The 134285-nt window shown below is 42.7% G+C and overlaps 1 protein-coding gene across 1 annotated transcript; it reads left to right on the top strand.

Moving 5' to 3' along the window:
• Window positions 1-26001: 26001 nt before the first annotated feature.
• Window positions 26002-102630, top strand: XDH (xanthine dehydrogenase). Its single transcript, XM_015112049.3, has 36 exons — window positions 26002-26191; window positions 34921-34978; window positions 37723-37819; window positions 39529-39637; window positions 41999-42125; window positions 42965-43026; window positions 52392-52460; window positions 52836-52922; window positions 54284-54425; window positions 55287-55379; window positions 55990-56141; window positions 57394-57487; window positions 59139-59248; window positions 61744-61928; window positions 63435-63609; window positions 65061-65144; window positions 66606-66775; window positions 68526-68649; window positions 70352-70471; window positions 70955-71051; window positions 72002-72126; window positions 72871-73004; window positions 73436-73523; window positions 74738-74824; window positions 88931-89122; window positions 89274-89419; window positions 90179-90260; window positions 90777-90872; window positions 91485-91613; window positions 92291-92365; window positions 93282-93334; window positions 95742-95856; window positions 96637-96702; window positions 98354-98542; window positions 99173-99349; window positions 100979-102630. The coding sequence occupies exons 1-36, from the start codon at window positions 26150-26152 to the stop codon at window positions 101027-101029; spliced, it is 4002 nt and encodes a 1333-aa protein (XP_014967535.3). The 5' UTR covers window positions 26002-26149; the 3' UTR covers window positions 101030-102630.
• Window positions 102631-134285: the final 31655 nt, after the last annotated feature.

Genomic DNA, 134285 nt, shown 5'->3' on the forward strand with positions numbered 1-134285 from the left:
ATAGGCAAGCAACAGACTGGGAAAAGATGCTTAAGATTAATGTATATCTCAAGCAGGTACTTGAATTCAGAATATATACAGAATTTGTACAGCTCAATAATGCAAAGACAAAAATCTCAATTTAAAACAGACACTGTGCAAAAGAAGATATAGAAGTGGTTAATAAGCACATGAAAACATGTTCCAAATCAGGGAAGTGATGAAAACCACAAGATACCACTTGACACCTACTCAAATGGTTAAAAGGAGAGATTGATGACAATAAATATTGGACAGGATGTGGAGTAGCAAAAATTCTTATATATTGCCAGTGAGAGTGTAAAATGTTATGTCCACCTTGAAAGACTACCTAGAAGTTTCTTATGACATTAAACACACACCTATTCTGTTACCCAACATAACAGAAGAATGGATAAGTAAATTGTGGTGTATTCTTACAATACAATACCATTCAGCCATAAAAAATTGAATTACTAAATAAATGAATTCTCAAAAACGTGCTGAGTGAAAGAAACCAAATACAAAATAATAAATATGATTCCATTTATATGAAATTCTATAACAGACAAAGGTAATTTATAGTGATAGAGATAAGAACAGTAGCTGCTACTGTTGGGGACAGGGAGTGGGGATTGATTGGAAAGGGGATGAAAGAACTCTCTAGAATGACACAAATGGTGGGGGTAAAATAAGTGTACTTATTTGCCAAAAATCATTGAACTGTATACTTAAGATTTGTGCATTTAATGGTATATAAATTTAAAAGAAGGAAATAACTCTACAAGGTAGCCATTTATAATTTTACCAATGCTTAAATCACAAACTCAAATATCCTATTGTCCGATTACATTCTCTTTGGCCTCATGAAGCACTCCACTTTGATGACCTTACACTTTTTCTCTATCTACCACCTTTTTTTTTTTTTTTTTTTTTGCCTTCATTACCCTCTTGTTCAGGTGCAAGTCCATGGGCCATTACTATAGGCCCTCCCTTGCAGATACCTTTAACTCTCTCACCTCTTTCCTTCTATTACATGTGCCTGTTGCAACTCAATTCTGCATAAACCTATTCACTGCCTTTTCCATGCCTGCCTCCATGCAATTGAAACTGGGCAAAAATCCCACAATTGGGTAGACAGACATGACTTTTCACTTCTATTACTCTAGGCTCATGATTTCCAACCTCAAATGGGAAATTGGCACTGCCAGTCACCACACAGCTGAGATAAGCCCATTCTTTGACTCTCCTCAAGGAATAGTTGTACATTCTCCAGTTTTCCAGCTGTATTCATCCTACCCTGTATTCCTCTCAGTTAATGATCTTGTCTCCTATTAACTAAAAACAAAACACACAAACACCACCTCACCCTCACCCCAAATCCCACAATGTACAATACAGAAACTCGACCTGTTTCTCTCCACTACCAAATTCAAACACCTGGTGGCATCACCACCCAATTTTTCTCCTTCTTTACTGTTTCTGGGAAGAGATTTCATTTCCTCTGCAAAGTCAGACACCACATTTGTGCTCTGATCCCATGTCCTTTATGCCATATCAGGCGGTTTTGTTCCATCGTTAACATTTCCGTCTTTACTCTCTATTGGATTTATCCAATAATTATTCCGACATTTGTACACTACCCTTTTTATCCTAATCATCCCCAGCTATTGCCCCAATGCTCTGTCTCCCTTAACTGCACTTCTTGCAAGAGTTGTCTGCAGTCTCGTCTTCACCTCTCATTTAGTCCTCACTGTATTCAATTTTAGTTTCTGCCTCTTTCATTTCATAGAAATGGATTTTGCGAAGGGCACTTCGTGCTGCCAAAGCCAGTGGTAGTTTCTCTGTCCTCATCTTACTGGACCTTTCTGTGGTAGTCTAGGCTGTTAAACACTTCTTTCCTGAAACATGCTTTATCTCTTGGCTTCCATGACACCAGACCCCCAAGTTTTCTCCCAGCTTTCTGGTCTTCTCAGACTCTTTTGCCAGCAGCCCTCTCTTCCCGCTATCCCATCTAAACTCTAATGTTTGAGTTCTCTAGGAAGCAAGCAGTCCACAATCCTCTTCTCTTCTTACTTTAAATTTGCATTCCACCCAATCCCATGACTTTGGATTTTACTATACACTGTGACTCTTAAACAAATATTTGTAGCTCAGATCTTTATTCCGGGCCCCAGACTCTCATTTTCAATGACTTATTCCGCATTTGTAACTTGGAGGGCTCACAGAAATCTCAAAATGAACATATCCCAAGAAAAATTTTGGTTCCCTTATTCCCACCCCTTCATCATTCTTTCTCTTCTGGGTGAATTGGACTTAGGAAGAACCAACCCCATCTTTCTTCCTACCTTTTTCTGACTCATTGGTCCTCCCGACATATTCTAATTCATCACAAATTGCTATCAATTCTGCCCCTACAACGTGCCTTAAAATTATTATGCACATGTCCATGTCCATCTCCGCAGGTCCAACCCAAGTCACCTCATCTTTTGACTGACTCTTGCCTGAATAACTCCTGCCTCTCTTCAATCCACTCTCCATGTGGTAGACAGAGTAATTAAACAAATGGATATAGGATAATGTCTCATGCTCACACACAAACTCCCCCAGCCACCGAACACTATCAGTGTCTTATTTCATGTAAAACACAATCTAAAACTCTTAACATGATCTCAGGCATGCTTTAGCTCTCCTCACCAACTTCCCCTTGAACTGCTTTTCTACTCATTCGCTACAGTAATTTCCCTCCTCTCATTGGTCCCTCAGGTATACCAAACTCTTTTCATCTCAGCGAGTCTGTACAACCTGTTTGCTCTGCTTGGAACATTCTTTCCACCACTCTTTGCCTGGCTAACTCTGAGTCAGCTCTCAGTTCCAACAATACTTCCTCAAAGTGGCCTCTCTGCTATTCTGTCTCTGAAAGAGTTCTGACAGCCCAGTCTTTCCTACTGTGACCTGTAGGCCAGTTTGTATTAATAAATATATATTTATTTGTGTGTTGATTACAATAAATATGTGTTTACTACAATAAATACATATTTATTTAATGCTAGCTTTCTCTAGAGATATTTAATCTCCCCAAGGCCTGTTTTGTTTACCATTGTATATCAATGGTTGCACTTCCTGGCCCCTAGTAGATGCTCAATAATTATTTGTTGAATGAATATAAGATAGATAATCATAAATTCTCCAACCTCAGGCCTGGATCAGTTGTCTGCGTAACAGTCCCAAATCCCCTCCAGGCAGGGTGACTGGTTTACTCTGACAAAATCCTATTCGATAGCCCTCTGTGTTTACATTTACAGTGCTAGTAATGAGAGATATCATTAATATTCACTAATATCCCATGTCCCTCCACTTTGAGTTATAGATAGGATTGTACTTTCTTGCTGTGTTAGATTAAGTTTTGTCCCCAGTTTCTGCTGCCTCTGTGTGATAAGATTAGTCTACTTCCCTACCTTTGCCATCAGTCTTGACCACGTGAAATGTGGTGCTCCTCCACATAGGAAGATTATGCTTCTCTGATATCAGATATTGACCATGAAACTCATTTTGGTCCACAAGTAGAAGTGAAGAATGCCACTCCTGAGCAGAAGCATTAGAGCTATTACATCAGTCCGCAGACTTTCTTTTCTATCTATAATGAGAATGACATTGTCCTACATAGAGGCTGCTCCTTCAGCCCGGAGCCCAGGGCATTAGATGACCACAGGATGTATGAGAGAGAAAAAAAAATCACTATTTCTGTAAACCCTTGAGACTTGGGGGTTGATCATTCCCACAGTTTAACACAATCTAAGCTGACTGATCGACTTATGTCCTTAAAGTTATCTGCGACTGGTTCTGCCAACAAAATATGAGAAGTCATGTGTATCACTTCCAGGCAGGTTTAGCTTGGTTGAATCTTGCCAGGCTTGAGAAGCCAGAGCCTCTGGGCCCAAATGCAGTAAGACAGTAAAGAATCAGGAACAAAACATTAAGCATATTAGATATGTATGTCTTAGTAAAGAGAGAGAATGAGAATACAGCTGTACTTTGATCCTCTAACCCAAATCCATACTGCTGGCCTTTGGGCCACTAAGCATTTTTATTGGATAGGACCTGATCTGTAAGGGTCCTGAATCTCCGGCTATCTTTTTCTGTTTTTTTTGAGACGGAGTCTCGCTCTGTCGCCCAGGCTGGAGTGCAGCGGCACAATCTCGACTCTGCCTCCTGGGTTCATGCCATTCTCCTGCCTCAGCCTCCCGAGAAGCTGGGACTACAGGCGCCTGCCACCACGCCTGGCTAATTTTTTTGTATTTTCAGTAGAGAAAGAGTTTCACTGTGTTAGCCAGGATGATCTCAGTCTCCTGATCTTGTGATCCGCCGGCCTCAGCCTCCCAAAGTGCTGGGATCACAGGCATGAGCCACCGTGCCCGGCCGGATCCCTGGATAGCTGAGACCACTTAGTCCACAAATGATATGAAGGAGTACTTACTTCCACAGTTTGGCCTAAGACAGGCCTCATAGGAGGAGTTCATGCTCTCTCTTTCTCTGCCTGCTGGTGGTCATTGGCGTGTCTCAGTGTGGGGTTCAGAACCTTTTCCCTAAAAGGTGCCGAAAGAACATCATTACTTTATTGGCAGGTGCACATGGCCAGGAAGTCTTTGGGAGAGTGGCATAAAATACGTATAAAATACTGCCAAGCTCCATCTTCTGCTTTCAGAAACACTTCTTGATACTTGCTCTAATCCTGGCATTAACAAACATTATCTTCTTACAACCACCAGGTAAGGAAATTATTACTGTCTCCATTAAATAATGGGGTCATAGGGTCAGAGAGTACAAAGATCTTGCCAAAGGATGCAGAGCTAGTGAGTTGGGAACCCGAGATTTACAAATATTTGAATTCTTGCTTCTTCTTTTTGTCTCTCTCTCTCTCTATCCCTTCCATTCTCTGTTACTGAAACTGCACAGACCACTACTAACCTCTAATAGCTCCTTCTCTAAATCTCATCCCTAGGATCTTTTTCTTTGAAAGCTCTTCCTTCTGGTCTCATATTGAAGAATATTTTTCAGACTCCTGAAAATAGTTCCTTTGTGACAAAAACCAGTTCTTATAAGTGTAATGGAAGAGCTCTGAGAGGCAAGCTTTTGGAATCAAAACAGCAGAACCTTCTTTCCCAATTCCTGTCGGTTACTCCGGCTTAGGTTGTGCCAGCGAAAATAAGCTTCGGGCCCACATAGGAAACCAGAGAGGCATAGGGCTCTGTTGGAGCTGCTGGCCCAAGACCTTCTTAGGTATCACCCAGTGTCCATCTGTGTACCACAGGTGCTGCAGAAGAGAAAAAGCCTGCTGCAGGCCCCTCTCTCCAGAACGTGTCCCAGAACTAATTGTGGGTGATGTCTCCTGAGTCAAAGAGCACACCATAATTAGGGGGATATGCTGGGGCAGCCACAGGCACCCACATCTTAGATGGCGCCACCCACTGTGCCTGCTGGCTGCTGCCATGTCTGTTCTCAAGCTGATCTACTGGCTCTTGATGGTGACTAATTGTCAGCTTGTGCTTTTGCTGGGTATTTCAGGGCTTGTCGTAGTTGGGCCTTGAGGAAGCTCCTGGTGGAAATTTGAATGGCACATCTGAGTTCTGCTAAGCTTTGTACAGAAGCAGTGTCTTCCCACCCCTTCCTTGCTGTTTCCTCTCTTTTCAGTGGGTGCTGGCAGGAAAGGGATGGATGTCCAGGCCCTAATTGAGGGAGAAGGTGGGTTCTGTGCATGTGAAGATGAGTCCTTTTTTTTTTTATTATTATTATACTTTAAGTTCTAGGGTACATGTGCATAACATGCAGGTTTGTTACATATGTATACTTGTACCATGTTGGTGTGCTGCACCCATCAACTTGTCAGTGCCCATCACCTCGTCATTTACATCAGGTATAACTCCCAATGCAATCCCTCCCCCCTACCCCCTCCCCGTGATAGGCCCCGGTGTGTGATGTTCCCCTTCCGGAGTCCAAGTGATCTCATTGTTCAGTTCCCACCTATGAGTGAGAACATGCGGTGTTTGGTTTTCTGTTCTTGCAATAGTTTGCTGAGAATGGTGGTCTCCAGCTGCATCCATGTCCCTACAAAGGACACAAACTCATCCCTTTTAATGGCTGCATAGTATTCCATGGTGTATATGTGCCACATTTTCTTAATCCAGTCTGTCACTGATGGACATTTGGGTTGATTCCAAGTCTTTGCTATTGTGAATAGTGCTGCAATGAACATACGTGTGCATGTGCCTTTATAACAGTGAGATTTATAATCCTTTGGGTATATACCCAGTAATGGGATGGCTGGGTCATATGGTACTTCTAGTTCTAGATCCTTGAGGAATCGCCATACTGTTTTCCATAATGGTTGAACTAGTTTACAGTCCCACCAACAGTGTAAAAGTGTTCCTATTTCTCCACATCCTCTCCAGCACCTGTTGTTTCCTGACTTTAATGATTGCCATTCTAACTGGTGTGAGATGGTATCTCATTGTGGTTTTGATTTGCATTTCTCTGAAGGTGAGTGATGATGAGCATTTCTTCATGTGTCTGTTGGCTGTATAAATGTCTTCTTTTGAGAAATGTCTGTTCATATCCTTTGCCCACTTTTTGATGGGGTTGTTTGGTTTTTTCTTGTAAATTTGTTTGAGTTCTTTGTAGGTTCTGGATATTAGCCCTTTGTCAGATGAGTAGATTGCAAAAATTTTCTCCCATTCTGTAGGTTGCCTGTTCACTCTGATGGTATTTTCTTTTGCTGTGCAGAAGCTCTTTAGTTTAATAAGATCCCATTTGTCAATTTTGGCTTTTGTTGCCGTTGCTTTTGGTGTTTTAGACATGAAGTCCTTGCCCATGCCTGTGTCCTGAATGGTATTACCTAGGTTTTCTTCTAGGGTTTCTATGGTATTAAGTCTAACATTTAAGTCTCTAATCCATCTTGAATTAATTTTCGTATAAGGAGTAAGGAAAGGATCCAGTTTCAGCTTTCTACTTATGGCTAGCCAATTTTCCCAGCACCATTTATTAAATAGGGAATCCTTTCCCCATTTCTTGTTTTTGTCAGGTTTATCAAAGATCAGATGGCTGTAGATGTGTGGTATTATTTCTGAGGACTCTGTTCTGTTCCATTGGTCTATATCTCTGTTTTGGTACCAGTACCATGCTGTTTTGGTTACTGTAGCCTTGTAGTATAGTCTGAAGTCAGGTAGCATGATGCCTCCAGCTTTGTTCTTTTGACTTAGGATTGTCTTGGAGATGCGGGGTCTTTTTTGGTTCCATATGAACTTTAAAGCAGTTTTTTCCAATTCTGTGAAGAAACTCATTGGTAGCTTGATGGGGATGGCATTGAATCTATAACTTACCTTGGGCAATATGGCCATTTTCACAATATTGATTCTTCCTATCCATGAGCATGGTATGTTCTTCCATTTGTTTATGTCCTCTTTTATTTCACTGAGCAGTGGTTTGTAGTTCTCCTTGAGGAGGTCCTTTACATCCCTGTAAGTTGGATTCCTAGGTATTTTATTCTCTTTGAAGCAATTGTGAATGGAAGTTCATTCATGAATTGCCTCTCTGTTTGTCTGTTACTGGTGTATAAGAATGCTTGTGATTTTTGCACATTAATTTTGTATCCTGAGACTTTGCTGAAGTTTCTTATCAGCTTAAGGAGATTTTGGGCTGAGACAGTGGGGTTTTCTAAATATACAAACATGTCATCTGCAAACAGGGACAATTTGACTTCTTCTTTTCCTAACTGAATACCCTTGATTTCTTTCTCTTGCCTGATTGCCCTAGCCAGAACTTCCAACACTATGTTGAATAGGAGTGGTGAGAGAGGGCATTCCTGTCTTGTGCCAGTTTCCAAAGGGAATTTTTCCAGTTTTTGCCCATTCAGTATGATATTGGCTGTGGGTTTGTCATAAATAGCTCTTATTATTTTGAGATACGTTCCATCAATACCAAATTTATGGAGAGATTTTAGCATGAAGGGCTGTTGAATTTTGTCAAAGGCCTTTTCTGCATCTATTGAGATAATCATGTGGTTCTTGTCTTTGGTTCTGTTTATATGCTGGATTATGTTTATTGATTTGCATATGTTGAACCAGCCTTGCATCCCAGGGATGAAGCCCACTTGATCATGGTGGATAAGCTTTTTGATGTGCTGCTGGATCCGGTTTGCCAGTATTTTATTGAGGATTTTTGCATCGATGTTCTTCAGGGATATTGGTCTAAAATTCTCTTTTTTTGTTGTGTCTCTGCCAGGCTTTGGTATCGGGATGATGTTGGCCTCATAAAATAAGTTAGGAAGGATTCCCTCTTTTTCTATTGATTGGAATAGTTTCAGAAGGAATGGTACCAGCTCCTCCTTGTACCTCTGGTAGAATTCAGCTGTGAATCCATCTGGTCCTGGACTTTTTTTGGTTGGTAGGCTATTAATTATTGCCTCAATTTCAGAGCCTGCTATTGGTCTATTCAGGGATTCAACTTCTTCCTGGTTTAGTCTTGGGACAGTGTAAGTGTCCAGGAAATTATCCATTTCTTCTAGGTTTTCTAGTTTATTTGCATAGAGGTGTTTATAGTATTCTCTGATGGTAGTTTGTATTTCTGTGGGGTCGGTGGTGATATCCCCTTTATCATTTTTTATTGCATCTATTTGATTCTTCTCTCTTTTCTTCTTTATTAGTCTTGCTAGTGGTCTAACACTTTTGTTGATCTTTTCAAAAAACCAACTCCTGGATTCATTGATTTTTTGGAGAGTTTTTTGTGTCTCTATCTCCTTCAATTCTGCTCTGATCCTAGTTATTTCTTGCCTTCTGCTAGCTTTCGAATGTGTTTGCTCTTGCTTCTCTAGTTCTTTTAATTGTGATGTTAGAGTGTCAATTTTAGATCTTTCCTGCTTTCTCTTGCGGGCATTTAGTTCTATAAATTTCCCTCTACACACTGCTTTAAATGTGTCCCAGAGATTCTGGTATGTTGTATCTTTGTTCTCATTGGTTTCAAAGAACATCTTTATTTCTGCCTTCATTTCGTTGTGTACCCAGTAGTCATTCAGGAGCAGGTTATTCAGTTTCCATGTAGTTGAGCGGTTTTGATTGAGTTTCTTAGTCCTGAGTTCTAGTTTGATTGCACTGTGGTCTGAGAGACAGTTTGTTATAATTTCTGTTCTTGTACATTTGCTGAGGAGTGCTTTACTTCCAACTATGTGGTCAGTTTTGGAATAAGTGCGATGTGGTGCTGAGAAGAATGTATATTGTGTTGATTTGGGGTGGAGAGTTCTATAGATGTCTATTAGGTCTGCTTGCTGCAGAGATGAGTTCAATTCCTGGATATCCTTGTTAACTTTCTGTCTCGTTGATCTGTCTAATGTTGACAGTGGAGTGTTTAAGTCTCCCATTATTATTGTATGGGAGTCTAAGTCTCTTTGTAAGTCTCTAAGGACTTGCTTTATGAATCTGGGTGCTCCTGTATTGGGTGCATATATATTTAGGATAGTTAGCTCTTCCTGTTGAATTGATCCCTTTACCATTATGTAATGACCTTCTTTGTCTCTTTTGATCTTTGATGGTTTAAAGTCTGTTTTATCAGAGACTAGTATTGCAACCCCTGCTTTTTTTTATTCTCCATTTGCTTGGTAGATCTTCCTCCATCCCTTTCTTTTGAGCCTATGTATGTCTCTGCATGTGAGATTGGTCTCCTGAATACAGCAGACTGATGGGTCTTGACTCTTTATCCAGTTTGCCAGTCTGTGTCTTTTAATTGGACCATTTAGTCCATTTACATTTAAGGTTAAGATTGTTATGTGTGAACTTGATCCTGCCATTATGATATTAACTGGTTATTTTGCTCGTTAGTTGATGCAGTTTCTTCGTAGCCTCGATGGTCTTTACATTTTGGCATGTTTTTGCAATGGCTGGTACCAGTTGTTTCTTTCCATGTTTAGTGCTTCCTTCAGGGTCTCTTGTAAGACAGGCCTAGTGGTGACAAAATCTCTAAGCATTTGCTTATCTGTAAAGGATTTTATTTCTCCTTCACTTATGAAACTTAGTTTGGCTGGATATGAAATTCTGGGTTTAAAATTCTTTTCTTTAAGAATGTTGAATATTGGCCCCCACTCTCTTCTGGCTTGGAGAGTTTCTGCAGAGAGATCTGCTGTTAGTCTGATGGACTTCCCTTTGTGGGTAACCCGACCTTTCTCTCTGGCTGCCCTTAAGATTTTTTCCTTCATTTCAACTTTGGTGAATCTGGCAATTATGTGTCTTGGAGTTGCTCTTCTCGAGGAGTATCTTTGTGGCGTTCTCTGTATTTCCTGAATTTCAATGTTGCCTGCCCTACTTGGTTGGGGAAGTTCTCCTGGATGATATCCTGAAGAGTGTTTTCCAACTTGGTTCCATTTTTCCCCTCACTTTCAGGCACCCCAATCAGACGTAGATTTGTTCTTTTTACATAATCCCATACTTCTTGCAGGCTTTGTTCATTTCTTTTTCTTCTTTTTTCTTTAGATTTCTCTTTTGCTTCATTTCATTCATTTGGTCCTCAATCGCTGATACTCTTTCTTCCAGTTGATTGAGTCGGTTACTGAAGCTTGTGCATTTGTCATGTATTTCTCGTGTCATGGTTTTCATCTCTGTCCGTTCGTTTATGGCCTTCTCTGCATTAATTATTCTGGTTATCAATTCTTCCACTCTTTTTTCAAGATTTTTAGTTTCTTTGCGCTGGGTACGTAATTCCTCCTTTAGCTCTGAGAAGTTTGATGGACTGAAGCCTTCTTCTCTCATCTCGTCAAAGTCATTCTCCGCCCAGCTTTGATCTGTTGCTGGTGATGAGCTGTGTTCCTTTGGAGGGGGAGATGCACTCTTATTTTTTGAATTTCCAGCTTTTCTGCCCTGCTTTTTCCCCATCTTTGTGGTTTTATCTGCCTCTGGTCTTTGATGATGGTGATGTACTGATGGGGTATTGGTGTGGGTGTCCTTCCTGTTTGTTAGTTTTCCTTCTAACAGTCAGGACCCTCAGCTGTAGGTCTGTTGGAGATTGCTTGAGGTCCACTCCAGACCCTGTTTGCCTGGGTGTCAGCAGCAGAGGCTGCAGAAGATAGAATACTGCTGAACAGTGAGTGTACCTGTCTGATTCTTGCTTTGGAAGCTTCCTCTCAGGGGTGTACTCCACCGTGTGAGGTGTGGGGTGTCGGTCTGCCTCTAGTGGAGGATGTCTCCCAGTTATGCTACTCAGGGTTCAGGGACCCACTTGAGCAGGCAGTCTGTCCGTTCTCAGATCTCAGCCTCCATGTTGGGAGATCCACCGCTCTCTTCAAAGCTGTCAGACAGAGTCGCTTGCATCTGCAGAGGTTTCTGCTGCTTTTTTTTGTTGTTGTTGTTGTTTAGCTGTGCCCTGTCCCCAGAGGTGGAGTCTACAGAGACTGGCAGGCCTTCTTGAACTGCTGTGAACTCCACCCAGTTCCATCTTCCCAGGGCTTTGTTTACCTACTTAAGCCTCAGCAATGGCGGGCACCCCTCCTCCAGCCTCGCTGCTGCCTTGTGGTTAGATCACAGACTGCTGTGCTAGCAATGAGGAAGGCTCTGTGGGCGTGGGACCCTCCCAGCCAGGTGTGGGATATAATCTCCTGGTGTGCCCGTTTGCTTAAAGCGCAGTATTGGGGTGGGAGTTACCTGATTTTACAGGTGTTGTGTGTCTCAGTTCCCCTGGCTAGGAAAAGGGATTCCCTTCCCCCTTGGGCTTCCCAGGTGAGGCGATGCCTCGCCCTGCTTCAGCTCTTGCTGGTCGGGCTGCAACAGCTGACCAGCACTGATTGTCTGGCACTCCCCAGTGAGATGAACCCAGTACCTCAGTTGATAATGCAGAAATCACCTGTCTTCTGTGTCGCTCACGCTGGGAGCTGGAGACTGGAGCTGTTCCTATTCGGCCATCTTGCTCCGCCCGAAGATGAGTCTTTAATTTAGGTCAGACAAATGACTGATTTTTGCAGTTGATGTCTGATTCTCATGCCTTATTCTTTAGCTCTGGAAAACTGACCCTCACAGACACAAGTTGGCATGAATGTAGGTATTCTTTATCTGGTTTTACGAATGCTGATGCAGCACCATGCTTCTTACACAATATAAAAGTGAATCACAGCTGCCCCACCGCACGTCTAAGCAGCAAGGGACTTGAGTATGAGACCTTTGCTTACGAAGGGCAGAGAGGAAACCTGGGAAGAGCTTTGAGAGGGGAAAAGCAGCAAGCTGAGGGGCTTCTCCTTTCTCGGCGGGAAGTGAGAGACACTGTCTCACTTTTCAGGGCTTTTGGTGGAGTTGGGGAAGGCAAGCCCATGGTCTGGCCCATTCTTAGTGACTTCTTGCCAGCACTGACTCACTTGGCTTGGTGTAGAATTAAGTTGGTATCACGCCACAGGAAACCACAAGGCCACAGAGGTGGCTGGCTCACCCTCCCTCTGCCCAGAATTGGCTTTTTTGAACTACTTTCTGACTTCCTCCCTCATCCTCACCCAGACCAATTTTCCCACCTGTCCCTTTCTCAGCCCTTCCTTATGGATTCGTTTGTCCATTTTTGCACTGCTTCCTTCCTTTAGCAAGCATTCTTTCCAAATCCCTTCGGAAGTGTTCTTGTGAGATGGTTTCCAGCAATCTTAAGACAGAGGTCGAAATCTTGAGTCACTCCCATGTGACCTCCCGTTTTCTGGAAAGTCCTAGTTCACTTAAGCCACCATGTCCAATGATTGGGGTTTATTTAGGTGGAACTCACTTCCCTGTCTCTGGATTTTCATTGCTGATTGTTGTGGTTTTGTTTTTCACACATTGGGGATTTCCTTCCTGACTCTTCCTTCTTGACCCCAATCCACTGCTGATTAAATCTCTGTGTGGATCCTTCACCAGGCCCTGTGTAAGCTACTCAGCCATGAGACCCACCTGGGTGCTCAGGTCTGAACCTCAGGGATCTAGTGGAGTAGAAGGAGTGCTGATTCTAGAACTAAAAAGTGGGCTTCAAGTGCAAGTTCTGCTGCTTGGTCACTCTCAGAACCTATATCTGGTATTATACTCTTTTCCTTAGCATTCCAGCTTTTCAATGCTGGACAAGTGGGAATATCCTGTAGCATGGACCCAACCTGCTCAGAAATGGGTGAGGCTCAGATGATGTGAATAAACAGGCCACCAGAAAGGAGGATGCAAAAACACACACACACAAGTATTATCTCATGCCATAATACCCATAAATGTTAGAGCTGGAAGGGTCCTTGAAGTTTTACAGATGGGAAAGGGGCTTGCCAAAAGTGACAGAGAGAGGAGCAGATCCTTGGCTTTCACCTGGGTCTCTTTTCCTAGACTGGGACTCTTTCCATGGTTTCATCACAACCTCATGTTTGGTTCCAAAATTCTCTAGACCAGTTAAATGGGGCCTCTGTCTGTTTATAACAAAGGCATGGAGAGGCTGATGAGATTTTTCCTAGGAAAAAGTACTCTTTTTCTCTTTTGTCCTGAACAAGTTCACAATCTTTGCTCACAGACCCACCGTTGAAGCCCTCCCATTTTGCCCCAGGCAAGGCACTCCATGTATTTCCTGGGAACTGCTGCTTCACTGGCACCCAAGTCATGGCTATGGGGCCATGGAATGCATTCAAGGAGCAGCCAGCACCCAGGTTCTTGTCACCCCAGTTCCTACTTCTACGTGGGATTCTGAGAATAATAATGATGATCAGATAGACATGATGAATAGGGGAAGTTTAACATAGTAACAATACTGACACTGATCAAGACTAGAAAATTATAGTTGCCAGATCACTAGAATTATTGACTATTCTGGTCTGGCTACTTAGCTGCAGATGGAAGACAGCCAAGAATCACAGGGAGAGGAAGCTTGACCAGGAGGCCATGAGCTGATCCCTGAGGTGACTGTGGTTGCCATTCTATGTTTACCATTCTTTGTGCCTGCCCCTCCTCTGCTGCTCCTCCTTTGGGTCTTCTGCCTTCCCTCTCCTCTGCTTATGTGCTAAGTCTACAGATTCCTCTGCTCCGATCCACAGATATGACATATGGAGGGTCAAAACCTTCCCCATCCAACTCCATGTTCCTTCCAAGTTCCAGGGAGCTTCCAAGCCACCAGGGACCACTAATTTCCAGAAGCCTCTGGTCCTCATGAGAGAACGAGGAGCAAATCCAAGCACTGGGCAGACCCTGCAAGAGTGCCGCACCTTCACCCTTCTCTGCATATCCTGGGCTCGGGGACCCGGGGGGAGTTGGCAGTGGCTAACAAGTTCCATTCCATCTACTCCTTCTGGGAGAGTGGACCTGGAACCTGGGGCCCTTCTCTAGGTCCCCCAGAGCCAAACTATCAAATAAGTGACAGCTAAGATTCTATCGACTTCCCACTGTCTGGTTCTTTTCTTTCCTTGTGACATTTTTACACTGTGTATTTTAATTTGGGTTTGCAGAATTTGACAAGATTCTTGTTCGATTTCCTTCCTCAAAGCACTTTATTGTGATTGCAACATTGAAAACAGAGAAACAAACCACATCCATGTGTTTTCTTAAGACAGGCCTGAAAGCCTTGTACCCTGCTGTGTCACACTACACGCTGTTTCGTCCTCTACTCTCCTCACTCTGATTCCTTTAAGGCCAAACTTTCTCACTGCTGCTGCCAACCCTGTGTTAGTGAGACTCAATGAGATGGTTTTTCCTCTGCCCCCCATGCCTATACAGTATAAAGGGGCCATCCTGGGTGGGGTCCAGCTAGGAAAGCCCAGCCTCTGATCTCCATTGCTGTCAGAAGATTCTAGAATCACAGGGGCTTGGGTTTGAATCTTGGTTATACCTTACCAGCCATGTGACTTTTTATGACAACTCTGAGTCCAGCCAGCTTTCCTGTTTATTAAAAAATGTATCTCTCTCATAGGGATTTTTTGAAAAGTAAATGAGATGAATATGGAATGCCTGGCACATATTACCATCTTCATACACTTTTGTCCTCCTCAAACTGTCTCTCACTATGGAGGTGATTTTGCCTTGGCCAGCAGGCTGGAGGCCTCCTGGAGAAGCATTGAAAGCAAGAAATTGTGTCTCCTAAAAGAACTTTACATTACTTGCTAGATCAATAAAGAGATATGAATGTCTTAATTTACCCAATCTTCATAAAATGCACCAAAATAAAGTTAATGATACAAGAAATCCCCTTAAAATTTTCAACAAGGCTCGCTCAGGATGCTGAGAGGCAACTGTATGATTGTAGCTCATGAGATAAAATTTATGTTTCAGAAAATGCTAAATATTATGTTATGAACTTTCAAAATTACTCATGAATAGCCAAAATCTCAAATATTAACCCACAAATGCCAAACATCAACTTACTTTCAAAGCTCTGGAGAGAGCGGCAGATATTTTCCAAAAGTGTAAAAAACGGTGGAAGGAAAGGTCCCATCAGAAGACAATATTGGCCAGGCATGGATCAAACCACCAGCAAGTGATTCCTGCAGTAGGGAAGAGTCTGTGGAGAATGTCAGTCCAGTTTTCATTTCCTCTCCTTGGGTTTTGGGAAAACTAAACTTACTCTGGAGAACAGATCTGAGGTTGTCAGCTTGCTCTCGGTCCCTGATTGCTTTGGGGAATATGCTCCTTTTGGGGGTTATATGCCTAGGGATGCAAACAGTAGTTTAATGAACTTCTTTTTGCAGGAGAAAAGGGGTTCTTTTCTTTTTAAAAGTAAAATAAAGAAAATAACAGCATTAGCAATACTGAGTTCCTGTGGAGAGTTCCAGTACAAGAACAAATTTAGAACAGGAACAGCAGGTGATCTTCCTGGAGCCTTTTGTGCTCTGAGTTGACTTCTTAGAGGCCATTGTAATAAAACTAGGAAGTTGGCCCAAGAGATCTGGAGGAAGTGCTCAAGTTTTCATATTATACCTATTTCAAATATATCAATATATCAGCCTGCATTTTGCATCTGTGTTAGGCCATTCTTGCATGGCTACAAAGAAATACCCGAGACTGGGCAATTGAGAAAGAAAAGAGGCTTAATTGGCTCATGTTTCTGCAGGCTGTACAGGAAGCATGGTGAGAGCATATGCTCAGCTTCTAGAGCGGCCTCAGGAAGCTTTTAATGATGGCGGAAGGCTAAGGGGAGCAGGCACGACACATGGTGAGAGCGGGAGCAACAGAGAGAGAGGGAGTCTCCACACACTTTTAAAAAGCTGGATCTCATAACTCACTCGCTATCATGAAGACAGCACCAAGCCGTGAGAGATCTGCCCCCATGACCTAAACACCTCTCACCAGGCCCCACCTTCAACACTGAAGATTACATTTCAACATGAGATTTGGGTGGGATAATTATCTAAATCATAATAGCATCCTTGCTCTGTGGAGTGGTGAAGTTTAGGAGGGTGAGTAAAAAGCTTGGGTTCAGTTTTTGCAATGCTGGCCGTAGAGTTTACTCAATGCCCAGCATAGTACCTGACATATGACAGAGCGTCGTTATGGTTGATCAATAAATGGATGTGTAAATATTGCCTAGTGTAGAAGTTGCTCTGGAATCCATCCTTAAAACATAGTATGGGAGTGGGGACACTTAAGGTTGAAGACCTATGGATGAAAACTAAGTTCTCCTGAGGAGCCTGTGAACTCCAGTGATACCGTTTGCACACACAGCTTTGCATGTGGGCCAAGCCAGACATTCAAGCTATGCTCTTTTGCCTTTAACTAAAACCTGGTTCTGATATTGTTTTCATTCATTCATTTGTTATTCAGCAAATACTTCTTGACTATAATAGTATGCCAACCATATACAGGCAGAGTTTAGCATTGAATAAAACAGATAATATCTCTGCCTTTGTGGAATTTATTGTATTAGTGAATGTAATACTAGAGGCTACAATAGATAAACCCAGAAATCTCAGTGAGCAAGCACAATAGAAATTTATTTTTTGTTCCTGTAAAGTCAATAAGCAACAAGGGTAGAGGGAAATGTTCAGCTCATTGTATTCATTTAAGCACTTGAGTTTATTGAAAGCTCTGTCGTCTCTAATTTGTGACTTCCAACGTCACCCTGCTCGTTGACATCTGTTGTCAGACAGTAGAAAAGACAAAATGGGAGCCTGGACATTGTGCACATCACTTTTACCCATTATTACATTCGTCAATATTCAATTATGTGGCTTTAGCCATATATAAGGGAGCTGCAAAATGTAGCTCCTGGCTGGGTAGTGACTTCCCAGCAGAAACTCTTCATTAGAGAAGGAGAGCATGAATATTTGGTGGGAAGATTAACATTCCTGCCACATTCACATTCTGTTGGGTGCAGGAAGACAGACAATAAACATATAAGTGAGTACACTATGTAGCATTTCAGATGATAATAGGAAAAATAAATCAGGGGAGGGGAATTAAGGATGCAAATAGTTGTAATAATAATTTTCTCCAATGGCTATTCATTGGTCTATATTGACTGCGGATCACATGTGAGTTGATCCTTGAATAAGTGAAGAGGTAAGGACTTTCCTTTCTGAATTGTGCAAGAGCAGTTCAGATTGGAAAGAGAAACTTTACTTTGTGTCTAGCTAGCCACCAAACCCACATGGTGGTTGCCACCATGACTCTGTGGTGACAGAGTTTTTTGGGTGAGAAATACATTATAAAAAACATAAGGATTATGCAAAAGGATTAAAGTGGGTTTACATTTGCTTCTGGCCTTTTCTATTCCCCCAGCCTTTGTGTATTTTCAGTGAGGACCCAGGCTGAAGTTTACATGCTTTTAGTTTTGACTCTGTGTCCATTTTTTCATAATCTCATCTTCCTGATTATAAGAGGATTCTCCCAGATGTGCATTTGCTTGATTGATTGATTTCCTCAGTAGTAATAAAGTAATATGACCTTTATCTTAAGGAACACTAGCTGGTTAATTAACAAAAGTTTAGTTAGAAAGGAACTGGTAAAGGAAGTTAAATGATGCTAAGAATATACGAAATGATGGAAGAAACTTCTGTGTTTAGTAAAAGGCAGATGCTTAGATATTTGTGAAAACATAACTCATCCCTTGCATTGTAGACACAATTCAAGAAACATTTTTTGATACTTCTATAGATCTGGCTTTATGCTAGGCACCAGTGAAAGAGTGGTAAACACAGTTTTGCTCCTAATCTCAGAGGCCCACTGTCTAGGCACGAGACAAAGACACTTTACCGACCAGAAGGCTGAATTTCAGCCACACTAAGAAGGGTCATAAGTGCTATGCTAACAATCATGGTTTTACTAGTGAAGAACTATCGAAGAGATAGTTTTTCTGCTGGGAAATGGGTGATGGTTGTAGAAACTGGCATTTGCTTGTCATGTGACAGTTGGCAAGTCAACCTCTCTGACTCCCACTTGCTTTTGCCTGAAAAAGGAAGGTAATAATAACTTCCTTACTTACCTCACAGGGCTATCATAAGGATCAAATGAAATCAAGATATGTGAAAGAAATGTTATTCATATGTTAAGAACTATTATTAGGATTAGTTAATAACATAGAAGTCTGAGAGAACAAAGGAGTATTGGGTGTTGACTAGTGATGCTCTGAGAATATGGCAAAAATCTTTCATCCAGAGTGAACATATGTAGGAGTGAAACCAGTCTTGGTTAAAAAAATCTGAACAATGGAATATATTGAAAAAACATTTTTTTTATTTTAAAGTAAACGTTGTTGTAAAGAAAGAAAATGAATAAGAATGCCCTTAGGTTACAGACAAGAATGTACATCTGGTTGAAAAGGACAGAGCAGACTGGGAAGAAGCTTCTGCAGAGGCAAGATAAAGGCCAGCAGTGACTTCTAAAGAGAGCTAGAGACACAGCCAGGGCATAGAGGGCCAGGGCATGAATTCAAAAGCACTGAAGTCTCCACAGCTGCTGGTCTAGCTCTGAACAACCTTTCAGGGAACACTCCATAGTCTTTCTTGAATCATCTTCCTCCAGAAAGCACTTGGCCCTGAGGGAGCTCACTCTTCAAAAAATAAGTTATGACTCTTGGCAACATTTTTACTTTTCTTACCTTTTGTGATTTCCTGAAAGTGTGGCTCCCACTGGGAAGAGGTCTGTGTCCAGAAGGCCTCGGAGCTTATCTGGATTTTCTGTGAATCTTAAAACCTCACATGCCAATGCAAGGTATATTAAAAGCCAAAACATCTCTTAGGAGAATAAGGTAAGTTAATGTAATACAATGTACGTCACAGTTGGTCTATTCCCAGGTGGTAAAATTCCATTACTTCAGTTAAAATTTCAGAATTCATCCTAATGTGAAAAGCATATACAGTAGATATTCAGTATGGAAAAAGTTCCAACTTTAGTTTTTTTTCCCTTCATTTATACTATATGAAAAAGTATCAAAGAAGAGACTGATGTCAGCAAGATGGTGGAATAAGATTTTTCAGCACTCATCCTTTTGCAGACACATCAATTTAAACAAATATGTATGCAAAAAAATGCCTTCACAAGAGCTAAGAATACCAGTTGAGAGACTATAGCACCTGGGTACAGCATAGAAATGAGAAAAGATGCACTGAAGAGGGTAGGAAGAATAGTTTTACATTATCTGTGTTACCACTTCCCCAACCCTAGGCAGAACAGTGAAGAGAGATATCCTTCACTTGGATATCTCTCCAAGATATCCAAGGAGATATCCAGGGAGAGGGAAGTGAGCACTAAACTTTGCCTTGGACCCAATCCACTTGGGGATTAAACCTCCAAACCCACTCTGATGCCAAGTGTGACCCCACAGCTTCAGGTTCCACCCTAGCACCCTGAGCCAGCTCCTGCACACTCAGGTTCAAAACTTATCCCAGCACCAGGTCAATGCCTACAGACCCAGACATCAAGCGTCAGTGGAAATAGGCTCCAGGCTTGCCCTCACCAACTCAGACTCTAGGCCTATTGCCCTTGGATTCAATCAACAGGTCTACCCCAGTGGATTCTGACCCCAGGCCCACTCACCTGCTGACCTAGGCATTAGGCCAGTCTTCTTGAATACTGCAGCAGAAAGGCCACCCTCAGATTATACCAGACAATGGGCTGGATGGGCTGGCTGGTGAAAAACTTTCCTAGACAAAGCCAGTTTGCAAATACTGGAATAAGTCACTACTTCTTTAAATGCTCAGATATCAATAGAAGGAAGAAAGAAACATGAAAAAGCAAGTTGATAGAACACCACCAAAAGAATACTCTCCCAGTAGCTGACCTCAAGGAAATAGAGATATAAAAACTGCTTGACAAGGATTTCAAAATAATTGTTTTAAGGAAGTTCAGCCAACTTCAAGAAAATGTAAAGAAATTCAAAGAAATCAGGAAAACAATGCATGACCAAAATGAGAAATTTAACAGTGATATTGAAATTATTTAAAAAGACAGAAATTCTAGAGCTGAAAAACACAATGAATGAAATGAAAATGCAATAGATAGTATCAAAAGCAATATTCATTAAGCAGTTGAAAGAATCTGTGAATTGGAAGACAGGTTATTTGAAAACATACAGCCAAAGGAGAAAAAAAATGATAAAAAGGAATTTTTAAAAAGCTTTTGGGTCTTATGGGACAACCTCAAAAGTGCAGATTTTGAGTCATAAAAGCTCAAGATGGAGACAATGGGGGTATAAAGATTATTTAAAGAAATAATAGCAGAAAACTTTACAAATATGGGGAAAGATATAAATATGCAGGTAAAGAGGGTCAAATGTCTCCAATAAGTTTCAATTAAACAAAACTATACCAAGGCACATTATAATCCAACCATTAAAAACCAAAGAGAGGATCCTGAAAGTAGCAAGAAAAAAGAAGCAAATAACATATCATAGAGTTCCAATGAGGTTAGCAACACATTTATCAGCAGAGACCTTAAAGGCCAGGGATAGTGGGATGATATATTCAGGATGCTGAAGAAAAAACTCTGCCAACCAAAAATATTGTACCTCAAAAGTTGAAATAAAGGAGAAATGAAGGAGAGATAAAGACTTTCCCAGACAAAAACTGGGAAGGATGTTTATATCGCTAAGCTTGTCTTACAAGAAATGCTAAAGGAAGTTCTTCAAACTGAAAGACAAGAACACTAATTAGTAATACAAACACATATGAAAGTGTAAAACTCACTGGTAAAAGTAAACATACAGTCAAATTCAGGACACTGATTCTGTAATGGTGGTGTGTAAATTGCTTACATATTTAGTATGAAGGTTAAGAGACAAAACTATTAAAAATAATGACTACAATAATTTTTAAGAGATATACAATATAAAAAGATGTAAATTGCAGCATCAAAAACATAAAATGTGAGGAAGGATGGAGCAAAAGTTTAGGGTTTGGTATGCAACCAAAATTAGGTTGTTATCAACTTTAAATGTTATAACTTTTATACTTTTAAGAAGTTTTATGTAAGCTTCATGGTAACCATAAGGGAAAAACCTACAGTAGATACACATAAGACAAAAAGTAAGCAATCGCAGCATAACACTAGAGAAAATCACTTAATCACAAAGTAAGAAAATAAAATAGGCTAAAAGCAACAAAAGATCTATAAAACAACCAGAACAATAAAATGGCAGTAGTAAGTCCTTACCTATCAATAATTACTTTGAAAATAAATAGATTAAATTTTTAAATCAAAAGACATAGAGTGGCTGAATGGAAAAAAAATTTAAAAAAACAAGACCCAACTATATGCTGCATACAAGAGACTCATCTCACATTTAGGACACACATGGACTGCAAGTGAAGGGATGGAAAAAAATATCCATGCAAATAAAAACCAAAAAAGAGCAGGTTGGCTATACGTATATCAGATAAACTTTAAGTCAAAAACTGTAAAATAAGGCAAAAAAATTATTATATAGAGAAAGGGGCTCAATTTATCAAGAGGATATAACAATTGTAAATATATATGTACCCAACACTGAGACAGCTAAATATAGGTCTAATCCCAGCACTTTGGGAGGCTAAGGTGGGCAGATCACCTAAGGTCAGGAGTTCATAACCAGCCTTGCCAACATAGTGAAACCCTGTCTCTACTAAAAATACAAAAATTAGCTGGGTGGGTGGCACGTACCTGTAATCCCAGCTGCTCGGGAGGCTGAAGCAGGAGAATTACTTGAACTGGGGAGTCGGAGGTTGCAGTGAGCCAAGATCACGCCACTACACTCCAGCCTGGACGATAGAGCGAGACTTCATCTAAAAAAAAAAAAAAGCGCAATGAGATATCATCTCACACCTGCTGGAATGGCTATTACCAAAAAGATGAAAGATAACAAGTTTTAGCAAGGATGTAGAGAAAAGGGAACCCTTGCACACTGCTGGTGGGAATGTAAATTAGTACAACCATTATGGAAAACAGTATGAATAGTCCTCAAAAAAGTAAAAATAGAGCTTCCATATGATCCAGCAATCCTACTATAGGGTATATACCAAAGGAAATGAAATCAGAATGTCAAAGAGATATCTGTATTTCTATGTTCACTGCAGCATTATGCACAATAGCTAAGATAAAGAATTAACCTGTTAATCAATAAATAAATGGATAAAAAATGTGGCATACGTACACGATAAATACTATTCATCTCTATAGAAGAAGAAAATCTTGTCATTTGCCATAACATGGATGTTCCTGGAGGACGTTATTTATATGAAAGAAGTCACATACAGAAAGACAAATACTCAATGATCTCACTTATGTGTGGAATCTAAAAAGGTGGAATTCATAAAAGTTGTGAGCAGAATGGTGGTTGCCAAGGGCTGAGAGGGGGAGGGTTTTGGGGAGATTTTTGTCCAATAATAAAGAATTTCAGTTACACAGAAGGAATAAATTCAAGAAATCTGTTGTACAACTTGGTCACTGTAACTTAATAATGATGTGTACTTTGAAAATCTCTAAGACAATTTAACTGTACTCACCGGAAGAAATGATAAATATGTGAGGTAACGTGTATGTTATTCAGCTCAATGGAGCTATTTAACAATGTATACGTGTTTAAAAACATCATATTATACATGATAAATGTGTACAATTTTAATTTGTTAATTAAAGAAATAAAATCAAGTCAGAGAAATAAAATGATGGCAAATATTTTGCTAAATAATAAGCAATTATACCAATTCAAGTTTTTGTCAAATGTCAGTATTTGGGGTTTCAACTAGTTATTACAGAGCTGAAAATTCTGCTGACAACACAAACCCTTTTGAAAATTTATTTCACTTTTATCTTTCAATGCTTCGTAGTAATAGAGAGGACTTTCACCTGTAGATAAGAAGGGTTGAAGATTTACTGAGTGGGGAGAAGCACACCAACATTAGTTTCTCCTGTGGACAACAGATTTAATCTATGTTTTATTTCATTCTGCTAAGAGTTAATCCTTACAGGCTGGGCGTGGTGGCTTATGCCTGCAATCCCAGCACTTTGGGAGGCCAAGGCAGGAGGATCACAAGGTCAGGAGATCAAGACCATCCTGACTAACACGGTGAAACCTGGTCTCTACTGAAAACACAAAAAAATTAGCCGGGTGTCTCAATTAAAAAAAAAAAAAGAGTTGGTCCTTACAAAGCAAGTATGGCCACCTGCATTTTGTAAATGAGAATATCGATGCCAAGAGAGAGATTTTTGCCAAAGGTCACACAGAAGTGGTGGAGCTAACATTCAAGCCAGCCTATGGAACTCCAAAGTCTGAGCTCTTTCCTCAGCCTATCCCTTTAGCTTTTCCTGGAACATTGGCTGGGGAATGCCCAAGAGGAAGGGGAGTGCTTGTTAAACTGGGTAGATTAGTGCATAGAGGAAAAGCCTCTCAATCAAAGAGTTGTGAGGGTTTGGAAGAATTGACTAATTACAAAACATGATCTAGGCTCAGTCCCTTTCTCCCCAGCTCCTTCCTTCTTTCTTTCAGGGCAGAATTTCTCCAGCTTGGCTCTACTGACATTCATTGTTGTTCATTTTATTGGGGTGGGACTGTCTTGTGGTTTGTAGGGTGTTTAGTGGCATTACTGGCCTCCATCCATTAAATGCCAGTAGCATCCCTCCCCAGTTGTGACAATAAAATATATCCCTAGACATTGCCAAATGGCATCTGGGGTAGGGAATCTTCCAGATTTAACAACCGGTTTTGGTTGTGTCTTTGTTTTTGAGATGGAGCCTCACTCTGTCACCCAGGCTGGAGTGCAGTGGCATGATCTCGGCTCATTGCAACCTCTGCCTCCCAGGTTCAAGTGATTCTCCTGCCTCAGTCTCCAGAGTAGCTGGGACTACAGGTGGGCCACTGCTCCCGGATGATATTTGTATTTTTAGTAGAGATAGGGTTTCACCATGTTGGCCAGGCTGGTCACGAACTCCTGACCTCAGGTGATCCACCTGCCTTGGCCTCCCAAAGTGCTGGGATTATAGGTGTGAGCCACTGTGCCTAGCCAACAACCAGTTTTATAGTGACCAACCATCCCAGTTTGCCCTGGACTGAAGATTTACTAGGATCTCTGAGGCATATTTCAGGGATTCAAGGCTGCAACTAGGATAGTCCAGGGCAAACTGGGATATTTGGTCAACCAACAAGTAAAGTTTCATCTCCTGGTTAAATTAAGGCTGTGGTGGGAGGAGGCATTGTGTTGATTGTGTGCTTGTCCCGGCAGTCTTTAGTTTCTCTAAGCTGTTGCTATATCAAGTACATCTGCCTAATACTCCTTTCTTCCCCCTCAGGTAGCCTGCTAGGGTTGTAGGGGAGGCGTCCTACCTAAGGAAGGCTGGCTGAGCCACTATATGGGTCATTACAGGACAGAAGAAGACCAGAGTGAATGCTGGCCTCTGTGTGTGTGTGTGTGTGTGTGTGTGTGTGTGTGTGTGTTTGTGTGTGTGAGAGAGAGAGAGAGTGTGTGTGTGTGTGTGTGTGTGAGAGAGAGTGTGTGTGTGTGAGAGAGAGAGTGTGTGTGTGTGTGTGAAAGAGAGAGAGAGAGAGAGGGTGTGAGAGAGAGAGAGTGTGTGAGAGAGAGATTGTGTGTGTGAGAGAGTGTGTGTGTGAGAGAGTGTATGTGTGAGAGAGAGTGAGAGAGAGAGAGAGAGTGTGTGTGTGTGTGTGTGTGTTGAACTAGAGAACTGGTAGGGGCAGTTGGGAGGGTGCTGGACTGCAGAGAGCCCATTAGTGCTGCTCCAGTGGATGTGCACATCTGTGTTTACACTGACAGTTAATGGATATCGGATGGGGAAAGGTTTTTTTCAGCTATGTGTTACTGCAGCCTATGACTATGTGGTATGAGCATTTTAATATCTTTGGTGTTTTGAAATACTTTTATGAGTTACTCTGACAACTTGTCAAGGATGAGAGAAACAAATAAAAGACATCTCAAAAATAGTTTGCTATTAGGATTTTCTTTGTTGAGATGTTGATGATGTCTTTTCAACAGTGATAAATGTTTTGGTTCTTTGTAAATTTACAAGGCACTTCCAAAATGTCATTTGTCCCTCATTCTTCTATTCTTGATGTCATTCTATGATCCTGTACAAGATGAAAACAATCTGCGTTCTGAAGGTAGTTAAGTAACATGCTGAGGTCAAATGCCAGGATTTGAGTCAGGTTCATGGGGCTCCATTTCCTGTGACCTCTCTATTCCACCAGGCTGCGAAAGAATGACTCTTGCATTCATGCACTCAGTCTGTGTTTCTGTAAACCTGAATGGTAAAATGATGGAGGGTGTGAATCAGTTCTATTAGCAGTGACTCTGACAATGGTCCTTCCCCTCTTCTGTCTTCCCCTTCTCTGTCTTGCAGCAAGTGGGAGGACAAAGCAGGTTTCATGAGAGCAGTGCCCAAGACCCACAGTCACCTACTGCCAAGGTAACAACCCTACTGATATCTGGATGTATTTTCCTGTGCTCTTTGACACAGGCGTGGAGACACAGGTGTGACACACCTGTGCTCTTTGACACATGTAATTTGCTGTGCATAATTGTTTGCACTTTCCTTGATTATGTAATCCAGTGGCTTTTGCCAAGAACTCTTTGTGCCCTGAAGCTCTGAGCTGGTTCCCTCCTATTGGTGGACCTTATTTCATTTTATTGGGAGGCATAATTTTCAGGTTACAGAGCAGTGATAACTACCTGCCAGTGTCTCTTAGGAGTGAGGTACCTGGAGTTGAGGGACCCCAACCTGTGGCAATGACAGCGGACGAGTTGGTTTTCTTTGTGAACGGCAGAAAGGTAAGTAGGAGCTGACCTCTGGTTTGTTGTCCCTGCTCCCTGGGAGGGGACATCTGTCCTCTGGAAGAGCCATATCTTGTTCTCTGTCTTTCCTGTTCCCTCTTAATTGTTATCCTGTCTTTCTCTCTCTCCCTTTAAAGGTGTTGCTGCATTTTGGTAACGCTGGGGAAGAAGACCTTCTCAGGGCTAGAGCACAGACAAGATACTCAGAAGGCAAAGGAATGAGGGAGAGAGAGGCAAGCAGAGAGGCATCTGTGAACTAGCTGCCAACTCTCTGCAGTAGTGGAGATTGGCACAGAATGAGAAAGGGGAGTTGAGTTCTAGGTGAGATTTGAGGTCATCACTACACTTCTATTTCTGGGTTTAATCAAATATATCCTAAAATTTATGTTGCTCTCTTTACAGAGAGAAGGAACAGGAATGTGTTTTCTTGCTTTTATCAGGATATAAGATGTACACAGCCTTTGAATCTAATATATTATATACATAGGTTTAACAGCCAGTCCTGATTCACTGTGTGGTGACATATACCGACACCTTGTGGCAAACCACAATTTTTTTTTTCCATAAAGGGCGTCTCCCGCATTCTCCGCACTCCCCACCCCCACACACTTAGTTCTACATGTAAGTTGCAAATCTCTCACCTACTTGAATTTACCTTATTGGTGCACAGGGACTTAGGGAAGGTGACATGGGTAGCAGCCCTTGGACAAGAGTGAGAATCTTTGCAAATTTTAATGTGGTGCAGGGAGACAGGGGGCAAGCATATTACATGGTCTCCAGCCTCCATTTGCCCCCCTACAACACTGCTGAGATGCTCACACCTGTTCAACTCCCCACTTGGGAATGAAAAGGATAGTAAAAGAGTCCCATAGTTGCACATTGTAACTAACTGTGTGGACAGTGCGTGATGAATGTGCCCAATGTGTCCCCCAAATAAGGGCAATTTTATTTGTCTTGCTATATTGGCACTTTTGCATTGAGTTGAGAAACTTTTGATATAATTTTGAGTGACTTTTGATGTAATTTTCAAGAATAATAATGTGCTTCACAGGACTCCTAGGTCTTAAATTTCCAGGATGTGTGTGGGTGACCGTAAAAGATATTTCATGAGCTGTTTCAGCATCGGTGCTCCAAAGATTGATGGATTCCCTTTGAGTGGTGCCTTTGGGAGGTGCTGGGGAATGGGGACAGCCATGTTCTTCCGGGTTCAGAGTTTCCTCTCTGAGCTGCATCCTTTGCAGGGATGGCGCCTGGCACCAACCCAAGAAATAGGGCAAAGCTTTCAAGTTGACAGTAGTAAGATTTTGCATCCAACATTTCAACAACTTCTTTCATTCAGCAATTACAGTGTAGAAATTTAGGAAACCATTGTACAACTGGCTTTCTAGGAGACCTACTTACACAAAGACATCTCTGGAATTTTTATTAGTAATTTTTACATTGGGTAAACAGCTAGATTCAATGAATTCCAAGGTTATGTCTTACTCTTAGGTTTTATTGTTTATTAAACCAAATCATTGGTTAACGTGTGAAAGTGTACGTTTCTGGCCGGGCGCGGTGGCTCAAGCCTGTAATCCCAGCACTTTGGGAGGCCGAGACGGGTGGATCACGAGGTCAGGAGATCGAGACCATCCTGGTGAACACAGTGAAACCCCGTCTCTACTAAAACTACAAAAAACTAGCTGGGCGAGGTGGCGGGCGCCTGTAGTCCCAGCTACTCGGGAGGCTGAGGCAGGAGAATGGCGTGAACCCGGGAGGCGGAGCTTGCAGTGAGCTGAGATCAGGCCACTGCACTCCAGCCTGGGCGACAGAGAGAGACTCCATCTCAAAAAAAAAAAAAAAAGAAAGAAAGTGTACGTTTCTGCTCTTCTTCAGGGATGGCTTGCTGTTATGCACTAAATCTAGAAAGCAGCATTTCAAGGTAAATCTGGTTTGGGGAAAATTATTTTCCCTTGCATTTTACTTTCACTTTAGGAAAGTAATTTTAAATTTTTAAATGGTATCATCACATCAAACCCTATTATTTCTAGAAGCTTCTACTACTGCCAGTTTCTGTGATGAATATCCATGTTTGTAATTTATAATGGTGCAGCATGTTCAGAAACTTCAAGAACGGCAGAAGGGCAATGCAGAAAGTAATTATGTGAAAGTAGTGCTGTAAAAACAAGGCCAAGCAAGGGAATTCCTGGGCAAACAATGACAGCTGTGAGAAAGTTGTCCTCATTTTTATTCGGAAGATATTCTAGACCTTTTGTTACAGGAATTGTGCAAAGTAGTTACCAAAGAAGCTCTAAGAACTTAGTGACTCATTCTTAAATGTGAGCCTACTCCTCTCCTTGTTTTGTACCACCGTCCAGGACTCTGTTTTCACTAAATGGGGTCCTGCAGAAGGTGTTAGATGCAAAAAGTCGAATACCTCTAGGGCCTTCTGTGGTGGTGATGAGCCTTGATGACTATTGTTTTCACATCTTCTTTTGTTCTAGAGTCAGAGTCAAAGGGAAGGAACTGTCCAGTCTTTTTTTTTTTTTTTTTTTTTTTTTTATTGTAATGACAGCCTTTTTGCAAGGCAGCATTCTAGCTTTTCTGAGTAGTCACTCTGTCTAGGGGAGACTGTGGCACCTGGAAGAATCTGGGAGGATTTGGCAGGTAGGGTGCAGCCAAAGGTGTCCACGAGTGATCCCCACAACAAGTGAGTGTTGGCTACAGAGATCCTCACGGTGACTTTCACTCACTCACTCACTCATCATTCACTTGCTCACTCCCCATATAGTCAACATTTATCAAGCTCCTTCTGAGGCCTCAGACAGTGGGCTATGCACTAGAGGAATAAGATCTCTAAGATCAGGCATTTGCCATTTTGGAGCCTATAGACTAGTTGGAGAGAGGGATTATAATTAGACAAAGTAATACATTCTGAAATGTATTTCACAGAAAACTAGCAGCATGAGATGCTCTTCTTGGATATTCTTAAACCACTTATCACAGTGCATGGTATACAGTGTCAAACTAGTGTGGATGGAATAAGTGGATGAATTTTTAAAATTTTGAGAAATCCTGTACTAAATAAATTACTCCTCTAACTTTGTATTTTACAATTATTTTATGTTTAAAGAAAAATTGCAAGAAGAACACAAGGAGGTATTAAATACCCTTTATGTACTTTACCAACTATTAACGTTTTGCCACATTTGCTTCATCATTCTCTCTTTCTTGCTCTGGGCACACACACAGATACACAAGTATATATTATAAGTACATAAATAATTATATATAAATGTACATAATTAATTATATAGTATAAGATAGATTTCTGAACCATTTGACAGTAAGTTTCAGACATCGTATTCCTTTACCTCTTATCATATGAATAAATATATTCTTTTCTTTTCTTTCTTTTTTTTTTTTTTTTTTTTTGAGACGGAGTTTCGCTCTGTCACCAGGCTGGAGTGCAGTAGCATGATCTCGGTTCACTGCAACCTCTGCCTCCTGGGTTCAAGCAATTCACTGCCTCACCCTACAGAGTAGCTGGGATTATAGGCACCCACCACCACACCCAGTTAATTTTTTGTATTTTTAGTAGAGACGGGGTTTCACCATCTTGGCCAGGCTGATCTTGAACTCCTGACCTCGTGATCCACCCACCTCAGCCACCCAAAGTGCTGGGATAACAGGCGTGAGCCACTGCACCCAGCCAGAATAAATATATTCTTACAAAACTATAGTCCATTTATAGAAATCAGGAAACTTAGCTTTGGTGTGAAACTATAAACTTTATGCAAATGTATTCCAATTTTCCCAATACTGGCATTTATAACTCCCCAGCCCCAGCTCGGAATCCAGGATTATGCCTTGCAGCTGGTTGCCATGTCTTTAGTCTTCTCTAATCTAGAACAGCTCCTCAGCTTTCCTTTGTCTTTCATGACATTGGTGTTTCTGAAAAGAACAGGCCAGTTATTTCTTAGAATGTTCCTCATATTGAATTGTATTATGCTTTCTTATAATTAGATTCAGAGTCTGCATTTGGGGGCAGGAATACCACAGAAGTAATGTGTTTTTCTCACTGCTTTCTATCATTAGGTTTGTTTTTTTAACATCAGTTTTTGGGTCTTCTTTGTGATGCGAACTTTGATGACTTGGCTAAGGTGTTATCCACCAAGTTTATTCACTGTAAGATAACTTTGCTTTACCTTTATAATTAATAGAGGCTATGTGAGAAGATACTTTGGAATGATACAAATTCTTGTTCATCAAATTTTCACCCACTAGTTTGAGTATCCATTGATATTCTTTTTTAAAATAATTTTTATTGTGGTAAAATACGTAAAATTTACCATCTTAATCATTTTTATGTGTACAGCTCAGTGGTATTACATACATTTATAATATTGGGCAACCATCATCACCTTCCACCTCCATAACTTCTTTCATTTTTTAAGACAAACTCTATAAATTTACTAAACAATAATTCCATATTCTACCTTTCCTCCAGTCCCTGGAAACCACCATTTTTTCTATCTCTATGAATTTGACTAAAGTACCTCACTTAAGGGGAATCATACAGTATGTCTTTTTGTGACTGGCTTATTTCATTTAGCATAATGTTCATCTATGTTGTAGCATATATCAAAAATTCCTTCCTTTCTAAAGCTGAATAATATTCCATTGTATGGATGTACCACATTTTGCTTATCCATTCATCTATTGATGGACACTTTGGTTGCTTTCACATTTTGGCTACTGTGAATAACGTTGCCATGAACTCAGGTGTACGAATATCTGAGACCCTGATTTCAATTACTTTGTGTATAAATCCAGAAGTGGAATTGCTGGATCATATGCTAGTTCTATTTTTACTTCTTTGTGGAACCGTTCTACTATTTTTCCACAGTGACTGTGTCATTTTGTATTCCCACCAACAGTGGACAGGTGTTCCAGTTTCTCCACATCCTTACCAACACTTATTTTCTGTTTGTTTGTTTGTTGATTGTAGCCATCCTAATGGGTATAAGGTGAAATTTCATTATAGTTCTGATCAGTGATGTTCAGCATCTTTTCATTTACTTGTTGGCCATTTGTAGATCTTCTTTGGATAAATGTTTATTCAAGTCCTTTGCCCATTTCTGAATTGGGTTTTATAGTTGTTGAGTTTTAGGAGTTCTGTATTACACTTGATCTAATAGTCACTGATGACTCATTGCAACATTTACATAAAAACCAGAAGGAAAGAGAAATAAGGGGAGATGGAAAGCCCTTTAATTTTTAATTTTTGATTTTAATTTTGTACATAGTAGATCTACATATTTATGGGGTACATGAGATACTTTGATGTAGGCATGCAATGTGTAATAATTACATGATAGAAAATGTGGTATTCATCTCCTCAAGCATTTATCCTTTGTGTTACAAATGACTCAATTATACTTTTTTAGTTATTTTTAAATGTACGATTTAATTATTATTGACTCTGGTTACTCTGTTGTGTTATCCAACACTATATCTTATTCATTCTTTCTATTTTTTGTACCTATTGGCCATCCCCACTTTCCTCCTACTCCCTACTACCCTTCCCAGCCTCTGATACCATCCTTCTACTCTATCTCTATGAGTTCAATTGTTTTGATTTTTAGCTCCCACAAATAAGTGAGAACATGTGAAGTTTGTCTTTCTGTGACTGACTTATTTCACTTAACATAATGACCTCCAGCTCCATCCGTCCATGTTGTTGCAAATGACAGGATCTCATTCTTTTTTATGGCTAAATAGCACTCCAGTGTGTATATGACCACAGTTTCTTTTCCATTCATCTGTTCATGGACACTTAGGTTGCTTCCAAATGTTGGTTGTTGTGAATAATGTTGCAAAAAACATAGGTGTGCAGATATCTGTTTTATATACTGACTTCCTTTCTTTTGTGTATATACCCAGCAGTGGGATTGCTGGGTCATATGGTAGCTCTATTCTTAATTTTTGGGGGAACCTTCAAACTGTTCTGTATAACCGTAGTGGTTGTACTAATTTCCACTGATGATTCTTAACTGGATCAGTTATTGTGCTGATTACAAGATGGCCAATCATATTTATTAGATGACATTCTTCTGTCAGGAAGAACTTTTCCATATCTTCCATTTGTTTGTTTGTTGACTATCAATTTGGACTCATAGATTTTAATGGTATTTAATGTGTTATAGCCCATTATGGCTGTTATTTCTTTTGATGCTCGAGTTTTACCAGAGCGATCTGCTTAACCCAACATTTGCTTAACTTGCTTCCCTACAAAATGATTTTCCTTGGGGATACCCACTGGTATCCTGTTGAGAGTGTTTAATGGAGTGCACCGTGGTAATCCTGCTGCCACACCTTGAGAGTGGTACAGCCATTCTCTATAGCAATCCACTTGTGGCTGGAGTGGTATGGAAAGCCTTTATGAAGAAATTGTTTGAAGTCTTCTGATAAGGCAAAATGCAGGTGGAAGAGGAATAGCGTAGTCAAAGGCACAGGAGTTAGAAGATATAAAATGTATTTTTAGTGCAGTAAGATGACCAGCTTGGCAGGGAAGTAGAAGGGAGAAAGGCTGAAAATGAAGATTGGGAATATATTGAAAAGGGCCTTGAAAGACAACCTAAGGAACTTGGATGTTACCTTGAATATGTGGGTGGTCATGAAAGGCATTGAGCAGGGAACTGATGTGATGTGATAAAAGCAGAACTGCAGTACAGGAGAAACGAACAATGTGGTAGTAAACTAAGAGGCTCTTACTGTCGTCTACAAGAAAGGTGATAAAGATTGCTATTTTGCACATTTATGATTTCTTCTATGATTTGTAACCAGGATATTGAGTAAGCTGGACTTATGTTAATTTCATCTACTTTCCTTTAAACTTTATTCAAAGGACAAATTCTGGAAGTTTCATGAACTTTTTATTACTCTTAGTCAACAAAGAATCCTATGGTTATTTTTAAGTTTCCAAACAGTCTCAATTCAGGATGGTGTGGTGAGGATAGCAAGAAAGCTCTCCTTTAATTGGTACTGTTGTAAGGTGGCTTCCAGCTTTCTGAGTCTTTTAGGTGTTTGGAGCTGACTCATTCTTCTTGTGATGGCTTTCAAGGATCTTCAAGGGCCACCACAGAGAATATTTGCATGCATGTGTCATGACACGAGTGATGCACTTTTCTCAGGTTGCTGTTCTCCATCAGCCTCCAGTTTGGGGAAGTCCACTCCACACAGTCTCTCTTTATTGAAGGCTCCATCCTGTATTTTGGGAAATGATTTAAAGACCTCCAAGCGAACTCTTTTTATCTTGTGAATGGCTTGCATTACATCCATAGCCAACACTTCTGCATCCTTTGCTCTGCCAAGCTCTGGGAGTATGTACCAACCCCAGCACAGCCACATCTCCAACTTAAGTTTAAAGAGGAGTTTAAACTTGTCATTGTCAGTACTGATTTCTTGTTAAGCCTATCTCTTCCCCTATGCTGCAAAGGTGGCATGTTAGATTTCTTTGTAGCACAAAGTAAGCCCCCTCACTAAGTTTGAGGTGGGAGGCAAATACTCCTCCCCTTCTCCTTTAGGAAGGTGTGGGTAGTATAGTTCCGTCTAACAAAAACCTCATAACGAATTCTCTGTCTTTATTATTTCAATAATCCACATCCTTTTAAGCTTTGGTAATGTGTGAGAAGTACTGAAACGGGTTTTCGTAGATTTCCTTTGACAATTCACAGTGGAAACTGACATCGCACTTTCTAGACCACTTTTTCCACCTTATTGAACCTAGTGAGGGATCTTTGGTTTGAGATTTCTCTTCCATTTCTGATATGTGTTAGTGTTGACTAATACCCATCACATGCAATGCTCTGCTCTGAGCACAGGCCAACAGACTGGCTTTCCACAGTCACACACAGGGTCTCAGAGTGTATACTCAAAGAGGCAAAGTCCAAGATCTGCATGCCATGCTCTCAGAGGCCCCTGGAATTCACAGGTGTGATCTAGCCGTTGAAATGAGATGACAGGTTTGATTTGAAGGGGACTTTGCTTTGGTCGAACCAATGTGGAAGGTGCAATGCCTGCATGTTCTGTAGTGGGTCCCAAGGTGAGCACTGAGGTACAATTTTAGAATTTAAGGATTTGAGCACATACATAGTCTGGCTGTAGTTTATAGGTTCATTCTTAAGGAATTGTGAATAAAAATACCTACGTTTTCATGATCTATTTAGCACATTGTATTAGGCCTTTCATGCTTTGCTATAAAGAAACACCCGAGGCTGGGTCATTTATAAGAAAAGAGATTTGATTGGCTCACAGTTCTGCAGGCTGTACAAGCATGACACCGGCATGTGCTCGGCTTCTGGGGAGGCCTCAGGGAGTTTTTACTCATGGCAGAAGGCAAAGTGGGAGCAGGCACATCACATGGCCAGAGTAAGAGCAAGAGAGAGAGAGAAGGAGGCGATGCCACGCACTTTTAAATATCTCATGAGAACTAATTCACGACTAAGGGGGTAGCACTAAGCCATTCATGAGAAATCTGCCCCCGTGATCATACTGCTTCCCACTAGGCCCCACTTTCAACACTGGGGATTACAATTAAACATGAGCTTTAGAGGGGCAACGTCCAAACTATATCACATTTCCCACTAACTCTACAAATTCTTGAGTGAGACACTGAAGGAAGAAATTGCAGAAGGATGACTAAGTATACCTATGATATATTTTTCTTTCATTTCTTTTAATAGGTGGTGGAGAAAAATGCAGATCCAGAGACAACCCTTTTGGCCTACCTGAGAAGAAGGTGTATCCTGACTTTGGAGTGGGAGTGATGGAGAAGGGGGGCAATGGTGACCGATTCTCTGGGCCTTACATTGTTTCCTAGTGACTGGTGGGGTGGCCATGAGGTGTGGAGGAAAGAACGCTGGATTAGGACTTGGGATACCTGCATTTTAGTTGCCCCTGTAATCTGAGATTCTCAGCTACTGAATGAGAGGATTGTTTGTGGTGATCTTTGAGGTGTCTCCCAGCTAAGACTCTAGTAATGCCAAGGTTTAATCCAGGGCCTGTAGAAAGGCCCTCATTAGCCTTGGTGAGTTTCATGGTCATTCCTCTGTGGGAAGAGGGGGCCTTCCTTAGGTGACATTTGCTTAATACATAAATGCAGTTCCTGGGGAATGTTTCCAGCTCTGCCTAGGTGGAGGGAAGCAAGGGAAGTTATGTCTATTGGGAAAAGGATGCTTGAGGTAGGAATCCTATACAGGTAGCATTCATTGTAGAAACAGCAAACAGGGAGCCCTGGAGGGCGGGGGAACTCTTTAGAGAGACTGGGGTGCTGCTCCTCACTCAGTGTCGGGGAGCTTCTGGAAGAGCCCCTAAATCTTTAGTTCTGAGTATCAGAAGTATTCTGAGACCCTGGAACTAAAACAATAATAATAATTAGAGTTAACATTTAATGAGCACTTCCTATATACAGGCAGGATTCAAAGTGATTTGTGCAGCTCACCTCAATCTCCACAGGAATCCCATGGAAGCATAACACTCCCTTTCCACAGAGGAGGAACTGAGGCCTTGATATGTGAAGTGACCTGCCTTTTGCTAGTGTGTTCTGGGGAAATAGTGATGGAGACTGCACCAAAGCCTAGAGCTATGTTCCCAACCTCTCACCCACACTGGCAGCGCTCCAGGGGGCCTGTCGGCAGGACTGTGCTCATCCTGACCTCTGTCAACAAAACCCTCCTTCTCCCAGGGCGGGTGTCTAGTGGATCTTTCCAGTGACATATATGGGGACAGCAAGGATTATTTCAACCCCCACAGAAGTGAGTCTGGAGCCCATGATTTCACTCTGGTTTGCTCCCCTCCTATCATACAGTACAGTGGTTGGCTTTGGTGTACTTTGTTCTGGAATTTTTACCTTAAGTGGGTGTATCTGGAAGTTCACAGAAGATAAACCTGGGGGTGTTGGGGAGTGAAAGTGTCACTGGATCGGATCAGGTGCTTGCATGGAACTCCATTTACAGCCCATCTACCTGGGAGGTCTGGGAAGAGAAGCTCATTCTCAGAGATTATTGAGATCAATTTTAGCTTTCTAATAATAAAACTAATTTTAGTTTTTAAATCATTTCCATTGTAGTTTTGAAGGCCCAGAAGCCTCAGAAATTCCTTATCACAGCAATTGGCTGTGTCACATCTTAAATGAAATGCAAAATTGAAAGCTGGCACATAAATAGGATGACCTTGCAGCTTATGGCTGTCTGTGCTCAGAGACAATTTACGGGCGTTCCAGATTGGGGAGAAAACTCCAGCCTTGACTTTTACCCTAGCTTCCAGAGAGGTCTCCAGGCTGGGAGAAGACCTTACTAGACTTTAGACTGCCACCATTCATCTTCAGGTGCCCCCAGAGTTGTATGACCCGCTGAGAGCTGTGTATACCCTGACTAGGACACAGCAAACCTTCACAGATGTGCTGGGGAGGAAGGAGCGTGATGAAGGGAGCTCACCCAGTCTGGAGTCAGATGGCTGTGATGCGGCCACAACGGCAGGGCAACATGAGTTCCTGTGTCATCTTGTGTGACCCACGTTACGTCTTGGGTCTCAGTTTGTTCTTTTTCAAATCTATGAGGAAGTTTCTTTCCTACCTGCTAACCAAATCATTTTGAAGTTCAAACAGGTATCTAGGTGTAAGTGCTCTTCCAAAATAAGATGTTATATCATTGTTTTTAAATTTTGTCTTGAAAATGAGAGAAGTGACCAGGCGATAATCCCCTCAGTTCCCTCCATCTTCAGTAGGTGGTGGGTGGCTTAGAGGCCTGCAGGTCTGAGGGAGAAGCCGCAATGTGACTCAGGGAAAGTGACCTCCGCAATAGCTGTTCTCTAGAATAGCTCACTAGTTAGGCACTTTTTAAAACTCAAAGTAGCTGATGATCTTTCTGCAAGTATATATAAGAGTGTGGCCCAGTATTGGACGCTGACCTAAAAACAAACCACTCTATTTTAATTTCCATTCACGTATCTTGTGGGCCAAATATTCAAAAGCCTCTGGTCTAGCCCTAATTTTGATTCTTGGGGATTTATCAGCCCAAAAGTTCAGAGTGAAAAGCGAGGACTCAGAGGTCCCAGAACAGATCAATGTCTCATTCTGACCCAAGCGGCTTCATGGTGTGCCCAGCTGGGAGTGATGTGAGAACTGCCCCGTATGCTCAGGTGTATGATTTACCTGCTCACACATAGAAGACCTCAACCCAAGAGAAGGCTCTAGGACTGACCGGTCCTAGAACTCATGTCCCAAGAGATACTACTTGGGTGCTGTCCATGGGGTCCTGATGCCTTTGCTCTTCTGTGCAGTGGAGATGGCCCTGTTCCCTGCCTCCCTGGGGTGCAGTGCAGTCTCTCTGAATAAGGAGGCCAGTGGGCCTGCTGTCTTCCTGGGTTAAGGGGCCTGAGCACATGTGGGAATGAATGGCTCTGCCCACGGCTCTGCCTATGCATTTCCTAGCAACCCAGCAGACTCCTCTCCCTGAGTTCATTCTCCTTAACTCTTGACCACCCAGTGGGGCTGAGTGGAACCAAGCTCGGCTGTGGAGAGGGAGGCTGTGGGGCTTGCACAGTGATGCTCTCCAAGTATGATCGTCTGCAGAACAAGATCGTGTATCCTTTGCCTGCTGGCACCATCCACGTGGGGGCTGTGATGCAGGACCAACTTGTGAGGGAGTGCATGAGTGTATGTGTGTGCATGTGCATGTGTGTGAGCCCCTTTTTTCAAGGAGAATCTGTGCACAGGAAAACTGTAGAATGATCTCTTAGCAAGTATGTTCTAGGCTTATAATATTGACCAGGCTCCGAACCGCTGATAAAATGACTTTTCTAAAATCCAGGTTTATATCACATTCCATAAAACCCGTCAATAACTCTTCATTGCCCCCAGGACAAAATCTCTTTGCTTAGTGAGCAAGGCCCTGCACAGTAGGCCCCACATTTCTTCTCCAGTTTTCTTTCTCACCATGGGCCCAGCACTCCATTCAAGCAGAGATAATTGTGAAATATCAATGACACAGGCCCACTAATTGCTTGGTCTTTGTTTAAGCTGGGACATTCTTCTAGGATTTCCCTACCTGGCTAACTCTTACTAGCTCTTTAGAACTGGATGAAAATATCACCACCTCCAGGAAGCCATCCTGGATCTCTCAGGACCGGGTTAGGTGCCCCTTGACTGTGCTGGTCCCATAGTGCCCTGTGCACAGCCTTCCCAGGTAAACTGAGGCATGATACAATTTTTTTTTACAGTTTGAGAAAACAACAGTTCACGAGTTCAAGCAGCTCCAAATTAGAAGCAGTTTAGGTGCTCCACCAGGGAAATGCAAGCAGGAGGTTTTTGTAGGATGGACACAGGCAAAAAGCAAAGAAGTTATTTGACTGGTTACAATTATACAATTGCTTTATTTGGTCTATCCCATTGGAAAGTCCCTAGTTCTATAATTACAAGTTCATTGACTACTTCTGATTGGTTGATCTTAAGGCTTATTTTTTAAAATAAAGATGTTCATAAGAAGTAACTCAAGTTAAAACTCTCCCGCAAATCAAGCAGAGTTTAGGTCACTTATAAGGCCTAACTGGTTTTGTCTGCTGAGTGTTCAGGCCTGCTCTCCTTTTAAATTTACTTTAACAAGATTTAAATTGCACCTTCACATGGGCTTCAGTTTTCCGGGTTGACTGCAGGCTGTTGAAGGGCAGAGCTTTCATCTTATTCATCTTTATTTCCCCAGCCCTCAGCAGGGTGCCTGACATGTTTGGCACTCAACAACTGAATGAGTGATGAATAACAGAAGAATGCAAGGAAGTCCTAGCTAAGGGCTTGGTGTCTCATGTTGCCAGAAGGTTCCCTCTCCCTTTCCCCACAGAGGAATGAAAGCAATAGAGGTGAGGAAATGCAGGGAAGCGAAGTGATTGGAGGTTCTGGCACCGAGGCTAGGGAAGAGCCTTGCAGGCAGAAGCGTGCTTCAAGGCTGCAGCCTGCCAGAGAAACTTCCCCTTGACTCAGCCTCCAGGGTCAGGCTGAGTAACAGGCAACTGAAAGTGCCCCTGGTTCCCTTGCTCCTGCTCAGAGGCTGAGGGTGCTCTGATGCCTGATCCCACAGGATTCTGGAAGGGCTCAGCTTTACCTACAAGAAGGGCTTCCTTTGTTCCTTGCCCAGAGTCTTCAGTGGAGAGGTGAGGACACTGGTAGAAGATACAGGAACATAAATGGGAGCGGAGAGACATAACATACAGCCTCACAAAGTCCTCCAGAGCCCACAGTCAGGCCCATTCTGATGACCTGAGTGGACAATAAATGGAATGACCTTAATCTGGGGTTCTAGCCACTTTTCTGCCAATGCCTGCCTGGCCCCCATCTGCTCCTTGCACCATGTTGCAGTGACAACTGTGGAAGGAATAGGAAGCACCAAGACGAGGCTGCATCCTGTGCAGGTAAACAGAGGAAAGGGAGCTGTGCTCTTGAGATCATGCTGTTTCCTCTGCAGGGAGGCTCATGCCAAAGGTGCAGACTTGCTTTGGGTTGTTGGGCAGAGTTTCACTGCTTAATCTAAGGAGGCAATTGCACCCTGGCCACCTCCCCATCTCCTGTGGGTACCACGAGGTGAAAAGAAGAAACGCCCAAGGCTGAATCTCCTTCCTGTGAGCTGGTTGGTTATAACATTGCATGATCTCAAGGGACCCAAGAGGTCAACTGAATCTGGTGGCTAGGCCAGTCCAGCTGCACCAGAATTTGGAGGAAGAGATGCAGGGAAGCTTCCTCACTTTGTTCTGGAGTGTGTTTAGGAAACTCCCAGCCTTCCCAGATTTGAATTTTGATTATCTGTGCCCCCTGTTTATAAGCCCACCTACTCCCTGCAATGGTAATTCCGCACCCCTTACCTCCCACCCACAGATAGTACAAATGTAAACTGCTAGGCCTTCACCTTCATTAGAATGGAGGTTAGCAAGTGCTAAATAAGATGACAGAGATTTAGTGCCTGAGCAAGGCTTTCTCCTTGATGGTGTCAGGCCACCTGAAAATGCATTGAAATCCGAAACACTTCTGGGGCGAGTGGGCAGTGATAATCTGAGAGGGGTTTGGGGAGAAAATCAGGATGCTTTTAGGCCAAGTGGAAAGAAAGGGGAGTAGAGCCCTGTTGGAAGGAACGGCCATTGTCCCCAAAGCATTTTGTTTGAGGAAACTTGAGGTCTTTGGGAGATTATAATAAATGTTACCAGAGCTTGACCCAGGTCTTAATCCTCCTTTGATTATTTGAGGAGACATGTCGTTCAGGTGATGGAGTAGGAGCCTCCTGCAGAGTGGCTGGTTCTATTCCTTGGAATGGCATCTTGGGCCAGTCATGTGAGGTCAGACAGGTCGCGGTGATATTGCTTTCCATCTGTAGATTTGTTTCTTAGGCAGGAAGAGGGGAAATTACTAAACTTGTCCAACCTGAAGGAGATGTGAGAGGGTTAATTAAGACTTGTTATTTTCTTTGAAACAAATAGATGAAAGAAAGAATAAATAGTTTAAATACAGGAGTCAAGTATTAGTCCATTCACACACTGCTGATAAAGACATACCAAGACTGGGTAATTTATAAAGAAAAAGAAGTTTAATGGACTCAGTCCTAAGTGGCTGGGGAAGCCTCACAATCATGACAGAAGGTGAAAAGCACATCTTACGTGGTGGCAGATGAGAGAAATGAGACCTAAGTGAAAACAGAAACCCATCAGATCTCGCGAGATTTTATTCACTACCATGAGAACAGGATGGGGGACTCACCCCATGATTCAGTTATCTCCCACAGGGTCCCTCTCACAACACGTGGGAATTATGGGAGCTATAATTCAAGATGAGATTTGGGTGGGGACACAGCCAAATCATATCAGGTCATATCTGTATAATCAACCTAAAATCCTCCCTGTCCAATGGTACAGGTTCTTATTCCTAATGCACTTATTTTGGTTACATATAGGCTACAGAGCCAGATTCCACTTCTTGTCCATTTATTTGTTTTCTCTTGGTTTCTGTGACACTGTGGTTCTGACTTTTTCTTCTCTCTCCACACTAGCTCCTCTTCTGCTCAGTCTCTAATTGCTGCAGTGCCCTGAGCCCTGACCTAGGCTCCTCCCCTTCCTCATCCCTACACTCTCCCTACATGAGTTTGATGTTGTCCACATGCCATTGGCACTTACATTTACAACTTCAGCTTTGACCTCTCCTCAGAAGTTAGACTTACATTTCCAATTGCCTACTTGACATCTCAATACGGATGTCTAATCTCAAACTTAAGAAAACCCTACTTTTCTCCTAATGGTTTCCTTCCCCAGTTTTCTCCCATCTAAATCAATGGCAAAGCCATCCACCCAATTGCTTAAGACAAAAATCTAGACATCACCTTTGACTGTTTCTCTCATATGCCACACCCAATCCGTTCAGAAGCTGCCTTCTGGTTATGATAGTCACTGTTCTTGGAAAAGACCTTCCTAGTCATAGCTAACATTGGCTGACTGCCTGCTATATGCAGGTACAGTGTTAAGGGTTTTACATGAATTATCTCAGTTAATCCTCATCACAGCTCTAGAGGCAACTACAAGGATGGTCCTCATGATACAGATGAAGAACCTGTGACTCAGAGGGCTTGGAACCTGGCCAAGGTCACAGTTGGTAAATGGTGGCACTGGGGCTTGACTTTTGCAGTGACTGCTACCCCCCACGGTCTCTCAACATGGGCTGGCTCCAGTCAAGTCCTTTGGGGAGCCAGGGAGGGTTCTGCTATCCCAGGTGTCTATGTCATCTGTTCCTTTTAGGAGAGAATTGCCAAAAGCCACGGCTCCCAGTGCGGGTTCTGCACCCCCGGCATCGTCATGAGTATGTACACACTGCTCCGGAATCAGCCTGAGCCCACCATCGAGGAGATTGAGAATGCCTTCCAAGGTACGGGCCTTCAGGCACAGCCTAGGAGGTGGAATGGCAAACGAGGCCCTGAAGAGGTGAGGGCAAGTGCCAGGGCAAGGAACATGAGGGACTACCCTTTGGAGGAAGGGCTCAGGCCCCCCACCCCCCGACAATGCAGTGACTAAGATCTGCTAGAAAGCCAACCCTCTCTTAGTTGGAAGAACTCCTGGTTGGTGTGGAGACCACCTGAGGTCTCCTGCCTTTGGGTTCACCTTCCTGAGGTGTCTGTCTGCCTTCCACCAGTATTGGAGTGGGGTTGGCAGTGTGTGGCTGGTGCAGGAAAACTCCACAGGGGCTAGTGATATGATTTCCTTCCCTCTCAGATTTCACCAGAACAGGATTCTGCAGGGCAGAGACCACCTATGTGTCTGTTTCTCTGAATTAAATAGAGAAGCCTCCCCATCTATTCACCATTTCTATCCATCATCTATTCAGTTATTTTGAATCACATCCTATGCCACAGGGATAAAAGATACAGCCTCTACTCTCAAAAAGTTCATACTCTGAAGAAGAGACTTTATAATGTAGTCTGATAGGCTAACTGATGAAGCTATGATCAGCCACTGTGGGAGCACTTAGGAGAGGCACCTGACTCAGTCTGGGCATTCTAGGAAGGCTCCTATTCTAGGAAAGACTTATTGAAGTCATGACAGATGTTCTGAAGTCAGGATAGGAGAAGGCCAAGAGGCCTTCTAGACAGAGGTAACAATATGCAGCCTGGTAAAGAGAGCACCCAACTTAGCTGCAAGCAAAGTCACAAACTCCTCACCCATCCCAGGGACTTGCACTAACATTGCAGTTTTCTCCTTGGCCCACAGGAAATCTGTGCCGCTGTACAGGCTACAGACCCATCCTCCAGGGCTTCCGGACCTTTGCCAGGGTAAGTGGGGACCCCAGAACATCAGTGTCTCTGCTCCTAAAACAGCAACGCTCAGAAATCACTGTTGGGAGGGAAACCAAGGGCCTCTGGTCTACAAACAAGGATGATAAGATGACCAGTTAGTGAGTCTTCCCTCTGGGGACATCTGGCATGGGGAGTAGAGTCTGCTATTTTTATTCAGGGAAGGGTTCTTATGAATAGCATGGGAATTTCTGCCAGTGATGGTCTGGAGACCGGCTTTGGAAGAGGCTCACCACCTAAGAGTTAGCTTCCTCTAGTGCCTTTGGGTCTGGCAGCTTTCCCTTGGAGACTGGCAGGCTCAGCCCATGGCACAGGTGCTGAATGTAGCATTTAATAACAACCTGGCCTTGCTCAGCACTTGCACCCCTCCTCCTTTGCTCTCCTGGCTGCTTTCTGTGGCTGGCACTCTGTTGGGCTTATGAAACTGGTAATTTGATCTCTAGACAGTTTTGTGAACCCCTGCAGTGTTCATATAACTCTGAGTGAGAAGTCACAGCTGGGTGTGTGGGCATTGATTATATAAACACATACACACACCTGCCATCTGGCAAGGAAGGCAAGAGAGCTGGCATCTCCTTTCTTGGCTTAATCTTCCCCCAGGTTGTATCTGACTTCTCAATTGGGCCAAGTTAATCCTGACTCCAAATCAAACCATCTCATTTCGATTTGATCCTGGGTCCAGGGGAGTTACAGACTCCTATGCTTTCCACTCACCTTTAGGGTTGGCACGTCATGAAAGAGTGCTGTGTGCATATAATCCAAGAAGGGGTGGGTAGACATGGAGACAGGACCTTATGAGGATGGAAAACACCACACTCTGATTAATGCTGCTGCTGATGAAGAATTAGCAAGTGTGGAATTAAATGAAAATGCCTAAAAGCACAAATTCAGATTCTGCAGACCTGGGTTCAATTTGATGCACTTAATTGATGTCCGACCTTGGGCAAGTCTCCTTGTTTCTATCAGGTTGGTGCAAAAGTAACTGTGGTTTTGCCATTAAAAGTATGGAAAAAACTGTAATTTTTTTGCATCAACCTAATAAAATGGTGATTTCATTAGGTGATTTCATTAGAATATCTACCTTACTGTGTTTATAAAAACTAGGTACTTCTTGAAAAGCTTTTAGAACAATGCCTGGCACATTTCGGTTATTCAATAAATGGGAACTATAAATTATAATGCTGGTACATTTCTTCCATTAGCCGCTATATAATCTTCCCAAGTTACTCAGTGTTTCCTGAGAATCAGGGATTGTTAATCTTGCCTCTATTTACTTCATTAGAACCTGCTCAAAGTGATAAAATGTAACCAGTCCTCTTAATTTTTCAAAAGAGAAGGATTTTTGAGTATTATCAATTGCCTTCCCTCCTGGAAGTTGAAATGGCTCCTGAATTCACCATGCAGCACTTACCTCCCTCGATTCAGCTACCTACAGCATAGAGCAGAGCAAGACTGAGAACTCTGAGCAGCCAAAATGCCTGACACACAAAAGGTGCTCAGAAGCTAATGCATGTTCCTCATCGGAGGTCCCCAAGATGTTTCTTCAGAGCCTTTTTACTTTTATTTTACACACAGCTCTAACAAACTTGGTTATCTAGTTTTCCTGTCCACAGCACGCACTAGAAAGTGTGTGGAGGGTCAGGTAGAGGTGGGCACACTGCTCACAGCAAGAAGTGACCACACCTATTTGGCGACAAGGAAAGAAATGGAGGAACCATTAAACAGGTACAAGCAAGACTTCCAGTTTCCGGTCTGGCATGTAAGCAGCTTAAGAGTCTTTATTTCATCTAAACAAGAAGAAAAAAGCTGAACAAACTGAAGAATCAACAATTGTTTTTAGATCCATCAGAGGAATGAGGTCACAGGACAACTCATTGTCTAAAAAATTGGAGAGACAGACAGGCAGACATGGCACATCAGAGCAGAAACCCAGGAGCAAAAACCTCTGCAGGAATCTTTGCCAGGTTAGGAAGATGTAAGTACTAACTGATGAACTGCTGGAGTTTATACCTGGATATAAACTACAGGGGGATGTAGTCATGGAGGGGGTGCTCTACATCTTTGTGAGTTTTACCTCCAGGCGGTCCACCAGGTCCTCACAGTAAATGCTGGAGAAAAATCTCCTTGTGTTTCTGGTAGGGAGTGGGAAAAATGAACCATTTTGGAATATACCAGAGTATTCTGTTCTTCTTAAAAAGGCCTGCCCTCAGGAGAAATTATTTTACCACAGCCTAAACTTCGGAGGTTATATTAGAGCCTAACCTACCTTGGGGAGGGGAAATATGCAACCCCCCGCCCGCTAGTCTTTCACCCGTGGGAAGGGAAATACACAAGCCCAGCCCCCTCCAGCCATCCTCTCCCACCAAATGGAGAAAAAAAAAACCCTGAGAAGCACTTGTGAAGTTCACAGGCGAGGGGCACAAGCTCACCAAAAAACTGAGACTAATCCTAGGACTATACGATACTTCGCCCTCATATCTTACCAATAAATTAACTAAAGGCCTATTTACATCAGATCCTTTTAGCCAGTACATCATGTCCACCTTTCAACCAAAAATTATAAGGCATAGTCAAAGGCAAAGACAATTTGAAGAGACTGAACAAGTAGCAGAACCAGAGTCAAATAGGGCAGGAATGTTGGAATTAACAAAAGAGGAATTTTATAAAGCTATGCTTAGTATGCTAAGAGCTTTAATGGAAGAAAATAGATAACGTACTAGAACAGATCAATAATCTAGGCAGAGAATGGACATTCTAAGAATTAAAAAGAAATGCTAGAGATTGAAAATACTTATACCAAATTGAAGACCACTTTCGGTGGGCTCATTAGTAGACTGGACATGGCTGAGACAAGAATCTCTGATCTTGAGGATGTAACAATGCAAACTTTCAAAACCAAAAACCAGAGAAAAGGGAGTGAATGAAAACAAAACAGAAACAAATAAGAACTGTGTGATAACTACAAAAGGTGTAACATATGGGTAATAAGAATATCAGAAGAAGAAGAAAAAGAGAAAGGAAAAGCAGCAATATTTGAAACAATAATGACTGAGAATTTCCCAAAATTAACGTCAGACTTTAAACCACAGTCAGGAAATTCAGAGAACACAAACCAGGATAAATACCAAAAAAACCAAAACCAAACAAAAACTACACCAAGGCATGTGATATTCAAACTTCAAAAACTCAAAGGTAAAGAAAAATGACTTGAAAGAAGCCAGAGGAGAACACCCCTCACCTACAGAGGAGCCAAGATAAAATTATATCTGACTTTTCCCAGAAACCATGCAAGCAAGAAGCATGGAGTAAAATACCTAAAGTGTTGAAAGAAAAAACCAAAGCACCTAAAATTCTGTAACCTCCAAAAGTATCCGTCAAAAGCGAGTGAGAAATATTTTCTCAAACAAAACTTGAGAGAATTTGTTGCCAGTAGACCTGTCTTGTAAGAAATATTAAAAGTTCTTTAAAAAGAAGGAAAATGATGTAGGCCAGAAACTCAGATCTACATAAAGGAAGAGCATCAGAGAATGAATAAGTAAAGGTAAAATAAAAATTTTTATTTTTCTTGATCTTAATTGGTCTAACAGATAGCAATTTGTTCAAGATAATCATAGCAACAATGCATTTGTTTATGTGTGCAGATGTATATATATATGTGCTTGTGTATAAGTAAAATGAATGACAACAATGATAAAACAAACAAGAGGGAAAAATTAGAAATACTTTGTTATTATAAGATACTATCACTACCTGTAAAGTGGCATAGTGTTATTTAAAAGTGGACTTGGATTAGTTAAAAATGTATACTGCAAACTCTAGGGCAACCACCAGAAAAAAAAAGAAAAAAGGAAGTATAATTGATATTTTATGAAAGGAAAGGAGATGAAATTATTTACAATGCTCAGTTAAAACCACAAAAGTCAGAAAATGTGTGAAAGACAAAACTAGAAGCAAAGAACAAGGATGACAAATAGAAAACAATAACAAATATGGTAGATACTAATCCAACTGTATCAATGATTACCTTTAATGTCAGTGATCTAAATATACCATTTAAAAGACAGACATTGTTAGAGTAGATGAAAATAACAAGACCCAACTATATGCTGTCTACAAGAAACCTAGTTTAAATAAAAATACACACATAGATTAAAACTAAGTAGATGAAGAAAGGTAGACCATGATATACTAATCAAAAGAAAGTGGAAGTAGCATATTAATTTTGTACACAGCAAACTTCAGATCAAGAATAGTTACCAGAGAAAAAGAGGGGCCCTAAAAATAATAAAGGAATCAATACTTCAAGAAGACATAACAGTCCTTAATGTGTATGCACCTAACAACAGAGCTTCAAAATACATGAGGAAAATGTGATGGAACTGCACAGACAAATAGATGAATCCATTATTATATGTGAAGACTTCAACACCCTTGTATCAGAAATGGACAGCACCAGGCGAAAAATCAGTAAGGACATAGTTGGACTCAACGGCACCATCAATTAATTGGATATAATGACATTTATAGACTACTTTAGCCAAAAGCAGCAGAGAAGACATTTTTCTCAAGCTCATGTGGAATATTCACCTAGATGGACCACATTCTGTGCTATGAAACACACATTTATAAATTTAATTTGCATGAATAGAGATCATACAATGTCTGCTTTCAAACCAAAATGAAATTTAACTAGACATCAATAACAGAAAGATAGCTGGAAAACCCCCAAATGCTTGAAGATTAAACAACACAATTCAAAAGAACAGAGGTTCAAAAAGATAATCTCAAGAGAAATTTTAAAATATTTTGAATTAAATGAAATTGAAAATATAGCTTATCAAAATTTATAAGATGCAGTGAAAACAATGCTGAGTAGGAAATTTATAATATTGAATGCATATATTAGAAAGGAAGATTAAAAATCAGTAATCCACCAGGCACAGTGGCTCACTCCTGTAATCCCAGCACTTTGGGAGGCTGAGGTGGGCAGACCACGAGGTCAGGAGTTCAAGACCAGCCTGACCAACATGGTGAAACCCCGTTTCTACTAAAAATACAAAAATTAGCCAGGCATGCTGGCACGCACCTGTAATCCTAGCCACTCAGGAGGCTGAGGCAGGAGAATCACTTGAACCCGGGAAGCAGAGGTTGCAGCGAGCCAAGATTGCGCCATTGCATTCCAGCCTGGGTGACAGAGCGAGATTCCATCTCAAATATATAAATAAATAAAGTAATAAAAATAAAATACAAATAAAATCAGTAATCTGGGCTCCCACTTTAGAAAACTAGAAAAAAAAAAAGACTAATTAAATTCAAAGTAAGCTGAAGAAAAATAAAATTTGGAGCAAAAATCAATTTCATTGAAAACAGACAATCAATAGAGAAAATCAACATAACTGAAATTTGGTTCCTTAAAAAGACCAATAAAATTAATAAGTCTCTGACTAAGTTAACTAAGAAAAAAAAGAGAAGATACAAATTACTAATATCAAAATAAAAAGATATTACTATAGATCTCATGTACATTAAATGGATAATGAAGGAATATTAAGAACAACTCTATGCTCATACACTTGATAACCTAGATGAAATAAAACAATTCCTTGAAAGACGTAAGCTACCAAAACTCATACAAGTAGATAATCTGAATAGGCCTATAACTATTGAAGAAATTGAATCTTAATTAATAACCTTTAACACAGAAAGCACCAGGCCCAGATAGATTCACTGGTAAATCCTATCAAACATTTAAAAAAGAAATTATGTCAATTCTCTACAATCTCTTCCAGAAGATAGAATCAGAGGTAATACAAAAGTTAATCACTTTCCTTTATAACAGCAATGAATAAGTGGAACTTGAAATTCAAAACACATTATCATTTATGTTTTACATTAGTACTCCCCAACAAATGAAATACTTAGGTATGAATCTAAAAAGTATGTACAAGATTTATGTGAGAGAAACTACAAAATTCTGATGAACAAAATCAAAGAACTAAATAAATGGAGAGAGATTTCTTTTTCATGAATAAGGAGACTGAACAAGTCAAGATGTCTGTTGTTCCCAACTTAGACTCAATGCAATCCCAAACAAAATCCCAGTAAATTATTTTTTGGCTATCAACAAATTGATCCTAAGGTTTATATGGAGAAGAAAAAGATCCAGAGTAGCCAACTCAATATTGAAGGAAAATAGAGAACAAAGTCAGAGGACTGACACTATCCAATTTCAAGATTTATTAGAAAACTGCAGTAATCAAGACAGTGTAGTATGGACACAGTCCATACTACAAAAAGAATGGACAAAAGAACGGACAAAGAGATCAATGGAACAGAATAGAGAGCCCAGAAATAGACCAACATAAATAGAGTCAATTGATCTTTCACAAATAAGAAAAGGCAATACAATGGAGCAAAGATGATCTTTTTAACAAACGGAGCTGCAACAACTGGACATTCACATACAAAAAAAAAAAAATGAATCTAGACACAGACATTATACCCTTCTCAAAATGAATCATAAAACTAAATGTAAAACAATAAAACTCCTAGAAGATAACATAGGAGAAACCCTAGATGACCTTGGAATGATGACGACTTTTTAGATGCAACACCAAAGGCATGATCCATAAAAGAAATAATTATAAGCTGGGACTTCATTAAAATTTAATAACAGAAGAGTGAGGAGTCAAGCCATACACTGGGAGAAAAATATTTGCAAAAGACACATCTTGTAAAGTACTTATCCAAATATACAAAGAACTGATAAAACTCAGCAATAAGAAAATGAACAACTAAATTAAAAAATGGGTAAAAGACCTGCACAGCTAACTCACCAAAGAAGATATATGGATGGCCAGTAAGCATGTAAGTTCAACATCACATGTCATTAGGGAATTGCAAATTGAAAGAGCAGTGAAATACCACCACACGTCTATTAGAATGGTCAAATCCAAAACACCGACAACATCAGATTCTGGTGAGGATGTGGGGCAACATGAACTCTCATTCATTGCTGGTGAGCATGCAAATTGCACAACCACTGTGGAAGACAATTTGGCAGTTTCTTACAAAACTAAACATGTTTTACCATGCACCTCAGTGATCACACACCTTGGAATTGACGTAAATGAATTTAAAACTTATTGCCACATGAAAACCTGCACAGGAACGCTTACAACAACCTTACTCATAATTGCCAAAACTTAGATGCAACCAAGATGTCCTTCAGTAGGTGAATAAACTGTAGAACGTCCAAACAATGGAATGTTAATTCAGTACCAAAATGAAAGGAGCTATCGAGCTACGAAAAGACATAGACAAACCTTAACTGCTACTACTAAGTGAAAGAAGTCAATCTTAAAAAGCTACACATCGTATGATATCAATTCTATGAAATTCTAGAAAAGACAAAACTATGGAGGCAGTAAAAAGACTAGTGGTTGCCAGAGATTAGGGGAAAGAGATGGATGAATAGTCAGGGCACAGAGGTTTTTTGGGGCAGTACAACTCTATTCTGTAAGATATCATAAGGGTGGACACATGTAATCACGCATTTGTCAAAACCAATGGAATGTACAACGCCAAGAGTGAACCTTCATATAAATTATGGGCTTTGGGTGATAATGATGGGTCAATGTGGGTCCATCAATTGTAACAAATGTACCATTTTTGAGGATGCTGAAGTGAGGCAGGTTGTGCATATATGTTGGGATAGGGGATATTTGGGAATTCTCTATATGTTCCACTCAGTTTTTTCTGTGAACCTTAAACCACTCTTAAAAAATAAAGCTTTTTTTTTTTTTTTTTTTTTAAAGGCACCAGAGCAGAAGTCTTAGCCTATTTAGTAAACTAGGAATCTCAAGAGGGTGGGGATGAGAAAATGTAGTCTTATCCAACCTCAATAGACCTGGAGGGCAGTGACGCATCACTGCACATCACAGTAATTTATGTCATTAACACACCAATGAATTATCAAGAAAATAGACCTAAGTAATAATGCGCCGGCACTTTGTCTGGAAAAGGCGCTTCTGTGAAATACGGCCTTCCTCAGGAGGGCCAGGTGAGTGGGGTTCAGGACTTTCACTTCAGGCAGGGCTGGCCATTTCCATGCCTCACTCCTCCAAGAAGAAACATGAGAAGAGGCACTAAGAAACCTCTCTTTCTTCCTTTCTTTCTGTCTAAATAAAGAGGGGAAGTACAAGGTGGCTGGCTGGGGGGAGGCTCAGAATGGACAGAGCAGGTCTGGCGTCCAGTGCCGGAGCTGGGAATGCAGGAAGAGTCTGTACACGGAGCAGCATGTGCAGGTGGTGGGGTGAGTGGGGCGTTTCTCTCCTGATGCCACCGCCTGCCTGCTTACAACTCCTCCAAGGTCACACCTCCAGCGTCCCGTGAGCGCTTTCTTGGGGAAGCCATTGAGTTGTGAAACAGCCTCTGGGAAACGCCAACACGGTATGGTGTCTCCTGTGGCTGACATGCAGAAGGACTGCTCCCGGCCTGCTTTTTCAGGAATTGACTACCCCAGTGCCTGGGGCAGAGCCTATGAGTTTTCCCTACTTTTTCATCTCAGCACAACTCCAGGACTCTGTCTTCTGAAGCCCTGAGCTGCAGATCGGTCAGCTGAGCACGCCCCTCCACCACCCTGCAATGCCTCAGTGCTGGGAGGTAGTGATTCTAGACTCTGTGTGTGCTCTGCCACTGGTATCCCAAGAGATCCTGAACAAGTCTTTCCCCAGAGATGCTGGGTGGTCTGACCTGCATACTTCCTCCAGAACAGACCCACAGCGAGCAATGAAGAGTGTTTACCTTTCTGGGAAGAAGTGCCTAATAAGCAGTAGGGAGGCCATTGGGCACACTGGCTGGACACAGTGCCGGGCCCAGCACCCATCTTGGACATCCTTGGCAGGGTCCCGCAGAGAGTCCAGCCTGGGAGACACCAGCCACGCCCCATGGAACCTCACTGGTCTGGAAGTTGAGCCTCTTGAGTCTTGAGAGAGCCAATGGGAATATCCCTCATAGACACTTCCTGAGGAAGCAGCACTGAAGAAGAGAAATGGGCATAAGGGATAGGTTTTGATAAAGTAGGACCTAGTTTTTATGGATAAAATTTCCTGAAATTCAGTGACCTTGTTGCTCCTATTTGTTTAATCTACGTTAGCCAAGCAAGAGGGAATGTAGCTGAGGCCTCCACTCCGCACGACAGGCAGGTAGGATGCCCCTGCTATTCATGCTGGGACAGGCATCAGAGCTGGAGTGTTTTCGATATTAATAATCTAGGTTCCTTAGCTTCTGTGAATACTCTTTGTAAATACCCTTGTGCAGATAGATGTTCATCATCTCTCTAGGGTGGTGGATGCTGTGAAGGAGATGGGAACAATCCAAACTGCTGCATGAGCCAGAAGAAAGACCACTCGGTAAGTGAGTTCTTCTCCCCCTGGAAGCCTGGGGGTAATCTGAGACTTAGAGGAGTCGGTGCACAAGCTCCATGTCCCTGGGAGTGGGGGCTGGAAAAGGAACCTACGGTGAGTCAGCGATGGCAGACTCACCGTAGACAAGTCTACGTAGACTACTACGTAGTCTGCCCTCGTAGATGGCGATGGTGATGGTGCACATTAGCCCCACCTCCTCTAACTGAGACCCTCTCATTCCTGCCTCCCAGGGATTACCTGCTCCTCTTGCACCCTGCAGGGGGCTGGGCATGAGCTGGCTGGAAGGAAAGGCTGAATTGGTCCTCTTGGGTGTTTGAAAGGAGGGGATACTGCCCCATCTACTGTTCTCTTTCCCCGTAGGTCAGTCTCTCACCATCTTTATTCAAGCCAGAGGAGTTCACGCCCCTGGATCCCACCCAGGAGCCCATTTTTCCCCCAGAGTTGCTGGTAGGTGATGCCTCAGGGACAGGCCCAGCCGAGTCTGTACTGTTAGTCCCTGGAGACCTGCTTTATTTTCATACCCACTGGGAACTTTGTGTCTTTCTTGTCCTTTAGGTTTCAGCTTAAATTTCCCTTCCACTTTCTGACACCCCCTAGGTTGAGTCTCTGCTATGTGTGCCCACAGTCCCTGCACTTCTGTTCATGTGTGTCACACTTACAGTTACTAATTCGATGTCTGTGTTCTTTGCTAAATGACAAGCCCCATGAGGATAGGGACTGGCTCTCTGGGCACACTGTGTAGCATAGCAGGTGCACTATAACCATTTGTTGATCTCCTGCCTATATCTAATACATAAGCACCCCAATAAACCTATTCCCTCTATAAGCAATCCATTTATTTAAGAAGAAACAAAACAAAACAACAAAAAAGAGAGCTCTCTTCAAAGGACATGATCTGCAGCTCACAGTTCTGTCTTAAGGAAACCCCCTCACACCCACTTTATCACCGTCACTCTAATATTTATGGCAACAGAAGAATCAAGCCACTCGGAGTTTTTGAAGTGTGTGCTTCTCAGGGTGTTGAGCTCATGAAAACTGCCTTGTAGCTTCAGCAGGCCAGAGAGAATGGCTTTGCAGTAGGCCACCAGCAGATCTTTCTCTGGACTGTGAAACTTTGAAAATACCGGCAGTTTTATTTGAGGGCTTCATTCTCAGCCCAGTGTCATCCTGCAAGCACTAAAGCCAGCCTTCCTAGGCATCCCCTTATAATAAACCCTTCCTTCCTTCCTCCTTCCTTCCTTCCTTCCTTCCTTCCTTCCTTCCTTCCTTCCTTCCTTCTTTCCTTCCTTCCCTATAACAAACCCTTCCTTCCTTCCTTCCCTATAACAAACCCTTCCTCCCTCCCTTCCTTCCTTCCTTCCTTCCTTCCTTCCTTCCTTCCTTCCTTCCTTCCTTCCTTCCTTCCTTCCTTCCTTCCTTCCTTCTTCATGCCTTGTCCATGGTGCCCCCTGGAGACAGTAAGGGGAACTGCAAGGAATCTGGGCTTTCAGCCAGGTCTGTTGGGGACCCCTCATGGCAGGTGACCTTCAGCAGGTCCCATAACCTCCTTGACCCTCAGGATCTTCTTTCACTGGTGAAAATGAGGCTCATACTGCCTCCTTCATAGAGGTCTTGTAAAGACTAAGCATATATTTAATAGTCCCAGTGGAGTTCCTGCCTTTGAACATATTACTTCCCCTTGCTTCTTCCTGATAGATATTTTCATTCTGAATGTCAGTAAAACATCCCATTGTGGACTTAAAGCAATTTATAAGAGGAATGATGGTAGGAAGAGGGAGACAGTGTAGTAAGAAAACTGCATTTCCCAGAGGTTGAAAGACACTCCTCGGAAGCAGCTGCGATTTGAAGGGGAGCGTGTGACGTGGATACAGGCCTCAACCCTCAAGGAGCTGCTGGACCTCAAGGCTCAGTACCCTGATGCCAAGCTGGTGGTGGGGAACACGGAGATTGGTAAGGGCCGGGGATGCTGCCCTGGGGCTGCCAGGGGGCTTGGGGGTGTTTCTAGGTCTTCTTGCCCATCCTCACCTCCCCCTGACCTTACTTGCCTCTGCACCCTACCCCTCTGCCCCACTGACTACCTAGAGCCCACCAGAAAGCCCTGTACACTCCAGTTCCTGCAAAGGCCCCTGGCTGTGGAATCCCACAGGCCTGGCTCAGCCCCTTGCTGGATGTGTGACCTCAGAAAAGTTGCTGGGACCTGGAGGACAGATTTGAAGTTTTCCTTCTCATTTTCCTTTTTGTTTTAATGTTAAACTTTCATGTTTTTATTACGATTATACCCCAACATGAATAACCATTCCAGTACTAAAATTTGGTTATTCTTAGCTGTGTGATTTGGGCAAGAAACTTAACCTTTCTGTGCCTCAGCTTCTTCGTCTATAAACAGAAAAATCATGGTACCTCGTAGGGTTGTTGTAAGGATTAAATAAGTTAAAATAGGGAAAGTGCTTGGAAGGGTTCCTGACATACCTTAATTTCCTGTGTTTCCTAATGTTGTCCACACACACACACACACACACACACACACACACACACATACACGAGTGAATTGAAACTCATTTCATTTGAATTCAGATAGGTTTTTTGAGAGGGAAAGAAAGACCTAGTTTTGGGCGGACAGTCCAAAGACTACATCTAATCCCACCCCTGGTTTACTGAGTTTCCTATTCCCAGACACCTACAGTCACCAGGGAGCATATTATGATTGTGAATATGTCATATATCCTGTGTGTAATGGTAGGAAAAGCTGCTAAGTCCTGCCCTGGTGATACAACAATGGGCCTACAACTTCAGCTTCTCGTTTCTCTCTAGGCATTGAGATGAAGTTCAAGAATATGCTGTTTCCTATGATCATCTGCCCAGCTTGGATCCCTGAGCTGAATTCAGTAGAACATGGACCCGAGGGTAAGGGGAGGTTCACTCCAAGCTCATGGAGGGGCTATGAGGCTGGGGATAGGTTACACAATGGGTGACAGGTGTCAGGGTGGCCTCCCCATTGGCTCTGGCTGCCCCCTGCTTCTCCTGGGGCTCGTCTTGCACGGGGAAAAGCGGGAGAGACCCCATTCACTGCCTTTTCTCCACCAAACATCCATGGTAGGGTGCCAATGGGCAAGAGGCTGCGGGATCTTCCATCATTTTCTCAATTCTGGCTACACATTAGAATCAGTCATCCGGGGGTGGGGAGGTGGGGGTTGTGCTTGAGTGCTTTTGAAAAGCATGCTAGGACTTCACCTTCAGAGATTCTGATTTTAATGAGTTGAGAACTACTGGTTTAGAGGAAAGAGCATCGGTTGTAGGATCAAGAGGCCTAAGCTTGAGTACTGGCTCTTTTATTAGCTGTGTAGCATTGGTTAAGTCACTCAACCGCTCTGGGCCCTAATTTCCTCATCCATGTAAAGCTGTGAGTCCTGATTCAGCCTTGCTCGGGTTGCTGGAAAGCTTCAGAGGAGCTGTGCATGAAAGCCTCTTCTGAACTGTGGGAAGAATTGCTGGGATTCCGAATGTGTGTTCCCAGGTATCTCCTTCGGAGCTGCTTGCCCCCTGAGCATTGTGGAAAAGACCCTGGTTGATGCCATTGCTAAGCTTCCTGCCCAAAAGACGGAGGTGTTCAGAGGGGTCCTGGAGCAGCTGCGCTGGTTTGCTGGGAAGCAGGTCAAGTCTGTGGCGGTGAGTCGCTGTCAGGAGCAAGCGAGGCCCGTAGGATGGAGCTTTCATCTGAAAGCAGGGCGGCCTGACTCTCACTTGCGTCAGTGCAGTGGACCTCAAACTTTAGTGCTTAGAGTTGCCTGGGAGGAGCAGTGCTTGTTAAAGTGCAGATTCCTGGGCCCCACCCTCAGAGATTCTGATACGTGAGTCTGGGAGATAGCCCAGCTCTTCAGGTGCTTCTGATGAAGGTGGTCTGTGGGGCACCCTGGGAAACGCACTCCACGACTCATGGGCTTCATGCTGTGGTTGCAGAGATGAGGCTTCCTGCCTCCCTCCCCTTTCCTGAGCTTGGCTGAGCCAAACAGTAGGTGAATAAGAGATATGCTAGGGAGAAGCCAGAATTGGGAGGGGAATTTCCTTTCCGAGCTATGGGGAGAACCAGAGACAGAGCCCTCCGACAGAGGGAGGAATCCACCTGTTGATTATTCAGTCAGTCTTCAGACGAGTCCCCACATTCCCAGTTTGCAAATGGTGGCATTCAAACACCCTATGCCAATGGAAGCTCTTCACAACAGCTTATGGTGTTGGAAGAAAAGCTATCCCTGCCGTTTTTAAAATTTTTTTAAATTAAAACAAAACAGCCTACACCTGTTCCTCCCAGCCCCCACCCCAAGTACCTGTCACTTCTGAGGATAGATTAGGAGATATAAACGCAGAAACGCTACCGAGTTCCCTAGTTCTGCTAAAATCTACTTCCAGGAAGAATTTTGTTGTCATTGTGCAACTGATTTTCTTCCTGTTTTCGAATAATGAGAACCCTGTATCTGATTCTTCTTACATTTTTTTTGCCAAGTTACCAGGAAGTTCAGATCCAAATAGGGCAAATTGTTCAACCTTAAGTCTTCCTCCTCTCTTTCCTTGATCTTTATCTTCTACTTTATTAACTCTATATGGCCTCTGTGATAAATCACCTCAATCCTTTCGGGAAAAGGTTGGGTGAAATCATCAATCAAACAAACAAACACACTTAAAGGGGCTTCCCTGCTAAAATTTTAGAGTTGGGATCCAATCTCAAGTGTTCTGATTTCAAATTTTGCGCATTTTTCAGAATGCCTAAGTTCTCACTGTGCTGTTATTGTGACTACAGTGGACACAGGTCCTCAGGGGTCTGCCTGCAGCAGGGGTCACCTGGTTGCCCTGGGTTCGGAAGCCTGCTGCGTGAGCAGGGGTTTCCTGGGGTGGGCTCTCACTGCATGCTCTCTGCTTGTTTTAGTCCATTGGAGGGAACATCATCACTGCCAGCCCCATCTCCGACCTCAACCCTGTGTTCATGGCCAGTGGGGCCAAGCTGACACTTGTGTCCAGAGGTGAGCTGCCTGAAGCAGAGGTCCAGGAAGAAGGACTTGGGGGAGAAAAGTCTCACCAGATAGGTCATTTTCTGGAGAAACAGAGTTCAAAGTTCAGTGACCCAGCTTTCCCTAAGGTCTGGATCCAGGGAAGCAAGGAAAATGTACCCGGTTTGGGGGACAGGAAAGCTGGACCTTTTCTTTGTAGAGAAATCACAGCAGGTACTGCTATCTGGATGCCTTACCTACTGGGGTACTGGGGCTGGGATGCACTGGCTCACCACAGCCTGCTGTTGGATCTTCAGGAATTCTGTGAGCCATCTGTGAAACAGTTATTAATAAAAATCAGGCCAGGTGCGATGGCTTATGCCTGCAATCCCAGCACTTTGAGAGGCCGAGGTGAGAGGATTACTTGAGGTCAGGAGTTCAAGACCAGCCTGGCCAACATGGTGAAACCCCATGTCTACTAAAAACACTAAAATTAGCCAGGTGTGGTGGTGTGCGCCTTTAGTCCCAGCTACTTGAGAGGCTCTCAGGAAAATCACTTGAACCTGGGAAGTGGAGGTTGCAGTGAGCCAAGATCTCGCCACGGCACTCCAGCCTGGGTGACAGAGTGAGACCCTGTCTCCAAAAATAAAAATAAAAATAAAGTTGTGTAAAATTACAATGAAATAAATTATATTCAAAACAAAAGGAATAAATACTCAAAATTCATCGCTTCCTAATTACTTCATTTTGCTGTTATCAGTGCTCTTGGAGTTATTTGCCTCTGTCTGTCTGTACGGTGGACATGCCGTACAATTATGTGCTCCTGTGAATCTCTGCCTTGTCAGAGGGTCCCCGAAACCACCCCAGCTCTGATATTCGCTGAGAGGATTCAGCATGCCGTCATATTCCGGGCTATGACTTATTATAGCAGGAGGATGCAAAATCAGCAAAGGGAAAAGATACATGGGAGCAAAGTCTGGAGGAACTAGGCCCAATTTTCCAGAGACTTCTCCCAGCGGAGTCACACAGTGCATGCTTAATTCCTCCAGCAATAAGTTGTGACAACACAATTGATGCCTTGCCTACCAGGGAAGCTTGTTAGAGGCTCAGCGCCTGGGGTTTTCTCGGGAGCTTGTCATATAGGCAGCCTCTACTAGCATGTGCCCAAAGTCTAGACTCCCAGAAGGAAAGCAGGGGTTCAGCATAAACTATTGTTTGTACAGATAATTTAGGCACAGTGAGCTGCTCTATCATGGAGCACTGGGAACCCTTCTGAAGTACAAGTTCCCAAGGGTCAGCCTTGTAAGCAACCCCTACAGAGGAGGGCAGTCCGGGTTGCTGTGCTCTTTCACGCCTTCTTCCCAGTTTCACATTCAGTGATGCAACTTTGGTGGCCTGAAATTGGCTATTGGAAGTATTTACACCACACAGATTGGCAAATGCTATAAACCAGGGCTTTTTCCCCCACACGGAACTGGTCGTTAAAGATTCACTAGCACACTATTGCTTAAGGATGCTTAAGGATTTCAAATGGAGGATTTGGCCCCAGTTGTGCCAGTCATTCCCTCTGACTGTGGGCATTGGAGACCAGCATGAAGAATCCCACTGATGGTTGCCCTTTGCTCCCCATGGGGTTCCCAGCCTGTCCCTCACGTTGGCTCCTCTTCATCTTGCTTCTGTACAGGCACCAGGAGAACTGTTCCAATGGACCACACATTCTTCCCTGGCTACAGAAAGACCCTGCTGAGCCCGGAGGAGATACTGCTCTCCATAGAGATCCCCTACAGCAGGGAGGTGAGATGTTGGCGGTGGTTCCAGGCTCTGCTCAAATGAGTCCTACTGCCAGGCTCTAGACAAAGAGATCAGAATCTGCCTCAGGGACCAACATGAGCCTCTCTCAATCTTTACGGTGATGATTTTTCTCTCTGAACTTTGCCTCTATTGAACCAACCATATTCCTTTCTGGACAATGAGAAGTTGCAGGATAGGAGTCCACACGGCATGGACTGTGGAACCAGATAGCTAGAAACTTAGTCCTGAGTGAGTCATTTCACCTTTCTGAGCCCCAATTCCCTCATCCGTAAAATGGGCACCATGTCACTTACTATACGGGTTATTGCGAGGACTGAAAATAAATAATTCGTAAGGTTTCTGGTGATGCCTAGAAGCCAGTGGAGATGACCAGCAGCTAACAACAGAATTCCAAGAACACATCTAGCTGTCAAGGCTTCCTGCCCACGTCAGAGGAAATTTGCTTTTCCGTGGTGAAGAATGTGGGGTTCATGTGCTGCATGAAGCAGCTGCCTGTGGCTCAGACCATATGCTGACCTTAGACTTGATGAGGTGTTGCTTCGCTGACCTCACTGTGGATTGGTGCGGATGGATTCCTGCTTCATGAGTGGCTCTTCTGGCCTGTCGGGGCAGGTCTGGGCACCACTGGCTGCCTTACTCTTTGTTCCCTGGGGCCTGTGATGTCTTGACCTGGTGTGGGTCTTTCCTCTCCTAGCAGCTACCAGCTCAGAACACATTCCAAAAGGGCCTGTCAGAAAAGGCATCTGGGAGAGGCTCGGGGAGCCGCTGTCAGGGAGAGTGAAGTTTCCCACAGCCGGCGCTTTAGTGAGTGTTCTAAGGCATGTTTTGCCCTTGGTATTTTGACCTCCTTAATGAGAATGCTAATTAAATTAGAGCAATTATATCCCTGAGGTGGTTTCTTAATGGTTTTCTAGCTTGTCTGTATAGACCATTTTGAGCAGTGATTCCCAGCGTTTTGAATTTCACAGTTCAGTAATTTTTTTTTTAATTGTGAGCGATGAAAGGGGGAGGAAACAGGTGTAGCTCTATTCAGTTTTTATTTGCCAGGTACGGTCATTAACAAAATACATCCTTCCGTAAAAGAAAGGAGATTTTAATACCCAGAATTAGGAAACTCTCAAGAAAGGATATTGTCAACCTGACACTGACAGTTCACTGTACCCCAGAAAGAATGTCCCCATGGACAGGCACAGTCCTGGGAGTGAGCACCTGGGACCTCTGTTCCAGAACAAAGGTCAAACTCTGGGCTCAGTGCCCCAGAGCCGTGCTTGACATCCAGGCTGATGTCATCAGGAGGGGGCTCCATGGCTTCTTCAGAGAAAAGCCTGTGGCTATTTGGGGGCCTCAACTGTGGGCCTCATTGTGCTTTTTCCAATAGATCTCCTCTCCCTAAACATGCTAATTTTATTGTTCAACAGAATTTGCGGTGCCAGAGTGAGTACAGACCTCAAAAGGAACCTGACACAGAAAGAGCTTGAAGTCAGGTGGCTCTTACCTGGAAAATAACTCATGCTCTCCTCCTATCCTTGAAGACAGATCCTAGCTCAAACCTAGGAAGGAAAATGTGTTTAAAGTGCAAGGGCAGTGATGGTTGCATAGTGTGATAGTGATATTTTCTTTTAGCAAGACTTCTTTCTGTCTTTCTGTCTTTCTTTCTTTTTCTTTTCTTTTTTCTTTTTCTTTTTTTTTTTTGAGACAGAATCTCACCCTGCCTGCTGGGCCAGGCTGGAGTGCAGTGACATGATCATGGCTCACTGCGGCCTCAACCTCCCAGGCTCAAGTGATACTCCCACTTCACCCTCCCAAGTAGCTGAGACTGCAGGAGTGCGCCACCACACCTGGCAATTTTTTTCTTTTTTTGTAGAAATAGGGCCTCACTATGTTGCCTAGGCTGGTTGAACACTTGGCTTCAAGCACTCCTCCTGCCTAGGCCTCTGGGATTACAGACGTGAGCCACTGTGCCCGGGGTTCTTTCACCAGGATTTCTGAATGATGCCAACAGACTGGTGGGAGGGGCAGATTGGAGAGGGCACTGTGAAGGCCACAAGCAGAGGATGCCAAGGGCCAAACAGTCTCAGTCCCCAGAGAGGCTGGGGGGGCACTGATAGTGGGCACCAGGGTGGGGAAGGTAAGGCGGATGAGGGGTCTCTGAGGAGCCTTTGTGAAAGCACACTTCCTCCCCTGCAGCTGTTGTTCAATGGAGACCACCGAGTTCTACTTTGTCCCTGACCCTCAGCTTTTCTGACTAGCAGGGAGAAATCCTGGTTTTTTTCCAGCTTCTGGGAATGCTGTTTGGAACCTCTCCTAAACAGGTGGTAATCAGTTACGCTTGATCTTTGATTCCTGGGGCCAGTTCACACACTGATGTGTGATGGTGTTATCCCCTCACCCCACCTCATAGCCCTGTGGTTTGGGTCTTCCATTTGCAGCCCCTGCAAAGCAAGGTGGAAAACAGGCACCTTCCTATTCTCTTTTAGGGGGAGTATTTCTCAGCATTCAAGCAGGCCTCCCGGAGAGAAGATGACATTGCCAAGGTAACCAGTGGCATGAGAGTTTTATTCAAGCCAGGAACCACAGAGGTAGAGGAGCTGGCCCTTTGCTATGGCGGAATGGCCGACAGAACCATCTCGGCCCTCAAGACCACTCAGAGGCAGCTTTCCAAGTAAGAGCTAACAGCAGAATAAAACTGCTGCTACTGTTGCTGCTACTAATAGTATCATTATTACTGCTGCTGCTACTATGACCACCAGTAGTATTACTATTGCTGCTACTACTACCATAACTACTGCTACTGCTACTACTATTGCTACCACTTCTACTTCTACTATAACCACAGTTGCTACTACTACTACTACTATTACTAATACTACTAGTAGTATTACTGCTAGTATTGCCATTGCTATGCTATTACCATTGCTGCTACTACTATTATTAATACTATTGTTACTGTTACTGCAACTATAATTAATATTATCATTGCTGCTACTCCAGCTGCTTCTACTACTAGAATTACTGCTGTTACTCATTATTGCTATCACTATGACTACTGTTGCTACTACTATCACTACAGCTACAATCACTGCTGCAATTCCTACTGTCACTATTATGATTAGTATTATTGCTGTTATTACTATTACTACTACTGCTGCCTCTTCTACTACTTGTTCTGTTAGTACTACTACTACTATTATTAGTGTTATACTAGTTTTTTACTAATACCATTACTGCTGCTACTATTATTGCTACTGAAATTACTACTACTACTACTGTTACTGCTACTATGACTATGACTAGGGCTACTAGTATTGCTGCTACTACTATTACTACTAACAGTAGTATTACTGCTGTTATTGATGCTGCTGGTACTATGACTGCTACTTTCTGGCTTTGCTTCTGTTACTACTATTATTACTACTGTTGCTGTTGATTCTATTACAACTTCTTCTATGACTTTTACTACTTCTACTACTACTATCTATATTGCTACAATTACTGCAACTATTATTGCTGTTGATAGTATTATTACTAGTAGTATTGATGCTGATGCTACTACTACTGCTCTGTAATTACTACTATTGCTATTATTATGGCTGTGATTAGTACTACTGCTACTACTATTACTATTACTATGGTTATTATATAACAGAAATTGTACCAAGCACTTTACTAGCATTATCCTAGGAAATCCTTACAGCACCCACATAAGATCGATAAAGCTTAACTTGGAGTTTGGTTCCTTGGTTCCAAAATTCCTGGCTTTGTCATTTACCAAATAGGTAACATAAGTCAAGTTACTTAGCCTCCCTGTGCCTCAGTTTTCTCATTGGTAAATGGGTATACGAATTTTCCCTACTACATTTTAAAATTTAAATTAAAAGTGAGAATTCACATAAAACAATTAAGATGTTGCCTGGCACATTGTGAGGATTTGATAGATTTTAACTGTTATTACTTTGAAGGTCTTTTAAAATTGCATCTGTTTTTAAAGATGAGGAAACAGAGGCTCAATGAGGTTAATTTAAGTTGCCTAAAGTCACCCAACTCTAAGTATGCAAGCCGAAGTTTGAACCAAGCGTTGTACAGCTCTGAGGCTCTGGGCACACAGCTCTACACAAAGGGATATGGAGGGCTGGGCAGTAGCGCTGTCCCATGCGCTGCACTCTGGCAGGCTCTGGACGGAGGAGCTGCTGCAGGACGTGTGTGCGGCCCTGGCGGAGGAGCTGCATCTGCCTCCCGACGCCCCTGGTGGCATGGTGGACTTCCGGCGCACCCTCACCCTCAGCTTCTTCTTCAAGTTCTACCTGACAGTCCTTCGGAAGCTGGGCCAAGAGAACCCAGAGGACGTGAGTGGGGCCTGGCCAGGCACTGGCTCTCTGTAGCATGTTTGGGGAAAAAAGAAGTTGGTCTGGGTAGTAAACTTACTCCTGTCCTCCAGACATCTGAGGGCAGAATAGCAGGGACCAGGGTCACAGCACAAGAATCATGGAAATGGGAGTGACCAGCTGGCTTAGAGGCAGAGTGCTGGGCTGGGCTTTGGGGACACAGGTTCTTGCCCTGTAATCTCAGCTACTCAGGAAGCTGAGGCAGGAGAATTGCTTGAACTTGGGAGGCAGAAGTTGCAATGAGCCAAGATTGTGCCATTGCACTCCAGCCTGGACTATGAGAGAGAAACTCTGTCTAAAAAAAAAAGAAAAGAAAAGAAAAGAAAAGAAAAAAGAAAAAAAAAAGAAAGAGAAAAAAAGAAAGGGAATGCAGAGTGTGATAAGTACGTAGGGTGGAATGGGAATGTCAGGTGGGGTTGCAATAGCCAGGAGACCATGGAATGCATAGGATGTGCCCTCAAGAGAGGGTGCAGGCTAAGATGGGGCCCAGCTCCTGAGATTTGTTCACCAAGAATTTCTTTTGCATCTATCCTATGCCAGGTTGCACGAGGTGCTAGGGGACAGCTCAGTGTGGGGGAGAACGTGGACAATAAAGGCCACACTTGGGAGACAACTGCGGAGATGGAGTGTGGAGGGGGCCCAAAGTGGAGAGGATGTCACTGATGCAGGGACAGCAGAGATAAATCCCTCTTTAAAAAAAAAAAAAAAAAAAAACTTTAAAAATACAGGATTGGATAAAGAAAACCTAAAATTACCTTACTCTCAAATCCCAGAGAAAACCACTGCTAAGAATTTTGGTTATTTCCTCTGATCTTTTTTCCTGCATTTATCTGTCCATCTATCTTATACTGTTTGTCTGCTCCATCTCTGTCTCTCTGTTTCTAGCTGTCCTTCCATCCATCTATCAACACCTATCATCTTCCTACCTTTTGATGTGGATATATTATTTTCTAAATAGACTTGGGACCACACTGCATATAGAACTTTAAATTCCCCTTTGCTTCCATTGGGATTATATCGTGAACATTTTCCATATCATTAAATGCTTCCCATGGAATTGAGGAGGGCAAGGAAGACTGTTCCAGGAAGGCTGGAGGAGAAGGATATTCCCAACAGAGACAGCAGCAGGCATAAATACAAGAAGGAGGGAAAGAGTTTGGGGTGTTGGAGGAAGTACAGACCATTCAGTCTATAGGGTACACTAGGGGGCTAGCAGTGAAGCTGAGGCTGCTCTTAAATGCTGGGCTCTCAGAGCCCATGTTTGGATGCTGAGAGATCCAGCCAGCACTCAAAGGGGCATGAAATGAAGAGACAAGGGGATCAGTTGTCACTTTGGTTATTTGGGGACAACCAAGGAAGGGATCCACGATTGAAATATAATCCTGGTCACCTCTGTTATCTTGTCTCCACAGAAGTGTGGTAAACTGGACCCCACTTTCGCCAGTGCAACTTTACTCTTTCAGAAAGACCCGCCAGCCAATGTCCATCTCTTCCAAGTGAGTACAGTCAGCGTATGGCTAATATCAGGGGACTTTGCAGGCCACATCAGTTGGCTAGTGGCTGACCATCAGCTAATGACTAACTTGAATTGTATGTAGGTGTATAAAGCTCCTTACGCTTGTGCGTAAATATCCAGTGAAGAAAATGGGAATCGTATAGATGTTAATGTCACTAGTCACTATTTCTCCCTTGTTTGCCTAAATTTCTCTCTTTGGGATTAGACTCTTAGCTGTACCTCTTCTTTACAGATTTTTTTTTAACATGAGGGATAATGTGCAAAGCCAGAAGTCTTTTTGAGCAGGCTAAAACAAACAAACAGACAAACCATCTATCTACTCCAGCTTTTTGAGAGGTGCTAGGTAAAGGCTCAGCAAACTTTTCCGGAAAACATTTTCGATTTTGTGGGCCAGATGGTTTCTATTGCAACTTCACAACTCTGTCATTGTAGCACAAAAGCAGCCACAGGCAAAACATGAATGAATGAGTGTGTTGTCTTCCAATAAAGCTTTATTTACAAAAACAGGCAGTGGGCCTGTATCAGCCCCCAGGCCACAGTTTACTGCCCCCTGCACACTGGAGTGTGGTTGGCCCAAGCATGAACTCTGGGGCCTGCTGCCTGAATTTGTATCCACACTCTGCCAGTTCATAATTGTGCAACCTTGAACAACTTATTTATCCTCTTGTGTGCCTCTTAAGAAGGTTAATTATACCCACCTGCAAATGTGGATAATCACATACCTGTTTCATAAGATGGTTTTGAGGATTAAAGGTGTTAATAAAAGTAAATTTCTTAGATGGTCCCTGGGATACGGTGAAACATTCAATAAACATTAGCCATTGTTATGATCACTTTGTAAAACAAAAACAACTTTATTATAAAATCAGTAATTTAAAACATTTTAGAAAATATGGAAAAGTATAAAGAAGAAAATAAAAATCACCAAAAATTCCACCTCCAAGAACAAATTATTATTATATTTTTGTTTAATTCTTTTCATTATTTCCTATGCATATATGGACATGTATATACTATATTTATAGCATATATTATCTTTTCCTACAGAATTTGAATTATTGTCAAACACAAACACAAATGTTTTATGTCCTGTTTTCGTGCTTGCATGAACAATCCTTCTAGTTAAAGTCCTTCAAAAGTATGTTTCAATGGTTGCATACTATTGTGTTATATGGGGCTGCATAATTTATTTACCCAATCCCCAAATAGTGGAAATGTAGGTTCTTCTTTTTCTTGTTGTTCTTTTATAAAACAACGCTACGACCACTCTTGCCATCACTTATCCACCTTCCTGTTCCCTTTGCCCCACGCCCCCTGCATTCTTTATTCTTACCCCTCGGTGTGCTTTGCCATGTAGCCTGAAGCTCTCCAGTGTCCCCTGGGCCTGTAGAGAGGCAGTGTCCTCGACAGCTCAGCCTGATTGATGACCCTGTCATTCCAGGAGGTGCCCAAGGGCCAGTCTGAGGAGGACATGGTGGGCCGGCCCCTGCCCCACCTGGCAGCGAACATGCAGGCCTCTGGTGAGGCCGTGTACTGTGACGACATCCCTCGCTATGAGAATGAGCTGTCTCTCCGGCTGGTCACCAGCACCCGGGCCCACGCCAAGATCAAGTGAGTGTCACCGCCAGGAGGAGTTGGTGGAATGCTGTGAGGGAGCTGCTGGGAGCACCCAGGAGACTTCTCTCATCCTGCCAGGCCATGGAGATGCAAAGATAATGAGGTGCCTCCAGGACCTCCCAGGCTAGAGAGAAGGGAAGACCTTCTAGACAGCTCCTATTATTATCTCTGTGTTCCAGATGAGGAAACTAAGGCACAAGTAGGGTATGTTACTTGCCCCAGGCCACACAGTTGGCAAGTGGCAGAGTTGGAGTTTGAAGCCAAGCAACTGAGCAACTGTGTTGTGCTGCCTCTGCATGTTCAAGCCAGACAGCGTGAACTTCACTTCCTGGTGGGCGTTAGACACATAGCCTGCTGAGTAGAGCAGCTAGGAAAAGCCCTTCCTTGGGCCCACTGCATGGACTAGGAATCAGGTTTCCTTGTCATTGGTCTTTTCTCTGCTGCTGCTCCTAGTTTGGAGATGGACACCCTCCAGGAATGGTGAACCAGGCATGGCTGAAATCTAACAGATAAATAAACTTGTTCAGGTCCCTAAAAAAAAAAAAAAAAAGTGTTTACGTTCCTATGGTTGCCAGCTATAGGATATATTCTTTCCCTTTTTTCCCTTATCTTCAGCCCATATTGACAATACCATAACCCACATTATCTACACTCAAACCACCTCCATCCAAGCAATGTGTGAATGGATGGAAGAGGATGAGGGGGTTGACATTGTTGTAACTGCAACAACTAGGGTCTTCCCGGGCTGCACACACTTGGAGGTGGGTGTGGCAGGACAGAGCTTAACCCTCCTAACTTAACCTCAGTTCCAGTAATACCAGTCACGCTGCTTTCTGGCTTAGTGACTTCGGACAAACTACCTAACTTCCTTGAGTTTGAGTTTCCCCGAACATAAAATGGGAATTAGGATAAGTACTTTCAGAGTTTCTTGTTAAGGATTAAGCATTTGGAAGATGGTTAGTACTTCAGGGCAGTTTCCATGCCTTTCCCTGAAATGTGTTGCCCTATTTCCCTATGGGGGCATGTGCCAGTATGATCAGTACATAGTTGAGACTGTTATCCTTGATGATATATTCAGGCATTCTCCCTTTGAGGTTCATGTTTCCTTATTATGGTAGGATGCCCGGTCATGCTGGGATAGCACCATGAATGCAGGGAGAGAAATGCAGCTCTATGAAGCTGTTCAGGGCCATTGGATCAGTGGCACAGCAGGGCCCCATGTGCTGCTTTTGGAAGGGAGTTAGGTGTGATGCGTGAGTTAGCCAGAGCTCTCCAGAGTAAGTGCTGTTCGTTCTGATATGGCTCGCTTGTACCTGGAGACCAGACAGGGCACCACGTAAGGTATAAAGAGGCCTGGCCTGCCTTATTTACTTTATTTATTTTTAAATGGAGACAGGATCTTGCTATGCTGCCCAGGCTGGTCTTAAACTCCTGGGCTCAAGTGATCCGCCCACCTTGACCTGCCAAGGTGCTGGGATTACAGGCGTGAGCAACTCTGCCTGGCTGGCTTATTCACTGTATATCCCCAGCAACATTCAGCATAGTGGCCTGAACATGGTGAGGATTTAATCGACATTTGCAGAATACAATATAATTGAATTAGAATCTAATAGAAAAGAAGCGGAGAAACGAGGAATTAGGATGGAGCCAAGCCAATCAAAATAAAAACAGGGTTGTCCAACTAGGTGATAGGTCCCCTGCTCCAGCTTGCTGGCCGGGCCCCTCACACTACTCATTCTTGCAGGTCCATAGACATATCAGAAGCCAAGAAGGTGCCAGGGTTTGTTTGTTTCATTTCCGCTGATGATATTCCTGGGAGTAACATAACTGGAATTTGTAACGATGAGACAGTCTTTGCAAAGGATAAGGTAGGTCTTGGATTTTTTTTTATATGAAGTAAATTGAATAAGTATTGAAGTTTTAATTTGTGTACATTGCTCCAAACTCCTGATCTGGAAAGGTTATATATTTGCATGAATTGTGGCCATCATCCAGTTGGCCCATATTCAGCACAATCCACAAAGGGATAGAATATGTTACTTGTTTATTTAATTGATGCCTGCTGTTTGTACATAGTAGGATGCCTCTATGCCAAAGTGGCAGTAAAACAAGGCTGGTGATTACATTTGAACTAACAATTGGGTTCTTAAGGTACAACAGTAAACTCCTTAATTAAAATAAAATAAGAACACATTTAACAAACTAACTAGAAATCACAATACCACCACTACGTGAATTGATAATTCACTTACACGAAAGTTGATCTATTGATTTCAACTATATGGAATTCTGCAGCAACAAACAAAATCCTTCAAATGTTTAAGACAGCTGCTACAAAAGTCCTTATATTTTACTCATAGGATAGTTCTCGACAGTCATTTTGTAATTCTGGTAGACATCAAATCTTGCAAATTAGACATGAGTGGGTATTTCTGAAGAGTGAGTTCATCTTATTATTGATGTAAAAGTGAAGGAAAGAACAAAAAACTAAAAATGTGAGAACAAGGACTCCATGGGGAGAGCATTTCATAGAAGAACAAGTTGCTTTACATACTTTAAGAGCTTCTCAGGGCAGTGCTAGCATTATGGCTAGTGAGAGTCAGCCCCATTTAACCACCATTGCACTAACCAACAGCCAGATTTAACCACCATAGCACTAACCAACTAAGTCAATAGCTTATTTGGGCCACAAAGATAATTATCAGAGACATGCATGCTAATTGTTGGTTCCTATTGTCAGAAACCTCATCTTCTAAAGTGATGTGTTGGACAAAAATTTTTTGTTGTTTACTTTTTTGGGGATGTTGGATGAAAATTATCTCTGAAGGAGATCCATTAAGCTTTTATGAAACTGAATTATTGAAGAAAAGAAAACAACAATCATTATCATATAAATTTTTAAAAATCTTTTTATGGGTCATCAAGTCTAAGAACCAGCATTTGAGAGCTACTGCTTTTGGGTATTAGATGAAGGATGGGACACGATACTTTAAAAAAAGTGTCACGTCTTATAAGCATATGTCTTACATGCCTTATATTGATGCTTACAGCCTTTACAGCCTTTGAGAAGCTTTTGATATAAATCTGGGTAATAGAACATAGAAGAGAGTGGTGTGGTGAAAAGAAAATAAAACTAAGGGTCAGGGTCTAAGATTAGTCATGATCTATTAATAGTGACTTGCCAAATGTGGCCTTGCCTTCTGAGTCTCCATAGGAAGACCAATGGTGTTGGAGTGAATCTGAATTGACAAACACACTTCCTGGTGCCATATCCTCCTTTCTGCACATGGCAAATGAGTAGTCAATTGCCACATTCTATCTGGTTCAGCTTCTCAATAGTCTGCCAGTACTAAATACTCAGAATTGGCCCTTGAGATGAAATGTGTTTGGCATCTTGATCCTAATGATCCTCAATCAGTAGGATAAGGAAATTAAGAGGCCCCAGGGCATTCCTAAAATGTGCTTTGATTGTGAGGCCAGGGACTTCTTTTGGCTTTTTGAACAATCCAAAAATAATTTGTTTCACTATGAGCCTGGTTGCGTTCTTTAACAGTCTGTCTCTGCTACTAGGTTACTTGTGTTGGGCATATCATTGGTGCTGTGGTTGCTGACACCCCAGAACACACACAGAGAGCTGCCCAAGGGGTGAAAATCACCTATGAAGAACTACCAGCCATTATCACAATTGAGGTAACTGAGAATGGGCTGCCGGTGTAGAGGAGTGAGCTCCTTGTCCCTGGATGTGCATTTATTATGATCCCCTAGAGGGGATTTGAGCAGTGGATAGGGATTTGATTAGATGGGTTTTAAAATCCCTTTCAACCCTGGGATTTGGGGTCCCATGAAATCTTCCCCTTTACGATCTTAGGCCCAGTCCACTAACAACAGCCAAACTGAGTTCCTCCTTCCCAAAATTTTACCTCCATCTGGTCCTTGTGGTATTCTTTGCTTTTCCTCAAGGTCCAGGGTTGTCCACCTACAGCTGAGGAAATGAAGGAAGATGATTCCCTGGGCTACAGTAGAGCTTACTTCAAGTCTGTATGTGAAGCGTATAGAGATTCATTTATGAGAAGAGAGAGTCAACAATTCAGAGAGCTTCTCTTTCCCTAATCAGAACCCATCTTTCCCTCCCTGCTAAAAGTCACATTTCTGAAACTTCTTTGTGATCCTCAGGATGCTATAAATAACAACTCCTTTTATGGACCTGAGCTGAAGATCGAGAAAGGGGACCTCAAGAAGGGGTTTTCCGAAGCAGATAATGTTGTGTCAGGTAGAGCTGCTCCGTGCCACAGTGGGAATGGGGTGGCCCTGGTTTGCAAATTAAATTCAAGAGATATGCATTGAACCCTGAAGCAGGGAAGTGATTTCCAGACATTTCCTAACAGAAAATTCCCTCTTACATTTGTAGCAAAATAGTAGACAGTTGGCTGGGAAAAAACTTCAGTCATCTTAATCTCTACTCTCCTGTCTCTAGGTTGGACCTAATGATTGTAGAGAGATTCTAGAGTATTCTGATCTGGAAGATCATCTAGGGAAGATAACAGCCACAGATGCCTGACAGCCTTAGGTCTGCCAGGCCTCTAACAGCATAAACTCTCATCATCCCCCTACCTGAAGGCAGTCCTTACCCATATTCAACTAGCATCCTCCCTCCTCTTCCCTTTGCCCTGTTCTCCCTCCACCTCTGTCTCTGACACTGTGAAATCAAATCCATTGCTCTCACCCCAGGACAATGCAGCTGACTACCTCTTTTGGAACTGTTTTTTACATTGGCTGTTGTGCTTTGCAAAGTCACTATGAAGCCAACTCTCCACCAGGCTTGGTAGCTTAGGTTCTGGAAGATGCTCTGGTTTTCAGCATTTCAATCACATCTATTAATCCCTGCTTTACCTTTTCCAAAACTGTACAATGACAGTTTTCAAAATCCTTGATTTCTATAAGCTGCAGTGAGAAGAGAACTTTGGACTGGATGCATTTCGGTGTCATTCTGGTTTCTTTGTTTAGGGGGTGGGGGTGAGGGTAGAGCACTCAGCTCCCAAATGGCTAAGACTTTGGGATCCTTTTCCACCCCAAGTGGGAAACCTTGAGGTTACCGCTCAGGTAACTGTGTGATCAGTTGCTTCCTGCCCAGGCCACTTGGCAGAGTGTACTCCCTCCTTAGGCAAGCGGGTCCCTTCTGCAGAATCGAGCTCACTGTGAGGGATCTCACTGCTTCCCCAGGGGAGTTATACATCGGTGGCCAAGAGCACTTCTACCTGGAGACTCACTGCACCATTGCTGTTCCAAAAGGCGAGGAAGGAGAGATGGAGCTCTTTGTGTCTACACAGAACACCATGAAGACACAGGTAGGTGCCTTTGGGTCAGCTCAAGGGGCTGACAGGGCAGCGGGGAGCTCCTAGCAAACCAGGAGGGCCATGTGGGAAATGGAAAGAGGGAGATGTGGGCTGGTCCAGAGGGTACTCGAGTGTCATAGTCCTGGAGTCACCAACAAGCTGGTATCACTGACCTTGTTCCATAACCTTTCTCAGCCTCAGTTTTCTCATCTATAAAATGGGGCCTGGGTGGGTCGTCGTAATTATGAGTTTTAATATTTAGACTAGAGTTTGGTACATGTTGGCTGTTATCATTTCAGTGCCTATGGCCTTGGTCAAGTCATATCCTGCCTCAGTATCCTCCTGTAAAATGAAGGTATTGGATTAAGTCATAGCCACAGGGCCCACTAAATTATCTACAGCAGCTCAAATAGTCCTCCTTTCTCTACTGCCTGTAATGTGACAGCGGTTGCCAGTGTTTTTGGCAGCTGGTCCTGCTCTCATGATCTCCCAGTCCCTGGTCACCTGGTCAGACGGAATAAGTTTCTAAAAGTATTCTGTGACCAACTGCTTGCCCTCTGGTTAAAAACCAATGCCTGAATTCAGTCTGGCAGGCCCCAGCATCACTAACCACAAGGCTGCATGGGGATTTTGAATCAAGGAATTTCAGAATTCACAGTAGTAATTAGGTCCATGCATGTTGGACAGGCTCTGCATCAGGCCTGAAATAAGTTCAGATAATGCATTCAGTGTGAATGTTCTGTCTTTTACCCATAGAGCTTTGTTGCAAAAATGTTGGGAGTTCCAGAAAACCGGATTGTGGTTCGAGTGAAGAGAATCGGAGGAGGCTTTGGAGGGAAGGAGACCCGGAGCACTCTGGTGTCCACGGCGGTGGCCCTGGCCGCATATAAGTGAGTTCCAAAGCCTGTTTCTCTCATCTGGCTCTGGGAAGAAGACTAAGGCTGCTTCTGCCAGGAAGGCTTTCTGGACTTCCCCCTGTTAGAATTCGTTTCCCCCTGCTTTGAATTCTCACAGCCCTCTGTTTTTAGAACCCTTGGGCATAGTGGGAGGGTAACATCACCTGTTCCATTGTGGTCTGGCACAGGTGTCCACGTCTGATCTCCCCATCTGGCTGTGAGCTCTCTGAAGGAAAGCACATACCTCGCGTCCTTATATTCTCCACCTTGTCTAGCACAGTGCCTAGATGGCAAAGCAGCCTAGTACAGGTCTGCTCAGCGTGCAGGTGGAAAAGGTGGCTTCCTGGCTGTTTTTATTCTGAGACTCGCAGGGCTGAGCTGCTGTTGAAGGCTCACAGGCTTCTAATCCTTTCGGTACCCGCCAGGACTGGCCGCCCTGTGCGCTGCATGCTGGACCGTGATGAGGACATGCTGATAACTGGTGGCAGACATCCCTTCCTGGCCAGATACAAGGTTGTAGATGTTGGGGCTGTGCTGGGATGGGAAGTGCCATTTTGTGAGGAAACCTGGGACCAAATGTCCAGGCTTCCTAGAGCTGCACTCTTACTTTTTGCCTATCTGTAGAAGTTCAAATAAGATATAGCAAGAAGAGAAATTCAAGTAGGCTAACAGCAACACAGAAAGGTGGCGCTGAGGGAGGCTGGCACCCCATCTCCCAAGGGTGGCACTCGTGGCTTCTGTGGATTTGCTGTGTTCTGAGTCTGGTCAGGCTCAGAAACATGATTCACCAGCAGACTCAGGGTCAACCCATCGTGCTTGGTAGCCCAACATTAACATGATCACAGGCCTGATGTAAATATTGGAATGACAGCTTAGTAATTTACTGTGAGAAATAAAACTTCCCAGGAGCCTGGATAGCCCCAAGATGTTCGGATAAGCACCTGCTTTCCCAGATCATGGTTGGAGACTGTCCACACTTCTCTCTGGGACAGTCCCTTTTCTGGAGTTCTGTGGATGACCAATGCACTCTTTCCCTGTACACATCAGCAGAACCTTACCAGGATTCCACCTAGCTCTAGAAACCTGGGAGCCCTCTCTCCATGAACTGGCCTTGAACATGGCCTTTGACCTATTCTGAGTTTGTTTCATAATTTAGCTCCCAGCAAGGGATTATAGTTCTCTTAGCCCCAAATTCTTGTGGGCCTGAAGAGAGTTCCTTGATCTTTCGGGGTCCCAGTTTCTGTGTGTGTGACAGCCTGTAAAGGGTATTTTAACAGTGTACATAAGGTCAAGGATGTGCATGCTCCTGTGAAATACAACTTTTTTTGTCTTCTGACCAAAATCCGTGAGGGGACAGTCCAGTATCTTTCCTAGTTTCTCTTCCCTGCGCTCCCCTCCCTGCCCTATCACGACCAACTCTCTATTTCCAACCTCCTTACTCCCCTCCTAGACCAGAAGCCAGGTGCCAGTAGCAGGAAGAAGGGGTGTGGGGACAAGGGTGTCCAGGGGTGGGGAGCCAAGTGTGCGCCACTGGGGAGAGGTCAGTTCCTCTCTTCTTCACTTGTTACCTTCTGCTGACTTTTGAAGGTCACTCTTTTCTCATGGGATGATGTGGTGTTCTGTTTATTTCCTCCAGGTGGCATAAGTGGGAGGGAGGATCAGAGAGAGACAGAGAGGTGGGGGAAAGGGGACTTCTGATAAATCACTCTCCTTTCTCCTTTTATCAGGTTGGCTTCATGAAGACTGGGAAGGTTGTGGCTCTGGAGGTGGATCACTTCAGCAACGTGGGGAACACCCAGGATCTCTCTCAGAGTGTGAGTAGGACCTGCAACCGCCCCTGCACCCAGAGCTGACTTCAAGATCAGCCTGTTCCCACACAGGCACGAGCCTCCCTAATCCCAGCCTGCTACTGTTGCAGTAGTCTCCTAATGGGTCCTCACCTTCAGGTTTCCCATCCTTGATTAATCTCTATAGCACAATGATGATCGTATTATTTCTCTGGTTAAAAACCCGTCCTTCCTGTTTAAGATAATTTGCCAAGCTAGCAAAGTTAGTTACAATGTTTTATGTACAGTGTGGTAGCATTGTGTGTGTGTGTGTATATGCATGGAATAGTAATATATATACTTAAACTAATACTAATATATATTACTATATATAACATGCATGGAAAAGTGTCTGAAGGAACATATACCAAACTGTTAACAGTGATGATCAAATTATTAACAATGATTGGAATGGTATTGAGAGGGGTATACACTGTCATTTTCTATGTTACACGTTTCCGTGATGTTTTAATTTTAAATAAGTCTAATTGCTTTTTAAAAAATTGTTTCATTGAAGTATAATTTACATACCATAAAGTTAATCCATTTGAAGTATGTAACTTAATAGTTGTTAGTAAATTTCAAGAGTTGTTAGACCACTATCACAATCCAGTGTTTGAACTCCCATCACCCCAGAATGATCTCTTGCATCCATTTGTAGTCATTCCCATTACCATTCCACAGGCCCAGGTCATCATTAATCTACTTTCTGTCTTGTAGTTAAGTCATTTAATAGAACCATTAAATGTTCTATTTAGTTTTTTTCTGTTTGGTGTCTTTCTCTTGGAATAATGTTTTGTAGGTTCCTCTATGTTTTTGTTATTATTCTTTCTTTTGAGACAGTCTTGCTCTGTCACCCAGGCTGGAGCGCAATGGCACAATCTTGGCTCACTGCAACCTCTGCCTCCAGGTTCAAGCGATTCTCCTGCCTTAACCTCCCAAGTAACTGGGATTACAGACATGCACCCCTATGCCTGGCTAATTTTTGTGTTTTTAGTAGAGACAGGGTTTCACCATGTTGACCAGGCTGGTCTCGAATTCCTGACTTCAAGTGATCGGCCCACCTCAGCCTCCCAAAGTGCTGGGGTTACAGGCGTGAGCCACCGTGTCCGGCCCATCTATGTTATAGCATGATTCAGTACTTCACTCCTGTTCATTGATGAATAATATTCCATCATAAGGATATACCATATGTTGTTTACCGTTCACCACTTGATGGACATTTGTGTTGTTTCCAGTTTTCTGCTTTTATGCATAATACTGCTCTGAACACTCTCATACTAGTTTTACGTAGACATGTATTTTTATTTGTCTTGAGTAAATTCCTAGGAATAGAATTGCTGAATCTGTGGTGAGCTTAACATTTTAAGAAATAATCGCATTTTCATGGGCAGAGGCAGCCTGGCAGGCACTGGGAGAGCTGGGCTTTATTATTACTAATATTCTACAACTGTTTAAATAGAAGGAACTTTATAATGAAACAGTTCAGAATACTGGCTCAAGAACCTATGTCAAGATGAGCTGAATTTTAGTAAATTATTTTAGGAATTATGATGAGCTAATTGAATTAGGCTTGTGACAATGAGAGGAATTTACATGACAAGTAAAACTTGCTCATATTAAAAATGTTTAGATATTTGCTTCTATAGATGTCACTTTAATAAAATACCAATTTAGTTTTACTTGTGGCTTGTCTAGTTAGTAATAACTTTAATAGGCTTTATTGGGACAAGCTTACTGCTCTTGTAGGAGCTCCTCTCACAAGTAGTTGTAATGCCCTAGTACAACTCAGGATCAGTAGCTTGAGATGTTATTGTTTTTCTCTTCATCTTTGACTTTCAAAGAGCCTCCCCTTTTTGGATCCAGACATCTTTTCTGAATCCTGGTTCCACTAGTATACCTGCTCTCCTATGATCCCAAATCATAGTCAATGGTGCCTCGAACGTAGCACCTTCAGTTAAAGGCTGCCTAGTGCTCTGAGGAAAGCTTGCTGATTATCTCCCTGCTCTACTCACCCCAAAAGGCAGAAAAACAACATAGTCAGTCCTGCGCTCATTTGTAATTGTAAAGATCAGTTATATATGTATTTGTAATGAGAGCAAGTATATACTCATTATAGGATAAATTTAAGAAGTTTAAAATATCCCAAAGTAGAATTTCTATATCTAGTCTTTTGTTTTTTTCATGAATATTTGCAAGTGATTACCATTAAATTCACACATGACAGATTAATCTGAAAGATCTGAGAGACCACGTTCTTCCTGGCCGTGATAGAACTGCTCCTGTGGTTTGGGACAAGTAACAAAACATCTGCTTGAGTTTTGTTTGCAAAATACACTATTAATATTTGACCTACCTCAAAACATATTGAGGATCTGTGAAATGCTAAGTTCCCAAAATAAAATATTGCCGATTGTCTTTTTATTGAAAGTAAATTTCCTCATTAAGTCAACCTGCCTTCTGTAAGTCACAGTGCTTAAATCTCAGGATTTTTTTTTTTTTTTTTTTTTTTGACACGGAGTCTCGCTCTGTCGCCCAGGCTGGAGTGCAGTGGCCGGATCTCGCTCACTGCAAGCTCCGCCTCCCAGGTTCACGCCATTCTCCTGCCTCAGCCTCCCGAGCAGCTGGGACTACAGGCGCCCGCCACCTCGCCCGGCTAGTTTTTTTTGTATTTTTTAGTAGAGACGGGGTTTCACCGGGTTAGCAAGGATGGTCTCGATCTCCTGACCTCGTGATCTGCCCGTCTCGGCCTCCCAAAGTGCTGGGATTACAGGCTTGAGCCACCGCGCCCGGCAGGATTTTTTCATTAGGAGAGACCTGTCATTAAGGATTTGTAGGTGTAATTGCTTTAGCCTCCATTATTGGTGCTTGGGATAGAGAGGTTTTAGATTTTTCTGTTTTTTGTTCTGCCTCAAAGCTCAGTTTATTGAAGACATTTGTAAGCTATTGGATCATCACTTGAATCAAGATTTTGACTAGTGACCTAAATTGTCCATTTCTTATGATTTCCAAGTTATAGTCTGAGAAATGGCTAATTTTAGTAACTGTCCTATCATAAATTAATGTTGGAATAAACTGAAGCTGGAAATAAATACTTCATGAAAACTGGCTAAAGTCTGAAATAAATTACCTGTTTTATGTCCAATAGCTACTACATTTGATAGAACAGTTTTGAGAAACATTTCATTCTTGAAGGCAACATCTGACATGGTTCTCAGCAAGTTGGAATAGTAAAGATGGTTGGGTTGTTTTGATGAGTGGAAGCAGCATGTTTGTAGCATACAAGTTATTCAATAATCTTGTGCTATTGACCTAAAAATATGTCTTAACTCTTCATCGAGGCAAGCCTGGTGAAGCCTTTACTTGTTACTACTTCAACAGTTGGAATTAGTTGCTCTTTTTACTTGATGAAACAAAACTATACCTCTGAATATTTATGGATGCTTTTTACTAAATCAGGCTTGTGTTCTTAATCCAAATTAGTAAAGTTTTATGGAAGCTGAGATGTAATACAGTAGTCTCCCCTTATCTGCAGGAGATACATTCCAAGAACCCTAGTGGATGCCTGAAACCTCAGATAGTACTGAACCCTTTATACACTATGTTTTTTCAATCTAACAACCAAGGCAGCTACTCAGTGCAAAGCGGCAGGCAGTATACAGTGTGGATAAGCAGGACAAAGGGATGATTCACATCCCAGGCAGGACAGAGCAGGAGGTCATCAGATTTCATCACTCGGGACAGCTTGTGATTTATTTTATTTATTTTATTTATTTATTTTTTGTTTTGAGATGGAGTCTTGCTCTGTCACCCAGGCTGGAGTGAAGTGGTGCGATCTCGACTCACTGCAACCTCCGCCTCCTGGGTTCAAGCGATTCTCCTGCCTCAGCCTCCCAAGTAACTGGGATTACAGGCGCCCCGCCCCAACATGCCCGGCTAATTTTTGTATCTTTAATAGAAACTGGGTTTCACCATGTTGGCCAGGCTGGTCTGGAACTCCTGACCTTGGGTGATCCACCCACCTCAGCCTCCCAAAGTGCTGGGATTATAGGCATGAGCCACCGTGCCTGGCCGACTTGTGATTTAAAACATGAATTGTTTATTTCTGGAATTTTTCACATAATATGTTTGGACGAAGGTTGCCTTGGTTAACAAACTATGGAAAGTGAAATTGCAGATAAAGGGGGTTACTGCTCCTGTGCTCTAAACTTGATGTTTGGGTGATCAGGAGCAGGTAGCCAATGGGAAGAGCACTTCTGAGTGATAAGTAAAGGAGTTTCTCTGGTGGCCTTTTCACATTCTTCAATGTTCAAGCATATTTTTCACTTACCATTTTCTCTTCCACCTCATTTTGCCTCACCATCCCCCCTCTCTGCTTATTTCTTAAACCCATTGATGGCACTCATTAAATTGTGTTCAGAGCGAATGAATCATTGTTCCTTAATATCCTTTTCAATATGCCACAATTTAGGGCACTTTTAAAATTTTCTAAAACAATATCCTAATCTGAATATTGACTAATTTGAGCCACATTCCCACCTCTATCTCAGCACACGCTGCCAGTCTTCCCCCGTATCTCCTCTCAATTCCCCACCACACCTCATAAAATTGGAATCAAAGAAATCTCACTCTGTCATTGTTAATCTAAGAGTAAAAGCACTGATTTTAATACTGCTTTACTAGTTTCAGTCATCTAAGTAGGTAGGCCTCTAGGTATTCTGCAGCTCACTGGTGGTCTTGACAGCCATTCATACATGTTTGTATTAACGTTATTTTTCAACTAAATCGCAGTTGGAAAAAAGAATCTTTAATATTATGCCCTTGGATCTGTTACTGCAACACTAGCACTTGTGATGCAATAGGACACTGCGCCTGTACTAAAAGGGCCAAGAGTAAATGCCTTTTTTCTTTTTGGTGTTTGTTTTGTTTTGTTTTGTTAAACATGTCTATAGAGTTGGTTAATGCTGAATTTGTGAAATAGCCCTTCCAAAATTATTCTCGTATTTAAAAAATAAATGGATCTACCTAATTTTTATTGATTTTTTTTTAAAAAAAGAAATGATCAAATTATATTCCAGAGTGACTATACCATTTTGTATTCCAATCAACAACCTTTAGGGGTTCCACATCCACAGTAACACTTGGTATGTCTGTCTTTACCCACTAGAATTAGTGGGTGTGAAGTGATAGCTCATTGTGATTTCAGTTTGTGTTTCTTATATCCTGTGACCTTGCAGAACTCATTTATTAGTTCTAGAATTTCTTCTGCAGATTCCTTGGGATTTTCTCTGTAGGCAATCATTATCATCTGCAAATAGGGACAGTTTTTTTTCTTCCTTTCCAATCTGCAAGTTTTAATCTCTTTTTCTTTACATACTGTGATGGCTAGCCAGACCTTGCAGAACTATAGGTCATATATCCTTGCCTTGTTTTTACTCTTAAGGGGAAGGCATTCAGTCTTTCATCATTAAATATGTTACTGGTAGGGTTCTGTTTGTTTGTTTGTTGTAGATACTTATGATCAGATTAAGGAAGTTTCCTTCCATTAGTGTTTTCTGAGCATCTTTATAATGAATGGGTGTTGAATTTTGTCAAATGCTTTTTCTGCATTGACTGATATGATCATGTGATATTTTCTTCTTTAGCTTATTAATATGGTGGATTGTATTCATTCCTTTTTTTAAACACTGAACCAGCCACTGTCCTTGGAATAAATTCAGCTTGGTCATGGTATAATTAATATATTGCCAAATTGTATTTGCTAAAATTTGTTAAAGATTTTTGGATCCATATCCATGAGAAATATTGCTCTGTAGTTTTTTCTTTTAAAATTATACCATCTTGGTCAGGGTTTGGTGTCAGGATAGCATTAGCTTCATAAAATGAGTTGGAATTCCTCTTCTAATTCTAGAAGAGATTGTGCAGAATTGGTGTTAATTCTTCTTAAAATGTTTGGTAGAATTTTCCAGTGAAATCATTTGGAACTGGAAACTTCTTTTCTGACAGCCTTAAAACTATTGGTTAAATTTCCTTAATAGTTCTAGGACTATTCAAATTATCTATCTCATGTTGAAGTGGTAGTTTTGTACTTTGAGACATTCATTTTAAAATGTTTTGTTTTTAATTGTTATGGGTACACAGTAGTTGTATACATTTATAGGGTACATATGATGTTTTGATGCAGGCATACAGTGTATCAGGATAAACAAATCAGGGTAATGTAAGTTTCCATTACCTCAAGAATTTATCATTTTTCTGTGTTAGGGAACATTTCAATTCTACTCTTATTTATTTTTAAATATATGATAGGTCAGGCGCGGTGGCTCACGCCTGTAATCCCAGCACTTTGGGAGGCCGAGGCGGGCAGATCACGAGGTCAGGAGATCGAGACCATCCTGGCTAACACGGTGAAACCCCGTCTCTGCTAAAAATACAAAAAATTAGCCAGTCGTGGTGGCGGGCACCTGTAGTCCCAGCTACTGGGGAGGCTGAGGCAGGAGAATGGCATGAACCCAGGAGGCGGAGCTTGCAGTGAGCCGAGATGGCGCCACTGCACTCCAGCCTGGGTCACAGAGCCAGACTGCGTCTCAAAATAAATAAATAAATAAATAAACGATAAATTATTGTATATTTTTAAATATTATAGTCCCCATATTCTGCTACTGTATACTAGGTATTACTCATTCTGTCTAACTGCATTTTTTTATGCATTAACCATCCCCACTTTATCCCCCGTCCCCCCTACCTTCCCCAGCCTCTGGTAAACATCGTTCTACTCTTTATCTCCATGAATTCAATTTAATTTTGTCTAAGTTATTAAAAAATTTATGTGTGTAAAATAGTTCATGGTGTGTTCTTATTTCTCTTTTGATGCCTTCAGGGTCTATAGTGGCATCCCCTGTTTCAATCCTGATATGGGTAATTTGTGGCTTCACTTTGTTTTTCTGTCTTGCCAGAGGTTTGTCAATTTTATTGCTCTTTTTAAAGACCCAGGTTTTTGTTTCATTGATTTTCTCTATTGTGTCTGTTTTTGATTTCACTGATTTCTGCTCTTATCCTTATTATTTCCTTCACTCTATTTGCTTTGGATTTATTTTGCTTCTCTTTTTCTAGGTTATTGAGTTGAAAGCTTAAATAACTATCTGAGAATGTTTTCCTCTTTTTTAATGTATTCAATTTAGTGCTATAAAGTTTCCCCTAAGCACTACTTTAGACAGGTCCCATAAGTTTTGGTATGTGTATTTCATTTTTGTCTTGTATTTTTGGTCTGCTTGTTTGTTTCCCTGCCACTTTCTCTTTGATCCCTAATTATTTAGAAGCATGCTGTTTGGTTTCCAGGTGTTTATAGATATTCCTGTTATCTTTCTATCCTGAGGCTTTCTATTGATTTCTAGTTTCATTCCATTTTAGTTGAAGAATACATTCTACAGGATTTCAATTCTTTCAAGTGTGTTGAGGTTCATATCAAGGCCCAGGACATGGTCAGTTTTGATACAAGTTCCATGGGCACCTAAACAGAATGTGTATTTTGCTGTTGATGGACTGTGTATTAGCTTCCTGTGGCTGTTATAACAAATCACCACAAATTGGGTGGCTTAAAATAATGAACATTTATTTTCTCACAGTTCTGGAGGCCAGAAGTCTGAAATCAAGGTGTTGGCAGGACCGCACATCCTCTGGAAGCTCTAGGGAAGGATCCGTTCCTGACCTTTTCTAGTTTCTGGTGGCTGGTGGCACTCCTTGACTTGCGGCTGCATCACTCCAGTCTCTGTCCTTGTCTTCCCGTCACCTTCTCCTGTGTGTCTGTTCTTGTCTACCTATACATACTTCTCTCTTACAGAGACATGTGATTGCATTTAGGGTCCACTGCAATAGTTCAGGATAAGCTACTTCTCTCCAGATCCTTAACTTTATCACATATTTTGCCATGTAAGGTAGTATTTACAGGTTCTGTGATTAGAAAGTGAATATATCTTTGGGGAGGCATTTCTTTTTCCTACCACAGGTGTAAATATCCACTAGATCCTGATGGTGGTATTGAGTTCTTCTATATCCTTCCTGATTTTCTGTCTATTTTTTTTCTATCAATTTTGAGAGAGGAGCATTGAAATCTCCAACTGTAATTGTGGATTTTTTCTATTTCTCATTTTAGTTCTACCAGTCTTTACTTCATAGATTTTTCAGCTCTGTTATTTGGGGCAGACACAATTAGTATTGCTGTCTTTTGGGAGGATTGACACTTTTTTCATTATATAATCTCCTTCTCTCTGTTTCTGGTAATTGTATTTGCTCTGAAGTCTACTTTATTTCATATTAATAAAGCCACTCTTGCTTTCTTTTGATTAATGTTTGCATGGTATATCTTTTTCCATCCTTTTACTTTCAACTTGCCTACATTATTATATTTGAAGTGATTTTCTTGAAGATAGCATGTAATTGGGTCATGTTTTTAAATCCATTCTGCTAATCTCTTTTAATTGTATTTACACTATTTATAGGTAATATAATTACTGATGTGTTGAGGCATAAGTCTGCCACTTTATTTTTGTTTTCTGTCTGTTCTATCAGCTTTTCATTTCTCTGTATTCTTTTGTGTGCCTTGCTGTGGTTGGGTTACTTGGACATTTTTTTAGAATTCCATTTTGATTAAAAGTATCTCTTACATAGCTTTTTTAGTATTGCTCAAGGTATTATGTTATATATATACAACTTATCACAGCCTACGGAAGGTCTCATTTTACTAGTTTTGGTGATGTATAGAAAACTTACCTCCCTTTATGACTCTGCCCTTTCCCATTTACATTATTTTTATTTTAAACACTTTCTTTACATTCATTTAGAACCACATCAAGACAGTGTTTTAATTTTTGTTGCAACTATCAGACAATTTTAAAAACTGAAAAGAAAAGCTTACTGCTTGTACCCATGATTTTGCTTATAGTGTTTTTCCTTCTAATTTTCCAGGCTTCCTTCTTTTATCCTTTTCTTTCTGTTTAGAACTTCCTTTAGTCATTATTTTATTGTGGGTCTGCTGGGGACACATTTTCTTAGTTTTCCATCTGAGAATGTCTTGATTTTTTTCCTTGTTCCTGAAGGATAACTTTACTGGGCATTAAATTTTGAGTTAACAGTTCGTTTCTTTCAGCACCTGAGAAACTGCCACTTCGTTCAGGTCTCTGTGGCTTCTGATGAGAAATCCTTTCTCATTCTAATTAGGCTCCCCCTGTAGGTAAGTTGTCATCTTCTCTGGGTGCTTTCAAGACTTTTTCCTTTGTCTTTAGTTTTCAGAAGTTTAATTATGATAGGACTTATCACGGATTTCTTCAGGCTTATCCTGTTTCAAGATCACTAAGCGTCTTGAATCTGTAGGTTTATATATCTTGAAACCTTGAAAACTTTTCAGTTATTATTGCTTTGAGTACTTTTATGCTCTTCTCTTTTTCTCCTTTTCTTCCAGATCTCCAGTGGCTTCAATGTTATGTCTTTTGTTATAGTCCCAAAGGTCCTTGAAACTGTTTTTTTTTTTTTTTCATTCCATATTCCCAATATAGTTCAGACTGGATAATATATCTTATTCTATTCTTCAGTTCACTGATTCTCTTCTATGCCCCCTCTCTTCTGCTGTTGAATCCACCCAATAAGCTATTTGTTTTGGTCGTTGCATTTTCAATTCTAAAAGGCCCATTAGGTTCTTCTTTGTATCTTCTATATCTTTGCTGAAACTATCTGTTTATTTCTGGAAGCCTTTTATTTGTGTCAAGTGTGTTCACAATTGATCTTGGAGGCATTTTTTTTTTTCCCATGGCTGCATTAAAACTATAGTCAGATAATTTTAACATCTTTGTCACCTCAGTGATGGCATCTCTTGGTTATCTTTTATTATTCAGGAAGTTTGAGATCTTCCTGACACTTGGTATGACAAGTGGTTTTTCACTAAAACTTGGAGAAACCCACCACTAATGTACAGATGATGGCGGTGATGATGATGGTGATAATGATGTTCTGAGAGCTTGGATCTTATTTAAGCCTTCTATTTTAATTGGCTCTTTCTGACTTTGCTTTAGCAGTGGTGGATGCCACCTCATCACTGCTAGGTGGGGGTAGAAATCTTGATCTTCCACTTGGCCTTTGTTGATACTCAGGGTTGGAACAACTCCTTACTTCTGGGCAGAGGTGGGAGATCTACATTCCAAGTGCTGTCCATGGACATCATGGTGTGGGTGGTCTCTTTACCACTGGCTTGTGCTAAAAGTCTTGACTCTTCACTAGAGTTTTTCTGACACCACCAGAATGGAAGGGAAGAGTGGTGTGTCTTTGTTAGGTGGGTGGGGAAGTCGATGTGTTCTCCAGTGACTCAATCATAAGGTATAGGTACAGCTTTATGACTGGCCATCAGCAACGAAAGTCTCAACTCCCTTCCTGGTCTCCTCTGGCACCATCCCAGAAGGAGTGTTGGGGTATCTGATAACAGCCTCATGAATGTGAAAGTTTAGGCTCCCACTGAGCTTTTGCCGGTGTGAGTAGGAATGAGACTACAGTTTTGTGTGTGTGATGTTTGACTGGAGTACTTATTGTCTAAAAGTGTTTAGTTTTGCTAGATTGCCCTTTTCCTGGTCTTTTGACTAGAGATAAAAGGATTTGGGATATAGAGTGAGCTTTTTGGTCTCTGTCATCATTGGCATTTCTGAATTGCCAGCTCCTGCCCCAAGTCTAGGATATATAGATGAGGCAAAAAGGAAACCCCTGGAACTCACCATCATGTCATTCCTTGGATTGCAAAGTCCCTCCTGGGACTGCCTTTTTTTTCCTCCACTTTTCAGAGTATTCTTACATTGCTGTTGTGGTTGATTTTAAATAAATGTATAGAATTCCAGAGTTTTTAGTGGTACTTAGTGGGAGTATGGAAGTGGAAGTCTCCGTATTATACATCAATGCTGAGTTTCTCGCAAGATAGAATCCTGAGTGATGTCATCAGTAATTATCGTGTGCTTTCATATTTAGTCTCAGTTGATGCTCCTCCAGTCACATTATAAATGACCAGGGTAAGACCAGAAGTGGGAGCTACACACTCCTCATTATTGTGGTCACAGCTTTAGCAGATGAACTTGGAGTATTGAGTTGTTTAGAAAAATAACTAGAGGGTTTGGATGAAATAAAGTCAATTGTGAGAATTAACAAATTTATTTTGGTGGTACCACTTTTTACAGTTTTTTAAATCTTAAATTTTGTAACCATAGTAGTTACATATGTATAGATTCTTGTTTAAAAAAAAAAAAAGAGGTGGCTGGGCGCAGTGACTTATGCCTATAATCCCAGTACTTTGGGAAGCCGAGGTAGACAGATCACTTGAGGTCAGGAGCTCAAGACCAGCCTGGCCAACATGGCAAAAGTCTATCTCTAAAAAAAAAAAAAAAAAAGTTGACGTTTTCAGGAAAAGCCAACGTTCCCCTTTACCCCTTTGGATCCCACTCCTCTCTGCTAGGGGCTGCCTAATGGGCTCAGTTAGAAAACTTCACACTTCAGATCTAGGGTTAAAATTGTTCAAAAAAAAGAAGTGTTCTTATTTCGTGTTCTCACCACGTATAAGACATGCTTTTTGGCATGGGAAAAAATCACATTGAAAAACAGTCTTTGTCCCTAGACATCTTACAAGATTTTTAATTCAATCCAGCAAATATTTATTAAGTGCCTAGGGTGGCCACATGAAGAAGGATATGATATTGTTTCTGCCTTCAAGAAATTCACAATATGGCTGGGGAAATAGATGGTAAAAGAAACAGAAATGCAAGTTGATAAAGTACTAGGGAAAGCAAAAGTAGAATTAATTGAGGCATAGAAAAATCATCTAGGATGAGTAAGACTGAAATTATCAAAGACACGTAAAGCAACTTGTGGGAGAGAGAGAGTACACATAGGGAAATAAACTAAAACTAAAATAAAACAAACAACAAAAACATGAAAACTGCCATTGATCTTTCCAGAGAGATGAGATATTACAATTTAAAGAAGGAACAGAATGTTACTAAAATGTAGCAGTCAAAGAATGAAAAAGAGCTCTCATGAATTGACACTATGAAAGCAGAAGGGTTGAAAGGAACTTGATAAATTTCCCAAAAATGGGAAATAATGTGAAAAAAATAGAGAAAATACAAAAAAAAATTGAGGATTAGTTCAAGAGGTTCAAATCATAATCATTTCAGAAAGAAAGAATGGAAAAAACAGAGGGGTGGGGAGCTATCAATAATTCAAAAAATTTTCCAAAACTGATGGGCATACATTTTGGGATTAAAACAGCACATTCAATAACCAGCACAATGAAAGAAAATAGACCTATGCCAAGTTATAACATTATGAAATTTAGAAACCTGAGGACAAAGAGAAGATTTCACAATTTTCAGGAAAAAAAAAACAGAACCCTTTCCAAGAGTTAGAAAGCCATTGATTGGACTTCTCAATAGCAGGAAGCTAGAATGTACTGGTAAAATGCCTTCAAATTGCTGAGAAAAACTGGAAAGCCTACTTCCAAATTAGGATTCTATATACAGCGGAATCATTAATTAAAGGTGAAAGTAGAATAAAGACATTTCAGATATGCAAGGTGTCAAAGATGTTCCTCTTTGTGTATCCTTTCTTATGAAGATATTAAAGGATGTACTCCAACAAAATGAGGGAGTAAAATTTAAAAAGGGAAAGGCATGGAATCCAGGAACAGGAGATTCAATATGGAGAGAGATGAAGGGAATCCCTGGGATGAATCCCTTTACCCCTTTGGATCTCACTGGGGGATTTCAGATTTAAATCCTTAGGTAACAGCTGAATAGCAGATCTAGTGGGCAGCCAATTTAAATTGGAGTAGGCCAGATGGCTCTAGGATAGAAAATCTAATGTGCTTGAGCATGTTGGAACCAGGGCTCAGGAGGGAAAAGAGAAAACGCATTAGGAGCAGATTTTTAGAATTTGGGGAAAACTTAAATTGGCTTAGTAATAAGTACATACAAAATGAAGCAGATGAAAAAATAAAGACAATTCTTAACTCCAGGGTGAAAAAAATATTATCAAGGGAGAAGAAATTGTAATGTAACTACATGGTTCAGCAGTAAGTAATGTTTACAGAGTTATAATATTAAGTTGACTATTGATCTGATCAAAATACAACTATACTGGGAAATAGGAAGCTGGTAGGGGTGAGGGCTGGAGGGAGGGGGCTAAGCCAAAACTAAATTCTCCTTTTCCATAAAAGAAAGACAACGTAAAAGTCTAAAGCTGAAAAAGTCAAGACGTAGCAATGTAGCCACATTATCTAGAGATGTGTAAGTTTATCTAAATAGCTGATAAATGATAAGCTATGAGAATTGCAAGTAGTTGCTTCTGGAGACTGGAAGGAAGGAAAGTGGAAAAGGCTACTGTTTTTCATACCATGACTTATAGAAGTATGGGACACTTCAAACTATTTGCAGTACAACTTTCATGGTGGTTTCATTCGTTTTTATTAACTAATTTACAATGAATTTTTAAAAGTTAACTGTTTTCAAAAAGAGGCAAGTGATTAGTTCCAACTAGAGACTCTGGGAAAGGCTTCTCCACAGAGGAGCTGAATGAGGGGACTAGTAGGTGGATAAGGTGCAGTAAAGATGCTGCCGCAGGCTGGGCTCATCCCTGCAATCCCAGCACTTTGGGAGGCCAAGGTGGTGGATCACGAGGTCAGGAGATCGAGACCATCCTGACCAACATGGTGAAACCCTGTCTCAACTAAAACTACAAAAATTAGCTGGGTGTGGTGGTGCATGCCTGTAATCCCAGCTACTCAGGAGGCTGAGGCAGGAGAATCGCTTGAACCAGGGAGTAGGAGCTTGCAGTGAGCCAAGATCATGCCACTGTACTCCAGCCTGGTGACAAAGCGAGACTCCATCTAAAAAAAAAAAAAAAAAATATGCTGCTGCAATATCCTGGGGGAGAAATAACTTGGGCTGAAGAAGAGCAGCTGTGGTGCAGAGGGGAAAGGCAGGCCATGGATAAGGCCCTCAAAGTTTCTACTTTGAGGAGCCAATGAAATCAGCACACTGTTCTCTCCCATTTTTGTTTCCTCTGCTTCAGATTATGGAACGAGCTCTATTCCACATGGACAACTGCTATAAAATTCCCAACATCCGGGGCACTGGGCGGCTGTGCAAAACCAACCTTCCCTCCAACACGGCCTTCCGGGGCTTTGGGGGTCCCCAGGGGATGCTCATTGCCGAGTATTGGATGAGTGAAGTTGCGGTGACCTGTGGGATGCCTGCAGAGGAGGTAAGCGGAGCATTTGGTAGCACAAGTCAGAGTGGTTTGGACTACTTAGGGGGAGAGTGGCTTTGTATCTTGGGCATCTCCCATGGGGGCTGCCCCCACCCCCACCGTTTCTTGCCACCAACAAGGCCTCTGTGTCTCTCTCCTTGGGAAGGTGCGGATGAAAAACCTGTACAAAGAAGGGGACCTGACACACTTCAACCAGAAGCTTGAGGGTTTCACCTTGCCCAGGTGCTGGGAAGAATGCCTAGCAAGCTCTCAGTATCATGCTCGGAAGAGTGAGGTTGACAAGTTCAACAAGTAAGCGCTGGGAGTAGGGGTCCAGTGCTTTCCTGGGTTTCATATCCTACAGCCTTTCTCCTGACCCCAAAATAGGAAGCTAATAATTTAATGGATAACTTATGAGACTGCTGAGTTTGCCAACTCATTCACAGCCGTCTCTTTAAGATCTTATAATGATCTTCAGCCTGGGGCAGGTGGGCTCACAGCCTGCAATCAGTGTCATAGTCTATCAGTTGTGGTTCATCTTCAAGCATTTGTAAACCTTCTGGGCACGCCATATTGTAAAGAACACTGGCCCAGGACCAACACATAACAGTTATACACCTGCCTCTGACACCAATCTATAAATATGAATTTTGGAGTCACTCCATCTCCCTGGGCCTCAGTTTCATCATCTGAAAAGTGGACATAATTGGACTGGCTCTGTCCTCCTCACAGAGTTATTCAGACAATTAAATATAAAGCACAGAGAAGGCTTTATTATTGTTGGCAAAGCACAGTGCCTCCTGGAGATAACAGCCCAAGACCACCAAGCCACTCTGACCCAGCACGAGTTGCACTCAGGGAAGAAGAGTGTTGACACTAAAGTCAAGACCGCCTGGAGTGGGCTGTGCACCAGCTGACCGTTCTCATCTTTGTCTACATTATTGGGGCATAGTTCCATTATTACAAGACTATACGGGCAACCCCAAGGATGTCCTGTTTTGGTTTGATCCAAAGATGTTCATGACCTCAACATGGTAGAGAAGTTTCTATAAGAATGTTCCTTTTCTCTAGGGAGAATTGTTGGAAAAAGAGAGGATTGTACATAATTCCCACCAAGTTTGGAATAAGCTTCACACTTCCTTTTCTGAATCAGGTAATTGCTTTATCGAATTGTGTCTATCTCCGCTGGACTGGGACCCCATTTCCCCCTTGTTTACAGCATTGCAAGGGAAATTTCATTGTCACTGGTGACAGGGCTTACTGAAGGAACTCTTTGCTATTTAAATGAAAGTTGAACTTGCACAGTCCTATTTGTCCAGTAGGTCATGGGCAGTGAGACTCAGAGATCTGGGATCAACCTCTAGTTCTTACCTTTCCTTACTATCGGACTGGTGAGAGCTACTCTATTTTTCTCGTTCTGTTTCTTCACTTACAGGGTGAGGACAGATATTTGAACAAGAGAAACAGAGAGAAACATATGAAAACCTGCTGCAACTACTGATGTGCTATATAATTAAATCATGAGATTCATACTGCCATAATTTTTGTCTGAGATTTACATCCAAAATGCTGCTGGTTCTCTTGTTCCTGGGCTCCATACCTTTGGTCCCAAACTTTATTGAATTGGAATTTACTGACGTTTGTGTCTGGCATCCTTCTGTTTCCCTAGGCAGGAGCCCTGCTTCATGTGTACACAGATGGCTCTGTGCTGCTGACCCATGGAGGGACCGAGATGGGCCAAGGCCTTCATACCAAAATGGTCCAGGTGAGCAGCCCTCTCTAGCACCGTGATGTCTGTTGTTAGGGGAAGTGGTATAAGAAATTGAGCAGTGGGACCTACCAGAGCAGAAGCAGGCCCAGGGTCTGTCCCCAGCCCTGTTGCTTATGTCCGTGTTGCCTCGGGCAAGTCTTTTCCTGCACTTGAACTCAGTTTCCTCAACTGTGCAAAGGAGTTGGCCAGGTGACCTCTGAGGACATTGCTATTACCAACATTCTCAGTGTGTGAGGTGGGCACACTGTGTGTGTAAAGGTTTCCCACATTCCAAAAGACTCCTCGGAGTGGGGTGAGGACAATGAGCTGGATTAGAGTCAGCACATCTGCTTGGCGCATGGAGACTGGCCAGATTGGATCTTGTGAAAAGTGAGTGTTAGTGTAAAAAGGCACTGTCAGTTTATGAATGCTTTTACCCAACCAAACCGCTCCAACAAGTGCTCCTTCAAATTCAGCCAGATGTGAGGACATCCCAGACAATGAGATTAGAGCTTACAAAATTGTTTTCTTGCCTGTAACAGTGAATGTGAATCCTGTCTTGGAGAGAAGGCAGCCAAGCCCCATGATAACCCCTTCCCTAGAGGGCAATGTCTTCTCTTTTCGCAGGTGGCCAGCAGAGCTCTGAAAATCCCCACCTCTAAGATTTATATCAGTGAGACAAGCACTAACACTGTGCCCAACACTTCTCCCACGGCTGCCTCTGTCAGCGCTGACCTCAATGGACAAGCCGTCTACGTAAGGAGCCCGTGGGATCCCGCAGAGCAGAGGGCCAGCCCAGAGCTGTGGGCCTGGAGAGTCTCCCTGGGTGGGAGCTAGAAGGGTTCCTTGCAGGCCTTTGGCTCTGGCCAGGCCTCTGGCTCCCTTATCCAGGAGGATGCTATTTCTCCAAACCTCAAGCTAAAAGAGAGGCCCAAGAATCATAATCACTGCCCTCAAAGCTGGGAAGGATGAGTGCAGGATGGGGAAGTGAGGATGCTGAGGGAAAGCAGAGGCTTCTGGAAATACTCCCTGGTGCTGGAGCTGGCAATAGGACAATGGGCTGAAGCTGAAGTTCGATTATAGAGTCAGGTTGGCCACACTTGCTCCTCTCCCATATGGGGGATGTAATCAAACAAGGAGTTTGAGGGAAGAAGGCACCTCCCTTGGGATCCCTCAAACATTGCACCCTCTGTCAGTCTAAGAATTGGGTCAGGAGGTGCTCTCCAAGCAGGGACTAGTTGTGGCCCTATTGGCCAGGTCCTGTGGATTCTACCCTGGGCCTCGGTCATTCTGGAGTGGGTGGCCAGGCTGTTTGAGTGGCACCCTGGGCACAGCATTGCTTGGAGATGGCCTTGCTGGGGCCCTCGGGTTTTGCCTGGGCTATTGAATGCAGAGGAGTGATGTGTCTGCGGTGCGGGGGGTGTTTACTTTAGGCGGCTTGTCAGACCATCTTGAAAAGGCTGGAACCCTACAAGAAGAAGAATCCCAGTGGCTCCTGGGAAGACTGGGTGAGTCTGAGCGGATCCAAGTCACTTTTGCAGAGGAGAGAGAAATCGACAGCAGGGCCTCCGTTCCGACCCCGAACAAGCAATAGGAGACAATATTCTAGTCAGAACAGCAGAGAGAAGTTGAGGTGGTTTGTGTGATTTTACAGGACGAATAAATGCTCATCCTGGCTGGGTCGCTTTCTCTGTAGCTTTCATCACTGAGGGAGGTCGTTTGAGGGAAGGTTTTGATCTTGACAGCCTTGTGGGAATCAGGGTTTTTGCTGCCTGAGCCTGAGAGGATGGGTGCCTGCTGAATGTGCCTCATCAGATTGTACTGACTCACCGGGTCTGCTCCCACACCATCTTTGTCCCAAATGAGCCTGGTTTTCCTCAAATCTCCATCTCTTGAGTTTGGGTCTACTGAGATTCCCTCTGTGAGAGCGTGGGGAGAAAACATCACCCAAGGACTTCTATCATTCCTGTGATTTGGGGAATGACAGAACAAGTACTTAAGATAAGAATAAGCCCAATTCTCTGACTTCTAGATCAGTGGCCTGAATGTCAGAAATCTCAGAGGGAAGCTGCAAGGGAGTCTCTCGCAGGTGGGAGGCTGTGGCTTCTCCAGTAGGGGGAAATATCAATGGCAGCTCTGCATCCTTCCCCAGTATTGGAGTGGTAGAACTGGGCAGAAGACTAGCACATCAAATGTGACCCCACGTAAACCAGCTCAGTACAAATCTTCCTCAATAGATTTAAAGAAAACATGTCATTTTTCTCAGACTCACTCATCTTACTATGCCTTCTTTGACCTCTCCATACCACGTGTACCAAGCACATGAATGTAGCTTGACTTTGGTAGTTGGGTGAAAGCTTAGTGGCAGGTCAGGGTTCCTGAAAACCCCACTTCTCCTGCCTGATGGCCATCTCCTCTCCTCAGGTCACAGCTGCCTACACGGACACAGTGAGCTTGTCTGCCACTGGGTTTTATAGGTAAGTATGGTGCTGTCCTTGCCCAGCTCATAGTGCGATGTCATCTTAACCTCACTGGTCCTCTCCAGCACCAAATCCTGCCAGGCTGTGGTCAGGAGAGAGCAGCTCCACTGAAACTCTTATCTCTTCAATAGACTTCCACTAATTTCAGTCTAAAGATGCTCTAAAATATGTGGAATAGCCACGCTGTGTGCCAAGGGGTAAAAGTACCAGCTGTGTGTCAGAAGACCTGACTTGTAGTTCTGATCTCAGGCTGCACCATTTTGCCTGAGGAAGTCAGTGGTCCTGCTGAACCTGTTCCCCTGTTTCCTTACGGATGACATTTTAGGGCCAGTCACCTAACCATTCCTCCCTCAGTGTTCTGCAGAAACCAGGGTGTGTAGTGTTATGAGTTAGGTATTGCTGTTAGCTACGCGTGCTTCTTTGTACTGTGTGTGGGATTTTTTTATAGAATGAGAGGAGGATTTAGCACATGGTCTTGTTACAAAATGCAGAGTACAGTGGAACCTTATTAATACAGGGAGATTTTCAAGAGACCGTATGTCTTCTGCAACTTTAAATTTAGTAGCAGCATAAATAGCTAGAGACCCTGCCCAACTGACTTAGCAGCTGTAAAAAGATATGATCATATATACTGTCAGTCATCATGTTTTAGCCATCTCTGGGAATTTTAACTAGGACCTTTTCTTTCACAGATATTTGGAATATTTTCTTTCAATATATTTGGAAAATAATTCAATGTTTCTTTAAAATATCTTGTCTGAATGTATGACTATATAGATGCATAAATATATATATGTGTAAACATTTCTTTATATGAAACATTTTCATGTGTATATGAGTATATATGAGAGCATATATATGTTAGGCATATATATGTTTATACACATATAAGGCATAGATATGTATAAACATATATACACAAAAAACATTTATATGCCCTATATATGAACATATATATGGCTAATACATGTGTATAGATATTACACTGAATATATATGCCTTATGCATACATGTATATGCCTATATATACATGTATGCATAAGGCATATATATGTATAAACATATATTCACACACAAAACATTTCTATGCCATGTATATGAACATATATATGGCTAATATATGTGTATAGATATTATACTGAATATATATGTATTATACATATACGTATGAGGCATATATATGTATTATACATATATGTATGAGACATATGTATGTATAAACATATATACACAAAAAACATTTCTATGCCATATATATGAACTATATATGGTTCATATATATGTGTATAGCTATTACATTGAATATATATGTATAAAGCATATAAAAGTATTATACATATATATGTATAAGGCATATATATGTATAAACATGTATATATATGTGTGGTGAATAAATGTTTTGCCAATACTTTCTAGGTAATTAATATCTGACCTACACATACATAAACTCATTTTCTCATAAATTCCTATTACTTTTCTGGAGTTCATGAAACTAAGGTTTTATAAAGGTGAAACCAGATGAGCATGGTGAAAGTTGGAAAAACAGAGGTCAAAGGAATTGGTGGTGTTTTTTTCTGGGAGTTGGTGGTGTTTTTTTCTGGGAGAAGCCTTTTCCCTCAGCCCCATATTGGTTTTGTTTTTGTGCAGATGTGGTCATATCAGCTCATGTTATCCCTGTGTAGTGTATAGAATAACAGAGTCAGTGTACTGTAAACTCTAGGTGTGTGAATACACATGCGCAAACGCATAGATATACACATATATTTATATGACTCAGGCAAAAGTGGAATTGTATAAGGTACTCCAGATTGAAAATTTTAAAAATGTATAAGGAAGCATTTGTTTCTATTAGTGTCATTTCCCTCAAATCATTTGTTGAACTTTCAAAGGGACCAGCAGGTGGGGAGTGGCTGCTTAAAGATGCACCCAGGTTAGCATGAGATACTGATCTTATTAACGTTCATCTTGAGAAGGTAAACAGGTGAACTTGTGTGAACAGTCTAAGAGCCACCACAGGCAGAACTTTCTGTCCTGAAGACCTTGGATTTTAATTCAGTGCATCCTTTGGAGTGTGACTTTCACATCTTTCGTGAGCCCAGACGGATCTGTTACCTCTGTTTCTACTGTGTAGAAGCCAGCATGGTACCAAACACTGCTAGGCTGTACAGAAAGAGTACAGAAGGGTTACTGGCAAACTAGAGGAGAGCCCAGAGACAAAATGTTCTGGAATACCTGGGTTTCATTAACAGGTTCAAACTGTTCAAAACACATAGACTTTTTTGGAGAACAGCTGAATGCAAAAACTTGTGGGGTTTAAAGATGTTGTGTGTCAAGCTGTGCGTGCATAGGGAAGGGGGTGTGTTCATGTTAATACACGCGCAGTATCTTCTCTTTCCTTTCCCAGAACACCCAATCTGGGCTACAGCTTTGAGACTAACTCGGGGAACCCTTTCCACTACTTCAGCTATGGGGTGGCTTGCTCTGAAGTAGAAATTGACTGCTTAACAGGAGATCATAAGGTAAGAAGTTGCAAAACTTTAGTACTTAGTGGGAAAGAAAGAGAAACAACTGAGTGGTAATACCAAAAGTTGATAGAGACAAACTTTCTGGTTGGAAAAATAATGCCTTACATTAAGGATAGGCAAACATCCTATGAAGAGCCACAGAATAAGTATTTTAGGCTTTGTGGGCCATGCAGTCTCTGCCTGAGCTACTGAACTCTACCATTGAAGTGTGATAGCAGTCACAGACAGCTTGTAAACCGGTAAGTGTGACTCTGTTCCAATAAAATATGATTTATAGACACTGAAATTTGAATTTGAATTGAATCTCATACAATTTTTACTTGTCACAAAGTATTCTTCTTTTTATTTTTTCCAGCTATTTAATAATGTAATTATTATTACAACAGACCCCACAAAAACAGGGGCGAGTTGGATTCAGCCCATGGAACGTAGTATATTGACTCTTTTGTACATGATCTACCCAGACTCAGATTCAAAGCCCCAGGCTGGGACCCTATCTGACTACTCACGTATGAATGTGTGTTATTTCCAGTTACTGAGAGATCATTGCTGCTCTCCATCCCCTACTCCTACAAACTCAGACTCCAGCAGTGATGGTGGCAGCAGAGATTTGGTGGGAATATTAACACTTCTGCCTGAGTATACCCAGGGCTTTCTGCTTGGGAACATACCCTTTGGTTGGCATTTGTAGTCTGAGGGTCACCATGAGTCATCTATCATATTCCAAACATCTTTTTCTTCTCTAACTGCTTGTAATTTTGCTGTCTCCTCTAGAACCTCCGCACAGATATTGTCATGGATGTTGGCTCCAGTCTAAACCCTGCCATTGATATTGGACAGGTGAGGCTTGGGAGACCAGGATGGTGACAGACTTGGCCACCGATGTGCTCCACTCCCCTCCTGGGGCCACCAGTCACAGCATGTTGTCCAAGGTTGTCTTCAAACAGGCTGAAACATGGAACCTAGGGAGTTCTCCACAAAGTAGAATTTAGATTGGTGATAGCCCAACCCACTCTCAAGACAGAAAGCAAATTAATATAGATTAATTTACTCACAACTCAAAGAACAAGATGAGGGATGGGGAACATGGCGTGCGCATGTGGACATGCGCACACACCCAATTTGAGTGCAAGCACAGTGTAGAATGGAGATTGAGTTTGGGATCAATGCCCAGACAGCGGGTCTGAGGTCAGAGGATTTTTCTGTCTTCTCATTCCTCCTCCACCCAGAACAGCTTTTGTACACCAGGAAGCAGATGCTGCCAAACATGGAGTGGTGGAAGGCCCCTGGGAGCAAAACACAAAGGCTTAAGCAGAAGTAGTAAAGGGAGGTCCCAGAGAAAATCGCTTTAGGAGAATATGGGATTACTGAGAAGAATAGGTGATATAGGGCTGGAAACTGTGGCTCACACCTGTAATCCCAGCACTTTGGGAGGCCAAGGCAGGCAGGTCACCTGAGGTCAGGAGTTCGAGACCAGCTTGGACAACATGGCAAAACTCCATCTCTACTTAAAAATACAAAAATTAGCTGGGTGTGGTGGCATGCACCTATAATCCGAGCTACTCAGGAGGCTGAGATAGGAGAATCCCTTGAACCTGGGAGGCAGAGGTTGCAGTGAGCCGATATCACACCACTGCACTCCAGCCTGGGCGATAGAGCAGAACTCAGTCTCAAAAAAATAAAATAAAATAAAGAATAGGTGAAATAGGAGAAAACAGAAGAGGAATCAAGAATTCAAGACTGAGCATCTGGTAGAAAATACAAATTGTACTTCTCAAAAATGGACAACTACTGAGTATATGAAAATCTGGCCATTAGTCAATCTGTTCATTAATTCATTGAACAACCATTTATGGTCCCCTACTGTGGCCAGGCACCAAGCCAGGCACTGTAGACCCAAAGGTGATTGCCAGCCGGTTTCTTTTCTGAATGCTCATTGAGGTACGGTAGTGCCCCATGTCACGCTTCTGAGCAGGGGGCTGAGAGAGCAGATGTGTGGGCCTGTCTAGCATGGCAGTTACCCTAGGAGAGACCTGTAAGCTGAACTGCAGTGAGGGCACTTTCTCCCAGAGAAAATGGTAGGATGGGCATTCACAAAGGCTGGAGGTAAGTCTCAGAGAATCTACTTCGAATAAATCCTCCTGTGAGCTTGCTTCTCAGCTTTGGCTCACCATTTCCCCAGCAGCAACATGGAAGGAACATCTCCATCTGCACTGCGGCAGGTGTTAATGGGAAACACGCCCACCGGCATGACCTTCCTAGAATCACTGACCTTCCGTGTTAATGTCTTTGCTCTGTCTGAGCCAAAGCCTGGCAGAAGTCCAGATAGGTTATCCCAGGGCTGGGGCAGGAGCCAGGTAAGCAATAGAGGGTTGTTTTAGCTACATTCCAGGCCGCACTGCAGGTGGGGCTTTGTGTCCATTGTGGCAAATGGTATCTGTCCTCAGGGAAGAGGGAGGCAAGCTAACTGTGCTCTCCATCCATCCTGTAGGTGGAAGGGGCATTTGTCCAGGGCCTTGGCCTTTTCACCCTAGAGGAGCTACACTACTCCCCCGAGGGGAGCCTGCACACCCGCGGCCCTAGCACTTACAAGATCCCAGCATTTGGCAGCATCCCCATTGAGTTCAGGGTGTCCCTGCTCCGAGACTGCCCCAACAAGAAGGCCATCTATGCATCAAAGGTACCATTGCTCTGGCTCTGGCTCTGTGCCCACGCCCAGAAATTTTGCTCCAATGGGTGTGTCTTAGGGCCCTGGAACCTGCATTTTCAGCCAGTATCTTTAGTGATTCTGATATAGGTGGTCTCTGATCTGTACTTTGGGGGGAGAAAAACCAACCTATGCTAGAAAGTGTTTTAATTCTTGTTTGTTCTTATGCCCATAATTCCTGCAAATGCTGTAATATGACTATGGTGCCTGTAAATGTTGGCTGCAGAGTTGCAGGTCCTCGGCTAGTGACTGAGGAAAAGGTTAAAACTCACGTCAGATTTTGTGGTCTGTAAAATACAATTACTGAGTATAACTTTAAATGGTACATTATATTTGCATGATGTCGTCAGAGAAAATTACACAATGAGTGTTCAAAGAAATATGTCCATGAGGTCTGGTCATGTACTAGCTTGACTGTTCTTAGCCCCTGATCAGTTTTGACTGTGCCTTCCCGCTGTATTTGGTGTGGCCCCCATCAGTGCTTTCCTGGCGTCACCAGCCCTCCTCGTGCAGAGTTTGCTGCCTGGCCTCCTAGGTCCACTTGATGGTGTGGAGGCGGGACCACCTGCCTGAGCCCCTGCCCTGTGCCCTGTCTGTGTTCAGGCTGTTGGAGAGCCACCCCTCTTCCTGGCTGCTTCTATCTTCTTTGCCATCAAAGATGCCATCCGTGCAGCTCGAGCTCAGCACACAGGTAATAACGTGAAGGAACTCTTCCGGCTAGACAGCCCTGCCACCCCGGAGAAGATCCGCAACGCCTGCGTGGACAGGTTCACCACCCTGGTATGATGCCCTTCAAGCGTCCACTCAGTCCAGGGGAGGCCAGGGATAGGCTGGCAAACTGCAGGGAACATTCTGCACAGAGGAGAGGTATTGGGCTCTCTCTTAACCAGGCAGCCTTGCATCAATGGCCACCCTTCATTGTGCGCGGTATGCAGCACACACACTCGAACTTGCAAGAGAAGAACGAGAAACCTCCTTAAAGCTGTAGCTTGTAGCTGGGCCTCTTTAGAGATGGGAGGAATGTGTGGTGCACAGTCATAACTCACAGATTTTATTATTTTCCATCTAGACAAGGGTGATGGATGAAACTCCAGAGAGCCTAATCTTTAGTATCAGTCAGTCGCCAGCATTTTTGCTTTAATTTATGTTAAGGACTCTGTATGAATATTGGGGGGGATAGAGGGAAAAAGAGGAAACAATTAATTAGATCAACCATATTTGTCCTGTGATTATCATGTACCATTCTGATACTGGGGACGCATAGGTGTCCTTGAAGACTTTGCAACCTTGGGAAACCAGATGATTCCATTATAGTGTGATTGATTACTGCCTTGAAGGTGTATGTGGCAGGAAGTAGTAGAAGAATTCCGTAGTCATTGGAATCACTTTAACAAGCACCTATGTGATACTTGTCGTTGGCAATGCCTAACAAAAGAAGACTTTGCTAGGATGGCTGCTTCCACCGTAAGGATCTCAGAACCAGCCCAGCCTCTGAATGGTGCTGGAGTGGGCTCTGCACTGGAGTGGCTTTAATTGCCTTCGCAACTGCAACCTGTGTGGAGTTAGCAGGACTGGGTTGTTCCTGATACTCAGGTTGGGCTTTCTCTTTTTAAAATTCAATAAGCCTTTTGGATTTAGAGGTCAAGTGGGTACACGTGGTCCCAAGTGGGGAGGGCACAGGAGAGCCCCAGGGGCAGACAAATCTGCCATCCCCAGACCTCAACACAGCGGGTGAAGGAGGCATGTGGGTCCCCATTCAGGTCTTCCTTGGGTCTACCAAGAGCTTTAGCTATGGAGTGAGAACTACACAGACCGTGTGGCACACCCAGGCAGTGAAGATGCCCACAGCTGTGCAGCAACCTACCCACAGCCCAGAGCCTTCCCACTATGGTTCCCAATGCTGACAATCACCCAAACCCATTTCCCTGAGAGGAGTGGGCTGCCAATAAGCTCCCACAGGTTGCAAGGTGAGCTCTTTGCAAACAGTCTGATGCAGAACTCAGTCATTTTAGTAAGCTCTCCATGGCCCCAGACCTGAAACAAAGATTCGTTTCTATGTTACAACATACCAGCCGTTTAAAAATTCTTGCCATGGATTTGCATGAGCAGCTGATTCTATGAACTTTTTAAGGACCGTGAGTTTCAAAAGTGATCGCATCTGTATTGTTTATCACCATATCTCCAAAGCCTAATAGAATGCCTGCCACATGGAAAGTACTCAATGAAAATAAATGAATGGCTTAGGAAATTAAGGAGTCCTGCCCTGGGGCATTCTCAACAGCTGGGCCTGCCGAGTGGTGCTTGGCCTTGGAATGGTGGTTGGCAGTGGTGGGAGGTGAGGTATGCAAGAGGGTGGGAGGAGCATGATCAGCAGACCCTGGCAATGAGAACACTATCATTCCTTCCTAGTGTGTCACTGGTGTACCAGAAAACTGCAAACCCTGGTCTGTGAGGGTCTGAAGAGAGAGTCCTCAGCAGAGTCTTCCTGTGCTGCATTTGGGCTTCCATGGAGCAGGAGGAACATACCACAGAACATGGATCTATTAAAGTCACAGAAGGACAGTGACTAATTCTGTGACTTTTCATCCTAATTCATCAGGATGGCATTTGGAAGACAAGTGAATGCATTGGGAGATTTTGATTAAAATGTAATTTATAAACAGAATGATAAGCAAATTCAAAACTGTTAGGCCTAAATGGTGAATATGCAATTAGGGTCATTTTCTGTCTGTTCTAATCATGTATTTGGAATAGGGTCAGGAAGGGTTTGTGCTATTCCCCACTTACTGGACAGCCTGTATAACCTCAAGTTCTGATGGTGTCTGTCCTTCAAAAGGGACTCCCACAAACCTCTAGAAGCTTAAACCAAAGTTACTTTAAATTGTGTGCCTTCCTCTGAAAGCCTTGCCTTCAAACCAATGAACAGCAAAGCATAACCTTGAATCTATACTCAAATTTTGCAGTGAGGCAGTGGGGTAAGATTAAATCCTCTAACCATCTTTGAATCATTGGAAAGAATAAAGAATGAAACAAATTCAAGGTTAATTGAATCTAATTTTGTTAAGCTGCATAAAGCAAGATTACTCTATAACACAAAAATCCAACCAACTCAATTATTGAGCACCTACAATGTTCTAGATTTCTTTCCCTTCCTCTTTGAGTATTTACAAAAAAAGATTATGTTTAATCTTTACATTTGAAGCCAAAGTAATTTCCACCTAGAAATGATGCTAGCAGGCCTGGCATGGTGGCTCACGCCTGTAATCCCAGCACTTTGGGAGGCTGAGGCAGGAGAATTGCTTGAGCCCAGCAGTTTGAGACCAGCCTGGGCAACATAGAGAGCTCCTGTCGTCTGGATAGTGCATGCCTGTAGTCTCAACTACTAGAAAGGCTGAGGTGGAGAGATCATTTGAGTTCAGGAGGTTGAGACTGCAGTGAGCTGTGACTGCACCCTTGCACTCCTGCCTGAGCTACTGAGCAAGATCTTGTCTCTGAAGAAAAAAAAAAAGAAATAAAAATGCTGCTGTCAAAATCAAGCTCAACCAGAGGTAGAAGAGCCAAGAAGCCTGAGTTCTCATCCCAGCTCTGTCTCTTCTGTCTCTATCTTTGTGATCTTGGACTGTCATTTCCCCTTCCTGTGATCCATTTTACTGCAAACATAAAGGCTGCAGTAAAGGGTTGTCTCCTGTCTTCTGCTTTAAAAGTCTATAAATATATGACCTGAAAACTCCAGTTACGTAAGGGATCTGCAGCTATCTAAGGCTTGGTTTTCTTACTGTCATATGATACCTGGGCCTGATGAACTCTGCTTAGATCCCCTCAAGTTTCTGTGGTTGGTAAAGAGAACAAGGGAAGAACAAACATCCCTTTTATTGCTCCAAGAGGTGATTTAATCCCTACATGGTGCTGGGTGGACAGTGTGTCACTGTCGCATGCCTTCACTCTATAAATCCAACCTTCTGCCAGACAGAATCTGTGGTTCTGTCCATGGAGGGAGGATAATGGAAATGATATAGTTGGACTGGTGCTTGATGTCACTAATAAATGAAACTGTCAGCTTGTTGGCGTGTGAAAAATGCTTATTAATTATCATCACACCAAATCCTAGTATCTTCAGTATCTTGGCCAGCCTTCATTTCTTGAAAACACACACACACACACACACACACACACACACACACACACACACACTTTCTTACAAAATTCCCTTCTCCAGAGTATCCTAGATATGCTGGCTGTTTTACAGCATGGTCAAGGTAGAAGAGCTTTAAAAACTAAACGAGTATATACACTGAGATCCAGGTCCATTTCAGATGATTTTCTGGGGTGTTCTGGGGCAGGGCCTGAGACCTGTCACTTGTTATTAGTGAAGCTCTTGGGGCAAAGCAGTGACACAGAATTCCCTTCTGTGCTCAGGTACCAAGGTGAGAGTAGACTGGTCATGAAAATCCAACAAGCAAGTGCTCTGTCAATTAGAAATCACTGTGCTATTCAGTGGCATCGTCCACCTCAGACACTTTGCCTTGCCCTGTTGTCTTAAAGTGCCTCCAGCCCATGCAGTGAGATGCCTAGGTCTTTTTGGGGTTGCACAAGGAATGCAGTCTACACTGCCTGCAGTATGGCCTGAAGCCTGCAGAGGGCAGTAGAAGATTAAACAAGGGGCAATAGTGTCCAGATGGCCCAGCTGCGTTGCATCTGTTAACCACTAGGTACTGACTTAGGATCTCTGCGTAGACCAGATGTCCTTGGAGGCTTCCCCAAGAGCTGGAATCACAGCTGACTTAGGGTTTTAGATTGACAAAAGTCTCAAAGGAGCTCGCCAAAGACATGGGTCAGCCATGGGAGTCTGAGCTCCAGATGAATGGCTAGCAAGGGGAAGGCAATTCTTATTTTCAGAGTATCTGCAACTTGCCAGGTGACAAGGTGAATGCTTTACCTATAGGGTCTCATTTAATTCCTCCCAGTGGCTTTATGAGGTAGGTCCTTTAACCCCTGTAACCACGTGAAGGAGAAGCCCTACCCCTGGTCATGGTGAGGGCTTACTCAGAGACATTTACTCCTAAGTGCCCACCACAACCAGTTGGCAGCTCCCTTATAGGCCAGGAAACCTGGCATGTACCGGGAGTCACCTGCCTGTCAGAGTGGACAGTTGCTAGCCAGGCTCATGGAGGTGGGCGGAGGCACCAGAATGCCCACCGTTTCATTTATAGGCAGGGTGAGGATTCTCCTGCTGGCATGGCCAAGCCACTGAGCTGTCATCAGGGCAGCTGATGAGACTCCCCTAGTCCAGAGCTAGGTGGCTGGGAGGCCGGGACGGGAGGGCAGGACGGAGGTTGTAGGAGGAACTCTGGGCAAGGGATAAGGACAGAAATAGTCTTAGCTGATTGATTTATGACTGAGAACATCCCCGAGCCCATGATATTTTTGTCTTTTGCGGAGGGGGAGCCTGGAAAGCTGTCCATTCGCTGCCTATTTTGGATCGTGGGACAAGACGATTCCTGACAGGCAGCTTCCTTCAACTGGTGAAGCATGAGGTCACCCTGGTGCCCCCCAGGCCCAGGAGCCTGCCCTTTTGTTTTGCCTCTATCCTGAAGTGGGGGAGTATGTGTTCCTAAGGCAGGAGACAGATCCTGTGACAGTCTTGTCACCTGAAACAAATCAACCCATTGATGGAAGTGGAAATGTCAGGCACTGCCCAAAGGGATTCTGGCGTCATCTCTGTCCTTGAACTGCCCTGCTCTGGCTTGCACAACCCCCAGGCCAACTCAGCATCCCAGAGCTGAAAAGACCATCAAGCTCAATCTCTGTATTTTAGAGAGGAGAAACATCAGCCCACAAGAGAAAGTGACTTGCTCAGGGTCCTATGGCCCTGTGGTGGCACAGTCAGACTGACAGCAAGGCTGCCTGGTTTCTGGTCCAGGCTTTTTTTTTTTGAGACGGAGTCTCGCTCTGTCGCCCAGGCTGGAGTGCAGTGGCCAGATCTCAGCTCACTGCAAGCTCCGCCTCCCGGGTTCAGGCCATTCTCCTGCCTCAGCCTCCGGAGTAGCTGGGACCACAGGAGCCCGCCACCACGCCTGGCTAGTTTTTTTTTGTTGTTGTTGTTTTAGTAGAGATGGGGTTTCACCGGGTTAGCCAGGATGGTCTCGATATCCTGACCTCGTGATCCGCCCGTCTCGGCCTCCCAGAGTGCTGGGATTACAGGCTTGAGCCACCGCGCCCGGCCTGGTCCAGGCTTTTTAAAGCTTAACCATACACCGTTAGTCAACTGAGCCTTCTATGAGGAAACCTGTGGATCAGGGAGCCAGGGTATATGATAGAAATCTAGTTATACTGGATGGGAAGAAGACAGAGAGAGCGAGCTTGAGGCCCAAGATAAACACTGTGGCAAGGAGGGTAATATGCCCGTATGCCTATATATGCCTATCTGCCTGTGCTTCTGTGACAGCCTGCTAAAATGGGATTCTTTCCTCAGTCCCACAGATGGGAAACAAAACAATGAGTGTAAAAACATCCCCTCATTTCAAAGAGAGATGCTGAATCTAAATCATCTATGCAAGACTTGTGGAGAGATGGCTGGACACTAATTTTGCCACCATTAACTCATCATCTACCTCAAGAGTTTAAAAGATTGAAGTACAGAATTTGAGAGATTGGGAGGAGAGGTCTTCTTTGGAGATAGCAAGCCTGGCATTCTGCCTGCCAAACAGGAAAGTGTGTGTGTGTGTGTGTGTGTGTGTGTGTGTGTGTGTGCAAGAAAAAGGGGGTCTCATGGTAAATGAGATCTGCTTGAGAAGCTGTGGTTGGATTAGACTGAGGCATTAAGGCAGTGAGAGGAAGGGGATGAGAGCCACAGGGAAACGATACCAGTGTGGCCACACTGGAGGAAGCCATCACCCAGGAGGACTTCCTGGAGGGTGTCATGGAACCCCAACAAACAGCGGACCATCTGATGCCTCAGGATCAAAATAGCCTTAGGCTGGCTCATTCCAGTGTGGCCCATGAGGAGTGCCCACACATCCTTGCCCTGGCTCCTTTGTTCCAGTTTAAGTTTCCCCCTCTCCCCATACCTTTCAGCTGGGAAGAAGGTGAGCACCCAAGAGTGAGACCAAGGGTCCCTTTTCTTTGAGCCCTGAGTGTTAGGGGGAGGGAGCTTAGGAATGGATCCACAGGCTGCTCACATTGTACTGATGTACCCGTGCATCAGCCCTGGGAGCATAGAGTCTGAGTGGCATGTCATTTGCTCCCCTCTTCCTATCTTTCTGTCTCCATCACATCCTAGCAGATCCCATCCCCTGTTCAGCCAATTGTCCTTCTCTGTGGGCCGACAACAAATGTCATTCTGGTCCATGCATGTGCTCTCTGTTCTTCCTCTCACTAGATGGAGTATTCCCAGGGGTCCTCGTGGTTGCTGACATTCTTGTGGGGCACTCACTACCTTTCCTTGCTTCCCACCAAGGCTAGACTGAGCACCTGCCCCAGGGTGGTGACACACAGCATGCCTCTGCCCACTCTTGGGTGTTAGGAGCTGAGCATGAAAGCACGCGTGGACTGCTCAAGCTCCTCTGCTTCTCCTCTGCTTCCCTCTTCTCTCTTGGGCAGGTTGCTTAGCTCCTCTGACCTCAATCTTTTCATCTGTAAAATAGGTGTGGATAATCATATCCACCTCACTGGGCTGTTGTGAAGATTGAAAGAATTAGTGGGGTTAAAAAGCACTTTGTGGAGTACAGAGTTGTCATTTCCAGGCCTTTGGCCATGCCTTAAAAGGGGAAGAGCACTGGGAAATCATGAGTAAGCTTTCCAAAACTTGGATGGAAGGGAAGATGCAGGAATGCATCTCGACCATAATGAGGTGTAGGGTGATGGGTACATGGATTAGCTGTGATCTTAGGCCAGGTAAGAGAAGCTCACCTGCTCCTTTTGGCACAAATGATTGATTAGCATGTCTCAGCTTCTCACATGAATGTGATTTTCCCAGCACACTGGGCTGGGTAGGAGGGCCAGCTCTCAGCTCCCTATAGCTGACTAAGTGGCACAGGTGAGATGGAATAAAGACCTCATCAGCCTCACCTGGCTATCTTCACAAGCCTTTATCAGAAGTGCAGAAGGAGACGTCAGTCTCTTCTGTTATTCATGCTATTTAGTTTTGTCTGACAATGACAACAACTGGCATTTGTATAGCAATTTGAAAGGCACTCCCCCTTGCAATGCCTTCTGTAAACTCTTGAAATAAACCTATGAGGTGTGTATTACAATCATACCCACTTTACAAACAAGGAAACAGGCTCGGGGAGAAGATGGTGGTGCAGACACGAGCACTAGCTTTGAAATCAACTGATGTGTTTCCGTCTTTGTCTCCCACTCAGCTGCTGTGTGATCTCAGGCAAGTTGCTTAAATCTTTATACTTCTCCTTCTTTGTCTGTGAATGAGATAACGGTGGTACTTTCATGGGGTTGTGGAGAGGATGGCATCCGAAAATGCAGGGAAAGCACAAAACCTAGTGCCTGGCAAGGAAATTTCTACTCTCATACAGCGAGTACCTGAGGAGTGTCAACTAATAAGAAAACCAACACTGCACAGCAGCAAACAAAAGAGACAGTGTTTTAATCGGGGTCTTGGGAATTGTAATAAGCAAGCAGCTAAATTGTGTACCATCCAGATGAGGTTGGGTAGAGGCTTATACAGGTTTTCTGTAAGTTTCCCTATCTGGAAGGTTTTAGCAGAGTCTTTAATTGGTGATGGCTGGTCACAGCTTAGGATGTTTCTGATGATCAATCCAGTTTGGCATAGCTGTTTCTCCAGGAAGTTAATGATCAGGTCCAATATAAACGGCTTAGATCAAATGCAGCTGGTTTTACAATTTGGCCCAGTTTAATAGGTTAGATTCCATCTGGGTGTGTACGTGACTGGGGTCCAACTCTTCATGCCTTCCTGGCTTTTTTGATACTTCTGACATAACCATCTCCATTTGGATTTTCTTTCTGACAGCAGTGACTTAGACCTAAGACTCCGGATGCCAAAGCTTGAGCTCTTTCAATGGGGTGGTGCGGGCTCTTAATTTTTTGCATTTCTCTCTCTCTCTCTCTCTCCCTGTTCACTCTCTTCCATCCCTCCATCTCGGTCTCAGAATCCAGGGGAAAGGACAGGCCTGGCTCATCATCAGTAGGAAAGCACCCGCCTTAGGAATCAGACTCCCTGCATCTCTTTCCTTACCCAGAACAGCCTCTTCAGAGTGGGAGGGTAGCTCTAGAAGGCGAGGGGGTTGGGAGGCATTGTTGAGAATGGCCCAAAGGTCATTTCCTCCACACCCCAGGGAGTCCTGGTTGTTGCTTAATTATGAGCCTTTCCCAGGGTACAGAATGTGTGGCCGAACGTGTGGGGTCTTGGACCCTTTCTCTATCCTCCTGAGAGCGATCAGTCTTAGGAAAATCAAGTGCAAGTATTCTTTGTCCTCTTGGAGTGGGCCAAGGGCTTCCTGCCAGGACCTTATGTACTTTATAGGCCCTTGTGGATTGGTGACAATGGTCCCATGGTTCGGAGGAGCGTGGAGCTCTGGGCTCTCCTATGCACTACTTTAATCTGGCAACACCCCCCATTCTCCATCCCCACCCCTGGGGGCCAGGAGTGCCGCCCCTCTGGGAGATGTGGCTATAGTAAAGTTGTTGGGAATTTGTGGCCTTCAGCTGATGAGGAGATTGGCTTGCAAGGCACTCGATATTCATGTTCCTAAGTCCCAAAACCAGGTTTTCTCCTTCCTCAACTATATATGCCACGTGCTCCTTTAAAAAGCCCAGCTGCTGGGCTAAGCTCAGGGCTCAAGTGGAAAGAGCAAGGGCTGCCAGTAAACACTCTACTCAGCTCCAGTATTTTAATAAGTTCTCTTCCCTTGGGAACATTACTCACCCTCTGAGCCTCAGTTTCCTCATTTGTAAGTGGAGGAGACCTGTTGTCAGTGTGGTGAAGTTAAATGAGGTGGTCAATGAAAGACACCCAGCACAGCTGTGGCAACACAGTGAAACCTCGTCCCTAAAAAACATTTTTTTAATGCCAGGTGCGGTGACTCACACCTGTAATCCCAGCACTTTGGGAGGCCAAGGCGGGTGGATCACAACGTCAGGAGACAAGACCACCCTGGTTAACAGGGTGAAACCCCGTCTGTACTAAAAATACAAAAAGTTAGCCGGGTGTAGTGATGGGCACCTGTAGTCCCAGCTACTCGGGAGGCTGAGGCAGGAGAATGGCGTGAACCTGGGAGGCGGAGCTTGCAGTGAGCCGAGATCGCACCACTGCACTCCAGCCTGGGCGAAAGACCAACACTCCATCTCAAAAAAAAAAAAAAAAAAAAAAAAATTTAAATTAGCCATGTTTGGTGGCATGCACCTGTAGTCCTAGCTACTTTGGAGGCTGAAGTGGGAGGATTTCTTGAGCCCAGATATTTGAAGCTGCAGTGCACCTCAAATCGGACCACTGCACTTCAGGCTGGATAATGGAGAGAGACTGTCTCAAAAGGAAGAAAGAAAAGAAAACAAAGACACTCAGCACAGCATCTGACACCTGTTGTTAGGTTCTCAATAAATGTCAATCGCTTCCTGTTCCAAGATCCTCCAAGCCTATGTACAACAATTTCGTAAATTTAGTGTCCAAACATGTTTATACTGTACACTTGTAGAAGATACTATTGCAAATCCTCTTCCTTGGCTGGGAGTTACTAGTTCCTCTAAATGTTGGCTGCTGACAGTACACATCTGCCTGTCATCTTGAGAACTGCCCTCAGCTAAAACGGAAGTCCCCTCAACTGGGAGTTTATACCACCTTTTAAGGCTTTGCTTCTTGGGAACCACCCTATGACAGGATACATACCATTTTCTACTTACTAACAAATCATTCTTTCCTCCCTACTCTCTGGCTATTGTATGACTTTTTCTATTTTTATTTTATTTTATGTTATTTTTATTATACTTTAAGTTCTAGGGTACATGTGCAAAATGTGCAGGTTTGTTACATATGTATACATGTGCCATGTTGGTGTGCTGCACCCATTAACTCGTCATTTACATTAGGTATATCTACTAATGCTATCCCTCCTCCCTGCCCGCTCCCCACAATAGGCCCCGGTGTGTGATGTTCCCCTTTCTGTGTCCAAGTGATCTCATTGTTCAATTCCCACCTATGAGTGAGAACATGTGGTGTTTGGTTTTCTGTTCTTGCAATACTTTGCTTAGAATGATGGTTTCCAGCTGTATCCATGTCCCTACAAAGGACATGAACTCATCCTTTTTTATGGCTGCATAGTATTCCATGGTGTGTATGTGCCACATTTTCTTAATCCAGTCTGTCACTGATGGACATTTGGATTGATTCCAAGTCTTTGCTATTGTGAAAAGTGCCACAGTAAACATATGTGTGCATGTGTCTTTATAGCAGCATGATTTATAATCCTTTGGGTATATACCCAGTAGTGGGATGGCTAGGTCAAATGGTGTTTCTAGTTCTAGATCCTTGAGGAATTGCTACACTGTTTTCCACAATGGTTGAACTAGTTTACAGTCCCACCAACAGTGTAAAAGTGTTCCAATTTCTCCACATCCTCTCCAGCACCTGTTGTTTCCTGACTTTTTAATGATTGCCATTCTAACTGGTGTGAGATGGTATCTCATTGTGGTTTTGATTTGCATTTCTCTGAAGGTGAGTGATGATGAGCATTTTTTCATGTGTCTGTTGGCTGTATAAATATCTTCTTTTGAGAAGTGTCTGTTCATATCCTTTGCCCACTTTTTGATGGGGTTGTTTTTTTCTTGTAAATTTGTTTGAGTTCTTTGTAGGTTCTGGATATTAGTCCTTTGTCAGATGAGTAGATTGCAAAAATTTTCTCCCATTCTGTAGGTTGCCTGTTCACTCTGATGGTAGTTTCTTTTGCTGTGCAGAAGCTCTTAGGTTTAATTAGATCCCATTTGTCAATTTTGGCTTTTGTTGCCGTTGCTTTTGGTGTTTTAGACATGAAGTCCTTGCCCATGCCTATGTCCTGAATGGTATTACCTAGGTTTTCTTTTAGGGTTTTTATGGTTTTAGGTCTAACATTTAAGTCTCTAATCCATCTTGAATGAATTTTCATATAAGGAGTAAGGAAAGGATCCAGTTTCATCTTTCTACTTATGGCTAGCCAATTTTCCCAGTACCGTTTATTAAATAGGGAATCCTTTCCCCATTTCTTGTTTTTGTCAGGTTTGTCAAAGATCAGATGGTTGTAGATGTGTGGTATTATTTCTGAGGAATCTGTTCTCTTCCATTGGTCTATATCTCTGTTTTGGTACCAGTACCATGCTGTTTTGGTTACTGTAGCCTTGTAGTATAGTTTGAAGTCAGGTAGCGTGATGCCTTCAGCTTTGTTCTTTTGAATTAGGATTGTCTTGTCAATGCGGGCTCTTTTTTGGTTCCATATGAACTTTAAAGCAGTTTTTTCCAATTCTGTGAAGAAAGTCATTGGTAGCTTAATGGGGATGGCACTGAATCTATAAATTACTTTGGGCAGTATGGCCATTTTCACGATATTGATTCTTCCTATCCATGAGCATGGTATGTTCTTCCATTTGTTTATGTCCTCTTTTATTTCACTGGCAAGCGGTTTGTAGTTCTCCTTGAAGAGGTCCTTCACATCCCTTGTAAGTTGGATTCCTAGGTATTTTATTCTCTTTGAAGCAATTGTGAATGGGAGGTCATTCATGATTTGGCTCTCTGTTTGTCTGTTATTGGTGTATAAGAATGCTGTGATTTTTGCACACTGATTTTGTATCCTGAGACTTTGCTGAATTTGCTTATCAGCCTAAGGAGATTTTGGGCTGAGAGGATGGGGTTTTCTAAATATACAATCATGTCATCTGCAAACAGGGACAATTTGACTTCTTCTTTTCCTAACTGAATACCCTTTATTTCTTTCTCTTGCCTGATTGCCCTAGCCAGAACTTCCAACACTATGTTGAATAGGAGTGGTGAGAGAGGGCATCCCTGTCTTATGCCAGATTTCAAAGGGAATGCTTCCAGTTTTTGCCCATTCAGTATGATATTGGCTGTGGGTTTGTCATAAATAGCTCTTATTATTTTGAAATACATTCCATCAATACTGAATTTATTGAGAGTTTTTAGCATGAAGGGCTGTTGAATTTTGTCAAAGGCCTTTTCTGCATCTATTGAGACAATCATGTGGTTTTGTCTTTGATTCTGTTTATTATATGCTGGATTACGTTTATTGATTTGTGTATATTGAAACAGCCTTGCATCCCAGGGATGAAGTCCACTTGTTCATGGTGGATAAGCTTTTTGATGTGCTGCTGGATTTGGTTTGCCAGTATTTTATTGAGGATTTTTGCATCGATGTTCATCAGGGATATTGGTCTAAAATTCTCTTTTTTTGTTGTGTCTCTGCCAGGCTTTGGTATCAGGATGATGCTGGCCTCATAAAATGAGTTATGGAGGATTCCCTCTTTTTCTATTGATTGGAATAGTTTCAGAATGAATGGTACCAGCTCCTCCTTGTACCCCTGGTAGAATTCAGCTGTGAATCCGTCTGGTCCTGGGCTTTTTTTGGTTGGTAGGCTATTAATTATTGCCTCAATTTCAAAGCCTGCTATTAGTCTATTCAGGGATTCAACTTCTTCCTGGTTTAGTCTTGGGAGAGTGTATGTGTCCAGGAATTTATCTGTTTCTTCTAGATTTTCTAGTTTATTTGCGTAGAGGTGTTTATAGTATTCTCTGATGGTAGTTTGTATTTCTGTGGGGTCAGTGGTGATATCCCCTTTATCAGTTTTTATTGCATCTATTTGATTCTTCTCTCTTTTCTTCTTTATTAGTCTTGCCAATGGTGTATCAATTTTGTTGATCTTTTCAAAAAACCAGCTCCTGGATTCATTGATTTTTTTGAAGGGATTTTTGTGTCTCTGTCTCTTTCAGTTCTACTCTGATCTTAGTTATGTCTTGCCTTCTGCTAACTTTTGAACGTGTTTGCTCTTGCTTCTCTAGTTCTTTTAATTGTGATGTTAGGGTGTCAATTTTAGATCTTTCCTGCTTTCTCTTGTGAGCATTTAGTGCTATAAATTTCCCTCTACACACTGCTTTAAATGTGTCCCAGAGATTCTGGTATGTTGTCTCTTTGTTCTCATTGGTTTCAAAGAACATCTTTATTTCTGCCTTCATTTTGTTATGTACCCAGTAGTCATTCAGGAGCAGGTTGTTCAGTTTCCATGTAGTTGAGCGGTTTTGATTGAGTTTTTCAGTCCTGAGTTCTAGTTTGATTGCACTGTGGTCTGAGAGACAGTTTGTTATAATTTCTGTCTTTTACATTTGTTGAGGAGTGCTTTACTTCCAACTATGTGGTCAATTTTGGAATAAGTGTGATGTGGTTCTGAGAAGAATGTATATTGTGTTGATTTGGGGTGGAGAGTTCTGTAGATGTCTATTACGTCTGCTTGGTGCAGAGTTGAGTTCAATTCCTGGATATCCTTGTTAACTTTCTGTCTCGTTGATCTAATGTTGACAGTGGGGTGTTAAAGTCTCCCATTATTATTGTATGGGAGTTTAAGTCTCTTTGTAAGTCTCTAAAGACTTGCTTTATGTATCTGGGTGCTCTTGGATTGGGTGCATATATATTTAGGATAGTTAGCTCTTCTTGTTGAATTGATCCCTTTACCATTATTTAGTGGCCTTCTTTGTCTCTTTTGATCTTTGTTGGTTAAAAGTCTGTTTTATCAGAGACTAGGATTGCAACCTCTGCCTTTTTTTGTTTTCCATTTGCTTGGTAGATCTTCCTCCATCCCTTTATTTTGAGCCTATGTGTGCCTCTGCATGTGAGATGGGTCTCCTGAATACAGCACACTGATGGGTCTTGACTCTTTATCCAATTTGCCAGTCTGTGTCTTTTAATTGGAGCATTTAGTCCATTTACATTTAAGGTTAATCCTGTTATGTGTGAACTTGATCCTGTCATTATGATATTAACTGGTTATTTTGCTCGCTAGTTGATGCAGTTTCTTCCTAGCATCGATGGTCTTTACATTTTGGCATGTGTTTGCAATGGTTGGTACTGGTTGTTCCTTTCCATGTTTAGTGCTTCATTCAGGATCTCTTGTAGGGCAGGCCTGGTGGTGACAAAATCTCTTGTCTGTAGAGGATTTTATTTATTTATTTTTTTGTCTGTAAAAGGATTTTACAGACAAATTTGCTTGTCTGTAAAAGATTTTATTTCTCTTTCACTTACAAAATTTAGTTTGGCTGGATATGAAATTCTGCGTTGAAAATTCTTTTCTTTAAGAATGTTGAATATTGGCCCCCACTCTCTTCTGGCTTTCTGCCAAAATACATGCTGTTAGTCTGATGGACTTCCCTTTGTGGGTAACCTGACCTTTCTCTCTGGCTGCCCTTAACATTTTTTCCTTCATTTCAACTTTGGTGAATCTGACAATTATGTGTCTTGGAGTTGCTCTTCTCAAGGAGTATCTTTGTAGCATTCTCTGTATTTCCTGAATTTGAATATTGACCTGCCTTGCTAGGTTGGGGAAGTTCTCCTGGATAATATCCTGCAGAGTGTTTTCCAGCTTGTTTCCATTCTCCCCGTCACTTTCAGGCACACCAATCAGACCTAGATTTGGTCTTTTCACATAATCCCATATTTCTTGGAGGCTTTGTTCATTTCTTTTTACTCTTTTTTCTCTAAACTTCTCTTCTCGCTTCATTTCATTCATTTGATCTTCAATCAATGATACTCTTTCTTCCAGTTGATCAAGTTGGTTGTGCATTTGTCACTGAAACTTGTGCATTTGTCACGTAGTTTTAGTGTCATGGTTTTCATCTCTATCAGTTCGTTTATGGACTTCTCTGCATTGGTTATTCTAGTTATCCATTCTTCCATTCTGTTTTCAAGGTTTTTAGTTTCTTTGCACTGTGTTTGAGGTTCCTCCTTTAGCTCTGAGAAGTTTGATTGACTGAAGCCTTCTTCTCTCAACTCGTCAAAGTCATTCTCCATCCAGCTTTGTTCCATTGCTGGCGAAGAGCTGTGTTCCTTTCGAAGGGGAGATGCACTCTGATTTTTTGAATTTCCAGCTTTTCTGCACTGCTTTTTCCCCATCTTTGTGGTTTTATCTGCCTTTGGTCTTTGATGATGGTGATGTACTGACGGGGTTTTGGTGTGGGTGTCCTTTCTGTTTGTTAGTTGTCCTTCTAACAGTCAGGACTCTCAGGTGCAGGTCTGTTGGAGTTTGCTTGAGGTCCACTCCAGACCCTGTTTGCCTGGGTATCAGCAGCATAGGCTGCAGAAGATAGAATATTGCTGAACAGCATGTGTTGCTGTCTGATTCTTCCTCTGGAAGCTTCATCTCAGAGATGTACCCAGCCATGTGAGGTGTGAGGTGTCAGTCTGCACCTAGTGGGGGATGTCTCTCAGTTAGGCTACTCAGGGGTCAGGGACCCACTTGAGCAGGCAGTCTGTCCGTTCTCAGATCTCAAGCTCCGTGCTGGGAGAACCACTGCTCTCTTCAAAGCTGTCAGACAGGGACATTTACACCTGCAGAGGTTTCTGCTGCTTTTTGTTTAATTATACCCTGTCCCCAGAGGTGGAGTCTACAGAGGCAGGCAGGCCTCCTTGAGCTGCAGTGAGCTCCACCCAGTTTGAGCTTCCTGGTGGCTTTGTTTACCTACTTAAGCCTCAGCAATGGTGGGCGCCCCTCCCCAGCCTCACTGCTGCCTTGCAGTTAGATCTCAGACTGCTGTGCTAGCAATGAGGGAGGCTCTGTGGGTGTGGGACCCTCTGGGCCAGGCGTGGGATATCATCTCCTGGTATGCTGTTTGCTAAGACCCATGGTAAAGCGCAGTATTAGGGTGGGAGTTACCCGATTTTCCAGGTGTTGTGTGTCTCAGTTTCCCTGGCTAGGAAAAGGAATTCCCTCCCCCCTTGTGCTTCCCAGGAGTCGATGCCTTGTCCTGCCCTGCTTCAGCTCTCGCTGGTTGAGCTGTGCCCACTGACCAGCATGGACTCTCCAACACGCCCCAGTGAGATGAACCTGGTACCTCAGTTGAAAATGCAGAAATCACCCATCTTCCAGTCACTGACGCTGGGAGCTGGAGGCTGGTGCTGTTCCTATTTGGCCATCTTGGGCGCCCCCTCCCTTCTTTCTTCTCTTTGAAACAAGTAAAATAAACAAGTAAAATGCTTAGAACAGTGCTTGCCATGTAGTAAGAACTTCACAGAAGTGTTTTCTAACATTTTGAGCACAATTTATTTTTAACAGATTTTACAAGTTCTCATAGTCTAATTCTTTCCTTCAGTGTGGAATATTTATTCACATAGATCATTTTTTTTTCATTATAAGCTTATTCTCAATGAGTGTTCTGTTCCCTGTGGGGAACTTGTGCTCCTTGGGTTGAGGAACTATTCCCTATAGAGCAAATGTGTCTTCTGTGCTTTTATTGCCTTTTTATCAGTTCATAGGTGAGCTTCCAGCATGTGTGCTGGGTAAATATAGACCCCACACCTGGAGTTTTGATTTTTCATATGAACTTTTTGTTTTCTTTTCTTTCCAAGAACTCTGAGTAGATGCAATGGTTTCTTGCTGCTTCCATGGGCTAATGAATAGTTTTTTCTCTCCTCTCTTGAAGGGTACTCTACATAGGGTGTTTTCCAACACTACAACTGATTCTCTGATTCTCTGGACACCAGAGTGTCCAACAATTCAGATCAATTCTGACACTAAGTACCTGGAGTTATCACAGACCTCACAGCCTAACAGCTCAGTCTCATAAGACTGCCCCTGCTTCAGTGCCAGGCCTCCTGTACTTCTGGTCAACCAGCTATGAATAGGGGTTCCCATGACTCTCTCCTTATGTTTGATAGTTTTCCAGGACAGCTCACAGAACTCAGGAACGCACTTTACTTACATTTACCAGCTTATTATAAAGGATGCAAATGAGCAACCAGACAAAGGCATATAGGGAACATAGGGAAAGGTCTGAAGGGTCCTAAGTGCAGGAGCTTCTGTTCCATGGAGTTGAGGTGCCCCCATCTCCTGGCACATGGATTTGTTCCACCCGGAAGCTCCCTGAACCCCATCATTTAGAGGCTTTTTTATGGAGGTTGGATCACATAGGCACACTTTATTATTAACTCGATCTCCCGTCCCTCTTCCCTCCTGGGGTGAATGGGGTGGTGTTGGAGGGTAGTGTGATGCTGAAAATTCTAGGCTTCTTATCAAGGTTTGGTCCTTTTGGTAACCAGCCGCCATTCTGAAGCTGTCTAGAAGCTCACCAAGAGTCACCTCATTAGAACAAAAGATACTCCTATCACCTAGCAAGTTCCAAGCAATTTAGGAACTCTCTATCAGGAACCAGTGATGAAGACCAAATAGAAGTTTCTTATTATGCCATAGGTAGTATTTTATATAGAAGTTCAGCTTTCTACCTCCATCAGCCTGAGGACATCTCATCTTCACTTGCGGATGTTAAATCCCTAAGCCAAGCCATGAGGACCGATGTCCTGTTCCAAGGCCCACTGAACTGCTCAGCCATTGCTATTGACAGTCTGACTTGGAGTTTTCTCTTTTCTGGAACCTGTGAGTTTCCTTTTCTTTCTTTTGAGCTCAACTGGGTATTAAAAAATTATATTACAGTTTCTACAACATTTCTATCTATTTGAAGCAGGAGAGGAACATTCATTTCCTTAAACTTCCATGTTGCCAGAAGTTGAATCTTTTAAGAGGTTATATTTTAGAATCCTACTTGTAATCCTATTTATTTTTTGTATTAAGGTACATCTCAGGACCAACTGCTAGAGCAGTCAGATTCCAAGCATCAAAAAGATTTAGATATCCTACTTTTGCACATTCTAGTTTTTCTTATACTGTCAGTATCCATCACTGGCTATTCATTTCTATATTTGCAAATATTTCTGGGGTCCATATTTTAATTCCTAATTGCCATAGAGATTCATTTTATTAAATGATAAACATCCATCCAGGTAGGAAGACATCCTTCCAACAAAAATGTACCTCTGGCTACATATGAAGTGCTGTGCTATGCCCTAAAATGAAAATAAAGAGGAACCCGCCTTAGATACTGCCCCAAGTAGCTCACAGTCTATCTAGCAGGGGAAATACAACATGTGCACAAATAACCCTAAGACCAGGTGGACCACAGTGGTGGCTGAAGAGACCTGGGGAAGAGTGTTTGGGGAATTCAGAGAAGGGAATGCTCACGTATATGGAGGGAGGAATTGGAGGAGGTTTCACCGAAGTGGCATTTGCATTGATTCTGAAGGACAGTGTGTTGTTTTCTATTGCTGCCATAACAAATTAACACAAACTTAACGGATTAAAATGACACCTATTTTTATCATTCCATAGTTCTGTACATGAGAAGTGTGGGTACATGTCGCTCTACTCAGTCCTCTGCTTGGAGTTCCACAAGGTCAAAATCAAGGTTTTGGTAGGGCCATGTTCCTTCTGGGAGGTTCTGGGGATGAATCTTCTTCTAAGCTCTTTGACATTGGCTGGAGTCAGTTCTTTACAGTTGTAGGACTAAGGTCCTCACTTCCTTGCTGGTTGTTAGCTGGGGGCTGCCCACCTTCTCCTCATGCTTTCCATGTAGGCTTCAGCAATGGGGTCAGGTCCCTCTCATGCTTCCAATCTTTCTGTTGACTTTTACCACTTCTCTTCTGACTCCAGTGGGAGAAAGTTCTGTGCTTTTAAGGGCTCATGTGATTAGACTGGGTGCACCTGGATGATCTGGGCTACTTTGGCTATTTTTTTGTTTGTTTATTTGTTTGTTTTTTGAGACAGAGTCTCGCTCTGCCACCGAGGCTGGAGTACAGTGACACAATCTCAGCTCACTGCAACCTCCACCTCCTGGGTTCAAGCAATTCTCGTGCCTCAGCCTCCCTGTAGCTGGGATTACAGGTGCGTACCACCATGCCTGGCTAATTTTTGTATTTTCAGTAGAGAGACAGGGTTTTGCCATGTTGTCCAGGCTGATCTCAAACTCCTGACCTCAAGTGATCCACCTGCCTCAGCCTCCCAAAGTACTAGGATTATAGGAGTGAGCCACCGTGCCTGTCTGTACTCTGGCTATTTTAAGTTCTATAACCTTAATTACCTCTGCCAAGTCCCTTTTGCAATGCAACATGACATATTTACAAGATGCAGGGATTAGGGCATCTTTGAGGGGCCATTATCCTGCCTACCAATGATCGGTAGACTTTACATCTGCTGAGCCATGCCAGAGGGCTCTTCAGCAAGTGGGAGTGGGAAGAACAAAACTGTAGAGGCAGTAAACCACATGGATGGGGCAGTGGGAACAGCCAGCCTTGCCTGGGGTGCTAACCAGCTAGTTTCCTCCAAATGATGAGATATGTGTGTAAGCTCTTTGCACAGAGTAAGACCTTCTGAACCAGAGAAAGGCAGCCACAGATTCCTGTCCTAGGGCACGTAGGCGTTCCCTGCTGCTCATCTCAATTCTGCCAAGGAGATTGCTGTGGTAGCATTTCTACACTTCCTGTGTACACCCTGTTCCTCCAGATGTAACAATGTAGAGCCAAGCACCTTCAACAAATAAAATTTATTTACTATTACATATTTGTTGCACAAAGTACTGACAAATCAGAGGAAGAATATAATAATTGCCCATAATCCGGACACTCAGAACAACTGTTAACACTGGTGTTTTATGAGGTGCCTTTAAGAGACAGCTTTCCATGTCTATTCATGTTCTTTCTTAATGGTATTTTCTATTGTATGGATGGCACCATAGTTTATTTAATGGACATTTGGCTTGCTCCCAAGTGGTTTTGCTATCATAAACATGGTTGAGATAGCATAACAAGAGTTGTTTTGACGGTCATGTTAAACAGGATGTCAGCAGGCCCTCAGCGGGAATGCGAACGGGAACTTGGGGTGGTACAGCTGTGAGGGTGAGTGGCCCCTTTCCTAGTTTCTTCATCCCAGCCTCTTAGCTAAACCCCTGTGTACTGCTTTGTCATTAAATTGGTCCAGCTGCACCAGAGAGCTCGTTGAATGGTTCACTTAAGAGCTATGCATTTCACTATGTGTAAATAATCCTCAATATTTTTAAAAATTAAATATGTCATAGTTCCAAACCAGGAAGATCTTGCTGTTTTTGTGCACATTCACATAAATGGGATTGGATGGAATAAGAACCAAAAAAAAAAAAAAAGCACAGAGAGGAGCTGGCTGGGCGTTGGCCTCCAGCATGGGACGGTAAAGGGAGTAGTTATTGGGAACAGGCTCAGTTTGGTGAGGGGTGGCCACCACACTGCTTTGACCCTCAGACCCCTCATTTGCATGAAGCCCCACCTTGCTGGCTTGTGCTATGGTGGGGGGTTAAGACCCCATATATAAAAGTCCAGCATGGCACCTGAGATGAGACAGGGAATCAACATACAGGAGCCATTCTTGAACCTCCAGGAACTTTTCCAGGGAGGTGCAGCTGGCGCTGGGCTGCTGTGCTCTGTGGTTTCTCCTGTGGGTTGGTGGTGAGTCAGGGGTCCCCTGGGAAGAGCAGAAAGAAGATAGGCGCTGGAGATGCTGCTAACTGCTTATTTCTGAGGGTCAGAAAAACCTCAACTCAGTACAGCTGGGCTGTGCCCTTTCAGGGTGGAGCCGGAGGGTGGAGTTAAGTGGAGAGAACTCTGGAAGTGGGTGAGGCAGGGGCCAGAGGAAACTGGCAATTCTGCCTGAAGGAGGTGGGCCTAGGGTGCCACGGGAAGATATCTTTTTCTTCCCAAAGCAAAAAAAAAAAAAAAAAAGGGAAAAATGACAATAGCTCTGCTCAGAGCCTGGCTCAGGGCTGTTTGAATGTCTCTGCTGGCACCACTATCCTACCCACTGCCTTTACAATTTCATGTGGGAAATGAACATGCTTACTATGATGAAATATCAATCTCATGCAGATTTTGAAGGGATTACATATACACACATCTGCTTTGGCTTTGAGGTTATTTATATTTGAACAGCAAGCTGCATGCCTTAAGTTTTAGTTATTGGGAATGTGTAGGCCACGGTTTGTATTGATGCCAACCTGCTTGCCTGCATATTGTAGGGTGAATCATATCACCCATAGAAAACAAATTGATAGTGATGAACCAAATATAAGTTATCATTAAAGATCAAAAAGAGCAGCAGTTTTAAATCACGACCCATTCAAGACAACAGTGATGGTCCTTTGATTACACTGTGTCCTTCTAAATGACTATCAATGGGGACTTCCGCGACCTTTGTGGACGCTCGCCCCGTGGAAGTCTGCAGGATGGTTTGCCACTGCAGGTACCTCTGGACAGAAGAGTGGGTTGGAATCCCCTTTAAGCCTGACAAAATTCCTCATGTGAGCTTATGAGTTCCAAATAATAGTAATAAACTCAGTAACTCACTAGGTAGGTGTTTGGTAGATGATCTTTTGACGTAAAGATGAAATTGTATAAACATTAAAGGAGGATCAGTGAGTGGCTTATCGGAAGCATCCTCCCAGTGTTCCACGGGGTTAAATGTTATACCCCGAGAAGGCTTGACAAGAGCTCTGAATCACCTGAGCTGGTTACTGAAAATGCAGGTTCAGGGCCCCCTTGCAGAGATTCTGGTGAAATAAATCTAGAGTGAGACCCAAGAATCTGCACTTTAAACAAGCCCTGGAGGTGATTCTGATGCATGTGGTCTGCAGATACAAACTCTTGGAAAATGCCCAAAGAGAATGGGGCCACTCTCTACCAGACGTTAAGAGCACCTGTATTCTGAGAGCATTTCCAGGACTGGAGTCTGCCTTTATGAGTTCTGGGTGGAAAGGTAGGTCAGACTGGTTTATACAGCCACATACAGGGTAGACAGTGAAGAATGCCCAAACATAGGGGGTGCTCTATGTTGGAGAAATGTTTAGTTTAATCCTCCAGTTGTGGCAGCTTGGCAGGAACTAAAGACCTCTTAGAGACGGATAGGACTGAGGCATGAGAGACTCGGAGGCCAGGGCCAGAGATGCAGCGTGGAAGGGAGGGGACCATGGAGAAGGACAGAAGGACAAGGCAGAGGGGATAAAGAGAAAAAAATGCACATACACATGACACCTATTATTATATGTTGGGGCTTTGCCTGTGTCAGCCCATTCACTCCTCAGCACTGCACTCTAAGATGGCAATAACATTCCTTTTTCACATGTGAGGAGACAGTGGCTCCCAAAGGTTAGAGTAAGAATGGAAGTCAGAATTTTATTTCAGGACCATGTGGTCCCTAAGCTCTCACTCTTGATTTTGTGTTTCTTTAGGCAAGTAAATGATGTTCAGCCACTGTACCCATCTATATACGTATTCATTCATTCACTCAACATGAATGAGCTCCCACTAAGTGCCAGGCACTGAGACAGGGGTTGAGGAATGACAGGTGGACAGAAGAGACCCTGCCTTAGATCTTAATAGGAAACATGAATATTAAACAGTCAGACACATAACTATAACTTTGCAAAGAGTTGGAAGAACTGAAAAGGAAAATTGCAGGTCCTGTGAGAAATAAAGTGGGGACTCTTAATTTAGACTGGAGGGTGAGAAAAGGCCTCTATGGAATGTTGGACTTGAAGGATGGGTAGGAAGTAGCTAAACTCAAGTATGGGGAAAAATGTTCCAGAACTGTGCTGTCCAAAGGAACTGTTGTGCTGTCCAATATGGTAACCATCAGCCACATGTGACTAGCAAGTACTTAAAACGTGTCTAGTGTGACTGAGAAATAAATCTTAAATTTTATTTAATTTTAATTAATGAAAAAATACATATTTCTTAGAAACTACATGTGGCTAGTGGCCACTGTATTGGACAGCACAGCTCTAGAACAAATGGGAAGTTTAAGCAAAGGACCTGAACTGAAAAAGGGTTTGATGGCTTCCAGAAGCCTAATGTGTGGTGGGTACAGCAGGGGGACTGATACAGGTTGAGGCCTGAAGGGAACAGGGCTCAGAGTGTGCAGACACTTGAGGGAACAGGGCTCAGACTGTATAGACACTCGAGGGAGCAGGACTCAGAGTGTGCAGGCACTCGAGGGAGCGGGGCTCAGAGTGTGCAGGCACTCGAGGGAGCGGGGCTCAGAGTGTGCAGGCACTTGCAGGCCTCATGAGGGGTTTTCAATTTTACTGCAGTGGGGAAGTTGTTGAAGGATTTTGAGGAAAAGAGTAACTTCGTCAATTTTTGTTTTAAGATCACTTTTCACTGTAGCAAACAGATCAGAGGGAGCTAAAGTTAGAGAAAGGAAACCAAGGAGTAAATACTATCATTTCCTAAGAAAGAGATGTTGGTGGCTCAGCTTAAGGTGGATACTGTGGAAATGAAGAGACATGGGTGGATGTGGTATAATTTTTAGATAGAATAGACGGAACACACAGTTTTAAACATACAGAATCCAGCAGCCTAGGCCTGTGTTGTCTGACATGGTAGCCGTTAGTCCCTTGTGGCTCCTTAAATTTAAATTAATTAAAATTAAATGAAATAAGTATTTCTGCACTGTACCATTCACATTTCAAGAGCTCAAAGGTGACACGTGACCAGTGGCTGCCATTATTGGACAGGGTAGCCTTTAGTGAACATTTCAATCATCGTAGAAACCTCTACTGGATAGTGCTAAAGTCACTTGGAGAAATGTTTAAAAATGTATCTAGAATAGATCATCAGGTCCAACATCCTCACTGTGGAGGTGACATGCTGGGGAACACTCAGCTGATTGCTGATTGTTGCTGGAGTGGTGCCTACACCAGGCTCTTGGGTGGCAATCTTTTCCACCCAACGCATCAGAAGCATCACAGGCAGAAACGCCTGCTTCCCCAAGGGCTTTGTATCCTAAGAGAAAGGCCCTTCTCCAAGAGCACAGGGCAAAGCAGTTCTCACTCCTCCCCACGCTTTTATCTGAGAGAGGGGGATGGGAGCAGAGGGGAAGGGCACATGGGTGGAGTAATGAGACCCACTTCTCAGAAGGCTAAACTAAAGCATTACTAGCGATGTTTGTCTAAGGAAAGGCTTCTGGAAGGCTCAGGCCTGATTCTGACTCAAACCATTTAATAGTTCCATGGCAGCCTGAAAAAGAAAGGCTGAGATAGAAACAACAGAAATACAACCACCATTATTGTTTCCAGCTAACATGGCCTATCACTGGAGGCTCAGAGAACGTGTCTTTAGTTACTTCTACAGAAAAGAATGCATTGCTTTCTGAAAGCCACACACCACCCAGGCCATTCAGTCCATCCCCTCAAGAAACACCACAGAAATGGATTCCAGAGAAATCCCATGAGCATACCCTTGCCACACAAGGCTGGACCCCAAGTGACCCTTGTTGTCTCCAGAAAGCATAAGGAAGAAGAAGAAGAAGAAAAAAAAAACCAAGGTATCAAAGCCTCCTGGTGACCTAGTAATTCTGGGAACAATTAAACGAGTTCACAGGAAGTAAGTGAAGAGAGGAAAAAGCTTTGTTTTCATCACCTCTGAGTTTCTAGTTAGGGAAAGGGCTTGGCTTAGATGAGTCAAAAGGATGGGGGAGGGGAGCTGCTGGAGGAGCAGGCTTGGAGAGGAGAGGAATGCACAGTGGGAGGATACCTCAGTTTGCTAAACCTGGGGCAAACTTCACTGTGGGATAATGGGTTCATCTCCACCTCCCCTACCCTGGCTGCTCAAGACTGCAGGATTCAGGGTCACAGGCCCTAGGAGATGACCAGATCCCACCTCAATGGCAGCAGTGGTGCCCTGACTGCCTTCTAGTATTTCTTGTTGCCCTGTGCCCTCTTGGAGCATGGACAGATGACACATGACTATGACACCTCCGTATGTCATATCCCTCAGTCAATACTTGAATTTCCATCTCTCACATTTGTATTGTCACTACTTTTGAATAGGATAACAAGGATGGGCTACCGTTAGTTGAGTACTGCCTATGTGCTGGTTGCATTGCTAAGGGCTTCATGTGCATTATCTCAATTAAACTTCACAATCACCCTATGGGACTATTGTTGTCTCTACTTTACCAATGAAGAAAATGAGGCTCAGAATAGTGAATATGATATAGCAGTCATCCTCCTGGGTATTTGCCCAATTGAGTTGAAGACTTAGATCCACACAAAAACCTGCACATGGATGTTTACAGCAGTTTTATTTGTAATTGCCAAAACTTGGAAGCAACCAAGATTTCCTTCAGTAGGTGAATGGATAAATAAACTGGTACATCCAGACAATGGAATATTATTCATTACTAAAAGAAAATGAGCTATCAAGCCATGAAAAGGCATGGAGGAAGCTTAAATGCATGTCACTAAGTGAAACAGTCAATCTGAAAAGGCTACATATTGTATAATTCCAACTACACGGAATTATGAAAATGGCAAAACTATGGAGACAGTAGAAGGATCAGTGGTTATCAGGAGACTGGGGGCAGCAAAGGATGAACAGGTGAAGAACAGAGGATTTTTAGGGCAGTGGAACTACTCAGCATGATGCTATAATGGTGGATGCCTGTCATTATACATTTGTCCAAACCTGTAGAATGTACACCGAGAGTGAACACTAATGGAAAGTATGAACTTTGGGTGATAATGATGGGTCCGTGTAGGTTCATCAGTTGTAACTAATGCACCACTTCAATGTGGGATGTTGACAGTGGAGGAAGCTGGGGCTGGGGGTAATACATGGGAAATCTCTGTACTTCCAACTCAATTTTTTTGTGAACCTAATACTGCTCTAAAAATTAAAGTCTAGCCGGGCACAGTGGCTCATGCCTGTAACCCCAGCACTTTGGGGGGCTGAGGTGGGAGGATTGCTTGAGCCCAGGAATTTGAGACTGGCCTGGACAACATAGTAAGACCCTGTCTCTACAAAACTGAAAGATTAGCTGGGCATAGTGGCATGTGCCTGTGTTCCCAGCTACTCAGGAGGCTGAGGTAGGAGGACTGCTTGAGCTCAGGAGGTCAAGGCTGCAGTGAGCCATGTTCATGCCACTGCACTCCAGCCTGGGTGATAGAAGGAGACCCTGTCTGAAAAATAAAAAGTCTGTATTAAAAATAAAAAGTCTATATTAAAAATAAAAGCGTCAGCATCTGTTCAAGGTCCCCGCACTAGTGGCCAGTGTAGCTGGAACCCAAGTGCAGGGCTCAACTTCAGATACTACGTTCTTCACCTTTATGATATCCCATATCACTGCAGGCTTTCATACCTTACAAATGCTTTTGTTTTTAATTAACCACTTTAGTTCACAGTGATCCTATGATATCAGCATTAACTCTATTTTCCAGATAAGGAAATAGAGAAGTTAACTAATTCACTCAAGTCATGTATTGGGTGGGTGAGTAGCTGAGTCAGAGCTTGAATCTAGTCTAAACTACTCAAATCTCTGTGCTCTTTTCAAATAACACACACCATCCAGACACTCAGCTGACTAAGCACACACACACAGTGCTGTCTGAGCTGATTACTGCACCTGCAGTAATCACCAGGGATAGCGATATGACTCCATCCATACGATCTATCCATATGACTTCTTCTTGACCTTAAGTCATTCCACCAGCTGGCAGTAGATGGAGCCTATGTAGATGTGGGCTACATCTTCACCAAAGCAAGGTGCATGAAAAATGCTTTGTCAGTGGTTCACACCTAGAAAACAGAGGTTTGTGACAAGTGGAGAGAGAAGGAAAGTGGGAGGTAACTGGGTTAGGGTGCTCAAAAACTGAGATGCAAGCCCACCACCTCACTTCTCACCAGAGAAGCCTCAGCTCTTCTACCCACTGAGCCTTGGGATTTGGGGCCTCCTGGTTATAGATGAAAGCTTACAGCAGCAATGGTCATGGAGAAGGCCCTTTGGAAACACTGAAGAACATTTAAAACTCCCTTCTCTCGACTGGGCATGGTGGCTCACGCCTGTAATCCCAGTACTTTGGGAGGCCGAGGCAGGCAGACCACAAGGTCAAGAGATTGAGACCATCCTGGCCAGCATGGTGAAACCCCGTTTCTACTAAAAACACAAAAATTAACTGGACGTGGTGGCACGTGCCTGTAATCCCAGCTACTTGGGAGGCTGAGGCAGGAGAATTGCTTGAACCTGGGAGGCGGAGGTTGCAGTGAGCTGAGATAGTGCCACTGCACTCGAGCCTGGAGAAAGAGCAAGACTCCATCTCAAAAAACAAACAAACAAACACAGCAACAACAAAAAACTCCCTTCTGTCTCTGCCCTTTCTCTAAAGGTAATTTGACAATGTCATTCTTTCCCTTGTAAGTGGAGAACTTGCCTGATTTTAATCCTGGGCACATGCTGGTCTCCTCTCTCCTCTGGCCCTCTTTCTTCCTTTTGCTTTTGGGCCACATGCCTTTCCTTATTCTTTCCTAGGAAAGGAGGAGATGGAGGGAGCTGCCCATGTTTTCTTTGAGTTTTGGCAAAAGTGTAGGGTTTTAAACCACAGTGTTAACCAACCACTCCAGAACTACTGCAGAAATAAACCAGGAAAGCCAACAGAACCCACAGATCCTCTGAAGGAAGTGGATTGCCCCTGCAAAACCCGGGAGACAGCCCAAATACTGTGAGTGCCCAAGCTGTGGAGGTGGGAAAGGGGGATCATCTGCCCCCAAACACGTACCCTCACTGGGGAACCTGAAGGTCTAGATTATGGGAGAAGATTCTAACCTTACCTGGAGCTAAGTCAATTTAGAGAGCCAAGCAAAATACAGTGGTAGAAGAAGCAGCGGCAAAAGCCCTGTGGGCTCTCTGAGTCCCCTGGGAAGCTATTTCAGACTTGTCTTACAGGGGTTCTTGGGGAGGGGAGGAACTAAGAAAAGACCACAGGGAGAAGGAACTCTCCAGCTGAACTTTGTAAAAATTCCAACCAAAGTTTCCTGGCCAGAACTCAGGGGAGGGCATGAATCTGTTGTGCAGAATCCACAGGTGGGGAAGCACGGAAGCCCTACTTGCTTTTGCAGCTGGGAGGCTTGCAGCCTGGGGCAAGTTCTCAGCCCTGTTCGCCCGCTGCTGATGGGGCTGGGTGGGGCACGGTGGGAGTGAGACCCGCCTTTTGGGTGGTGTGGAAGCTGGTTGAGGAGTGTGACTTCTGGATTTCTCCCACTTCCTTGATGACCTGCATGACACAGCAGAAGCAGCCATAATCCTCCTGGAAACAATTCTAATGACCTTGGAATCACACCCCAACCCCCACAGCAGCTGCAGCAAGTCCCACCCAAGGAGAGTCTGAGCTCAGACATGTCGAGCCCTGCCCCCACCTGATGGCCCTATCCACCCTGGTAGCTGAAGACAAAGGGCATATACTCTTGGGAGTTCAAGGGCCCCCCCACCCACCACCTGATCCTCCCTATACTACCACAGCTGATGCTCTCTTGAAAGCAACACCTCCTGGCAGGAGGCCAACCAGCACAAAAACAATGCATTAAACAACCAAAACCATGGACCCTCACAGAGTCCAATTCACCCCCCTGCCACCTCCACCGGAGCAGGTGCTGGTACCCACAGCTGAGAGACCCAAAGACAGTTCACATCACAGGTCTCAGTGCAGACAACCTGTAGTACCAGCCTGAAGCCTGGTAGACTTGCTGGGTGGCTAGATCCAGAAGAGAGATAACAATTGCTACAGCTCGGCTCCCAGAAAGCCACATCCCTAGGAAAAGGGGGAGAGTACTACATCAAGGGAACACCCTGTGGAACAAAATAATCTGAACAGCAGCCTTGAGCCCTAAATCTTCCCTCTGACATAGCATACCTAAATGAGAAGGAACCAGAAATCAATTCTGGTAATGTGACAAAACAAGGTTCTCTAACAGCCACCCCCTGCCCCTGCCAAAATCACACTAGCTCACCAACAATGGATCCAAACCAAGAAGAAATCCCCGATTTACCTGAAAGAGAATTTAGAAGGTCAGTCTTAAGCTAATCAAAAATGCACCAGAGAAAGGTGAAGTCCAATTTAAGGAAATTTTTTAAAAAAAGATACAAGAAATGAGGGGAGAAATCTTCAGTGAAATAAATAGCATAAATAAAAAACAATCACGACTTCAGGAAATAAAGGATGCACTTAGTGAAATGCAAAATGTCCTGGAAAGCCTCAGCAATGGAATCAAACAAGAACTTCAGAGCTTGAACAACGTTTTCAAATTAACCCAAACACAGACAAAGAAAATGCATAAGAAAAAATGAACAAACCCTCCAAGAAGTTTGGGATTATGTTAAGCAACCAAACTTAAGAATAACTGAGATTCCTGAGAAAGAAGAGAAATCTAAAAGTTTGGAAAACATATTTGGGGAAATAATTGAGAAAAATTTATTTAGCCTTACTAGAGACCTAGACATCCAAATACAAGAAGCTCATATAACACCTGGGAAATTCATTACAACAAGATTATCACCTAGGGACATTGTCATCACGTTATCTAAAGTCAAGACAAAGGAAAGAATCTTAAAAGCTGTGAGGCAAAAGCACCAGGTAACCTATAAAGGAAAACCTGTCAGATCAACAGCAGATTTATCACCAGAAACCCTACAAGCTAGAATGGATTGGGGCCCTGTCTTCAGCCTCCTTAAACAAAACAATTAGCAGTAAAGAATTTTGTATCCAGCAAAACTAAGCTTCATAGATGAAGGAAAGATACAATCTTTTTCAGACAAACAAATGCGGAGAGAATTCACCACTACCAAGCCAGCACTACAAGAACTGTTAAAAGGAGTTATAAATCTTGAAACAAATCCTGGAAACACATCAAAACAGAATCTCTTTAAAGCATAAATCACACAGGACCTATAAAACAAAATACAAAAAAAAAAAAAAAAAAAAAGAAAGGAACCATTTAAAAAAACAAGGTATACAGGCAACAAATAGCATGATGAATGGAATAGTACCTTGCATCTCAGTTCTAATGCTGAATGTAAATGGCCTAAATGCTCCACTTAAAAGATACAGAATTGCAGAATGGTTAAGAATTCCAACCAACTCTCTGCTGCCTTCAGGAGACTCACCTAATACATATGGACTCACATAAACTTAAGATAAAGGGATGGAAAAAGACATCCTATGCAAATGGACACCAAAAGTAAGCAGGAATAGCTATTCTTATATCAGGCAAAACAAACTTTAAAGGAACAATAGTTAAAAAAGACAAAGAAGGACATTATATAATGATAAAAGGCCTTGTCCAACAGGAAAATATCCCAACCCTAGATGTATATGCACCTAACACTGGAGCACTCAGATTTATGAAATTACTACTAGATCTAAGAGTTGAGACAGACAGCAATATAATAATAGTGAGGGACTGCAATACTCCACTGACAGCACTAGAAAGGTCAACAAGACAGAAAGTCAACACGGAAACAATGGATTTAAACTATACCCTGGAACAAATGGACTTAACAGACATTTACAGAATATTCTACTGAACAACCGCTGATAGTACATTCTATTCATCAGCTCATGGAACTTTCTCCAAGATAGACCATATGATAGGCCACGAAACAAGTCTTAATAAATTTAAGAAAATAGAAATTATATCAAGTACTCTCTTAGACCACAGTGGAATAAAACTGGAAATCAACTCTAAAGGAACATTCAAAACCATGCAAATACATGGAAATTAAATAACCTGCTCCTGAATGATCATTAGGTCAACAATGAAATCAAGATGGAAATTTAAAAATTCTTCAAACTGAACAATAATAGTGACACAATTTATCAAAACCTCTGGGATACAGCAAAGGCAGTGCTAAGAGAAAAGTTCATAGCCCTAAATGCCTACCTCAAAAAGTCTGAAAGAGCACGAATAGACAATCTGAGATCACACCTCGAGGAACTAGAGAAACAAGAACAAACCAAACCCAAACCCAAAAGAAGAAAGGAAATAACCAAGGTCAGAGCAAAACTGAATGAAACTGAAACAAACAAAAAACAATACAAAAGACAAATGGGAAAAAAAAGCTGATTCTTTGAAAAGATAAATAAAATTGACAGACCATTAACAAGATTAACCAAGAAAAGAAGAGAGAAAATGCAAATAAGCTCAAAAGGGGAGATACTATAACTGATACCACAGAAATACAAGAGATCATTCCAGGCTACTATGAACACCTTTACATGCATAAACTAGAAAACCCAGAGGAAATGGATAAATTCCTGGGAAGATGCAACCTTCCTAACTTACATCAGTAAGAATTAGATATCCTGAGCAGATCAATAAAAAGCAACAAGATTGAAATGTAATTTAAAAAATTACCAACAAAAAAGTCCAGGACCAGACTGATTCTCAGTTGAATTCTACCAGAGATTCAAAGAAGAATTGGTACCAATCCTATTGACACTATTCCACAAGATAAAGAGGGAATCCTCCCTAAATCATTCTATGAAGCCAGTATCACCCTAATACCAAAACCAGGAAAGGACATAACAAAAAAAGAAAATTACAGACCAATACTCCTGATGAACATAGATGCAAAAATCCTTAACAAAATATTAGCTAATGAATCCAACAACATATCAAAAAGATAATCCACCATGATCAAGTGGGTTTCATACCAGGGATGCTTTAACATACGTAAGTCAATAAATGTGATACATCACATAAACAGAATTAAAAACAAAAATCTCATGATTATCTCAATAGCCACATAAAAAGCATTTGACAAAATCCAGCAATGCTTTATGATTGAAACTCTCAGCAAAATTGGCATACAAGGGACATACCTTAATGTAATAAAAGCCATCTATGACAAACCCACAGCCAACATAATACTAAATGGGGAAAAGTTGAAAGCATTCCCTCTGAGAACTGGAACATGACAAGGATGCCCACCCTCACCACTTCTATTGAACATAGTATTGGAAGTCCTAGCCAGAGCAATCAGACAAGAGAAAGAAATAAAAGGCATCCAAATCAGGAAGGAGGAAGTCAAACTGTTGCTGTTTGCTGATAATATGATTGTATACCTAGAAAATCCTAAAGACCCCTCCAAAAAGCTCCTAGAACTGATAAGTGAATTCAGCAAAGTTTCAGGATACAAAATTAATGTACCCAAATCAGTAACTCTTCTATACACCAACAGAAACCATGCTGAGAATCAAATCAAGAACTGAACCCCTTTTACAATAGCTGAAAAAAAAAATACTTAGGAATATACCTAACCAAGGAGGTGAAAGACCTCTACAAGGAAAACTACAAAACACTGTTGAAGGAAATAATAGATGACACAAACAAATGGAAACACATCCCATGCTCTTGAATGGGTAGAATCAATATTGTGAAAATGACCATACTGCCAAAAGCAATCTACAAATTCAATGCAATTCCCATCAAAGTACCACCATCATTCTTCACAGAACTAGAAAGAACAATCCTAAAATTTGTATGAAACAAAAAAGAGCCTGAATAGCCACGGCAAGAGTAAGCAAAAAGAACAAATCTGGAGGCATCACATTAACTGATTTCAAAGTATACTATAAGGCCATAGTCACCAAAACAGCATGGTACTGATATGAAAATAAGCACATAGACCAATGGAACAGAATTGAGAACACAGAAATAAACCCAAACTCTTACAGCCAACTGATCTTCAACAAAACAAACAAAAAAACTTAAAGTGGGTAAAGGACACCCTATTCAACAAATGGTGCTGGAATAATTGGCTAGTCACATGTAGGAGAATGAAACTAGATCGTCATCTCTTACTTCATACAAAAATCAACTCAAGATGGAACAAGGCTTAAATCTAAGACCTGAAACGTTATAGTTTTATAAATTCTAGAAGATCACATTGGAAAAACCCTTCGAGACACCTGCTTAGGCAAGGATTTATGACCAAGAGCCTAAAAGCAAATGCAATAAAAACAAAGATAAATAGGCAGAATTTAATTAAACTAAAGAGCTTTTGCATTGCAAAAAGAACAGTCATCAAAGTAAACAGACAACCCATAGAGTGGGAGGAAATCTTCACAATCTATACATCTGACAAAGGACTAATATCCAGAATCTACAAGGAACTCAACAAATTAGCAAGAAAACAAAAAAATCCCATCAAAAAGTTGGCTAAAGGACAATTCTCAAAAAAAGATATGGAAATGGTCAATAAGCTTAAGAAAAAATACTCAACATCACTAATGATCAGGGAAATGCAAATCAAAACCACAATGTGATACCACCTCACCCCTGCAAGAATGGCCATAATAAAAAAATCAAAAAATAATAGATATTGGTGTGGATGTGGTGAAAAGGGAACACTTCCATACTGTTGGTGGGAATGTAAACTAGAACAAACACTATGGAAAACAGTGGAGATTCCTTAAAGAACTGAAAGTAGAACTACCATTTGATCCAGCAATCCCACTACTGGCTACATACTCCGAGATAGTCATTATATAAAAAAGATATTTGCACACACATGTTTATAGCAGCACAATTCACAATTGCAAAAACATGGAACTAATCCAAATTCCCATCAATCAATGAGTGGTTAAAGAAACTGTGGTGTATATATATGTATGTGATATATGTGTATATATATGTATCACATCAATCAATGAGTGGATAAAGAAACTGTGGTATATATATACACACACATACATATATGTATACATACACATATATATGTGTGTGTATGTATATGATGTATATATGATGTGTGTGTATGTGTATGTATATGATGGAATACTACTCAGCCATAAAAAGGAATGCAATAATGGCATGTGCAGCAACCTGGATGGGATTGGAGGCTATTACTCTAAGTGAAGTAACTCAGGAATGGAAAACGGAACATCATATGTTTTCACTCGTAAATGGTGGGAGCTAAGCTATGAGGATGTGAAGGCATGAGAATGACACAGTGGACTTTGGGGACTCATGGGGGAAAAGATAGAAAGGGGGTGAGGGATAAAAGACTACAAATTGGTTTCAATATATACTGCTTGGCTAAGGGGTGCACCAAAATCTCACAAATTACTACTAAAGAACTTACTCATGTAACCAAATACCACCTGTCCCCAAAAACCTATGGAAATAAGATTAAAAACAACAACAACAACAGAAGGGCTATCAGTGGGCAGCACTTACAGTAGCTGAGAGGATAAGTCCTTCAGTCCTGAAGGGGGATCTGGGCAGCTCATCATAGAATCTACAATGGTTCATCTTTTGTGTCACTCAAATCCACTTCTTATGGGTTCTGGAAGCAGCTTCTCCCCATGACTGCTTCATTTTCCATTTACTGTCAAAATTGATTAAATGGGTACCAAGGGACACCCAAGTGAATTACCTGGTGCCAAAGATACTCCTCCCTGCCCCTGACTGACAGCAGCCCTACTTCCTCCCTGCTAATTAGGGTCACTTACCCCTGCCAGGGTAGTGAGTCACTTCTTGATTTCTGGCCCCTTGGCACAAAAAACCCAAAGTGCCCTGGTGGCAGCTGCAACTTAGAATTCAATGGGACTCTCTGTGATCTCTGGGAGGACTTCTAAACACACAGAGCTCCGAGCAGGGAGCACACCTGCCCGTTTTCAGAATACAAGATGACTTCAGAGTCCTACTTCGGAGACTCTATTGTGCTCCCAGAGGAACCTGTCCCAAAAGGGTTGTGATACACATGAAATGACATTGGTTAAACTATTGCCGCTCCAGTCTTGAATTATGTGTGCAGAATCTCATCTGTGCATCGCAGGTTCCCCTTTGAAGGGGCTGCATCTCCCGTGGGTAGA

Source organism: Macaca mulatta, chromosome 13 (assembly GCF_049350105.2).
Source record: "Macaca mulatta isolate MMU2019108-1 chromosome 13, T2T-MMU8v2.0, whole genome shotgun sequence".
NCBI lineage: Eukaryota > Metazoa > Chordata > Mammalia > Primates > Cercopithecidae > Macaca > Macaca mulatta.

Bases quoted from the DNA above. Each gene is read 5' to 3' on its own strand.
- XDH (XM_015112049.3), top strand. From the start codon at position 26,150: ATGACAGCGGACGAGTTGGTTTTCTTTGTGAACGGCAGAAAG. The intron at 61,929-63,434 runs GTAAGAGCTAAC...GCACTCTGGCAG, and splicing joins ACTCAGAGGCAGCTTTCCAA to GCTCTGGACGGAGGAGCTGC. The intron at 89,123-89,273 runs GTAAGCGGAGCA...CTCCTTGGGAAG, and splicing joins GTGGGATGCCTGCAGAGGAG to GTGCGGATGAAAAACCTGTA.